Consider the following 144179-nt stretch of genomic DNA (forward strand, 5'->3'; position numbering starts at 1 on the left):
AAAAAAATTATTTATACAGTCTGTTATGTCAGGCTGAAGCCTGGTATATCTGTGGTGGAAAAACTGTAGTCTCGCAGGCATACGTAGCTTAGTCCTGTTTGATAGCCTTGTTCTACTCTTTTTTGTCCAAATTTCACATGCAAGAGAAAAAAATTAAACAGTCTGTTATCTGTGGCTGCGGCCTATTGTATCTGTGGTGGAAAAGTCGTAGCTTTGAAGGCATACTGATCGGATATAATTTTGCTCCAAATAAATACATTTGTGTTGAGCTTTTGAAATAGTTCAGTAGTCCATTTAAAATGTGCAAGGCAAGGGGCAAGGGACGAGGAAGTGGATGTGATGCTGATGGTGCATGCAGAGGATGAGGCCATGGCCAAGCTGAAAGGGGGGCCCCAACAAAGACCGACATCTTCTCGCTCGACCTTCCTGTCTCAGTTTCTAGGGGATCGCATCACACCACTATTGAAACCAGAGCAGTGTGAAACGGTAGTTGGTTGGATACCGGATAATGCTTCCAGTCACTTAGCCACCGCCACCACCGTGTCTTCCACATGGTCAAGTCTGAGTAGCCGTGAGTGTGGACCGGATATTCCTCACCCTGTTCCTCCTTCCTCCCACCATGCCGAGTGCCCTGAGACAACTGATCCCACACTTGGACACTCCGAAGAGCTGTTCAGTTTTCCCTTTCAAGATTCAAGACTCTTGGCTGGTCAACTTGAAGTGGGGCCAGATGAGATTGCATGTAGCGATGCCCAAAGCTTTGACCAGCCACAGTCACATGAAGGCGATGGTGGGAAAGTGTCATAAGAGGTGGACGATGATGAGACACAATTGCCAGAAAGTCAGGAGGAGGAGCAGGGTGCGGATCTGGAAGACAAGGTGGTGGATGACATAGTCTTAGAAATATAGCAGCTGACCGACAGCACAACAGATGGGCGGATGCACGTCCTAGTTCCACTGGACCCCCATGGAAAATACACATACCACATAAGAAAGGAAGGACAGCATCCAGTCCAGGTGAAAGTGTTAAAAAACGAATTCCTTTATTTGCCACGGTGCGACGTTTCGACCCGGATGGGTCTTTATCAAGCATAAAACAGGTTGGTAATGGTGGACTTTTATAGGGAGTGGATTACCATAAACCAATCCCCACAAAGAACCCACCTACATCATAAATATCATAAAAAACAATACAGTAATACACATACAAATAGCACATCTTATATACATAACAAATATCAGGGCAGAGTCAAAAAAATCATTACATATATGGCAATATAGTACCCAAAAACACCCACTACTGCCTCATTATAAATCCGTCCACATGCCCATAGTGACCATGAACCAATGATTGGGTGTGTTATATCCAGTGCATCAACACCCTACCTATCAGGTCTAACCTGGTATCACACTCGGACACATGCGTGGAATCCACCAATCTGTAACCAATCCATGTCACACCAATCACCCGTAACATCCAGAATGCAGTGCTCACCATATCCACCAATCACACCGCAAAAGTGTGTCATGTTTACTAACAACCTCTCCTAGCCAATAGATGAGCCGCTCATACCGGCGCCATGTGCACTTCCTCCAATCGATCGGTCAGCCTCAAGAGCTGTAAACCGGTGCCCCACAACAGCGTGCAGGCGTGCGGACGCACATAGCTCCGCCTCCAGCCGCGCCATCACTGATGACGCACCATAGTGAGGGAGACAACGCACGCCCACCGCCGCACAGCCGCGCATGCGCTCCGGACCCTTGTCTTACTGCAGCTCGAGCGCTGAATCACCTATCTAAAGGGAGGCATAATGTGTATAGCGCTATAAAGAAACGCTTCACTACAATACAAAGTCCAAAATAAATAATGTATAAAACCAATAAAAAGACCGTACTATGTTGTTGAAGCAAAAAGAATTGAGATGGATCTCCAGGCTAGGCTCTTTGCAACCTGGAGGATTAAATATTGAGTATAATCTCCAAATTTGTGTACCATAATTAGCTGTGATGTTACCCTGTGACCTTATCGAGGTATAGGATTGTTTTTATTGGTTTTATACATTATTTCTTTTGTGTTTTTAGGTCTATATACATACATGGCCACCTTGGTAGAAGATGCAGAGGCTGATGGCCTTTGTGAGTTGAATGTTACTCTATGGACTTTGTTTAGTATATATATCATCTTGCTCACTGGCTTAATTGTGAAACTGTGATCTAATATGTGATTGATTATGTTTATGAATTCACCAACCCTATTGTAATATATGCTCCACCACTCCACTGTCATATGTGTTCCACTGCTATTGATGTTTACATACTATACAACTATTTTAACAGACCATCCAGGGGGCGCTCTCCATTGTAGTGAAGCGTTTCTTTATAGCGCTATACACATTATGCCTCCCTTTAGATAGGTGATTCAGCGCTCGAGCTGCAGTAAGACAAGATTCCGGAGCGCATGCGCGGCTGTGCAGCGGTGGGCGTGCGTTGTCTCCCTCACTATGCTGCGTCATCAGTGATGGCGCGGCTGGGGGCGGAGCTATGTGCGTCCGCACACCGGCACGCTGATGTGGGGCACCGGTTTACAGCTCTTGAGGCCGACCGATCGATTGGAGGAAGTGCACATGGCGCCGGTATGAGCGGCTCATCTATTGGCTAGGAGAGGTTGTTAGTAAACATGACACACTTTTGCGGTGTGATTGGTGGATATGGTGAGCACTGCATTCTGGATGTTACGGGTGATTGGTGTGACATGGATTGGTTACAGATTGGTGGATTCCACGCATGTGTCCGAGTGTGATACCAGGTTAGACCTGATAGGTAGGGTGTTGATGCACTGGATATAACACACCCAATCATTGGTTCATGGTCACTATGGGCACGTGGACGGATTTATAATGAGGCAGTAGTGGGTGTTTTTGGGTACTATATTGCCATATATGTAATGATTTTTTTGACTCTGCCCTGATATTTGTTATGTATATAAGATGTGCTATTTGTATGTGTATTACTGTATTGTTTTTTATGATATTTATGATGTAGGTGGGTTCTTTGTGGGGATTGGTTTATGGTAATCCACTCCCTATAAAAGTCCACCATTACCAACCTGTTTTATGCTTGATAAAGACCCATCCGGGTCGAAACGTCGCACCGTGGCAAATAAAGGAATTCGTTTTTGAACACTTTCACCTGGACTGGATGCTGTCCTTCCTTTCTTATGTGGTAGGTGGATGACATAGTGACTGACCCAACCTGGAAGGAGGACATGCAGAGCACATGGGGAAGGAGGCATATCACCCCAACAGGACGTAAGAAGCATTGTGATGTCCACAGACAGGAGTGCATCCGTTCCCCGTAACACCAACCTGAGGGAAGTTGCCATTCCAACTGTTAGATCTTCCTGAGTCTGGTTATTTTTTAAAGACTCTGATAATAACCCCAAAAAGGCCATTTGCAGCACCTGCCATGCCTGCATCAGCAGGGGAAGCAAAACTACCAGCCTGGCCACCACCAGCATGATCAGGCACATGGCAGCAAAGCACCCGCATTGTGGGCCGAACCCCAGGCTCCAGGAACAGGAATGTCTGCAGGTGACAACACTGCTTCTTCAACTGTTTTGCATAGAAGCCAATCCCCAGTCCACCGTGAATGTGAATATGCCTCAGGCGGTGCACCTGTTGTTGTCCACAGTCAAGAAGCACTATCATTAAGCCCGTCCACATCCTTGTCCCAGCACAGCCTTCAGTTCTCTATATCCCAGTCATTGGAATGCAAGCGGAAATACCCAACTAACGCCCCACAGACCACAGTACTAAATTCTAACATTTCTCTTCTGCTTGCGCTTGAAATGTTGCCTTTGAGGTTCATTGAGACAGATGCTCTCCACAACCTGATGGCGGCGGCCATCCCAAGGTACTCGGTCCCCAGTCACCCATATTTCTTCTGGTGTGCCGTACCGGCATTACACCAGCATGTGCCCTGAACAATGCTGTTACTGGTAAAGTCCACCCAACCATGGACACGTGGACAAGTGCTTGTGGGCAGGGAATCTTTTGCATTGTGCGATTTGTCACCTATGCAGCAACAGGCTGTGCTGAAGCTAATCTGCATAGGTGACAAATCGCACAATGCAAAAGAGTTATGGACAATGCTGAAAGAGTGGTCAGATAGTTGGATGACATCGCTGAACCTACAGCCAGGCATGGTCATGTGTTACAATGGCCGGAACCTGGTGGTGGGTCTGAGGCAAGGTGAGCTCACACACGTACCTTGCCTGGCCCATGTGCTTAACCTCGTGGTTCAACGTTTTCTGAAAAGCTATCTGGAGCTGCCAGATCTGCTAGTGAAAGTATGCCACCTGTCTGCCCATTTTAGAAAGTCAGCTACAGCTTTAGCCACCCTTGCCGTGCTTCAGCAGCGTTCGCATCTTCTTGCTCACCGACTGGTCTGTGATGTCCCCACGCATTGGAACTCAATACTGCATATATTGGAAAGGATTTGTGAGCAGAAGAGGGCAGTTGTTGACTTCCAACATCAACAAGTCTGTCGATATTCAGTTCAGACTCCACACATAAGACCTCAAGAGTGGATATGTATGTCAGACATATGTATCATCCTACAAAACTTTGAAGACCGCACCAAGATGGTGAGCGGCGATGGCGTAATAATTAGAATCAACATCCCGCTTCTCAGCATTCTGAAAACCTCTCTGCTCACAATTAAAGGGGATGCATTGCTGGCAGAGCACAAGGACATGGGGCAAGGAACCATACAGGGGGATAACACTCAGCCCAGCCTCATGTCTTCCCAATGTGGATTGGTAGGCAATGTGGGGAGGAGGAAGAACAGGAGCTACTTTCATGCACTATAGATGGTACTACAAGCACATCTGTCATACCATCTGTTCAGCGGGGATAGCCTGAGGACAGAGAGGAGGAGGATGAGGATGAGGAGGAGGAGTGTTATGACCCCAATGGCAGAGGGTCTCAAAAGTACATACCAAGTCTGCAAACACAAAAAAACAGCTCATAGGGCAGTGGTAACTGGGCTGACCATATATCTAATCCTAGCACCACAAATAGCAGCAGCCGGGGAACGTGCCTACGTTGGTTCTAGACGTCTCGCGCCAGCCGGAGAACTAACTAACCCTAGAAGGGAAAAGATAGACCTTTCTTGCCTCCAGAGAAAAGACCCCAAAAGTTGGATACAAGCCCCCAACAAATAATAACGGTGAGGTAAGGAGAAAAGACAAACGTAAGAATGAACTAGATATTTAGCAAAGAGAGGCCCACTGACTAATAGCAGAATATAGTAAGATGACTTATATGGTCAGCAAAAACCCTATCAAAATTTCCACGCTGGATATTCAAGAACCCCCGAACCGTCTAACGGCCCGGGGGGAGAACACCAGCCCCCTAGAGCTTCCAGCAAAATCAGGAATCACATTTAGTACAAGCTGGACAAAAAATAAGAGCAAAGCAAATAACCAAAAAACAAGGAAGCAGGACTTAGCTTAATTTTGCAAGATCCAAGACCAGCAGACAGGAGCAAACAGAAAGGAACTGATTACAACGATGCCAGGCACAGGACTGAGAAATCAGGAAGGTTATATAGCAACACCCCTGGACTAACGACCCAGGTGGGTGCCAAACTGAGGAAAGACAATCCCAGAGTCATATCACTAGTGACCACAAGAGGGAGCCAAAAAAGTCTAATTCACAACAGTACCCCCCTTTAAGGAGGGGTCACCGAACCCTCACCAAGACCACCAGGGCGATCAGGATGAGCAGCGTGAAAGGCACGAACTAAATCGGCCGCATGCACATCAGAGGCAACCACCCAGGAATTATCCTCCTGACCATAGCCCTTCCACTTGACCAGATACTGAAGCCTCCGCCTGGAGAGATGAGAATCCAAGATCTTCTCCACCACGTACTCCAACTCGCCCTCAACCAACACCGGAGCAGGAGGCTCAACAGAAGGAACCACAGGTACAACGTACCGCCGCAACAAAGACCTATGGAACACGTTGTGAATGGCAAACGACACCGGAAGATCCAAGCGAAAGGACACAGGATTAAGGATTTCCAATATCTTGTAAGGACCGATGAAGCGAGGCTTAAATTTAGGAGAGGAGACCTTCATAGGAACAAATCGAGAAGACAGCCATACCAAATCCCCAACACGAAGTCGGGGACCCACACCGCGGCGGCGGTTGGCAAAACGCTGAGCCTTCTCCTGTGACAACTTCAAGTTGTCCACCACATGATTCCAGATCCGCTGCAACCTATCCACCACGGAATCTACCCCAGGACAGTCAGAAGGCTCCACATGTCCCGAGGAAAAACGAGGATGGAAACCAGAGTTGCAAAAAAATGGCGAAATCAAAGTAGCGGAACTAGCCCGATTATTAAGGGCAAACTCAGCCAACGGCAAGAAGGTCACCCAATCATCCTGATCTGCAGAAACAAAACACCTCAAATAAGCCTCCAGAGTCTGATTAGTTCGCTCCGTTTGTCCATTAGTCTGAGGATGAAAGGCAGACGAAAACGACAAATCAATGCCCATCTTAGCACAAAAGGATCGCCAGAACCTGGAAACAAACTGGGATCCTCTGTCAGACACAATATTCTCAGGAATGCCATGTAAACGAACCACATTCTGAAAGAACAAAGGAAACAGATCGGAAGAGGAAGGCAGCTTAGGCAAAGATACCAAATGGACCATCTTGGAAAAGCGATCACATACCACCCAGATGACAGACATGCCCTGAGACACCGGAAGATCTGAAATGAAATCCATGGAAATGTGTGTCCAAGGCCTCTTCGGGACAGGCAAGGGCAAGAGCAACCCGCTGGCACGAGAACAGCAAGGCTTAGCTCGAGCACAAGTCCCACAGGACTGCACAAATGACCGCACATCCCGTGACAAGGAAGGCCACCAAAAGGACCTAGCCACCAGATCTCTGGTGCCAAAAATTCCCGGATGCCCTGCCAACACCAAGGAATGAACCTCGGAAATGACTCTGCTGGTCCACTTATCAGGAACAAACAGTCTGTCAGGTGGACAAGAGTCAGGTCTACCAGCCTGAAATCTCTGCAACACACGTCGCAAATCCGGAGAAATAGCTGACAGGATAACTCCCTCTTTGAGAATACCAACTGGTTCTGCGACTCCAGGAGAGTCAGGCACAAAGCTCCTTGAAAGAGCATCAGCCTTCACATTCTTTGAACCTGGTAAATACGAGACCACAAAGTCAAAACGGGAGAAAAACAATGACCAGCGGGCCTGTCTAGGATTCAGGCGTTTAGCAGACTCGAGATACATCAGATTTTTGTGATCAGTCAAGACCACCACACGATGCTTAGCACCCTCGAGCCAATGACGCCACTCCTCAAATGCCCACTTCATGGCCAACAACTCCCGATTGCCAACATCATAATTCCGCTCAGCAGGCGAAAACTTCCTAGAGAAAAAAGCACATGGTCTCATTACAGAGCAACCAGGGCCTCTCTGCGACAAAACGGCCCCTGCCCCAATCTCAGAAGCATCCACTTCAACCTGAAAGGGAAGTGAGACATCAGGCTGGCACAAAACAGGCGCAGAAGTAAACCGGCGCTTCAACTCTTGAAAGGCTTCCACGGCTGCAGGAGCCCAGTTAGCAACATCAGAACCTTTCTTGGTCATATCCGTCAAAGGTTTAACAACGCTAGAAAAATTAGCGATAAAACGACGGTAGAAGTTAGCAAAACCCAAGAACTTCTGAAGACTCTTAACTGACGTGGGTTGAGTCCAATCATGAATAGCTCGGACCTTGACTGGGTCCATCTCCACCGCAGAAGGGGAAAAAATAAAACCCAAAAAGGGAACCTTCTGTACTCCAAAGAGACACTTTGAGCCCTTAACAAACAAAGCATTCTCACGCAAAACCTGAAACACCATCCTGACCTGCTCTACATGCAAGTCCCAATCATCAGAAAAAAACAGAATATCATCCAGATAAACAATCATAAATTTATCCAGATACTTCCGGAAAATATCATGCATAAAGGACTGAAACACTGAAGGAGCATTAGAGAGCCCGAAAGGCATCACCAAGTACTCAAAATGACCTTCGGGCGTATTAAATGCAGTTTTCCATTCATCTCCTTGCTTAATGCGCACAAGGTTGTACGCACCACGAAGATCTATCTTGGTGAACCACTTGGCACCTTTAATCCGGGCAAACAAGTCCGACAACAGAGGCAAAGGATACTGAAATTTAACAGTGATTTTATTCAGAAGCCGATAGTCAATACAAGGTCTCAAAGATCCGTCCTTCTTGGCCACAAAAAAGAATCCCGCACCAAGAGGGGAAGAGGATGGACGGATATGCCCCTTCTCCAGAGATTCCTTGATATACGAACGCATTGCGGTATGCTCAGGTACAGACAGATTAAATAATCTTCCCTTAGGAAATTTACTACCTGGAATCAAATCTATAGCGCAGTCACAGTCCCTATGAGGAGGAAGAGCACTGGACCTGGACTCGCTGAATACATCCTGGTAATCAGACAAATACTCAGGAACTTCCGAAGGAGTAGAGGAAGCAATAGACACCGGCGGGGAATCACCATGAATTCCCTGACAGCCCCAACTTGACACAGACATTGCCTTCCAATCCAAGACTGGATTATGGGTCTGTAACCATGGCAGACCCAAAACGACCAAATCATGCATTTTATGCAGAACAAGAAAACGAATCACCTCCCGATGTTCAGGAGTCATGCACATGGTTACCTGTGTCCAAAACTGCGGTTTATTTTCCGCCAATGGCGTAGGATCAATACCTCTAAGAGGGATAGGATTTACCAACGGCTCAAGAACAAAACCACAGCGCTTGGCAAACGACAGATCCATAAGACTCAGGGCAGCACCTGAATCCACAAACGCCATAACAGGGTAGGAGGACAATGAGCAAATTAAAGTCACAGACAAAATAAACTTAGGTTGCAAATTACCAATGGCGACAGGACTAACAACCCTAGTTAGGCGTTTAGAGCATGCTGATATAACATGTGTAGAATCACCACAGTAAAAACACAACCCATTCTGACGTCTATGATTTTTCCGTTCATTTCTAGTCTGAATTCTACCACATTGCATTAAATCAGGTGTTTGTTCAGACAACACCACCAAAGGATTCGCGGCTTTGCGCTCCCGCAAACGCCGGTCACTTTGAATAGCCAGTGCCATGGAATCATTCAGACCTGTAGGAATGGAGAAACCCACCATCACATTCTTAATGGCTTCAGAAAGGCCATTTCTGAAATTTGCGGCCAGAGCACACTCATTCCACTGAGTAAGCACGGACCATTTCCGAAATTTTTGGCAATACATTTCAGCTTCATCCTGACCCTGAGAAATAGCCAGCAAGGCTTTTTCTGCCTGAATTTCAAGATGGGGTTCCTCGTAAAGCAATCCGAGCGCCAGAAAAAACGCATCAATATTTGCCAATGCCGGATCTCCTGGCGCTAGCGAGAAGGCCCAATCCTGAGGGTCGCCCCGTAAGAAAGGGATAACAATTTTTACTTGCTGAGCTGAGTCTCCAGATGAACGGGGTCTCAGAGATAGAAACAATTTACAATTATTCCTGAAATTCCTAAACTTAAATCGGTCTCCAGAGAACAGTTCAGGAATAGGTATTTCAGGTTCAGACATTGGACTACTGGTAACAAAATCTTGTATGCCCTGCACACGAGCAGCAAGCTGATCCACACTTGTAATCAAAGTCTGGACATTCATGTCTGCAGCAAGCACAAGCCACTCAGAGGTAAAGGGGAGGAAAAAAGAGAGGAAAGAAAAAAAAAAACTCAGACTTTCCTTTCTTGTAATCCCACTTCTGCAATGCATTAAACATTCAACCTTGGCCGGGCATACTGTTATGACCCCAATGGCAGAGGGTCTCAAAAGTACATACCAAGTCTGCAAACACAAAAAACCAGCTCATAGGGCAGTGGTAACTGGGCTGACCATATATCTAATCCTAGCACCACAAATAGCAGCAGCCGGGGAACGTGCCTACGTTGGTTCTAGACGTCTCGCGCCAGCCGGAGAACTAACTAACCCTAGAAGGGAAAAGATAGACCTTTCTTGCCTCCAGAGAAAAGACCCCAAAAGTTGGATACAAGCCCCCAACAAATAATAACGGTGAGGTAAGGAGAAAAGACAAACGTAAGAATGAACTAGATATTTAGCAAAGAGAGGCCCACTGACTAATAGCAGAATATAGTAAGATGACTTATATGGTCAGCAAAAACCCTATCAAAATTTCCACGCTGGATATTCAAGAACCCCCGAACCGTCTAACGGCCCGGGGGGAGAACACCAGCCCCCTAGAGCTTCCAGCAAAATCAGGAATCACATTTAGTACAAGCTGGACAAAAAATAAGAGCAAAGCAAATAACCAAAAAACAAGGAAGCAGGACTTAGCTTAATTTTGCAAGATCCAAGACCAGCAGACAGGAGCAAACAGAAAGGAACTGATTACAACGATGCCAGGCACAGGACTGAGAAACCAGGAAGTTTATATAGCAACACCCCTGGACTAACGACCCAGGTGGGTGCCAAACTGAGGAAAGACAATCCCAGAGTCATATCACTAGTGACCACAAGAGGGAGCCAAAAAAGTCTAATTCACAACAGAGGAGGACAGCATGGTCAGTCATCCTGTTGGTGAGGACACGTAAGTCTTAGACTGTTAGCAGTCTGGCATGCATGGCTGACTTTATGTTGCGCTGCATTTCACGTGACCCTCGGATTATCAAAATTTTGGGTGACACTCATTACTGGTTGGTGACACTTCTAGGTGCAAGGAGAACTTTCAATCTCTTCTGCCTGAGGCAGAGAGGTGTACTAAAATGTTGCAGTACCACAGGGCCCTTGTAGCGGAATTAGTTAGAAAATTCCCATGTGAGAACGCTGGCAGCAGACGTCAGAGTTTGTTGTACAACTAAGGAGTCCAAGCGAGAGAGACAGAAGTACAAACCAGCTCAGGCAGGGGAACAATGGCAAAGTTCTGGGACAGTTTTCTCAGACCCTCCCATTGTGCCGGCACAGAGGCAAGGGGTGCTGTCACAAGAAGCGCAATGTTTGGGAAGATGCTGAGGCAGTACCTTGCAGATCGTACAAACGTCCTCCGTGATTCCTCTGTGCCTTTTAGTTATTGGGTATCCAAGCTGGACATGTGGCATGAACTGACTCTCTATGCCTTGGAGGTCCTGGCCTACCCTGTTGCTAGCGTTCTGTCACATCGGGTTTTTAGTGCCGCTGGTAGAATTATAACAGATAAGTGCATCCGCCTGTCAACTGAAAATGTAGACAGGCTGACTCTTACAAAAATGAACAAGGGCTGGATTGGGCAAGATTTCTGTACCCCATCAAGTTAAAACAGCAAAACATAACCTGTAATACATTGTCTTTTTTGTGGAGGTGTATTGTCATGTACCACAACCACACATGGGTATCTGCTTCCTGATTTTTTCTGTTTGGTGTTATCTTCCTCCTTATCCTCATCATCCACAACCAGTACAACACCAGGGTGAACGTATTCTGTGATGCAAATTCACTCAATTTTTGTGCAATGGTGTTTTTCTGATGCACGTTACTAATTAGAAACCAAAATAAACTCCCACAGGGGCAATTGTCATCCAAATGAGATGTACGTATATTTTTCCCATTTATTCTTATATATTCCAGTTTTAATATCTCTGCACCGTCCTTTGATGACCTAGTGTATACCTCTACAATATGAAAATATTGAAATACTATTATATATATTTTTTTTATATCCCTGTCTCTGAGCTGTTGTTAGGGACAAACATATCTCGTTGGACACAATCTGGCATCATATACTGTATATGAACCTGTGTTCACCCCTCCCTTTTGGTATTTACTTTTTTGTCTGGATTCACATCCTTTATTTTTTTTAAATTTCAGTATGATTTATCTTTATGTCTACTCATTCTCCACCACTAGATCACCAGGCTTAACGTCTTCTGTGCCGCTACAGGCAGTCCAATTTTTGGCAAGGGAGTCTATGATGCCTATAGTATATTTTTTAAAAATGTATTCCCCTTGGGGAAGTGTTTGTCAGCCCAAGCACTGCGTGTATGGGCATATGGGCATTACAATTCTAGGAGACACACTCCTTTACATTATGCCTATTTTTTCATGAGGCCTTCAGCAATGTCTCCTCATTCTCCACCACTAGATCACCCCGCTTAACATCCTCTGTGCTTCTACAGACAGTCCAATTTTTGGCAAGGGTGTCTATGATGCTCATAGTATATTTTTAAAAATGTATCCCCATGAGGAAATTTTTATCAGCCCATACACTTGCATTACAAGTCTAGGAGACCCGCTCTTTTAAATTGGGACTAGTTTTTAATGAGACATTCCTATACCTCTTATCATTTTCCACCACTAGATCACCAGGGTTCACGTGTACCGTGCTGCTACAAACAGTCAATTTTTTGGCAAGGGTGTCTGTGAAACCCATTAAATATTTAAAAAAAAATATATCCCCCATGGGGAAATGATTGTCAGCCAATACACTTAGTGTATGGGCATTACAAATCTAGGAGACCCGCTCCTTTAAATTGGGCCTTGTTTTTAATGAGGCCTTCCTCCACCTCTCATCATTTTCCACCACTAGATTACCAGGGTTCACGTGTTCCGTGCTGCTACAGACAGTAAATTTTTTGGCAAGGGTGTCTGTGATCCCCATGAAATATTTTTAAAAAATGTATCCCCCATGGGGAAATGTTTGTCAGCCAATACGCTTAGGGCATTCCGAGTCTAGGAGACCCGCTCCTTTGTAATGGGACAGTTTTTTATGAGGCCCTTTTCCATGTTTCTTCCAAGGGGGGATTCGGGTGCGTGCAAATTTGGGTCAAGGGGGCCCTTGATTTCAATGCATAAGGAAACAGTATGGCAGGACCAACTGAATAATGTGAAGTGGGTTTTCCTGTGGCCATCAAGTACTTGGGTTCAAAGGCTTATTGGGGTGCATATGACTTGGTAACAGGGCAGGTCTTGCATTTAATACATAAGAAAACAGTGTGGCAGGACCAACTGAAGAATTTGAAGTGGGTTTTCCTGTGGCCATCCAGTACCTGGGTTCAAAGGCTTATTGGGAGTGCATATGACTTGACAGCAGGGCAGGCCAAGTGGTGGAGGAACATTGTGGTCTGGGGTTAATTATTTTGCCTTATATATAAGTCATTACCCTGGAAAGGATATACCTTAACATATTTCCCAGCAAAATCCATTTTGGTTTAATTTTTGTATGTTTTTTGGTGCACCTGTAAAAATGGCTTGAAACTCTGACAACGTTGCTTACCACTGTGACCTTGGAGTCAGAAATGCTTCCAGGCTTGTCATTTGAGCAGTGTTTCCATCATTTAGACCTTAAAAGGACCCCCGGGAAGGATCGCGGTAAAAATACTCGGGTTTCCCTTAGACATACATTGGGCTCGCTTCTCGGGTCGAGTACCCAAGTATTCCAATTTGGTTGACCCGAGCAATGAGCACCCAAGCATTTTAGTGCTCGCTCATCACTAATAACAAAGCATCGTTTTTTGTCCTTTTTTACGGTATTTACTGAAGAGGTTAGCTTGTGTTGCAATTTTAAAGGGCGGGTTTTACCAGATGCGGTGATACCAAATATGTGTACTTTTTCAGTTTTTTTTCTTCATAAAAAACATATACATAGTTAAAGTTAGTTAGCTCAAGCCCTGAGCATGATCTAACTAACTTTCTAAAGCCTGGTGACCCGGATGTCTTCATGGGTCACTGCCTCAACTATCACGATGAATTTGTGAGGGCACTGGTCAGAGGGCAGAGGGGCTATCTCACTCTGCCTGCCTTCTAACTGCCTTGAAAAATATTGATTGCAGCATTTAGCGATCTTAAATGCGGGGCACCGCTCCTGTCAGTTGTCTGAAAACCATGCAGCGATCACGCGCACACAGCTCCTGTGGCGCAAAATCATCATGATGTATTCATATATCCAAGGTCGGTAAGTACCATATATACTCGAGTATAAGCCAAGATTTTCAGCTATTTTTTTTAGGCTAAAAGTGCCCCTCTCGGCTCATACTTGAGTCATTTTCCCAGGGGGTCGGCGGGGGAGAGGGAGCGGCAGGAGTGGCAGCTGTCACATCATACTCACCTGCTCCCGACGCGGTCTCTGCGCTTCCCTGCTTCTCCGATGGTCTCCGGCGCACGCAGCTCTTCCTGTGTTCAGCGGTCATGTGGTACCGCTCATTAAATTAATGAATATGGACGCGACTCTACTCCCATAGGCGTGGGGAGCATATTCATTACTTTAATGAGCGGTACCATGTGACCGCTGAACACAGGAACAAGCTGGCGGCATGCGCCGGAGACCATCAGAGCAGGGACATACAAAGAGACCATGCCAGGAGGGGGTGAGTATGATGGGGGAGGGTGAGCCATGCGATATTCACCTGTCCCTGTTCCACTGCCAATCTCTGACTTCTGTGTCCCCTGGCTGTGACGTTTAGATCAGAGGGCAAGATGATGTGGTTAGTGTGTGCCCTCTGCCTGAACAGTCACTGCAGAGACCCGAAAGGCACAGCGGTGCATGGCGGTGGACTGGGGACAGGTGAATATCGCAAGTGACGGGGCCTGAGCCAGCGGCGACTCCGCCACCTGGCCCCCATAATGTGCCAGTGTTCCCGCCTGCTCAGGACACTGCCACCAGACCCCCAGCAAGAAGAGGTGAGTATGTCATTTTTTTTTAATCGCAGCAGCAGCAGCATACAGAGCATATTATTCTATGGAGCATCTTATGGGGCCATCAACCTGTGTGCAGCATTACATGGGGCATAATATTCTATGGAGCATCTTATGGGGCCATCAACCTTTGTGCAGCATTATATGGGGCATATTTTAATATGGAGCATCTTATGGGGCCCATCATAAACTTTATGGAGCATTATATGGGGCTCCTGATTCAATATAGATATTCAAAAACAGTTAACCTACTGATGTATCAATTAATTTTACTTTTATTGGTATCTATTTTCATTTTTGAAATTTACCAGTAGCTGCTGCATTTCCCACCCTAGGCTTATACTCAAGTCAATAAGTTTTCCCAGTTTTTTGTGGCAAAATTAGGGGTCTCAGCTTATTCTCGAGTATATACAGTAATTACGTATAGATACCTCCAAAGTCATGAATGGGTTCTTATAGTATAATTATTATCATTTCATTGTTTGGATTTTCTTATTTATTGCATTGGATTTGACTAACAGGAATATTCCTAAATAGTGATGAGCGAATAGTGAAATATTCGGATTCGGGAAAATTGGCAGGGCCGTATTTAGAGTTTCTGCTGCCCTAGGCACTTTTAGTGCTGCCTCCCCCATTGTTCAGTATGACACTATCGGCAGTGACTTTGACAAAAATTGCTCATGTGAAAGTAGCCTTTTGCAGCAGATCCGGCAGTTTTTCCGCATCTGCCATGTAATGGATCACTTACGGCAACAGTGCGTTCGGCCTCATTCATTCATTCCCTATGGGGCTTGCGAACATGTGCGGCACTTGCGGTTTTGCCGCGATCAGGCAAATGCGGTATTTGTAGCAATGGAAAAAAACACTGCTAGCAGTGTTTTTTTTGTCTCACGGCAAGTGCAAAACTGCAAGTGCTGCGCATGTCTGCAAGTATCCATTACTGCCTGTCCCTGCACCTTGCTAGCTCATCCCTGACCATCCCTCCCTGACCTAAAACTACACTATAAAGCTTTAGAAAAACAATTTATTAACTGACATATTCCTATGATAATGAGGGCTTCAGGCTACGGCGTAGACTGGGACAGGCAGTCACCAGGTCTCCATTCTCTCTCTTTGCAAACCCTCAGTCCCTGCCTCACTGCTTGTGCTGCACTGTGCACAGACATCGTGCACAGTGGCATACCGGCAGAGGTGCACCTAGGGTTTCTGGCACCCGGTGCAAGAATTCAGTTTGGTTCCCCCCCCAGGACATATGCGATTTGCACTTAGTAATGTACCCATGAGCTCCTCTCCCTAATGCTCTCAATGTTTAGTGAAAAACTAAGAGAAGCTCGTTGCTACAGGACCATAAGTATGAAAATCTCATATGAGTGAAGTGTCCATGTGACGGCTACTGGAACCTGCAGAGCTGAATAATGAGATCGCAGGCTTCTGAAATCTCACAACAAATGCACTGCACACTTTTAGGATTCTCCCTGGCTGGTGGACAGTCACAAGCATGCGATTTGTATACTTCTGACCACATTCCAACTAGATGTGCCCGGCCTCACTCAGTTCATTTTCATTGAGTGAGGCCACACATGTCTAGTCAGCACGTAACCGCATGAATGTAAATCGCCAGCATGAGAGAATCCTGACAGCATGCAGTGCGCACTGTGAAAATTCAGAAGTCTGCAGTCACAAAGAAACAAACCTGGACATCCCCTTTAATGCTCCTAACATAAATAAAAACATGAGAGTTAATTAGTATCACAAATAACATTTATATCCAGGTACCTTATAGATGACATCGTCTCTGGAGTCGTTCTCCTTCTTTTCTTCATCTTGTCCAGACCCCATGATGAGTTTTCTCATCTACAGCTTGTGTTTGCAAATTTCCATCTTCTCTGCTCTTTTGCAGAAAATTTCCACACGATACCCTTAAAGATACAAGTGTCATTAAAATGCTCCTGTATAAAAAATTGCCCCTCACTATATTGTCTGCACAAAATATGACCCCCACACTGTCCCTCTTATGGTACATGCTCTTCACACTGACCTCTCCTTTCCATAGCAGCAGCCTCTTCACACTGTCCTCTCATACTGTGTCCCCCCCGTACTCTTTCATCACACTTCTCCCTCCTTGGTATACTGGCTGTGCCCTTACACTGTCCCTCCATGCTACGCCCCCACTACTCAGTTTCTATTCTGTGCCCACTCACTTTTCTCCCCTATACTGTCTCCTCACACTATTCCCCTCCCTCCTCAAACTGTCTCCTCTCACATCCCCCTGTTCACCATACTGTCTCCTCATATATTTACCCCTTCACTTTCTATACTGCCTGATCATACATACCCCCGACTCCACATTCTGTGTCTGCACACATCCCATCTTCCTCACTCCCTGAACTCTGTCCACATACATTTTTCACATCACTACTCATACTGTGTCTGCATACATTCCCCCATTCACTCCTCATAGTGTCTGCACCCATCCCCCATACTGTTTCCTCAGATATGCCCCCATTCCCCTGTCCTGTTTCCTCATACATGCCCTCATTGTCCCATATTGTTTCTTCATACATGCCCCCAATCTTGTATGCATGGCTCGGCTCCCCGTCCCATCTTGTATGCATGGCTTGGCCCCCCCGTTCCATCTTGTATGTATGGCTCTGCTCCCCCATCCCATCTTGTATGTGTGGCTCTGCTCCCCCGTCCCATCTTGTATGCATGGCTCTGCTCCCTTCTGTCCCATCTTGTATGCATGGTTCTGCTCCGCCCATCCCATCTTGTATGTATGGCTCAGCTCCCCCCTCCCATCTTGTATGTATGGCTCTGCTCCACCCAACCCATTTTGTATGTATGGCTCAGCTCCCCCCTCCCATCTTGTATGTATGGCTCTCCTCCCCCCGTCAAATCTTGCATGTATGGCTCTACTCCCCCCTCCCATCTTGTATGTATGGCTCAGCTCCCCCCGTCAAATCCTGCATGTATGGCTCTACTCCCCCCTCCCATCTTGTATGTATGGCTTAGCTCCCCCCTCCCATCTTGTATGTATGGCTCTGCTCCCACGTCCCATCTTTCATGCATGGCTCGGCCCCTCCATTCCATGTTGTATGTATGACTCTGCTCCCCATCCCATCTTATATGTATGGCTCTGCTCCCCATCCCATCTTGTATGCATGGCTCTGCTCCCCTCTGTCCCATCTTGTATGAATGGCTCTGCTCCCCCCACTTGTATGTATGGCTCAGCTCCCCCCTCCCATCTTGCATGTATGGCTCTGCTCCCCCATCCCATTTTGTACGTATGGCTCAGCTCCCCTCTCCCATCTTGTATGTATGGCTCTCCTCCCCCCGTCAAGTCTTGCATGTATGGCTCTGCTCTCCCCTCCCATCTTGTATGTATGGCTCAGCTCCCCCCACCCATCTTGTATGTATAGCTCAGCTCCCCCCTCCCATCTTGTAAGTATGGCTCAGCTCCCCCTATCATCGTGTATGTATGGCTCTGCTCCCCCCATCCCATCTTGTATGTATGACTGTGCTCCCCCCTCCTATCTTGTATGTATGGCTCTGCTCCCCCCGTTCCATCTTGTATGTATGGCTCAGCTCCCCCCTCCCATCTTGTATGTATGGCTCAGCTCCCCTCTCCCATCTTGTATGTATTGCTCTGCTCTCCCCGTCCCATCTTGTGCGTATGGCTAAGCTCCCCCCTCCCATCTTGTATGTAAGGCTAAGCTCCCCCTGTCCCATCTTGTATGTATGGCTCTGCTCCCCCCTCCCATCTTGTATGTATGGCTCAGCTCCCCCCTCCCATCTTGTACGTATGGCTCTGCTCCCCCATCTCATCTTGTATGCATGGCTCAGTTCCCCCCAATCCCATCTTGTATGCATGGCTCAGTTCCCCCATCCCATCTTGTATGCACGGCTCAGTTCCCCCATCCCATCTTGTATGCATCGCTCCCCCATCCATCCCCGTTCTCCTCCTGTCCTCCTCTTATCCTCCTCTGTCCTCCTCCTCCCTCCTTCCCGTCATACTCACCTTTCTCCTCTGAGCCAAAAGTCCCTGCATCTCTGTCCCGGGGCTGCAGCTTCTTCCTGTGTGAGCGGTCACCTGGTACCGATCATTAAGGTCATGAATATGCATCCATATTCATGACCTTAATGAGCGGTACCATGTGATTGCTCACGCAGGAAGAAGCTGCAGCGCCAGGACAGAGATGCAGGGACTTTCAGAGTGGAGGAGAAAGGTGAGTATTATGTCTGCAAGGATGGAGGTGGTTAGGTGGGCAGGTGGGCTGGTGGGCGGTTGTTCGGGTGGTCGGGAGGTTTGGGTGGGCGGTGACCCCGGACTTTAATTAAAAAAAAACAAAAAACCCACACAACTTGCTCAGGTGCCGCCCCCTCGCATCCTGGCGCCTTAGGCACGTGCCCCCAAGTGCATAGTGGCAAATACGGCCCTGAAAATCAGCACAAATAATTTCTATTATCGGTGTATTTGTACCAAATAACAAATCCAAATATTTTACTGCTAGACCCAACAAACACGTCAAGGGGTCTAAGAAAAAAGCTGAAATGAATGAGAAAGTGTTTGTTAGGGGTCGAGTTCCCGCCTCTGCACAGGGGGAATCTTGGGCCATCTCTGCTGTGGTCTCCCATTCTCCTCCTGCTGCAGTGGTGCCTGCTCAGCGGAGACGTCGGTCCCAGCGTCTCGCTCAGTCTGACTCTGTACAAAGAGTTACTGCTGCTTTTCCTGCTTCTGCCATTGAAGTCAGTGCTGGGCAGCGGCGAGCAGATGCTTCTGGGACTAAGTCCTGCTTTTCTCGTTCTGAGCATGCCCAGAGTAAGATCTCTCAGTGGAGATCGATGGTCACATGATCAGTTACTGCAGCTAAGGCCATTGGTCCTTCAGGAAGGTCCTGTAGGTGCTCACGCTCTGTGGCAGTCTCTCATTGGTCCTTCTAGAAAGGTCCTGTACATGCTGCAACTATTTAAGGCTTGCATGGCCGCACGGTGTTCATGTGAGTTTGTGTTCAGGGACCCAGCTGAAATAAGCCCCTAGAATGCTGGCTGTCATGGTTCTCAACACACAGAGAACATAGTTGAGCATACAAAAAGGACTAGCTCTTGGAAGATGGGAACTCGAGCTGACCGTGAGCTAAACCTATCACAACAACTGAAAGTGGCCGGGTAGCGTGCCTACGTTTTATCCCTAGACGCCCAGCGCCAGCCGGAGAACTGACTGACCCTAGCAGAGGAAAATACAGACCTGGCTCACCTCTAGAGAAATTTACCCCAAAGGGCGGACAGTAGCCCCCACAAATATTGTCGGTGATTTTAGAGCAATTGACATACGAAGTATGAAAATAGGTTTAGCAAAATTGAGGTCCGCTTACTAGATAGAAGGAAGACAGAAAAGGGGACTTCACGGCCAGCTGAAAACCCTATTCAAAATTCCATCCTGAAATTACTTTAGAACTCTAATATCAACTCATGACACCAGAGTGGCAATTTCAGTTCACAAGAGCTTTCCAGTCTCAGAAATATTCAAACACAGAGAACTGGAACAAAAATGCAAACAAACTTAGGACAAAAATCCAACTTAGCTGAAAGTAGTCTAGGAGCAGGAACATGCAACAGAAATGCTTCTGGTAACATTGTTGGCCGACATAGAAATGACTGAGGAGCAAAGCTAAATAGCAACTCCCACATCCTGATGGAAACAGGTGAACAGAGGAGATGACAAACCCACGTTCAGTACCACCAGTGACCACCGGGGGAGCCCAGAAACCAAATTCACAACAGCTGGCACCTCCGGCGAGGAGATTTTGTGTGAATGTATTCAGGGACCTGGCTGAAATAAGCCCCTAGAATGCTGGCACCTCCGGCGAGGAGTTTGTGTGCATGCATGACCACTGACTGCTCTCAGTTGGGTAGTTAGCCTGTGCCACTGTGAAGTCAAACAGGGCGCAGTGCTTTGAGTTTCGGCTACTCTGTGAAGTAACAGGGTTAGCTCATATCACCTTATACTTCCGCCGTTTGCTAGCAGCAGGTTCTCCTGCATGGTGGACCCCAGGCTGCGAACGCATCAATTATAATAAAACCTCTATATTTACTCGGTGCGTTCTGCTAGCCCTAACATAATACTAGCGCCAGGGTCTGGCTAGTAAATGGCGGACATTCAGCAATCCCTGCGGTATATCCAGCAGCTGAAGGGTAGGTTGGCGGCTCTCGAGAGCTCAACCACAGCTGTGGATGTTACCGCAGTTGCTGTACAGGCTGCTAGCGTGGCTGCAGCAACCTTGTCCACTACCACCCCTGTTCCAACATTATCTCGCCTCCCGCTGCCAGAAAATTTTTCTGGAGATAGCAAATCTTGTAGGGGATTCGTGAGTCAGTGCTCTATCTACCTCGAGCTCCTAGCTGCACGTTTTCCCACAGAGGGGGCTAAGGTGGGATTTATTGTGTCTCTTTTGTCGGACAGGGCGTTGGAATGGGCTACGCCGCTGTGGGAGCGTGACGATCATGTGGAGCAGAGTGCTCTGCTGTTCCTGAGCACTTTGAAACAGGTCTTTTTAGGACCTCGAGTCACCCATGACACGGTGCTCCAACTGATGGCATTAACTCAGGGAGTGTCCTTGGTCAGCCATTTTGCCGTCCACTTCCGTACTTTAGCTTCTGAGCTGGAGTGGTCGGATAAAGCCCTTATCCCCATATTTTGGAGTGGGCTGGCTGATCACGTGAAGGACACTCTGGCCACTAGGGAGATTCCTGCCACACTGGAGGAGTTAATAACTGTCTCTACTCGTATTGACCTCCGTTTTAACGAGCAGAGGTTAGAGCGAGCCCAGTGTTGGCAGAGGTTTCGGCTGGCTCCCACCTTCGCCAAACCTCTGGAATCTCCGGTCCTGGTTCCTGAGTCACATGAGACCATGGTAGTGTCACGAGCGGGACCTAAGTCCCGGACCGCTTGTGCCCGCAAGGTCTGTCATCTTTGCCAGCAGTCAGGACATCTTGCCACCAGATGTTCCCAGCGGTCAAGGAAACGTCAGCGTCTAGTGGTAGTAGGTGGAGGTACACTAGACACGGCGACGTTTGCCTCCAAATTGTCCTTTAAGGGGACAATTATTATAGGCTCATCCTCCCACTCGGTAGAGCTCTGCGTGAATTCGGGGGCAGAGGGCAATTTTAAGTCTTCTGCCTTCGCCCAACGTCACACAATACCCCTGGTTATGCTAGCTCAACCAGTAACGGTACGAGTGGTGAATGGGTCGACACTGCCCTCACAGTTAACACGCCAGACCATCCCTTTTACTCTGTCCATGTCGCCATCCCATCAGGAGATTATATCTCTGCTCGTCATTCCTGAGGGAATTGTTGAGGTCTTGTTGGGGATACCTTGGCGACGGTACCACTCTCCTCATATCGAGTGGTCCTCAGGCAGAATTTTGGGATGGGGTGAATCTTGTGGGGGTAGGTATCAGAGGGAGTGCGTTCAGGTTGCTACTACAGAGGTACCCACAGATCTATCCTCTCTCCCCAAGCAATATTGGTCTTATGCGGACGTGTTCTCCAAAAAGGCGGCGAAAACCCTTCCGCCCCATCGCCCCTATGACTGTCCTATTGACCTCTTGCCTGGTGCTGAGCCTCCTCGGGGTCGAGTCTATCCATTATCTCTCCTGGAGACGGAGGCAATGTCTCAGTACATTCAAGAGAATCTGGCAAAAGTGTTCATCAGGAAGTCTGTGTCACCTGCTGGGGCTGGGTTCTTCTTCGTGCAGAAGAAGAATGGGGAACTGCATCCATTCATAGATTACAGGGGTCTTAACGCCATCACCGTTAAGAATAAGTATCCTTTGCCCTTGATATCTGAGCTCTTCGATAGGCTTCGGGGAGCAAGGGTATTTACTAAATTAGATCTGCGGGGTGCCTACAACCTGATATGCATCCGTGAGGGGGAGGAATGGAAGATGGCTTTTAACACCAGGGATGGGCACTATGAATATCTGGTGATGCCCTTCGGGCTCTGTAATGCCCCAGCCGTTTTCCAAGACTTTGTGAACGACATCTTCCGGGATATGCTCTCCACCTCGGTCGTAGTCTATCTGGATGATATTCTCATCTACTCTACAGATATTGACTCCCACCGGAGAGATGTTTGCAAAGTCTTCTACTTCCTACAGGCAAACTCCCTCTATGCCAAGTTGGAGAAGTGTATGTTCGAGCAGGAGTCCTTACCTTTCCTAGGCTATATCATCTCCGCCCAGGGATTGGCTATGGATCCTGCCAAACTACAGGCTGTGATGGACTGGCAGGAACCCCATTCTCTTAAAGCGGTGCAGCGCTTTATGGGGTTCATTAATTATTATCGCCAGTTCATTCCGCACTTCTCAACTTTTGGTAGCTCCCTTGGTTGCCCTCACCAAGAAGGGAGCAAATCCCAAATTGTGGTCTGAGGAGGTCTCCAAGGCCTTTAACTCCATAAAGTCACACTTCGCTAGCGCTCCCATCCTACATCGCCCCGATGTAGATAAGCCATTTATCATGGTGGTGGATGCCTCATCTGTTGGTGCTGGAGCAGTCCTCTTCCAAAAGGATGCTCAAGGTCGGAAGCATCCTTGCTTCTTCTTTTCTAAGACCTTCTCACAGCAGAGAGGAATTATTCCATCAGGGACAGGGAGTTGCTAGCCATGAAGTTGGCTTTCTCGGAGTGGAGACATCTCTTGGAGGGAGCTCGTTTTCCCTTCCAAGTCTTCACAGATCATAAAAATTTGGTGTACCTGCAGACAGCCAAGCGGTTAAATTCTCGCCAGGCCAGATGGTCCTTGTTCTTCTCCCGGTTTCATTTCACCCTCCATTTTCTTTCTGGGGAGAAGAACATTCGTGCCGACGCTCTTTCTCGCTCCGTTGTGTCATCTGTGGAGGAGGAAGAGGAGCCTCGGCTTACTGTCCTGTTGTGAATTTGGATTCTGGGCTCCCCCGGTGGCTACTGGTGGAATTGAACTGGTGTTTTCATCTTCTCTGTTCACCTGTTCCCATCAAGATGTGGGAGTCGCTATATAACCTTGCTGCTCTGTTAGTTGCTTGCCGGTCAACAATGTTATCAGAAGCCTCTCTGTGCTTGTTCCTGCTCCTAGACAACTACTAGATAAGTTGGACTCTTGTCCATGTTTGTTTTTGCATTTTTGTTCCAGTTCACAGCTGTAGTTTCGTTACTGTGTCTGGAAAGCTCTTGTGAACAGTAATTGCCACTCTGGTGTTATGAGTTAATGCCAGAGTTTTAAAGTAATTTCTGGATGGTGTTTTGATAGGGTTTTCAGCTGACCATGAAAGTGTCCTTTCTGTCTTCTGCTATGTAGTAAGTGGACCTCAAATTTGCTAAACCTATTTTCATACTACGTTTGTTATTTCATCTTTATTCACCGCCAATACATGTGGGGGGCCTCTGTCTCCTTTCGGGGTATTTCTCTAGAGGTGAGCTAGGACTGATATTTTCCTCTGCTAGCATTATTTAGTCCTCCGGCTGGTGCTGGGCATCTAGAATCAACGTAGGCATGCTACCCGGCCACTGCTAGTTGTGCGTTAGGTTTAGTTCATGGTCAGCTCAGTTCCCATCTTCCAAGAGCTAGTTCCTATATATGCTTAGGCTATGTTCTCTTGCCATTGAGATCATGACAGTTTGACCGGCCCACTAAAGGGTTAAAATCCTTGGCTGAGAAAGGAGAGAAATAAGAAGTCTGCTGAGAATTTTTTTTTTTTTTTTTTTTTTCTCCTTCTTTGAATGGCTCTGTGTCCACCTGTTTGTAATGGATCTTCAGAGTGTAACTGCAGGTTTGAATAATCTCGCCACGAAGGTACAAAATTTGCAAGACTTTGTTTGTCATGCACCTGTATCTGAGCCGAGAATTCCTTTGCCGGAATTTTTCTCGGGGAATAGATCTGGGTTTCAGAATTTTCGAAATAATTGCAAATTATTTTTGTCCCTGAAATTTCGCTCTGCCGGAGACCCTGCACAGCAGGTCAGGATTGTGATTTCCTTGCTCCGGGGCGACCCTCAAGACTGGGCTTTTTCATTGACACCAGGGGATCCTGCGTTGCTCAATGTGGATGCGTTTTTTCTGGCCTTGGGGTTGCTTTATGACGAACCTCATTTGGAGCTTCAGGCAGAAAAGACTTTGATGTCCCTATCTCAGGGGCAAGATGAAGCGGAAATTTACTGTCAAAGATTCCGTAAATGGTCTGTGCTTACTCAGTGGAATGAGTGCGCCCTGGCGGCGACTTTCAGAGAGGGTCTCTCTGATGCCATTAAGGATGTTATGGTGGGGTTCCCTGTGCCTGCGGGTCTGAATGAGTCCATGACAATGGCTATTCAGATCGATAGGCGTTTGCGGGAGCGCAAACCAGTGCACCATCTGGCGGTGTCCACTGAGAAGTCGCCAGAGAGTATGCAGTGTGATAGAATTCTGTCCCGAAGCGAGCGGCAGAATTTTAGACGGAGAAATGGGTTGTGTTTCTATTGTGGTGATTCTACTCATGTTATATCAGCATGCTCTAAGCGCACTAAAAAGCTTGATAAATCTGTTTCCATTTGCACCTTACCGTCTAAGTTTATTCTATCTGTGACCCTGATTTGCTCTTTGTCATCTATTACCACGGACGCCTATGTCGACTCTGGCGCCGCTTTGAGTCTTATGGATTGGTCCTTTGCCAAACGCTGTGGGTATGATTTAGAGCCTTTGGAGACTCGTATTCCTCTGAGGGGGATTGACTCCACCCCATTGGCTAATAATAAACCACAATACTGGACACAAGTAACTATGCGTATTAATCCGGATCACCAGGAGATTATTCGCTTTCTGGTGCTGTATAATCTACATGATGATTTGGTGCTGGGATTTCCTTGGCTGCAATCTCACAACCCAGTCCTCGACTGGAGAGCTATGTCTGTGTTGAGCTGGGGATGTAAGGGGGCTCATGGGGATGTACCTGTGGTTTCCATTTCATCATCTATTCCCTCTGAAATTCCTGAGTTCCTGTCTGACTATCGTGACGTCTTTGAAGAATCCAAGCTTGGTTCATTACCTCCGCACCGAGAGTGCGATTGTGCCATAGATTTAATCCCGGGTAGTAAATACCCAAAGGGTCGTTTATTTAATCTGTCTGTGCCTGAACATGCTGCTATGCGAGAATATATAAAGGAGTCCTTGGAAAAGGGACATATTCGTCCATCGTCATCTCCCTTAGGAGCCGGTTTTTTCTTTGTGTCAAAAAAAGACGGCTCTTTGAGACCATGTATCGATTATCGGCTTTTGAATAAAATCACTGTAAAATATCAATACCCATTGCCGTTGCTGACTGATTTGTTTGCTCGCATAAAGGGGGCCAAGTGGTTCTCTAAGATTGACCTTCGTGGGGCGTATAATTTGGTGCGAATCAGGCAGGGGGATGAGTGGAAAACCGCATTTAATACGCCCGAGGGCCACTTTGAGTATTTAGTGATGCCTTTTGGTCTTTCAAATGCTCCGTCAGTTTTCCAGTCCTTTATGCATGATGTTTTTCGCGATTATTTGGATAGGTTTATGATTGTGTATCTGGATGATATTCTGATTTTTTCGGATGACTGGGACTCTCATGTCCAGCAAGTCAGGAGGGTTTTCCAGGTTTTGCGGTCTAATTCTTTGTGTGTGAAGGGTTCTAAGTGTGTTTTTGGGGTACAGAGGATTTCCTTTTTGGGATATATTTTTTCTCCCTCTTCCATTGAAATGGATCCTGTCAAGGTTCAAGCTATTTGTGATTGGACGCAGCCCTCTTCTCTTAAGAGTCTTCAGAAATTTTTGGGCTTTGCTAACTTTTATCGTCGATTTATTGCTGGTTTTTCGGATATTGCTAAGCCATTGACCGATTTGACTAAGAAGGGTGCTGATGTTGCTGATTGGTCCCCTGACGCTGTGGAGGCCTTTCGGGAGCTTAAGCGCCGTTTTTCCTCTGCCCCTGTGTTGCGTCAGCCTGATGTTGCTCTACCTTTTCAGGTTGAGGTCGACGCTTCTGAGATCGGAGCTGGGGCAGTGTTGTCGCAGAAAGGTTCTGACTGCTCCGTGATGAGGCCTTGTGCCTTCTTTTCCCGTAAATTTTCGCCCGCTGAGCGGAATTATGATGTTGGGAATCGGGAGCTTTTGGCCATGAAGTGGGCTTTTGAGGAGTGGCGCCATTGGCTTGAGGGGGCCAGACATCAGGTGGTGGTATTTACTGACCACAAAAACTTGATTTATCTTGAGACCGCCAGGCGCCTGAATCCTAGACAGGCGCGCTGGTCATTATTTTTCTCTCGGTTTAATTTTGTGGTGTCATACCTACCGGGTTCTAAGAATGTTAAGGCGGATGCCCTTTCTAGGAGTTTTGAGCCTGACTCGCCTGGTAACTCTGAGCCCACAGGTATCCTTAAGGATGGAGTGGTATTGTCAGCCGTTTCTCCAGACCTGCGGCGGGCCTTGCAGGAGTTTCAGGCGGATAGACCGGATCGTTGCCCACCTGATAAACTGTTTGTTCCTGATAATTGGACCAGTAGAGTCATCTCTGAGGTTCATTCTTCTGCGTTGGCAGGTCATCCTGGCATTTTTGGTACCAGGGATTTGGTGGCAAGGTCCTTCTGGTGGCCTTCCCTGTCACGAGATGTGCGAGGCTTTGTGCAGTCTTGTGACGTTTGTGCTCGGGCCAAGCCTTGTTGCTCTCGGGCTAGTGGATTATTGTTGCCCTTGCCTATTCCTAAGAGGCCTTGGACGCACATCTCGATGGATTTTATTTCAGATCTGCCTGTTTCTCAGAAGATGTCTGTCATCTGGGTGGTGTGTGACCGTTTCTCTAAGATGGTCCATTTGGTTCCTCTGCCCAAGTTGCCTTCTTCTTCCGAGTTGGTTCCTCTGTTTTTTCAAAATGTTGTTCGTTTGCATGGTATTCCTGAGAATATCATTTCTGACAGAGGGACCCAATTCGTGTCTAGATTTTGGCGGGCATTCTGTGCTAGGATGGGCATAGATTTATCTTTTTCGTCCGCTTTCCATCCTCAGACGAATGGCCAGACCGAGCGGACTAATCAGACCCTGGAGACATATCTGAGGTGTTTTGTGTCTGCTGACCAGGATGATTGGGTTGCTTTTTTGCCATTGGCAGAGTTCGCTCTCAATAATCGGGCCAGCTCTGCCACTTTGGTGTCCCCGTTTTTCTGTAATTCGGGGTTTCATCCTCGATTTTCCTCTGGTCAGGTGGAATCTTCGGATTGTCCTGGAGTGGATGCTGTGGTGGAGAGATTGCATCAGATCTGGGGGCAGGTGGTGGACAATTTGAGGTTGTCCCAGGAGAAGACTCAGCTTTTTGCCAACCGCCACCGTCGTGTTGGTCCTCGGCTTTGTGTTGGGGATTTGGTGTGGTTGTCTTCTCGTTTTGTCCCTATGAGGGTCTCTTCTCCTAAGTTTAAGCCTCGGTTCATCGGCCCGTATAAGATATTGGAGATTCTTAACCCTGTTTCCTTCCGTTTGGACCTCCCTGCATCCTTTTCTATTCATAACGTTTTTCATCGGTCATTATTGCGCAGGTATGAGGTACCGGTTGTGCCTTCCGTTGAGCCTCCTGCTCCAGTGTTGGTTGAGGGTGAGTTGGAGTACGTTGTGGAGAAAATCTTAGACTCTCGTGTTTCCAGACGGAGACTCCAGTATCTGGTCAAGTGGAAGGGATACGGCCAGGAGGATAATTCTTGGGTGAATGCATCTGATGTTCATGCCTCTGATCTGGTTCGTGCCTTTCATAGGGCCCATCCTGATCGCCCTGGTGGTTCTGGTGAGGGTTCGGTGCCCCCTCCTTGAGGGGGGGGTACTGTTGTGATTTTGGTTTCTGGGCTCCCCCGGTGGCTACTGGTGGAATTGAACTGGTGTTTTCATCTTCTCTGTTCACCTGTTCCCATCAAGATGTGGGAGTCGCTATATAACCTTGCTGCTCTGTTAGTTGCTTGCCGGTCAACAATGTTATCAGAAGCCTCTCTGTGCTTGTTCCTGCTCCTAGACAACTACTAGATAAGTTGGACTCTTGTCCATGTTTGTTTTTGCATTTTTGTTCCAGTTCACAGCTGTAGTTTCGTTACTGTGTCTGGAAAGCTCTTGTGAACAGTAATTGCCACTCTGGTGTTATGAGTTAATGCCAGAGTTTTAAAGTAATTTCTGGATGGTGTTTTGATAGGGTTTTCAGCTGACCATGAAAGTGTCCTTTCTGTCTTCTGCTATGTAGTAAGTGGACCTCAAATTTGCTAAACCTATTTTCATACTACGTTTGTTATTTCATCTTTATTCACCGCCAATACATGTGGGGGGCCTCTGTCTCCTTTCGGGGTATTTCTCTAGAGGTGAGCTAGGACTGATATTTTCCTCTGCTAGCATTATTTAGTCCTCCGGCTGGTGCTGGGCATCTAGAATCAACGTAGGCATGCTACCCGGCCACTGCTAGTTGTGCGTTAGGTTTAGTTCATGGTCAGCTCAGTTCCCATCTTCCAAGAGCTAGTTCCTATATATGCTTAGGCTATGTTCTCTTGCCATTGAGATCATGACACTGTCCCCACTGAGAGCCTCAGAACTGTGGCCTCGGTTTCGCTAGAGTCTGTGCCTCCGGGCAAGACTTTTGTACCATCCAGTTTGTGACCGGAGGTTCTCTCTTGGGCACACTCATCCAGGGTGGGTGGATATTTTGGTTCCAAAAGGACATCTGAGTTACTGGTGAGGACATACTGGTGGCCGCATATGGCTCGTGATGTAGCAGACTATGTTCGGGCGTGTGTCTCTTGCGCCAAGAACAAGTCCCCTTGGCAATGGCCAGCTGGGTTGCTTTACCCTCTGCCGGTGGCGGACAGGCCCTGGGAGATGGTCAGGATGGACTTTGTGGTGGGCTTACCCAAGTCTCGTAACTGCACCATTATCTGGGTGATCACCGACCATTTTTCCAAAATGGTTCATTTGGTGCCTCTTCCACGACTACCTTCTGCATGGGCTCTGGCAGCCTTGTTCATCAAGCATATCTTTCGCTTACACGGTATGCTGGACAAGATTGTCAGTGACCGGGGTCCCCAGTTTGCATCTCGATTCTGGAGGGAGCTTTGTCGTCTACTCAGTATTGAGTTAAATCTCTCCTCGGCTTATCATCCCGAGACGAATGGGTTGGTTGAGAGGGCCAATCAGACTCTGGTCACTTATTTACGACATTTTGTTTCTGCCAGGCAGGATGACTGGGCATCCTTGTTACCGTGGGCTGAGTTTGCCCTAAACAATGCTGTAGCCGACTCCACCAGTCAGACTCCTTTCCTCCTTAATTACTGCCAACATCCACGGGTTCCTGTGCCTATGCCCGTGTCCTCTGCTGACTCCAGGGTGGCAAACTGGGCAGTGGAGGCACGAGACATTTGGGACCGCACTCAGGATGCCATCCGGGCCTCCAAGGAGAGAATGAGGTCCTCCGCCGATGCACATAGGTGCCCTGCCCCGACCTTTGCTCCTGGCGACTTAGTGTGGCTCTCCGCTCATAACATCAGGCTGCGTGTTTAAGTTTGCACCTCGCTACTTGGGTCCCTTCAAGGTCCTCAAACAGGTTAATCCTGTGGTCTATCATCTAGCCCTTCCTCCACACCTAGGTATCACCGACACCTTTCATGTGTCCCTCCTTAAGCCCGTATACATGTCCCGGTTTTCTGAGTCATCTGCCGGGACATCGGGTTCGTCTACGGATGATTACGAGATGAACGCTATTTTGGGGTGCAAGGTGGTTTGTGGCAAAAAATTTTATTTGGTGGACTGGAAGGGTTACAGGCCTGAGGATAGGTCCTGGGAGCCTGCTGAGCACATTCGGGCTCCACAGCTCATTGCTGCCTTCGAACGTAGCGAGGCCCAAGGAGGGGGGGCCCTAGGAGGGGGGGTAATGTTAGGGGTTGAGTTCCCACCTCTGCACAGGGGGAATCTCGGGCCATCTCTGCTGCGGTCTCACTTTCTCCTCCTGCCACAGTGGAGCCTGTTCAGCGGAGACGTCGGTCCCAGCATCTCGCTCAGTCTGACTCTGTACAAAGAGTTACTGCTGCTTTTCCTGCTTCTGCCATTGAAGTCAGTGCTGGGCAGCGGCGAGCAGATGCTTCTGGGACTAAGTCCTGCTTTTCTCGTTCTGAGCATGCCCAGAGTAAGATCTCTCAGTGGAGATCGAGGGTCACATGATCAGTTACTGCAGCTAAGGCCATTGGTCCTTCAGGAAGGTCCTGTTGGTGCTCACGCTCTGTGGCAGCCTCTTATTGGTCCTTCTAGGTAGGTCCTGTACGTGCTGCAACTATTTAAGGCTTGCATGGCCGCATGGCCATGCGCTAGTATTGTTCTTTGTTATGTGCTTTGCGCCAGTGTGGTCATGTGAGTTTGTGTTCAGGGACCCGGCTGAAATAAGCTCCTAGAATGCTGGCACCTCCGGTGAGGAGATTTTGTGTGAATGTATTCAGGGACCTGGCTGAAATAAGCCCCTAGAATGCTGGCACCTCTGGCGAGGAGTTTGTCATGCATGACCACTGACTGCTCTCAGTTGGGTAGTTAGCCTGTGCCACTGTGAAGTCAAACAGGGCGCAGTGCTTTGAGTTTCGGCTACTCTGTGAAGTAACAGGGTTAGCTCATACCGCCTTATACTTCCGCCGTTTGCTAGCAGCAGGTTCTCCTGCACAGTGGACCCCGGGCTGCGAACGCATCAATGATAATAAAACATCTATATTTACTCGGTGCATTCCGCTAGCCCTAACAGTGTTAAAACTAAATAGGAACAGCATTGAGAAGATACATGCATGCCTTTCTGACTCACATATGGTATGTGGAAATAATGTTGTCAGACTATTGTGCAGGTTTTATGGATTTATAAGAAGACCTACTAAACCAAACCTCAAAATTTTCTAAAGGGGAAGATGCTAAGAAACATTTTTTCCTTCATAATTACATGTATATAAAGCAAAATAATAATAATAAAAAGTTATACCTCCCCTTTAGCATATGTTCACATGGAGCCTTTTGGCTTTAGTTAGTCCTTTTACTTTTGTGAGGCTCTCAATCCTACTTTTGGGATGTCCCTCCTTCTTTCAAAATTGTTAGCTAGATAGTGGAATACATATTCCCCATCACTTTATAATGCCAGCTGAAACATGCCATTTGAATTTTGGACTTCGCCCGTCACCACCACCACATCCACCGCCATGTCATTATGTGGCTCTGCTTTGTTATAGAGTGCAGGGTTGCTTTTGTCACCACGGAACAGACAGACCAACTGTTGAAGGGGATTTATTAACAGGGGTAAAATTCTCCTCGCAGGGAGTAAACAGGGGGTTAATAGAGTCAAACAGTAAACAGTTAAGCGGAATCAAAAGGGTTAACGAGTGTTCTTGTAACTTATCAGCCAAGGGAGGTCCTGACTGGAGGGTCCTTTTTCCCAATGTGGATACAGTCACCAGCAGGGCTTGAGATCCTGAAGTCTCTTCTGTGTCTCCTTGAAAGTCCAGGGTTAAGCCTCTGCAGCCTGTTCTTCTCAAACTGAAACTGGAACCAGGAAATAGCACAGTCTCTCCGTCACTGCTGCAGGAGTTTCCGTAAGCCTGGCAGCTTCTCTGTAGTAACGATGTCACGCGCACACTGGGCAGTTACTTATCTCACTCAGGGATCTTTGCTTGTCACTGCAGTCACCAGGGCTGCACTGAGTCACTGTCTCTGCACTGTCAGGGGAAAAGTCTTCTCAGATTATGGAGGCTTCCAAGTCCCCACTCTCACTCCAGCCTTAGTGCCCTCACGGGGAGCACTCTGTCATGGGGAGCGCGGCGCTGCAGCCTGCTTTCTCTCTGACACGCTGTCCCCTCTCTGGCGCGCTCTCTCTCCCGCACTTTTCTGACCACTCCCCTCTCTTTTCCCAGCAGCCACCACGTCCCCCCTATCCAGGGCAGAAAGTCTTCCCCCCAACAACCCAGCTGTCTGACTAAGTGGTTCCAGGCAAGGAGCAGGGAAAGCAACCTCCTTACAGCTTCACAGTTGCAAAGGGCCAGCAGATGCGTGAAACCTGAATTTTGTGAGCTCCACAGTTCATTCTGGCCACCTGATCCCAATGGAGCCATTGTCATAGTGGGTGAAGCCGCTATAAGGTGAATACTGGAGTTGGGGGAGCTGTATGCTCAATGTCAGTAAATTGGATTCTACCAGACACCAAAAGCATTTGAATTACATTCTGTATACAGTGTATGCAAGCTAGGGCCTGTATTGTTGTCAGTCTGTCAGGTCTGAAACCAACATCAGGAACATGTGAAAGCATGAATTTACTTGGAAGCAGCCTCCTCACAGGGAAGAGATGGGAATGCCATTGACCAATCTACACAAGCCTACGCACTTCTTCTGGAAACTACACAACCAGGCAGATTGTATCTCTTGCATGATTTTGAGTAACAGTGGAGTAATTACAGGTTATGTCCCAGAGAGTGACAAGGTCTGTGGAGTGTGTTTCTCAGGTGACAGGTAGTGCTGTAGAGCTCAGGGAAAGGTTTTAAAGTGGCAATGACCATGTTCCAATATGTGTAGGCTGCGGCGTGAATAGTTCTGTGGAGCATATTAACCCAGTCTCTTCGACCTGCTTAAAGTGTACAGAAACCGGCCAATACCCCACCACCAGCTTTTGTTCAATTTTAGAAGAGTCAACCTGTCTGCATTTTCCTTTGACAGGCGTTTGCACCTATCCGTTATGGTTGCATTGGACAAACTAAAAACCCGCTCAGACAACACATTTCCGGCAGGGCATGGCAGCACCTCCAAGAGTTACAATGAGAGGTAGAGTGAAGTGTGCAGCTTGGACAACTAATAGTTAAAGGGCACTGAAGAATCATGAAGGATATGGTCACTTAAGTACTTCTCACTCCTTATAATAGTTACACCCACAGATAGCCCTTGCTGATGTGACGGTTTCATGAAAATGAACAAGTTGATGGACATTTCCCCCAATTGAGTTACATCTGGTGTTCGTGTCCATCCCCTGTAATCCTTGTGGGTGAAAGGAGCCAGTACCTCTGCCAGCTGCATTGTCTGAGGGTTATCTGTTCAACAACTCTACATTAACAGCCGTCTGGCATGCTTGCACTGCAGAGGGCAGAGGGCATGTCTGCCTCCGACATGATAGAAGGAAATTTCTCCTTGCACTGTGGATCAAGAAAGATGCTCAGCCAGTATTTCAAGGTGTAGAAAATGTCTTTCATGTGAGGGTTTTGTGAAAGACATCTGGACATGAACTGTGCCATGTGTGGCAGACTACAAAGTGTAAACTATTCAGTGTACCCACCAGGACAAACACTAGCCATCCTCTCCACCTCATGATACATCGTATCCTCCTCCTCCTCAGCAGGCCATGCATGCTGGACAGGCATTAAGTTGGGATTGGGAGTCCACTCTGTAGTGCAGACCAAAAATGTCTGTTCTTCCTCATCCTCCTCCTGTTCCTCGTTATCACCCTATGTGGCCTGAGAATATTATGTGAGGCTGGGCAGTGTGGTATCAGCCACTGTAAAATCTTGCTCCATAGCCACTTGCTCTGCATTCAAAGCTTCCTCTTTGAGATTCTTATACATCTCAAAAGTCCAATCACATAACTGCAACCTCCAAATTCTTAACACTATCCAAACTCCTCATGTGTATCACAGAGAAAAAAGAGGCAAAAACAAAGTACCGTACTATTAAAATCCAATAATTTATTTCACATATATAATTTAAAAATAAAACAAGGGAATTCCGCAATATAACTGAGGGTGAAACAGAGAACAGGGACTATGGGCAATGGAACAAATATAATTAATGCCTTATTGCACCTAATCAATTTAATACTCAGCCAACAACACTTTTATAAAATGCCCAGTGCCATAAATCATTGTTACATTAACTGTGTTGCAGCATCATATAAGGTATAAAGTGCATAGTGCAAATCAGTGCATGACCGTATGCTAATGACCATGTCTCAACTCAATAATGTTACTTACATAAGTAATGGTCCGTTGCCTGCACCCTCAGATACCCCAACAGTGCCGTTTCGCTGTACTGGCTTCCTAAATATCCCTCTGAATAGCTGATGTTGATGTCGGCGTCTCCGGTGGTGTTTTGCGCATGCGCCAGTCTTAGGACTTTCTCCTTGGTAAATAGTGACTTCCTGCTAATCGCATCTGGAGCGCAAGTGTGAAACGCTATACATCACCATCTTGAGCGAGGCAGGAAGACACAGGGTAGTCCTGACTTGCGCATGCGCCAACTGGGCGCCAAACAACATAAAAATATTGTACAGCACTACAAGGAGATAAGGGCAGATATTGCGTTGCTGGTGTTAGGGAAAATAAGAACTTCATTGAATAAAGGCTTATACATGTATTTTTATAAACTATCAATCTATAAGGTGCAATTCGATTGCAAATAAATTCATCTTATATAATACAAATAAAAACCCCAAAATTACTACTGTATATTATAATAGATCAATATTCACAGTGCAAATATGAAAGTATAAAATACATTAAGACATACACATAATGACAACATTGGTAATAAATTATATCAATTATAATAAATATACTGTTAAAAAACTAATTGCCACAATTAATACCCTATTAAAATATACATATTGTAGTGTTTATAATTTTGTGAACTAAGCCCAAATACATATAGTTGATATTCAATATGGTCCCTAATAATATAATGTACAAGTTATCGCATATACATGAATAGACAAAAATAGAACATTACAAACTCCCAAATTTTATGCAAAAATCCACAATGAAAAAATTCATGATTAAAATAAACCACAAAGGATGTATGTCCGAAGCAGGACGACCCATTCATATCCTATGAGGGAAAGACAAAGGAGTAGAGCTGCTTCATATGGTGTCTCTAAATTAGACAGAACAGAAAAAAATATATTAAAACCAACACCAATAAACACGCAATAATTAAAATACAGGATTAGGTGTATTAATATAGTAAAACCTGAACAGTTACAAAAATGTGAAAAAGCCCGTGGTTTCATTAAACCTTTGTGGAACCATAGTTCCCAGAAAAAAGCCCTTTGAGATTCTGCAGCAAAGGTTTTAATAGACAAAGCAGCATGAGCGCTCACATCTTGGTGCAGTACTCAAAGTATTTGAGGAACCTAACATATGTCAGCGATCCACACCCACTCGGCAGTTGTTATGTGGGGGGCTGAGTGTTACTCTGATGGGCATTGAGAAACTGGATTTCAGACACTGCGCTCTGCTGCTCACTAAGCCTTGCCATCATATGAAAGGTCAAATGCCATCGAGTGGGCAGGTCACAAATCAGTTGGTGATGAGACAAATTAAAGCACTGCTGCAGCGCAGCCAGTCCGGTGAAAGCCTGAAATGAAATGTAGATCTGGCAAGTCAGGGTATGTTTTTAAAAACCACTGTATGACCAAGTTCAGCATGAATGCCATACATGGAACATGTCACCAGGTTACGCCCATTATCACACACAACCAGACCTGGTTGGAGGTTTAGTGGGGAGAGCCACTGATTGGCTGGTCTTTTATCCATTTGAACAGCTCTGCTGCGTTGTGAGCTTTATCAACTAAACAGATGAGTTTTAGCAGAGCTTGCTCCCACTTAGACTTCCTAGATGGGGAGAGATGGAGAGGTTAGTTCAGCTGAGGATGATGAAGAGGAGAAATAGGAACTGGAATATAAGGAGATTGAAATACTGATGAAAGTTGGGCCCACTATTCTTGGTGTGAGTAAGATGTGTGGTGTCCCAGCCTCTGGCTCTGTCCCAGACTCCACAAGGTTCACCCAGTGTGCCATCAGGGAAATGGAGCATCCCTGTCCACAAAAACTTGTCCATGTGTCTGTGGTTAAATTGAACTTCCATGGGACTGAGTTGACCAGAACACAGCTGATATTGCGTAACACATACTTCTGTAACACGGGGAAGGCCCACTGGGAACAATAGTGGTGATTAGGAAGTGAATACCATGGGGGCTGCCACCACCAAGACATAGCAGAAAAACTCAGTTCCCACAAGTCGAAACAGCAACATTTCCAGGGATAGCAAACTGGCCATGTGGATGTTTAGCATTTGGGCCTGTGAGTGGTAGGTGGATATTTCTGCTTCTTGTGAAACGTCTAGGGCAGGGACAACTGAATGCCGTGCTGGGACAACAAACTGGACATGGTTGCTGACTGTTGTGTCTGTGCAACTGCCAGTTGTTGGTATGAGGCATCAGCGCCTGCTTCCTGGACAGCAGATTGGGAAGGCTGTAACACAAGGGAAGGGGCAGTGGTTTCACCATCAGACACAGATTTTGTACCCGGGCATTGCACCCACCTACTAGGGTGCTTGGCTGCCATGTGCTTCTGCATGCTGGTGGTGCTCAGGTTGACTTTTTTCTTGCCTCTTCTTGGCTTGGTGTGGCAGTTGCTGCAAATTACAGTTGTTTTGTCTGAAGGACTTTCAGAAAAAAATGCCATACAGGGGAACAACGCACCCTTGGCCTGTTTTCTAGCTGAGTGGGGGGCTCTGTCGAACAGATGACCGAGTTCTCCTTCTGGTCAAACTATTACCTCTTCTTACCTGTTTTCGTGCAACGGATCCAACCCTCTCTGCACTGCTGTGCTCGCTAGGCGTGCCACCATGCCATGTTGGATCACTGGACTCATCATCGACCACGTCGCCTTCCAATTTATCAATCTGATCCTCCTTCTGAGTTCCAATTTTACGCAGACCTGATGGCAACTGTGGTCATGATTATCCTCCACCTCTTGAGACATGAATTGACCTTCCCCAACATGGCTTTCTTCTGGCAGTGGGTGCTTAAATGTTTGTGCATCAGTGCTTGCCACCTCCTCATGATCCTCTTTAATGATGAATGGTGAGAGTCCAAAATAATTACAAGGGAAGGTAAAACAGTTCCTCGGAATGGCCATCACTGGGGTCATATGTCTCCTGGGACTCTTGATGGTGGGAGGAAGGAGGACCAGGTTCAGGATTGTGAGTTCCAGTCTCTTGGCTACTGAGACTAGACCATGTGGAAGACTTTGTGTTGCTGCATGTTAACACACTGGAGCATTTGTCTGCCATCCAACCAACAACAATTATGCAGCCCCCCAAAAAATTGTTTAGTATATGCCGGTACTGAGTAATAATTTTTGGCACTAAAAAGAGCTGTTTTGTATATTATGGTATAAAATATGAAACGCTGCCTCTCTCCCTAATCCCACAGTCTGTTCCTACAGTATACACAATGCAAAGTAGCAGAGATCAGCAGCATGTGCTTGCAATGATAACTCCCTGCCTGCCTTTCCCTCTCAATTGTATAAAATCTCTCCTCCCTACGCTATCTCAGCCTAACAGAGAACTAATCTTCACTCTCAGTAGCTCTTAAAAGAGCTTTTTGGAATCAGAAACTCTCTCCCTATGCACTGCTTTCACTCTTCCTATCCTCACACTACACTCTCACTACTCTATTTCCAGATGTAATATGTGCAAGATGGTGATTGCAGGGAATGATATCCCCTATGATGCTGTAAGGCCAGCCAATGACGCTAATGCCACACCAAAGATGGCGCCGGCATTACTGTGATTGGCAAGCAAGCCCAACATGTTCATTGACTGCAAATAAAGTGGCAAACATGCTGGGCGGGTCAATCGAATATAAATTCACTGAAACGGTCCCCTAATACCTAACGGTCCCCTGGATGAGGACAATAAGGTGCCGTGCTAGTGGCAGCCCATTGCAGCAGCAATAGTTTTGTTTTATTTTACTTTATTTTATTTTGGAATTATTTTTGTTATGTGTGAACCTTTTCTTTCTGAACCTAAGTTTTTGGTACTCCCAAGGAATTTTTTTCTTCAGTACCTTCTCCTTCTGAACTTGGATCCGCTGGAATGCTTCCCTTGGATTTATGCTGAACCCTTGGATTTATGCTGAACCCTTGGATTTCCCCTTGGTTGTTTGCTTCTGAACCTGGGATCCTCTGATTTGTTTCCCCTGGATGCATACTGCTACCCACAGCTTTCTGGATGTATGCTTCTGATCCTTGGCTCCTCTGAAATGTTTCCCTTGGATGTTTGCTGCTACCCGCAGCTATCTGGATTTACAGTGTATTTGTGATCACCTTGCAACCTAGGACTGGTATTATTTGCACCTAGTGCCAGGCAGCCACTACCTGTCTTGGAATTGGTACAGCTATGTCTGGAGGAGTGCACTGTATGCCTCCCTTCACGGACATGCTTGGTGCGACTAACATGGGCAAGGTTTTGATTGATGTCTCAAAGTCTGTTCCTAAACGCGTTGCTTACTCAAGGGGCCGACTTCTGGAGCTGCACAGGCTAATACCTTCTCCTGCAGTGGGTAGACCACGTGTCCCGTGTGAGGTAAGGCGACCTTTTAGAGGCTGCAGAGCGGGCAAAAAACTTAAGGCAAGATGAAGACGGTTTAAAACTGTAGTTCCGTCCATCATCATGGGGAATGTTCAATCACTGGGAAATAAGTTGGATGAACTGCTGGCATTAATATGGACCCAGAGGGATTACAAGGAATGCAGTTTGATGTGTTTTACTGAAACATGGTTACGTGACGAGATCCCTAACTCAAGTGTCTCAGTACCAGGATTTCACATGGTCCGGGCGGATAGAGACACTATGAAGAGCGGCAAAAAAAAGGGCGGTGGAGTTATACTCTACATAAACAATGGATGGTGCAATCAGGGGCATGTGACAGTAACCGAGCGCCATTGTTGTCCTAACATTTAATTGCTAGCTGTTGGCCTCAGACCTTACTATATTCCTAGAGAATTTTCGCTTGTTACTGCAATAGTGTTGTACATACCATCAACTGCAAACCATGAGGCTGCAGGTGAAGTGCTGTCAGGTCAAAAATTATATATTGAACAGCGCTCCATCCAGGTGTAAAAGTCTTCAATACAAACTTTATTTAAGCCATAGTAAAAACAGCGACGTTTCGACCACTACGTGGTCTTTATCAAGCATACATCTAGATACACAGGGCTGTCTTAAGTAGTGTAGGTGCCACATGGTGCACCAATCACCACTCAGTACCTCCCATTCTTATACAATTAACAAATAACATGTAAAAAACAGACATCAGTGGTACATATACATAATCCATCACAAGAAATGCCCATATAGTGTATAAAACTTACCAAACCCTATTAAAGTTATGCATCGATCTTCTCATATTTGTTCATGATCGGTCAGTTGTCTTATTCTGTTTACACCATCACCATGGTGACTGACCGTCCCCCAGCAATTCTAAGGTGTACCACGCCATCCAGTGCATACTCATGGCGCCAAAGAAGCCAGCGAAGCTGAAGTGCTGTCAGGTGTCATTGCTCGGCTCCAGTTGAAACACCCCAACTCGCTTACTATAATCTCTGGGGATTTTAATCCAGCTAAAATTTCTACTGCCTTACCTAAATTCTATCAATTTGTTAAATGTACAACACGTGACAAAATTATTTTGGACTTACTCTATGCGAATGTCAAGAATGCTTATTCATCGTCTACCCTGCCGCCCTTGGGGAAGTCTGATCACAATCTTATACTATTGTCACCAGACTACCAACCTGTTGTTAGTAAACAGCCTGATATGATTAAATCAGTTAGAATGTGGAGTCCAACAAATGAACAGGCTTTACAGGATTGTTTTCATCTTACAGACTGGGATGTGTTGCTTGGGACAATGGACGAGTATACAAATGAAGTGGTTGGTAGAGTGACTGACTACATTAACTTCTGCACTGATATGTTGGTTCCGGCTGAAAAGATTAGGTGTTTTGCAAATAACAAGCCATGGATAACAAAGGAATTGAAGCATTTGCTCAACAGGAAAAAAAGGCATTTAAATTAGGTGACAAAGAGGAAATTAAAATGATACAGCATGAATTGAAGCATAAAATATAGGAGGCACAGGAAGCCTTCAGAATTAAACTTGAAAAGAAAGTGTTCCACAATAATAACAGGGAGGTTTGGTCAGGAATGAAATTACTGACTGGGCTTAGGCCGGCGTCACACTCAGCGTAAGACAATACGGTCCGTATTTTACGCATGGCATCCTCCGTATGTAATCCGTATGGCATCCGTACTGCGATATTTTCTCACAGGCTTGCAAAACCGACATCTAATGGATTTATGTGCTCAAATGTTCGGGAAAACATATATACAGTATATATATATATATATATATATATATATATATATATATATGTCATTGAGACACATATATATATATATATATAGTCTGTATTTATATTTACTACAGCGCGATATCTGTGAAAAGCCGGTAATTCAATTGCTGGCTTTTCATTTCTCCTTCCCAAACCCGACAGGATATGAGACATGGTTTACATACAGTAAACCATCTCATATCCCCATTTTTTTTTTTGCATATTCCACACTACTAATGTTAGTAGTGTGTGTATGCAAAATTTGGGCGCTGTCGCTGCTAAAATAAAGGGTTAAATGGTGGAAACATTTGGCGTGGGCTCCCGCGCAATTTTCTCCGCCAGAGTGGTAAAGCCAGTGACTGACGGCAGATATTAATAGCCAGGAGAGGGTCCATGGTTATTGGCCCCCCCGTGGCTAAAAACATCTGCCCCCAGCCACCCCAGAAAAGGCACATCTGGAAGATGCGCCTATTCTGGCACTTGGCCACTGTCTTCCCATTCCCGTGTGGCGGTGGGATATGGGGTAATGAAGGGTTAATGCCATCTTGCTATTGTAAGGTGACATTAAGCCAGATTAATAATGGAGAGGCGTCAATTATGACACCTATCCATTATTAATCCAATTGTTTGAAAGGGTTAAAAAACACACACACACGATTTAAAAGTATTTTAATGAAATAAACACAGCGGTTGTTTTAATATTTTATTGCTCTCTCAATCCATTTGCAGACCCTCGCTTGGCAAAACAATAAACCCACAATATACATACCTTCTGCTGACCCATCAAGTCCCACGAGGTAATCCATCTGAAGGGGTTTAAATAATTTACAAGCAGGAGCCCTGCAAATGCAGCTGTGCTCGTGCTTGTAATTCCCCAGCGAATGAAGGAAATGTAGGTCATTGACATACATTTCCTTCAGCCGTGGTGATGCGCCCCCTGGTGGATGTCCTCATATGACCTGGAGCGTGGGAAAAAGTTCCCAGGCTGCAGTTCATGAGAACATCCAGCAGGGGCGCATCACCGCGACTGAAGGAAATGTAGGTCAATGACCTACATTTCCTTCATTCGCTGGGGAATTACAAGCACGAGCACAGCTGCATTTGCAGGGCTCCTGCTTGTAAATTATTTTAACCCCTTCAGATGGATTACCTCGTGGGACGTGACGGGTCAGCAGAAGGTATGTATATTGTGGGTTTATTGTTTTGCCAAGCGAGGGTCTGCAAATGGATTGAGAGAGCAATAAAATATTAAAACAACCGCTGTGTTTATTTCATTAAAATACTTTTAAATCATGTGTGTGTGTTTTTTAACCCTTTCAAACAATTGGATTAATAATGGATAGGTGTCATAATTGACGCCTCTCCATTATTAATCTGGCTTAATGTCACCTTAAAATAGCAAGGTGGCGTTAACCCTTCATTACCCCATATCCCACCGCTACACGGGAGTGGGAAGAGAGTGGCCAAGTGCCAGAATAGGCGCATCTTCCAGATGTGCCTTTTCTGGGGTGGCTGGGGGCAGATGTTTTTAGCCACGGGGGGGCCAATAACCATGGACCCTCTCTAGGCTATTAATATCTGCCGTCAGTCACTGGCTTTACCACTCTGGCGGAGAAAATTGCGCGGGAGCCCACGCCAATTTTTTCCGCCATTTAACCCTTTATTTTAGCAGCTACAGCGCTGAAATTTTGCACATACACACTACTAACATTAGTAGTGTGGAATATTGTTATGATCCTAATGGTAGAGGATCTCTGGTATTCTGGCTCAGTGTGCAAAAAACATAGAACTGCTCTAGGGAGGTGGAAACTGGGCTAACCGCATACCTGATCCTAACACACACAACTAGAAGTAGCCGGTGAACGTGCCTATGTTGATTCTAGACTTCTCGAGCCAGCCGGAGAACTGACTACCCCTAGAGGGAAAATAAGACCTCACTTGCCTCTAGAGAAATTAACCCCAAAGATGTAGCAAGCCCCCAACGAATAATAACGGTGAGGTAAGAGGAAAACACAAACGTAGAGATGAACTAGATTAAGCAAAGTGAGGCCCACTAATCTAGATAGGCAGAAAATAGAAAGTGAACTATGCGGTCAGCAGAAAACCCTGCAAAAACATCCACGCTGAATATTCAAGAACCCCCGCACCGACTGACGGTGTGAGGGGAGAATATCAGCACCCTAGAGCTTCCAGCGAGTTAGAAAATCACATTTTGAGCAAGCTGGACAAAAAACACTGATAATGCAAATGATCCAAAGTATGCAAACAGGACTTAGTTTTTCTTGCATGAGACAGATGGCAAGGAATCCAGAGGAGTCAGAATAGGACTGAATACATCGATACCAGGCAAGAGACTGAGTCCTAAGGAGGACTAAATAGGGAACACCCACAGATTAATGGAACAGCTGAAGTCCAAGCCTGCAGAAAGACATGACTCATACAATACCATTAGTGACCACAAGAGGGAGCTCCGAAACACAGTTCACAACAGTACCCCCCCCTTGAGGAGGGGTCACCGAACCCTCACCAAAGACTCCCAGGGCGATCAGGATGAGCAGCGTGAAAGGCATGAACCAAATCAGCCGCATGAACATCAGAGGTGACAACCCAGGAATTATCCTCCTGACCATAGCCCTTCCACTTAACCAAATACTGAAGACGACGTCTAGAGATACGAGAATCCAAGATCTTCTCTACCACGTACTCCAACTCGCCCTCAACCAAAACCGGGGCAGGAGGCTCAACAGCAGGAATCACAGGCACCACGTACCGCCGCAACAAGGACCTATGGAACACATTATGAATAGCAAATGACGATGGAAGGTCCAAACGAAAAGACACCGGGTTAAGGATTTCCAAAATCTTATAAGGACCGATAAAGCGAGGCTTGAACTTAGGAGAGGAGACCTTCAAAGGAACATGCCGAGAAGACAACCAAACCAAATCCCCAACACGAAGTCGGGGGCCCACACCGCGGCGACGGTTGGCAAAACGCTGAGCCGTCTCCTGTGACAATTTCAAATTGTCCACCACATGGTTCCAAATCTGCTGCAACCTATCCACCACCGAATCCACCCCAGGACAGTCAGAAGGTTCAACCTGGCCCGAGGAAAAACGAGGATGAAAACCAGAATTGCAGAAAAAGGGCGAAACTAAAGTGGCAGAACTAGCCCTATTATTAAGGGCAAACTCGGCCAGAGGCAAAAAGGTCACCCAATCATCCTGATCAGCAGAAACAAAACATCTCAAATAAGTTTCCAACGTCTGATGAGTTTGCTCGGTTTGGCCATTAGTCTGAGGATGAAAAGCCGATGAGAACGACAAGTCAATACCCATCTTAGCACAAAAGGATTGCCAGAATCTGGACACAAACTGGGATCCTCTGTCAGACACAGTATTCTCAGGGATGCTGTGCAAACGAACCACATTCTGAAAGAACAAAGGAACCAAATCAGAGGAAGAAGGCAACTTAGGTAAGGGCACCAAATGGACCATTTTAGAAAAACGATCACACACCACCCAGATGACAGACATCTTCTGAGATACTGGAAGATCCGAAATGAAATCCATGGAAATGTGCGTCCAAGGCCTCTTCGGGATAGGCAAGGGCAAAAGCAACCCGCTGGCACGAGAACAGCAAGGCTTAGCCCGAGCACAAATCCCACAGGACTGCACAAAGGAACGCACATCCCGCAACAAGGAAGGCCACCAAAAGGACCTAGCCACCAAATCTCTGGTACCAAAAATCCCAGGGTGCCCTGCCAACACCGAAGAATGAACCTCGGAAATAACTCTGCTGGTCCATCTATCAGGGACAAACAGTCTCTCTGGTGGGCAACTATCAGGTCTACCAGCCTGAAACTTCTGCAGCACTCGTCGCAAATCTGGGGAAATGGCAGACAAAATCACTCCCTCTCTGAGAATACCAGCCGGTTCTGAGACTCCCGGAGAGTCAGGCACAAAACTCCTAGAAAGCGCATCAGCCTTCACGTTCTTCGAACCAGGCAGGTATGAGACCACAAAGTCAAAACGGGAGAAAAACAATGACCAACGAGCCTGTCTAGGATTCAGACGCTTGGCAGACTCGAGATAAATCAGATTTTTATGATCAGTCAAAACCACCACACGATGCTTAGCTCCCTCGAGCCAATGTCGCCACTCCTCAAATGCCCATTTCATAGCCAACAACTCCCGATTACCAACATCATAGTTCCGCTCAGCAGGCGAAAATTTTCTGGAAAAGAAAGCACATGGCTTCTTCACAGAGCCATCAGAGCTTCTCTGCGACAAAACGGCCCCCGCACCAATCTCAGAAGCATCAACTTCAACCTGGAAGGGAAGAGAGACGTCTGGCTGGCACAAGACTGGCGCTGAAGTAAACCGGTGCTTCAGCTCCCGAAAGGCCTCCATGGCCGCAGGAGACCAATTAGCAACATCAGAACCTTTCTTGGTCATATCCGTCAAAGGTTTAACTACGCTAGAAAAATTAGCGATAAAACGACGGTAAAAATTGGCAAAGCCCAAGAACTTCTTAAGGCTCTTAACAGACGTAGGCTGAGTCCAGTCATGAATGGCACGGACCTTGACTGGGTCCATCTCCACGGTAGAAGGGGAAAAAATAAAACCCAAAAAAGAAACCTTCTGTACTCCAAAGAGACATTTTGAGCCCTTCACAAACAAAGCATTATCACGCAGAACCTGAAACACCATCCTGACCTGGTTCACATGGGACTCCCAATCATCAGAAAAAACCAAAATATCATCCAGATAAAGAATCATAAATTTATCCAGATATTTCCGGAAGATATCATGCATGAAAGACTGAAACACAGAAGGAGCATTAGAGAGTCCAAAAGGCATCACCAAGTACTCAAAATGACCCTCGGGCGTATTAAATGCTGTTTTCCATTCATCTCCCTGCCTAATGCGCACAAGGTTATACGCACAACGAAGATCTATCTTGGTGAACCAACTGGCACCCTTAATCCGAGCAAACAAATCAGACAACAATGGCAAAGGATACTGAAATTTGACAGTGATCTTATTCAGAAGACGATAATCAATACAAGGTCTCAAAGACCCGTCCTTCTTGGCCACAAAAAAGAATCCTGCACCAAGAGGTGAAGAGGATGGGCGAATATGTCCCTTCTCCAAAGACTCCTTAATATAACTCCGCATCGCGGCATGCTCTGGTACCGACAAATTAAAGAGTCGACCCTTAGGAAATTTACTACCAGGAATCAAATTTATAGCACAATCACAGTCCCTATGAGGAGGAAGGGCACTGGACTTGGGCTCACTAAATACATCCTGGTAATCTGACAAAAACTCAGGGGTCTCAGAAGGAGTAGAAGAAGCAATAGACACCACCGGAGTATCATCATGAATCCCCCGACAACCCCAACTTGACACAGTCATAGCTTTCCAATCCAAAACTGGATTATGGATCTGTAGCCATGGCAGACCCAAAATGACCACATCATGCAAATCATGCAGAACAAGGAAGCAAATAACCTCCTGATGTACAGGAGTCATGCACATGGTCACCTGCGTCCAATACTGAGGTTTATTCTCCGCCAATGGCGTAGCATCAATTCCTCTAAGAGGAATAGGAAATTCCAAAGGCTCCAGGACAAAACCACAGCGCCTGGCAAACGACAAATCCATAAGACTCAGAGCAGCACCAGAATCCACAAAAGCCATGACTGGGTAGGAAGATAATGAACAAATTAAGGTCACAGACAAAATAAATTTAGGCTGCAAAGTACCAATGGTGACAGGATTAACAACTCTTTTTAAGCGCTTAGAGCATGCTGAGATAACATGCGTTGAATCACCACAGTAAAAACACAACCCCTCTTGACGTCTATGATTTTGCCGTTCGGCTCTGGTCAGAATTCTGTCACATTGCATAGGATCAGGTGTCCGTTCAGACAGCACCGCCAAAGGATTAGCAGATTTGCGCTCCCGCAAACGCCGATCAATTTGAATGGCCAGAGCCATTGAATCATTCAGACCTGTAGGGATAGGAAACCCCACCATCACATTCTTACTGGCTTCAGAAAGACCATTTCTGAAATTTGCAGCCAGGGCACACTCATTCCATTGAGTAAGCACGGACCATTTCTGAAATTTTTGACAATACACCTCAGCTTCGTCCTGACCTTGAGATATAGCTAGCAACGCTTTTTCAGCTTGATTTTCAAGATTAGGCTCCTCATAAAGCAAACCAAGCGCCAGAAAAAAACGCATCGACATTCACCAATGCAGGATCTCCTGGCGCCAGAGAGAAAGCCCAATCTTGAGGGTCACCACGCAAGAAGGAGATAACAATTTTAACTTGCTGAGTGGAATCACCAGAGGAACGAGGTCTCAGAGACAGAAACAATCTACAATTATTCCTAAAATTCAGGAACTTAGATCGATCTCCAAAAAATAGCTCAGGGATAGGTATTTTTGGTTCAGACATAGGACTGTGAGTGACAAAATCCTGAATGCTTTGCACCCTTGCAGCAAGCTGATCCACACAAGAAGTCAGAGTCTGAAGATCCATGTCTGCAGCAGAGCTCAAAACCACTCAGAGTATAAGGGGATGGAAGAAGCTAGAAAAACTGCAGCAAAAAAAAAAAAAAACCTCAGAACTTCTTTTTAATCGCGCTTCTGCGATGCATTAAACATTTCCTTTTAGGCCTGGTATACTGTTATGATCCTAATGGGAGAGGATCTCTGGTATTCTGGCTCAGTGTGCAAAAAACATAGAACTGCTCTAGGGAGGTGGAAACTGGGCTAACCGCATACCTGATCCTAACACACACAACTAGAAGTAGCCGGTGAACGTGCCTACGTTGATTCTAGACGTCTCGAGCCAGCCGGAGAACTGACTACCCCTAGAGGGAAAATAAGACCTCACTTGCCTCTAGAGAAATTAACCCCAAAGATGTAGAAAGCCCCCAACGAATAATAACGGTGAGGTAAGAGGAAAACACAAACGTAGAGATGAACAAGATTAAGCAAAGTGAGGCCCACTAATCTAGATAGGCAGAAAATAGAAAGTGAACTATGCGGTCAGCAGAAAACCCTGCAAAAACATCCACGCTGAATATTCAAGAACCCCCCCACCGACTGACGGTGTGAGGGGAGAATATCAGCACCCTAGAGCTTCCAGCGAGTTAGAAAATCACATTTTGAGCAAAACACTGATAATGCAAATGATCCAAAGTATGCAAACAGGACTTAGCTTTTCTTGCATGAGACAGATGGCAAGGAATCCAGAGGAGTCAGAATAGGACTGAATACATCGATACCAGGCAAGAGACTGAGTCCTAAGGAGGACTAAATAGGGAACACCCACAGATTAATGGAACAGCTGAAGTCCAAGCCTGCAGAAAGACATGACTCATACAATACCATTAGTGACCACAAGAGGGAGCCCCGAAACACAGTTCACAACAGAATATGCAAAAAAAAGGGGATATGAGATGGTTTACTGTATGTAAACCATGTCTCATATCCTGTCGGGTTTAGGCAGGAGAAATGAAAAGCCGGCAATTGAATTACCGACTTTTCACTAACACCGCTGCGTATTTCTCGCAAGTCACACTGCTGGTCCGTGTGGAATCCGTATTTTTCTTGCCCCCATAGACTTTCATTGGCGATTTTTTTTGCGCAATACGCTGACAAACGCAGCATGCTGCGATTTTGTATGGCCGTAGAAAGCCGTATAATACTGAACCGTAATATACGGCTGATAGGAGCAGCCCCATTGAGAATAATTGTGCCATTTATTTTGCGAGTTTTACGGACGTATTTTCTGCGCTCTTACGTCCGTAAAGCTCGCCAGTGTGATGCCGGCCTTAAGGTAAGGTCTGAACGTGATGGAGGAAAACTGGACAAGGCTAATGAGATGAACGAGTATTTCAATAGGTTTAGCAGTACATGTGTACTGCCAACTGATAGTGGATGGGAATTGGGTGCAAATTCTGCAACATCGATATTGGAGGACGAGCAGACTAATTTTAGAGTATCCGAAAATGATGTGAGGAGGCAGTTTAAGTCACTTAACATTGGTAAAGCTGCAGGACCTGATGGACTCAGGACACGTGTTCTTAAAGTGTGTGCAGACCAGCTGTGTACTGTCTTTACACTCCTATTTAATGGAAGTCTACAAACACAGAGGGTACCTGTGTTATGGAAAACTTCCTGTCTGGTGCCGGTACCCAAGACTTCTTCACCTGCAACCCTAAATGACTATCGTCCTGTAGCCTTAACATCTCACGCTATGAAGGCCTTGGAAAGATTAGTGCTTGCTCACTTAAGACCAACGGTCAATGCTTTTATCGATCCCCTTCAGTTTGCTTACTGACATAGATTGGGGGTGGATGATGCTATTCTTTCTCTGTTACATAGTGTACATTCATTTCTGGAGATTGACGGAACCATGGTGCGAGCGATGTTCTTCGATTTCTCAAGTGCATTTAACTCCCTGCAGCCACTTTTACTACACAAAAAGATGACTGATATGAAGGTTGAGGAGGGGATGAGAAATTGGATAATTGACTACCTATCAGATCGGCCACAGTTTGTACAGATGGGAGCAGTTGTGTCAAGCAGATTATTGAGCAGTGTAGGTGCCCCCCAGGGAACGGTGCTTGAGCCCTTTCTTTTCACACTGTATACTTCTGACTTTCAGTATAAATCTGATCTTTGCCACCTTCAAAAATTTTCGGATGACTCCGTGGTTGTGGGATGCATTAGGGGAGATCAGGGGGATGAGGAATACAGAAGGGTGGTGTTGAATTTCGTGGATTGGTGCAATGGTAACTATCTACAACTAAATGTTAAGAAAACTAAGGAGTTGGTGGCCAACTATAGCAGGATAAAGATGGAATGCTTACCGATCACTATTGCTGGTAAGGAGGTAGAGCAGGTGGAGAGTTACAAATATTTGGGGGTCCAATTGGATAGCAAACTGGACTGGAGATGCCACTCAGAGTTTGTCTACAAGAAGGGGATGAGCAGATTGTATTTCCTAAGGAAACTGAGGTCTTTTAATGTGTGCAGCAAAATGTTAGAAATGTTCTACCAGTCTGTAGTGGCAAGTGCCATCTTTTTTGCAATCATATGCTGGGGTAGTAGTGTGCGGGCCTCTGATGCTAATAAGCTGAATAAGATTATCAAGAAGGCAAGTTCTGCTGTGGGCTGCAATCTGGACTCTTTTGAGGAGGTAGTGGAGAGAAGAACTCTGAAAAAGTGTATGGCAATTATGAACAATAATGCACATCCATTATATGAGCTATTCATGAGACAGAAGAGCACCTTCAGTAACCGGCTAATACTTCTGAGGTGTAAGAAGGAAAAATATAGGAAATTGTTTGTGCCAACTGCTATGGGAATGTACAACAATAACATTAGGGTTAAATCATCAAGGTGAATGTCTACTTTATTTCTCTATATTTCAGTTCACTCGTTGTGTATGTCCTATTCTAATGTATAATGTATAATGTTCTTCTGTCAACTCCACTGTCATGTCAATTAAGTAATTCATTTATGATTTTTATGATTTAAGTTGTGCTGCTGTGATACCATAATTTCCCACGGGATCAATAAAGTGTATCGTATCGTATCGTATCGTAATAAACCAATATAAAGCCACCAAAACTAACAATAAATCACTGACTGCGGTGGACAACAAATGCCTAAAACATATCTTTAAATATCAAAATTTAAATGGTCACCAAAAATTGTGTGCAGTCTATTCACTTTTATTTACAATAGCGGATACAAATAGAAACTAAACACTGAAAAAAAGGGGAAGGGAAGAGTGACAAATATTGCACTAAGACCCTAGATAAATAATATTGCACTAGAGCCCTATATCAAAACCTCAAATTTCCCAATCTATGGGTTAGTGTAGATAGTTTAAACTCTAACCTTGGGTGGGTTAATATATCAACCCCCAGCAAAGGTATATTAGATGAATTGCACACTAGCCCGCTAGTTTGTCAAACACGAAATTGCATTAAATATTTCATGTATCGCCATATAGTGCTGACTTCAAAATCAGTGTCGCAGACTTAACACTATAAAAAGGGCTCAATATACACTAGTGTCAAAGGAATGGGGCTATATTAATTTTGCACATTACATTCCTTTTGTGCCTATTCTGTCCTATAATTAGTCTCCAAGCGACACCAGACACGTATTTCATACTCTGCTCCTATCATTTATGTCTGGGTGTCAAGTGCAACATGTTAATGTAGAATTTGGTGTAAATTGCAACTTTCTTTGTATGTTTGCAACGTAAATATATTTTTTGCATATACACAATTATCCTTCAGGTGTTGAAAAAAGTTTTACATTTTTGCTTTATATGCTATTAGTGTATGTTACCTCCTATAAATGCTGAATTGCTGTTTAAATGCCCAGTTCATGCTCCTTTCGAAGCTTTGCTAATCTGCTCCTCAGCAATATCTGTACACTGCATTCAGACAGTTTGTGTTCTGAACTTTCAATAAGTATGGAGTTGGGGAGAAGAGAAGCTCAGAGAGGGAAAGTCCCATATAGTATATGGATTCTTATTGAGCAGAAGCTAAAATGAGCTTCTAAAGGTGCATGAACTGGGAAATGATATAGAACTGCTGCATACTGTTTAGGAGAGAATGAAGCAAAATAAGGTAATAAAGTATGGTATATCTACAGTACGTTTTATTAATGAAACCATACCTTTCCTTAAGTTAATCTATTTGAACCATAAACTCTCATAAAATCCTAACAGCCATGCTTTTCTATTAGGTCTTAAAAATATTCCAAGGCATTATTGTATTTTTTATGTAAGAGCATATGTGCCAGCCCACAAAATATTTGGATGACTAAAAATATCTGTTTACTGTGGGAAATATTTCTAGATTTGGAAATCAATTTCATTTGTTCTATAAAAAATATCTATGAAGTATATTAATAAGAATGTGAAGACATGATATTATGTTCTAAATCTAAACATGTAGCATCAAATAATACAGAGCTTCAAAGCTAAATCACACATTTAAACTATTATACAAGCAATGTATAAGCAAATATAAATTTTCAATATTTACATATTCATGGAATTTCCAAAAGAGCCTCATTTGACTGGCTCTATTTGTAACTCCTATAAACTTTAACCCCTTTACGACATAGCGACTTTCCATTTTTGCGCTTTTCTTTTTTCTTCCCCTTCTTTCAAGAGTTATGTCTTTAGCTTTCCATCATCATAGCTGTATGGGGGCTTGCTTTTTTGCAGAACGAGTTGTACTTTTGAATGACACCATCCATTTTATCATGTCTTTTATTGAAAAATGGTAAACAAATTCCAAATTTGGTGAAATTGCGGAAAAAAGATCATTCCGCAATTGTTTTTTAGTTTTTTGTTTTTACAGTGTTAATAAAATTGTAAAAATAACCTGAGAATATGCCTCTCAAGGTAAGTACATTTACAGAGATACCAAACTTGTCTAGTTTTCATTTTATTTAAGTGACAAAAATATTTGGAAATTCATTAAAAAAATTGCTTGTGTTGTGATTAGTGATGATCGAATAGTGGAATATTCGGATTCGGGGAAATCGGCCTGAATAATTTCTGATATCCGTGTATTTGTACATTTTTCTGCTGGACCCAATAAACAGAGGGCATGGGAAAAAAGCTGAAATTGATGGGAAAGAGCTAAAACTAAATGAGAACAGCATGGAGAAGATGCCTGCATGCCTTTCTGACTTACATATGGTATCTGGGAATAATGTTTTCAGACCATTGTGCCAGTTTTACACATTTTTAAAAAGACCTACCTATTTTTTTAAAGCAAAAAATGCTAAGAAAAAATGTTTCCTTCATAATTCCATGTATGTATATGACGCAAAATAAAAATGAAAAAAAAAATATACCTCTCCTTTAGCATATGTTCACAAGGAGCGTTTTGGCTTTAGTTTTTCTTTTAACATTTGTGAGGGCTCTCACTCCTATGTTTGGGAGGGAACTGCCCTCATGCCAAATAGTTATCAAGATAGTGGAATACATATTCCCCATCTCCTTACAATGCCATTCCAAACATGCCCATTTGAATTTTAGGATTTGCCTGCCACCACCACCATTAAACAGCCATGTCATTATGTGGCCCTCGCTTACAATTTGCAGAGTGCCAGCAGGTGCTGGAAACCTAAGTTTGGTAAAGGCCCTTAGGTTTATTATACATAGGGATACTTAGGTCTATTATACATTTGGGAGAGCTCTCACTCCTACATTTGGGAGGTCCCACCCTCATTCCAAATAGTTAGCAAGAAAGTGGAATACATATTCCCAATCCCTTTACAATGTCATTTCAAACATACCCATGTGAATTTTGGGGTTTGCATGTCACCACCATGTTCACCACTTCCCATTTTCACAGGGCCAGCAGGTGCTGTGAAACTTGAGTTTTGTAAGCTCAACAGTTCATTTTTTCCAGCGGATCCCAATATCATAACAGGTGAAGCCGCTGTAAGGTGAATATAATACTGGAGTTAGTGTCAAGAAATTGAATTCTACCAGACACCAAAAGCATTAGAATTAAATTCGGAATGCAGTGTATGCAAGCGAGGGCATCTATTGTCTTTCTGTCAGACCTGAAACCCATGTCAGGAACATATGCAAGCCTCATTTTACTTTGAAGCAGCCTCTTCAAGGAAAAGAGACAAGAGTGCCATTGACCAATCTGCAGAAGCCTATGCACTTCTTTTGGAAACTACCCAACCAGGTTGAATGTATCTTTTGCATGGTTTTGAGCAACAATGGTTTAATTTCAGGAAATATCCCAGAAAGTGTTGAGCTCCGTGGAGTGCAGCGGGATGGTTACGCTGACAATAGTGTGATCATCTTTGTGCAGTACTCAAAATTTTGAAGACCCTCACATATGTTATCGATCCACATCCACTCGGCAGTTGTTATGTGTGAGAGCTGAGTGTTACTCTGATGGGCATTGAGAAGCTGGAATTCAGGTACTGCTCTCTGCTGCTCACTAAGGCTACTTTCACACATCAGGTTTTTTGCATCAGGCACTGCCTTGGCAAGGCGACAGCACGCTATGCTGAAGCTCATTTGTTTAGGTGATAAAGCTCATAATGCAGCTGAGATGTTGAAGGTGATAAAATAACACACTGATCAGTGGCTCTCCCCGCTGAACCACCAACCAGGCCTGGTTGTGTGCGATAATGGGTGTAACTTGGTAGGGGCTTTAAAGGTTGAGTATTTATATAAATAAAAGTATACCCAAGGAAATTGAATCATGTGTGTGAACATAAATTACCTTTAAAATACATTTTTAATAATTCAGATATTAAAAAACACCTACCCAGTGAAAGAAAGTTTTGATGCTAATAAAATAAACCGACCAAAAAACAATTTGCCTAAAGATTCCCTGTAATAGGCCTGAATGTGTCTCTACCTGTCTGTGGAGGTTGGCACCCTAAAGAACAATCTGGCGCCCCCACTTAACCTGGTCTATTTATCACTCCCCTATTATAGCCCTCTTAACAAAGGTGGGAAAGCAATATCTCATAGAACAGGGATGAAGAGAGCCTTTTTTGTATATCAAAGTATGAGTGGGGGCACCAGATCGTTCTTTAGGGTGCTAATCTCCACAGACAGGTAGGGATATATTGAGGCCTATTACAGGGAATCTTTAGGCAAATTGTTTTTAGGTCAGTTTATTTTTTTGGTATCAAACCTTTCTTTCACTGGGTAGGTGTTTTTTAATATCTGAATTATTAAAGATTTATTTTAAAGGGAAGTTATGTTCACACACTTGATTCAATTTCCTGGGGTATACTTTTTTTTATATAAATACTCGCTCTTTACAGCCCCTACCAAGTTACACCCATTATTGCACACAACCAGACCTAATTGGAGGTTCAGCGGGGAGAGCCACTGATCGGTGTGTTCTTTTATCCCCTTCAAAATCTCAGCTGCATTATGAGCCCTCGCTTACAATTTGTAGAGTGCCAGCAGCATGTACTTGCTATGATGAGAACACCCAGGCACCTGCCTGTCACCCCTTCCCCTCCTATAAAATCTCTTCCTACTTAAATCCCCACATGTCAAACAAGTAATCTTTTCACAATCTTCAGCTTTTAAAAGAGCTTTTTAGAATAAATAACGCTCACTATAACCTCCTATCATTCTCCCTATGCTCCTTTCAATCTCTCTGTGCTGAAACTATGCTCTCCCTATGCTCTTTCCAGCTGCAATGCGTGCAAGATGGCACCTTTAAATATCCTTTATTACGCTGGAAGGCTACCCAATCACAGTAATGCCACACCGAAGATGGCGTCGGCATTGCTGTGATTGGCAAGCCAGCCTAGCATGTTCATTGGCTGCAAATATAGCACCAAACATGTTGGGCGGGTCACTCAAATATACCCAAGTGAATACCTAATTACTCACCAAGTAATGAATGACCCGAACACCGTACTATTCGTGCGAGTAATGATTAGTGCCAAATGTATTCACTCATTACTAGTTGTGTTTTTCCGAGACCTGTAACATTTTCAAGCTCTTTCCACCTCCTGTCACCTCCAGCTCAAAAATATTTCCAGAATCTGTCCTTTCATCCACCCTCAATCTGCTAAAATGCTTGTGCATGCCGTCATCTTCTCCCGCCTCGACTACTGCAACATCCTTTTCTGTGGCCTCCCTGCTAACACCCTTCCACCTCTCCAGTCCATCCTTAACTCTGCTGCCTGACTAATTAATCTCTCTCCTCGCTACTCCTTCGCTTCTCCCATCTGCAAATCTCTTCACTGGCTCCCATTCCCTCAGCGTATTCAGTTCAAATTACTAATACTGACCTACAAAGCCATCCATAACCTGTCTCCTCCACATATCTCTGAACTAATGTCCCAATATCTTCCCACACATAATCTCCAGTCCTCCCAAGACCTCCTTCTCTCCTCCACACTTATTCGCTCCTCACCTAACCGCCTCCAAGAATTCTCCCCCCGAATATCCCCATCCTCTGGAATTCTGTGCCCCAACACGTCCAACTATCATCCACATTCGGATCCTTCAGACGAAACCTGAAAACCCACCTCTTCAAGAAAGCTTACTGCCTGCAATGACCCCACTGCCTCCTTATCACTACCGGAGCTACCGCCTCACCAACACCAGAGCTGCTGCAACCCCCTAACCTACTGTCTCCTTCCCCACCATCCTGCAGAATGTAAGCCCGCAAGGGCAGGGTAGAGTTGAGAGCGACTTTTACTTTTTTGAAAAGTCGGGTCCGGTGAAATTGGCCGATTATTGCGAAAAGTCAGGGGCCGACTGAAACACGAAACCCAATGCAAGTCATTGGGGAATCAAAGTCGGCAGTGAGTGGAGGACAGGAAAACACCTACAGTGCCCATTTTAATGCAAAAAACATCAATTCTTATTACTTAAGCTTGTCAATCTTAATTTACTTTATAATAATAGTTAGGCATTGAAAACTGGGGGTCATTTGGCTAAAGTTTTGGGGGGGTAGGGCTGGCTCAAGATTTTCATGTGCCCAGGAAATGCGGAATACGTCACGGCGGTGGAGCAGGAAGAGGTAAGTATTTCAACTTTGCAAGTGCTGTGATCCTGAGCAAGCAGGGGGCCCACTTGTTCGTAGGAAGGTGCAGATGAAAGTGCAGGTTCCTTCATCAGGTGGGGGGACATACTCGTTGGCGACGTCACTGGCACAGGGACCCTCATAGTACGGCGGTGTGTTTGACGGTGGGTGGCGCCTCCCACTGGCAGAGACACTTTTGCGTACTATGAGGGGCCCTGTGCCAGTGATGTTGCCAACAAGTATGCCCCCCACCTGCTGAAGGAACCTGCAATTTCATCTGCCCCTTCCTCTTTGTCCCCGTGTAAGGTGGTATAGTATGCGGGAAGGGGAACCTGACTCTCAGCAGGGTCAGATTCTGGCTGTGTAGAGTGCTAGGGGAATGTAGTGGTCTGGGTCAATGTACCAGCAGACTCATCTAGCAGTGGCTGGGCAATGGGCAGGATGAGGAGGAAACACAGTTAGAAGGCCCAAATAATAAAGTGGGCTAAATGCAGTTCAAATGTGGTAACAGGACTAAACAGGTGGCATTGCTTTGTTCAGTGGAGGAAAACTGTAATGAGTGGCAGACACAGTTAGTAGGCTCAAATAATAAAGTGGGCTAAATGCAGTTCAAATGTGTTAACAGGACTAAACAGGCAGCTTTGCTTTGTTCAGTGGAGGAAAACTGTAATGAGTGGCAGACACATTTAGTAGGCCCAAATAATAAAGTGGGCTAAATGCAGTTCAAATGTGTTAACAGGACTAAACAGGCAGCTTTGCTTTGTTCAGTGGAGGAAAACTGTAATGAGTGGCAGACACATTTAGTAGGCCCAAATAATAAAGTGAGCTAAATGCAGTTCAAATGTGGTAACAGGACTAAACAGGCAGCATTGCTTTGTTCAGTGGAGGAAAACTGTAATGAGTGGCAGACACAGTTAGTAGGCCCAAAACATAAAGTGGGCTAAATGCAGTTCAAATGTGGTAACAGGACTAAACAGGCGGCATTGCTTTGTTCAGTGGAGGAAAACTGTAATGAGTGGCAGACACATTTAGTAGGCCCAAATAATAAAGTGGGCTAAATGCAGTTCAAATGTGGTAACAGGACTAAACAGGCGCATTGCTTTGTTCAGTAGAGGGAAAACTGTAATGAGTGGCAGACACAGTTAGTAGGCCCAAATAGTAAAGTGGGCTAAATGTCTGCCAAAAAATTGTTCATAAATAAACAGGTGGCAAAGCTAGGTACAGGGGTGGCTCCTCTGCTGAGTAGCAGACAGTGGTAGTAGGCAAAAAGTATTAACTTGTCTAAATGGAGGCCAGGGCCCCTGTATATTTTAACTATCATCTATCATTTCAACAAATTTGTATTGGCAGTGCCATTGAAGGATTTAACAGCACAGACTACACAGTGGTGGAGCAGGGAGAGTTAAGTATTGCAAGTGTTACAGCACTGTTTGAGCTGGGGGAGAACACTCTCGTGGGCGGCGGTATTGGCACAGGGCCCCTCATATTACGACGGTGTGTCTGACGTTGGTTGTGCACCACCACCGTCGAGACACTTCATTGTACTATGAGGGACCCTGTGCCAGTGCCGTCGCCCAAGAGTGGGCCCACCCATCAGTCCAGGCAAATGGTACTCGCACGGGTGCTTACGCCAGGTGGTGACCACAGCCCTGTGGGGGGAGTCAGCCGATTTAGGGAGGTATAAAAATGGCCTATGGTGGACATTCAGCAGCTGCAAATGGAGGAATTGGAGAAGTCAGAAAGAGGAGGCCAAAAGCAAGACATTTTTCTGGCAAGCTACGTGTCAGCAGGGGAAGGTGGGGCAAAACAATTTGAAATCCATAATTGGTTCATTTTAATGAAGGTTAGATCATCAACATTTTGGGTAGCCAGACGTGTCCTTTTTTTGGTCAGTATTGAACCAGCAGCACTGAAGACTCTTTCTGATAGCACACTAGCAGCAGGGCAAGTGAGCTCCTGTAATGCATATTCTGCCAATTCAGGTCAGGTGTCTATTTTAGATGCCCAGTAATCAAAGGGGAATGACCTGTGAGGGAGAACATCGATAAGGGAGGAAAAGTAGTTCATAACCATACTGGACAAATGCTGTCTCCTGTCACTTTGAATCGATGCAGCAGTACCTGTTGTGTCAGCGGTCATTGCGAAATCACTCCACAACCTGGTCATAAAACCCCTCTGTCCAACACCACTTTGGATTTGTGCACCTCTAACACCTCTGCCATGTTGCCCACTACGGCTCGTGTGAGAACCATCACCGCCGCTTTGTGCTGGGAATGCCTAAACCAAATGGTCTACAAGAGTTGCTTGTGTGGTAGCCAATATTTGCTCAAGGTTCTCATGTGGCATGATATTTTGTAATTTTCCTTTATATCATGGATCCAGGAGGCAGGCCAACCAGTAATCATCATCGCCTCATCGGTCATCATTTTAATAATGCGGGGGTCCCATTTTAGGATACGCAAGGCATACTCAGCCATATGGGCCAATGTTCCAGGTGTCAATTTACTACTTGTGCTGGGTTGAGGAGCACTTTCTTGCAAATCAACATCACTTGTGTCCCGCAAAAACCCTGTACCTGACCTTGTGCTGGGTTGAGGAGCACTTTCTTGCAAATCAACATCACTTGTGTCCCACAAAAACCCTGTACCTGACCTTGCAACACCACCAGTTTCTATTGCCCCCTGAGAAGCATCCTCCTCCCATAAATATTCATCCCCATCCTCCTCCTCCTCCTCCTCTTTGTCCGCCACCTTGTCCAGGAGAGTTCCCTGAGCTGACAATGGCTGACTGTCATCAAGGCTTCCCTCCTCCTCGGCTGCAGACGCCTGCTCCTTAATGTGCGTCAAACTTTGCATCAGCAGACTCATTAGTGGGATGCTCATGCTTATGATGGCGTCGTCTGCACTTACCAGCCCTGTGCATTCCTCAAAACATTGAAGGACTTGACAGAGGTCTTGTAGCTTCGACCACTGCACACCAGACAACTCCATGTCTGCCATCCAAGTGCCTGCCCGTGTATGTGTATCCTCCCACAAATTAATTACAGCACGCCCCTGTTCACACTGCCTCTGAACCATGTGCAGTGTGGAGTTCCACCTTGTTGCAACGTCAATTATTAGGCGGTGCTGGGGAAGATTCAGCGATCGCTGATGGTTCTGCATACGGTTGGAGTGTACAGGCAACCAGCGGATGTGCGAGCAAAGTCTGCGCACCTTCAGGAGCAGGGCTGGTAACTCCGGATAATTTTTTAGGAAGCACTGCACCACCAGGTTCAAGGTGTGAGCCAGCCAAGGTATGTGTTTCAGTTCTGAAAGGGCTATGGCAGCCATAAAATTCCTTCCGTTATCACTGACTACCTTGCCTGCCCCAAGATGTACACTACCCAGCCATGACTGAGTTTCTTGCTGCAAATACTCGGCCAGTACTTCCGTGGTGTGTCTATTGTCGCCCAAACACTTCATTTGTAACACAGCCTGCTGACGCTTATCACTAGCTGTTCGATAATGGGACACCTCGTGTGCAACACTGGCAACTGCGGATGGAGTGGTCGTGCGACTGTGCTCTGTGGATGAGCTTTCACTTCTGGAGGAGGAGGAGGAGGCGGGTGGTGAACGCCTACTGCCAACTGTTTCCTAGACCGTGGGCTAGGCAGAACTGTCCCACTATGGCTGTCCCCTGTGGACCCTGCATCCACCACATTAACCCAGTGCGCCGTGATGGACACGTAACGTCCCTGGCCATGCCTACTGGTCCATGCATCTGTTGTGAGGTGCACCTTTCCACTGACTGATTGCCTCAGTGCATGGACAATGCGGTCTTTGACATGCTGGTGGAGGGCTGGGATGGCTTTTCTCGCAAAGAAGTGCCGACTGGGTAGGTCATAGCGGGGTACTGCATAGGCCATCATGTCTTTGAAAGATTCACTTTCAACCAACCGGTAGGGCATCATCTCTAAGATTAGTCTAGCAATGTGGGCGTTCAAACCCTGTGTACGCGGATGAGAGGATGAGTACTTTCTTTTCCTAATGAGAGTCTCTTGTAGGGTGAGCTGGACTGGAGAGCTGTATATGGTGGAACTAGCGGGGGTGGTGGTGGACATGGCGTATTGAGAGAGGGTTGGTGATGGTATTCTTGATGTTGGCCTACATACAGTGTTTCCTACCGGTAACCTTGTGATTCCCTGAGTGCTTTGGCCTTGTGACGATACCTCCACATTTGCTGCTGGTGGTGTCCTAACCGGTGGGCTTACAGTGAGGGAAGCAATGTAGCGTTGCTGACTACCTTCATTCTGAGCAGGTGCACCAACGGTACGGGACGTTTGGTAGTTAGTCCAGGCTTGCAAGTGCATGCTGGTTAAATGTATTAGCATGCACGTTGTATTTAAATTTTTAAGATTCTTCCCTCTGCTAAAGGTCTTTGAGCATTTCTTACAGATAACTTTTGACTGATCATTTTGATCTTGGTTAATAAATTGGCACACTACACTCTTCCTACTATGGAATACCTTTTTAAGCATTGCACGCTATGCTACTTTCACCGGATGGCCACGCTGTCCTAGAACTGTTTTTGTTTTTGAAAAACGTTTTTGGCCTGATATGGGCCTGCCAGATGACAGCTGTTGCGATGTAGATGGCTGCTGCGGATCATCCTCCTCTGCTTCTGGGCTACTGGCAGCGGCACACTCTTCCCCCAATGGCTGCCAATCTGGGTCAACAACTGGGTCATCTATCACCTCCTCTTCAATGTTATGTGCACCTTCCTCTGTGTCACTGTGTAAGGTGCTATAGCGTTCGGGACGGGGCACCATAGTCTCATCAGGGTCATATTCTGGCTGAGTACACTGCGAGGGCAACGTAGTGATCTGAGTCAATGGCACAGCATAATAATCTAGCTGTGGCTGTGCATCAGTGCACTCCATGTCTGATTCATCTTGTAATGGGCAGTTAACAATTTCCCTTTCTAACCCAGGCACGGTATGTGTAAAGAGCTCCATGGAGTAACCTGTAGTGTCGCCTGACGCATCCTTCACTTTTGGTTTGGGTAAAGGACACAAGGAAATGTCTTGTTCCTGACGGGGGCAAACAACAAACGACTCGCTGCTTTTATATTTGGAACTTTCTGAAGAGGAGGCGAAAGAGCTAGAGGCTGAGTCAGCAAGGAAAGCCAAAACTTGTTCCTGCTGCTCCGGCTTTAAAAGCTGTTTTCCTACTCCCAGATAAGGCAGCCTTTGAGGCCTTGTGTAGCCAGACGATGATGCTGGCTTAACACCTCCAGCCTTAGGTGCTATTGTGCTTTTGCCACTACCACCAAATGCACCACCACCATCACCACCACCATCAGTACCAGCTGGCAACCACCGCCCACGGGCTCTTCCACCAGACTTCCTCATTTTTTGGAAAATCTAACCAAAATAACAACCGTTATATGGTACTGTAAAACAAGGTAGAAGGTGTATATAAACTTGTTGAGAATTTAAATCTCCCTTTTTTTTGTGGGAGACTGAATCAAAACTCAGGCCCTGTGCATAAAACAACACAATGTAAGTGGCAGAAAATGGCTGGCTGATCTACGACAAACTAACAGGACTGAAGTATATCCACTTTGTGAGAATTTGAATGTCACTTTTTTTTGGAGACTGAACCAAAACTCAGGCCCAGTGTATAAAACAACACAATGTAAGTGGCAGAAAGTGGCTGGCTGATCTACGACAAACTAACAGGACTGAAGTATATCCACTTTGCGAGAATTTGAATCTCACTTTTTTTTTAGAGACTGAACCAAAATTCAGGCCCAGTGTATAAAACAACACAATGTAAGTGGCAGAAAGTGGCTGGCTGATATACGACAAACTAACAGGACTGAAGTATATCCACTTTGTTAGAATTTGAATCTCACTTTTTTTTTTTTGGAGACTGAACCAAAACTCAGGCCCAGTGTATAAAACAATACAATGTAAGTGGCAGAAAGTGGCTGGCTGATATACGACAAACTAACAGGACTGAAGTATATCCACTTTGTGAGAATTTGAATCTCACTTTTTTTTTTGGAGACTGAACCAAAACTCAGGCCCAGTGTATAAAACAACACAATGTAAGTGGCAGAAAGTGGGTGGAAGATATATCAAAAAATACAAGGACTGTAGTACAAATTTCAATCTCCCTACAATGATCTCAGGACAAGTATGGCAGCAATAAAAAGGACTGCTGCACACAAAAGTGTGGACAAATAAACAAGATAACTGTGCAGAAAGGAGCAACAGGATTTTTGCTTTTAAAAAAGCAGTTGGTTTGCACAGCAGCGTGCAAACAGCAATGCAGCTATCAGGGAGTCTTATAAGGCAGCCTAATAAGCTACAGAGCTGATGCACAAAAATATAGCCTCCACTGTCCCTGCAAAAAAAAGGTGGTGTTGAACAGTGGAAATCGCTACAGCACAAGCAGTTTGGGGGTTAATCTTCCCTCCCTAACTATATCCCTTCTTCTGATGAAGCTGCAGCAACCTCTCCTTATGCTAAGATCGGCAGAAGTAAAATGGCGGTCCATGTGCATGCCCCTTTATAGCCCCTGTGACGCCGCAGAAAGCAAGCCAATCACTGTCATGCCCTTCTCTAAGATGGTGGGGACCGAGACCTATGTCATCACGCTGCCCACACTCTGCATCCTCCTTCATTGGCTGAAAAATGGCGCTGAAAGCGACATATGAAACGCAACTTTGGCGCGCAGATCGCTGTCCTCATGGCCGATCCCACACTATGATCGGGTTGGGTTTCATGAAACCCGACTTTGCTGAAAGTCAGCCATTTTTGAATTTGTCCGATCTGTTTCGCTCAACCCTAGGGCAGGGTACTCTACCCTCTGTATCAGTCTGTCATTGTTAGTTTGTTTACCATAAGTGACATCTGTAATTTGTATGTAACCCCTTCTCATGTACAGCACCATGAAATCAATGGTGCTATATAAATAATAATAATAATAATAATAATAATAATAATAATAGTAATAAAATAGTTTTAAATTTTTGGTCAGCGAAGCTGTGTGAGGACTTTTTTTTCACCCTGAGCTGACATTTTTATTGCCTCATACTGCTTTTTTTTCAGGTGTGGTGGTGGCTGAAAAATTTCAATTCTGTATGTTTGATTTTTTTTCTCTGTAAAGTGTACTCTGTAAAGTGTACTGTTTACCAATCAAGTTTTTTTTATTTTGATAGATCAGACTACTAAGACCGTGAAGGTACCATTAACCCCTTAACCCGCAAGGGTGGTTTGCACGTTAATGACAGGGCCAATTTTTACAATTCTGACCACTGTCCCTTTATAAGGTTATAACTCTGGAACGCTTAAACGGATCCTGATGATTCTGACACTGTTTTCTCGTGACATATTGTACTTCATGATAGTGGTAAAAAAATTTTGATATTACTTGCATTTATTTGTGAAAAAAATGGAAATTTGGCAAAAATTTTGAAAATGTCGCAATTTTCCAACTTTGAATTTTTATGCCCTTAAATCACAGAGATATGTCACAAAATACTTAATAAGTAACATTTCCCACATGTCTACTTTACATCAGAACAATTTTGGAACCAACATTTTTTTTTGTTAGGGAGTTATAAGGGTTAAAATTTGACCAGCAATTTCTCATTTTTACAACACCTTTTTTTTAGGGACCACATCACATTTGAAGTCACTTTGAGGGGTCTATATGATAGAAAATAACCAAGTGTGACACCATTCTAACTGCACCCCTCAAGGTGCTCAAAACTACATTCAAGAAGTTTATTAACCCTTCTTCAGGTATTTCACAGGAATTTTTGGAATGTTTACAAAAAATGAACATTTAAATTGTTTTCACAAAAAATTTACTTCAGCTCCAATTTGTTTTATCTTACCAAGGGTGGGGGTAAACTACTGTTTGGGCACATGGCGGAGCTCGGATGTGAAGGAGCGCCGTTTGACGTTTCAATGCAAAATTTACTGGAATTGAGATCGGATTACATATCGCGTTTGTAGAGCCCCTGATGTGCCTAAACATTGAAACCACCCACAAGTGACACCATTTTGGAAAATAGACCCCCTAAGGAACTTATCTAGATGTGTGGTGAGCACTTTGATCCACAAAGTGCTTCACAGAAGTTTATAATGTAGAGCCGTAAAAATAAAAAATCATATTTTTTCACAAAAATGAACATTTTGCCCCCAATTTTTTATTTTCCCAAGGGTACCAGAAGAAATTGGACCCCAAAAATTGTTGAGCAATTTGTCTTGAGTACATAGATACCCCATATGTGGGGCAAACCACTGTTTGGGCGCATGGCAGAGCTCGGAAGGGAAGGAGCGCCGTTTGACTTTTCAATGCAAAATTGACTAGAATTGAGATGGGATGCCATGTTGCGTTTGGAGAGCCCTTGATGTGCCTAAGCATTGAAACCCCCCACAAGTGACACCATTTTGGAAAGTAGACCCCCTAAAGAACTTATCTAGATGTGTGGTGAGCACTTTGACCCACCAAGTGCTTCACAGAAGTTTATAATGTAGAGTCGTGAAAATAAAAAATCCTATTTTTTCACCAAAATTAAATTTTCGCCCCCAATTTTTTATTTTCCCATGGGTTCCAGAAGAAATTGGACCCCAAGTGTTCTTGTACAATTTGTCCTGAGTACGCCGATACCCCATTTGTTAGGGTAAACCACTGTTTGGGCGCACGGCAGAGCTCGGAAGGGAAGGAGCGCCATTTGACTTTTCAATGCAAAATTGACTGGAATTGAGATGGGACGCCATGTTGTGTCGCATTTGGAGAGCCCCTGATGTGCCTAAACATTGAAACCCCACACAAGTGACACTATTTTGGAAATTAGACCCTCTAAGGGACATATCTAGATGTGTTGTGAGAACTGTGAACCCCCAAGTGCTTCACTACAGTTTATAACGCAGAACTGTGAAAATAAAAAAAAATGTTTTCCACAAAAATTATTTTTTAGCCCCCAGTTTTGTATTTTCCCAAGGGTAACAGGAGAAATTGGACCCCAAAAGTTGTTGTCCAGTTTGTCCTGAGTACGCTGATACTCCATATGTGGGGGGAACCACCGTTTGGGAGCATGGCAGAGCTCGGAAGGGAAGAGTTCAGTTTGGAATGCAGACTTAGATGGATTGGTCTGCAGGCATCACGTTGCATTTGCAGAGCCCCTGATGTGCCTAAACAGTAGAAACCCCCCAAAAGTGACCTCATATTGGAAACTAGACCCCCAAGGAACATATCTAGATGTGTTGTGAGAACTTTGAACCCCAAGTGTTTCACTACAGTTTATAACGCAGAGCCGTGAAAATAAAAAATCTTTTTTTTTTCCACAAAAATTATTATTTAGCCCCAGGTTTTGCATTTTGCCAATAGTAACAGGAGAAATTGGACCCCAAAAGTTGTTGTCCAATTTGTCCTGAGTATGCTGATACCCCATATGTTGGGGTAAACTCCTGTTTGGCTGCACGAGAGGGCTCGGAAGGGAAGGAGCATGGTTTTACTTTTTCAATGCAGAATTGGCTGGAATTGAGATCAGATGCCATGTCGCGTTTGAAGAGCCCAAGATGTGCCCAAACAGTGGAAACCCCCGAATTCTAACAGAAACCCTAACCCAAACACACCCCTAACCCTAATTCCAACCCTAACCATAACTCTAACCACACCCCTAACCCGAACATGCCCCTAGCCCTAATCCCAACCACACCCCTAACCCCAACACACCCCTAACCCTAATCCCAACCCTAACCACACCCCTAACTCCAATACACCCCTAACCCTAATCCCAACCATAACCCTAATCCCAACCCTAATTTCAACCGTAAATGTAATCCAAACCCTAACTTTAGCCCCAACCCTAACCCTAACCCAACTGTAGCCCCAACCCTAACTTTAGCCCCAACCCTAACCCTAACTTTAGCCCCAACCCTAACCCTAACCCTACCTGTAGCCCCAACCCTAACCCTAACTGTAGCCCCAACCCTAACCCTTATGGGAAAATGGAAATAAATACATTTTTTTAAATTTTATTATTTTTACCTAACTAAGGGAGTGATGAAAGGGGTTCGATTTACTTTTATGGCTTTTTTTTAGCGGATTTTTATGATTGGCAGCTGTCACACACTGAAAGACGCTTTTTATTGCAAAAAATAGTTTTAGCGTCTCCACATTTTGAGAGCTATAATTTTTCCATATTTTGGTCCTCTGTGTCATATGAGGTCTCGTTTTTTGCGTGACGAGTTGACGATTTTATTGGTACCATTTTCGGTCATGTGACTTTTTTGATCGCTTTTTATTCTGATTTTTGTGAGGTAGAATGACCAAAAACCAGCTATTCATTAATTTCTTTGGGGGGGGGGGTGTGCATTTATACCGTTCCAAGTTTGGTACAATTGATAAAGCAATTTTATTCTTTGGGTCAATACGATTACAGGGATACCTCATTTATATCCTTTTTTATGTTTTGGCGCTTTTATACGCTAAAAGCAATTTTATATAAAAAATAATTATTGCATCGCTTTATTCTGAGGACTATAACTTTTTTATTTTTTTGCTGATGATGCTGTATGGCTGCCCGTTTTTTGCGGGACAAGATGCCATTTTCAGCAGTACCATGGTTGTTTATATCTGTCTTTTTGAACGCGTGTTATTCCACTTTTTGTTTGGCGGTATGATAATAAAGCGTTGCTTTTTGCCTCATTTTTACAGCACCTACAGTGGGGCAAAAAAGTATTTAGTCAGTCAACAATAGTGCAAGTTCCACCACTTAAAAAGATGAGAGGCGTCTGTAATTTACATCATAGGTAGACCTCAACTATGGGAGACAAACTGAGTAAAAAAAAATCCAGAAAATCACATTGTCTGTTTTTTTATCATTTTATTTGCATATTATGGTGGAAAATAAGTATTTGGTCAGAAATAGTGTTGAGCGATACTTTCCAATATCGGAAAGTATCGGTATCGGAAAGTATCGGCCGATACCGTCAAAATATCGGATCCAATCCGATACCGATACCCGATCCCAATGCAAGTCAATGGGACGAAAATATCGGAATTAAAATAAACCCTTTATAAACTTGTAGGTTCATTCTACATGAAGGAAAACAACTAAGAATAATGTAGGATGTATTGGGGGACGTGGCGGAGACATTAAAGGCACAGAGGTTTAGCCCAATGTAATAGAATAGCAGGTTTTTTTGTTTTTTTTTATGACGTTCGGCGGTAGAAAGATTTAGACTATGTTAATTTTTTTTTATTTTGTCAGATATTGATGTTTCACTACTTCCACGCCCTTCGCCTTCTTTTTTACTTCTCCCACACTTTCTTCTTCATTATCCTCATCATCAGCTTCTTTGACATCAACTTCTTCACCTTATTCATCTTCTTCATCTTCTACCTATTATTTTTTTGGTTACATTGTTCATATTCTTTTTATTTTACTATTATCTTCATCATATTCTACTTCTTCATCATATTCTTATTTGTGACAGGCATTCCCGTAGTTGTTATCTATAAAAGTTTGAAGATTACACCTTCTGTTCTGCCTGTCACAAAACAGTTACATTTGTCCGCGTTCAGTTTGGCCTGCAGCATCAGGCTTTATCCAGGGGCACCACGAGGAGGAACGGACTCACCCCCATACACTGCTTAGTCTTCTTCTGCTTATAATTTAGATAATATTTTTTGCTCTGATATTTAGTGTTATGCTTAATGTTCTTCTGCTCTTTGTTCTGCAGCCTCTTGTTCTTCTGCTTCTCGGTCTTCCAGGTCGTCGTCGTCTCCAGGGTCGTCGTCTCCGGGGTCGTCGTCATCGGGGTGGTCTTCAGGGTCGTCGTCTCCGGGGTCATCGTCATCGGGGTGGTCTTCGGGGTCATCGTCTCCAGGGTCGTCGTCATCACGGTGGTTGTCGTCTCTGGTGTCGTCGTCATCTTAGGGGTGGTCTTCCGGGTCATCGTGTTTAGTCTCTTGAACTTGGAAATGTAGCAGAAGGTACAAGAAGGCTGAGAAAATGCCGAGAACCAGCTGATGGAACTGGAACTCGGATGGCTACCCGAAGGTCCAAGAGCCAATGGAACTACCGAGGACCAGCTGACGTTACTGGAACCCGGTTACTAAGCAGGAGGTACCCGTGCCTGAAAGCACTACCAAGGACCACCTGACGTTGGTGGAACTCGGATACCCAGAGGGAGGCACCTAAGCCAAAGGCTCTGCCCGGAACCAGCTGACGGTACTGGAACCAGGATGGGGAGCAGAAGGTACAAGAGCAAAAGACACTGCCGAGAACCAGCTGACGGTGCTGGAACCCGGATGGGTAGCCGAAGGTCCAAGAGCCAATGGAACTACCGAGGACCAGCTGACGTTACTGGAACCCGGTTACTAAGCAGGAGGTACCCGTGCCTGAAAGCACTACCAAGGACCACCTGACGTTGGTGGAACTCGGATACCCAGAGGGAGGCACCTAAGCCAAAGGCTCTGCCCGGAACCAGCTGACGGTACTGGAACCAGGATGGGGAGCAGAAGGTACAAGAGCAAGTGTCTGCGTGGCTTTTGCAGGACACGATGCCGGCTGCACAGCAGGGGAACAGCTGGCGGTGCTGAACCCCACTGACACATTGGCTGGTGTTTTTCTCTGTGCAGCTAGCAGTACCGGGCCCCAACTGGCGGTGTTGGAGCCCGGGGTCAGCAGGAGGAGGAGATGGAGCAGAGTGTAGGCCGAAGCCTGCACTGGCGGCAGCTTTTGGGTCTGTTGTGCCTGCGTGGCAGTTGCAGGACACGTTGCCGGCTGCACAGCAGGGGAACAGCTGGCGGTGCTGAACCCCACTGACACATTGGCTGGTTTTTTTCTCTGTGCAGCTAGCAGTACCGGGCCCCAACTGGCGGTGTTGGAGCCCAGGGCTCTGCAGGGGGAGCAGAGTGTAGGCCGAAGCCTAATTGAACCAATTTCAAAGGTAACCTTTAACCCCCCCTCAGGGGTTACAAAGTAGAAGAGCCACAGCTTATGCAGCAGTAGTGCTGCACAAGTCAAAGGTTGCTCTTTTAATTTCGCTCCTTGCACACGCTGAATGAAACACGTATAACATTTAGCCCTTTAAACAGTCAAACTGTGTTGGAGGCGCGAGTTCCCTTTGTAATGAGACGCAGCACAGATGTCAAGAATCCCACCTTGGTGCTGGGTGCAGCCTCCTGAGCGTTGTTATTTGCTGTACAGGAGTCTGCGCTGTCGTGTGATCCCCTGGCCTAGCGCTGTTAGCGCTGCCCATGTTCTGGCATCATTTAATGTCGGCCGGTGCGGTTCGCGATGACCATGAATCCCAGCCCCGCAGTGTCTTAACATTGTTAAAACACTGCGGGGCTGGGATTCAGGGCCTGGCGCAGCACATATGTTCGCCTCTGACACTCGGGTCCTTACACCCGCTTCAGACTGTGCGGCGTCATCTGATCCCTTATCGCATGCCACGGCCATGAAGCCGCACAGTCCGCAGAAGGCGGAAGGAGATGAGGGACAGGCGAACTGACGCACTGATCATGCCCGTCAATCACACCCTCGCAGTCCCAATAAATAAGACAACGAGGGGCGTTGTGTGGGTCAGGGCGGCCGCAGAGGCGCAGGCAGCCAAACAATGATGCCAGAAGACGGGCAGCGCTACCAAGGGGGTTGCAGCGTGTCATTACAAAGGAAAGTCACACCACCGGGACGGTTAAATGGTCACACAGAGGACACATTTTAGACGTGTTTTCAGTTCCACATGTGCGAGGAGAATACGTTTATGAGCCACCTTGCACACATGCAGCATTACCGCTGTACAAGGTGGCCTTTAAAACGTACAAACGCCTGGGGGAGGGGGGACAGGTTCCCTTCAATTTCAGTTCTTGTGTCTGCGTGGCTTTTGCAGGACACGATGCCGGCTGCACAGCAGGGGAACAGCTGGCGGTGCTGAACCCCACTGACACATTGGCTGGTGTTTTTCTCTGTGCAGCTAGCAGTACCGGGCCCCAACTGGCGGTGTTGGAGCCCGGGGTCAGCAGGAGGAGGAGATGGAGCAGAGTGTAGGCCGAAGCCTGCACTGGCGGCAGCTTTTGGGTCTGTTGTGCCTGCGTGGCAGTTGCAGGACACGTTGCCGGCTGCACAGCAGGGGAACAGCTGGCGGTGCTGAACCCCACTGACACATTGGCTGGTTTTTTTCTCTGTGCAGCTAGCAGTACCGGGCCCCAACTGGCGGTGTTGGAGCCCAGGGCTCTGCAGGGGGAGCAGAGTGTAGGCCGAAGCCTAATTGAACCAATTTCAAAGGTAACCTTTAACCCCCCCTCAGGGGTTACAAAGTAGAAGAGCCACAACTTATGCAGCAGTAGTGCTGCACAAGTCAAAGGTTGCTCTTTTAATTTCGCTCCTTGCACACGCTGAATGAAACACGTATAACATTTAGCCCTTTAAACAGTCAAACTGTGTTGGAGGCGCGAGTTCCCTTAGTAATGAGACGCAGCACAGATGTCAAGAATCCCACCTTGGTGCTGGGTGCAGCCTCCTGAGCGTTGTTATTTGCTGTACAGGAGTCTGCGCTGTCGTGTGATCCCCTGGCCTAGCGCTGTTAGCGCTGCCCATGTTCTGGCATCATTTAATGTCGGCCGGTGCGGTTCGCGATGACCATGAATCCCAGCCCCGCAGTGTCTTAACATTGTTAAAACACTGCGGGGCTGGGATTCAGGGCCTGGCGCAGCACATATGTTCGCCTCTGACACTCGGGTCCTTACACCCGCTTCAGACTGTGCGGCGTCATCTGATCCCTTATCGCATGCCACGGCCATGAAGCCGCACAGTCCGCAGAAGGCGGAAGGAGATGAGGGACAGGCGAACTGATGCACTGATCATGCCCGTCAATCACACCCTCGCAGTCCCAATAAATAAGACAACGAGGGGCGTTGTGTGGGTCAGGGCGGCCGCAGAGGTGCAGGCAGCCAAACAATGATGCCAGAAGACGGGCAGCGCTACCAAGGGGGTTGCAGCGTGTCATTACAAAGGAAAGTCACACCACCGGGACGGTTAAATGGTCACACAGAGGACACATTTTAGACGTGTTTTCAGTTCCACATGTGCGAGGAGAATACGTTTATGAGCCACCTTGCACACATGCAGCATTACCGCTGTACAAGGTGGCCTTTAAAACGTACAAACGCCTGGGGGAGGGGGGACAGGTTCCCTTCAATTTCAGTTCTTGTGTCTGCGTGGCTTTTGCAGGACACGATGCCGGCTGCACAGCAGGGGAACAGCTGGCGGTGCTGAACCCCACTGACACATTGGCTGGTGTTTTTCTCTGTGCAGCTAGCAGTACCGGGCCCCAACTGGCGGTGTTGGAGCCCGGGGTCAGCAGGAGGAGGAGATGGAGCAGAGTGTAGGCCGAAGCCTGCACTGGCGGCAGCTTTTGGGTCTGTTGTGCCTGCGTGGCAGTTGCAGGACACGTTGCCGGCTGCACAGCAGGGGAACAGCTGGCGGTGCTGAACCCCACTGACACATTTGCTGGTGTTTTTCTCTGTGCAGCTAGCACATCTGGGCCCCAACTGGCGGTGTTAGAGCCCAGGGTCAGCAGGAGGAGCAGGGGGAGTGGAGTGTAGGCCGAAGCCTGCACTGGAGCAAGTTGAAAGGAAACCTCTAACCCCCCCCCCCTCAGGCGTTTGTAGCTGGAAGAGCCATCGTGTACACCACTAATGCTGGAAAAGGTAAACTTAGCTCTTTTAATTATGGTCCTTGCAGATGCTGAACCTAACACTTATGAAATGTGTCCCCTCACAGCGTTCAACCGTCCGGTAGGTGGAACTTTCCTTTGTCATGTGACGCAGCACAGCCGTCATTTTTACCCCCTTGGCGCCGTGCGCCGCCTCCTCAGCGTTGTTTGAATCTGTCCCGGAGCCTGCGCTGTTAGGTTACCCCTTGGCCATGCACACATTTCGCGCTGCCCGTCTTCTGACATCATTTGCTGTCAGGCTGGCTACGCCTGTGTGGGTGCGCTGTCCGAGATTCAGCCTCGCGGTGTCGTGTAATGTAATCCCACCGCGGGCCTGGGATCCGTGGCCATGCGCAGTGCATATCCTCACCTCTCACTCCCCTCCCTACGGCTTCTTCAGACTGTGCGGTGTCACAGCCGTGGCATGCTATTAGGGATCAGCTGACACCGAACAGTCTTTAGAAGCCGTAGGGAGGGGAGTGAGAGGCGAGGATATGCACTGCGCATGGCCACGGATCCCAGGCCCGCGGTGGGATTACATTACACGACACTGCGAGGCTGAATCTCGGACAGCGCACACACACAGGCGCAGCCAGCCTGACAGCAAATGATGTCAGAAGACAGGCAGCGCGAAATGTGTGCATGGCCAAGGGGTAACCTAACAGCGCAGGCTCCGGGACAGATTCAAACAACGCTGAGGAGGCGGCGCACGGCGCCAAGGGGGTAAAAATGACAGCTGTGCTGCGTCACATGACAAAGGAAATTTCCACCTACCGGACGGTTGAACGCTGTGAGGGGACACATTTCATAAGTCTTAGGTTCAGCATCTGCAAGGAGCACCACGAAAAGAGGCACTTTTTCCCTTTGCATCATTACTGCTGCACAAGGTGGCTCCTTCAGTAACAAACGCCTGGGGGGGGGGGACAGGTTCCCTTAAATTTAACTTGTTGTGCCTGCGTGGCGGTCGCAGTACACGTTGCCGTATACACAGCAGGGGAACAGCTGGCGGTGCTGAACCCCACTAACACATTTGTGAAGTGTTTGGCTCTGTGCGTACAGCACTTCTGGACGGCAACTGGCGGTGTTGGAGCCCAGGGACAGGTGGAGGAGGAGGAGGTTGGAGGAGGTTGGAGGAGGTAGGAGGGATTGCCACACACACAGCAGGGGAACAGCTGACGTTACTGAACCCCAATAACAGAGGAGGGACTGTTGACTGTGCGTACAGCACTTCTGGACGGCAACTGGCGGTGTTGGAGCCCAGGGACAGGTGGAGGAGGAGGAGGTAGGAGGAGGTAGGAGGGATTGCCACACACACAGCAGGGGAACAGCTGACGTTACTGAACCCCAATAACAGAGGAGGGACTGTTGACTGTGCGTACAGCACTTCTGGACGGCAACTGGCGGTGTTGGAGCCCAGGGACAGGTGGAGGAGGAGGAGGTAGGAGGAGGTAGGAGGGATTGCCACACACACAGCAGGGGAACAGCTGACGTTACTGAACCCCAATAACAGAGGAGGGACTGTTGACTGTGCGTACAGCACTTCTGGACGGCAACTGGCGGTGTTGGAGCCCAGGGACAGGTGGAGGAGGAGGAGGTTGGAGGAGGTTGGAGGAGGTAGGAGGGATTGCCACACACACAGCAGGGGAACAGCTGACGTTACTGAACCCCAATAACAGAGGAGGGACTGTTGACTGTGCGTACAGCACTTCTGGACGGCAACTGGCGGTGTTGGAGCCCAGGGACAGGTGGAGGAGGAGGAGGTAGGAGGAGGTAGGAGGGATTGCCACACACACAGCAGGGGAACAGCTGACGTTACTGAACCCCAATAACAGAGGAGGGACTGTTGACTGTGCGTACAGCACTTCTGGACGGCAACTGGCGGTGTTGGAGCCCAGGGACAGGTGGAGGAGGAGGAGGTAGGAGGAGGTAGGAGGGATTGCCACACACACAGCAGGGGAACAGCTGACGTTACTGAACCCCAATAACAGAGGAGGGACTGTTGACTGTGCGTACAGCACTTCTGGACGGCAACTGGCGGTGTTGGAGCCCAGGGACAGGTGGAGGAGGAGGAGGTTGTAGGAGGTAGGAGGTATTGCCACACACACAGCAGGGGAACAGCTGACGTTACTGAACCCCAATAACAGAGGAGGGACTGTTGACTGTGCGTACAGCACTTCTGGACGGCAACTGGCGGTGTTGGAGCCCAGGGACAGGTGGAGGAGGAGGAGGTAGGAGGAGGTAGGAGGGATTGCCACACACACAGCAGGGGAACAGCTGACGTTACTGAACCCCAATAACAGAGGAGGGACTGTTGACTGTGCGTACAGCACTTCTGGACGGCAACTGGCGGTGTTGGAGCCCAGGGACAGGTGGAGGAGGAGGAGGTTGGAGGAGGTTGGAGGAGGTAGGAGGGATTGCCACACACACAGCAGGGGAACAGCTGACGTTACTGAACCCCAATAACAGAGGAGGGACTGTTGACTGTGCGTACAGCACTTCTGGACGGCAACTGGCGGTGTTGGAGCCCAGGGACAGGTGGAGGAGGAGGAGGTAGGAGGAGGTAGGAGGGATTGCCACACACACAGCAGGGGAACAGCTGACGTTACTGAACCCCAATAACAGAGGAGGGACTGTTGACTGTGCGTACAGCACTTCTGGACGGCAACTGGCGGTGTTGGAGCCCAGGGACAGGTGGAGGAGGAGGAGGTTGGAGGAGGTTGGAGGAGGTAGGAGGGATTGCCACACACACAGCAGGGGAACAGCTGACGTTACTGAACCCCAATAACAGAGGAGGGACTGTTGACTGTGCGTACAGCACTTCTGGACGGCAACTGGCGGTGTTGGAGCCCAGGGACAGGTGGAGGAGGAGGAGGTAGGAGGAGGTAGGAGGGATTGCCACACACACAGCAGGGGAACAGCTGACGTTACTGAACCCCAATAACAGAGGAGGGACTGTTGACTGTGCGTACAGCACTTCTGGACGGCAACTGGCGGTGTTGGAGCCCAGGGACAGGTGGAGGAGGAGGTTGGAGGAGGTTGGAGGAGGTAGGAGGGATTGCCACACACACAGCAGGGGAACAGCTGACGTTACTGAACCCCAATAACAGAGGAGGGACTGTTGACTGTGCGTACAGCACTTCTGGACGGCAACTGGCGGTGTTGGAGCCCAGGGACAGGTGGAGGAGGAGGAGGTAGGAGGAGGTAGGAGGGATTGCCACACACACAGCAGGGGAACAGCTGACGTTACTGAACCCCAATAACAGAGGAGGGACTGTTGACTGTGCGTACAGCACTTCTGGACGGCAACTGGCGGTGTTGGAGCCCAGGGACAGGTGGAGGAGGAGGAGGTTGGAGGAGGTAGGAGGGATTGCCACACACACAGCAGGGGAACAGCTGACATTACTGAACCCCAATAACAGAGGAGGGACTGTTGACTGTGCGTACAGCACTTCTGGACGGCAACTGGCGGTGTTGGAGCCCAGGGACAGGTGGAGGAGGAGGAGGTTGGAGGAGGTAGGAGGGATTGCCACACACACAGCAGGGGAACAGCTGACGTTACTGAACCCCAATAACAGAGGAGGGACTGTTGACTGTGCGTACAGCACTTCTGGACGGCAACTGGCGGTGTTGGAGCCCAGGGACAGGTGGAGGAGGAGGAGGTTGGAGGAGGTAGGAGGGATTGCCACACACACAGCAGGGGAACAGCTGACGTTACTGAACCCCAATAACAGAGGAGGGACTGTTGACTGTGCGTACAGCACTTCTGGACGGCAACTGGCGGTGTTGGAGCCCAGGGACAGGTGGAGGAGGAGGAGGTTGGAGGAGGTTGGAGGAGGTAGGAGGGATTGCCACACACACAGCAGGGGAACAGCTGACGTTACTGAACCCCAATAACAGAGGAGGGACTGTTGACTGTGCGTACAGCACTTCTGGACGGCAACTGGCGGTGTTGGAGCCCAGGGACAGGTGGAGGAGGTGGAGGAGGAGGAGGTTGGAGGAGGTAGGAGGGATTGCCACACACACAGCAGGGGAACAGCTGACGTTACTGAACCCCAATAACAGAGGAGGGACTGTTGACTGTGCGTACAGCACTTCTGGACGGCAACTGGCGGTGTTGGAGCCCAGGGACAGGTGGAAAAGCAGAGGAACACAATGTAGGCCGAAGCCTGAGAAAGTCGAAAGGGAACCTTTAACCCCCCCCAAGGCGTTTGTAGCTGAAAGAGCCAGCTTGTGCAGCACAAAAGATGCAAAAGGAAAAGGTGGCTCTTTTCATCATGCTCCTTGCAAACACAGAACTAAACACTTATAAAATGTGTCCCCTGCAACCGTAAAACCGTCCTGGAGGTGGGACTTTCCTTCGTAATGTGACGCAGCACAGCCGTCATTCCTACCCCCCCCCGGCGACGCGCACTGGCTCCTCAGCGATGTTTGATTCTGTCCCGGAGCCTGCGCTGTTATGTTATCCCGTGGCCAGGCACACTTAGCGCTTCCCGTCTTCTGGCATCATTTGGTGTCAGGATGGCTGTGCCTGTGCGGCCGCGCTGGCAGAGAGCCCGCCTCGCAGTGTCTTCTGATTTAATCCCACCGCGGGCCTGGGATCCATGGACATGCGCAGTGCATATCCTCGCCTCTCACTCCCCTCCCTACGGCTTCTTAAGACTGTGCGGTGTCACGGCCGTGGCATGCTATTAGGGACCAGCTGACACCGAACAGTCTGAAGAAGCCATAGGGAGATAAGTGAGAGGTGGAGGTTCAGATATGCACTGCGCATGTCCATGGATCCCAGGCCCCCAGTGGGATTAAATCAGAAGACACTGCGAGGCGGGCTCTCTGCCAGCGCGGCCGCACAGGCGCAGCCATCCTGACACCAAATGATGCCAGAAGACGGGCAGCGCTAAGTGTGCCGGGCCACGGGATAACATAACAGCGCAGGCTCCGGGACGGAATCAAACAACGCTGAGGAGCGGGTGCGCGGCGCCGGGGGGGTAGGAATGACGGCTGTGCTGCGTCACATTACGAAGGAAAGTCCCACCTCCGGGACGGTGTTACGGTATCAGTGGACACATTTTATAAGTGTTAAGTTCTGCGTGTGCAAGGTGCTAAACAAAAATAGCTACCTTTTCCTTGTGCAGCATTACTGCTGCACAAGGTGGCTCTTTCAGTAACAAACGCCTTGGGGGGGGGGGACAGATTCCCTTACATTTCAGTTGTTGTGTCAGCGTGGCGGTCGCATGACACATTGCCGGCTACACAGCTGGGGATCAGCTGACGTTACTGAAACCCAATAACACTGGGTCGTATGTTTTGACTGTGCAGACGGCACTTCTGAGCCTCAACTGGCGGTGTTGGAGCCCAGGAATTTAAGTTCAGATGGTAGAAAGATGAACACAACAGGAGACCTGGATAACGTATACAGTGACCTAATTATTTAATCAGGAGGAGGAGTGGCAAATTCCTGCGAGATCCAGGCCTTGTTCATTTTCAGGAAAGTAAGCCGGTCAACGTTATCGGAGGATAGTCGCATGCGACGGTCAGTTAGTACACCACCTGCAGCACTAAAGACGCGTTCCGATAATACACTGGCCGCAGGGCAAGACAGCACCTCCAATGCATACTGGCTTAGCTCTGGCCATGTATCCAGCTTTGAGACCCAAAACTTGAAAGGGGAAGAGCCGTCTGGGAGTACAGCAAGAGGGCAAGACATGTAGTCTGTCACCATCTGACGGAACCGTTGCCTCCTGCTGACTGGAGCCGTCTGTGATGGTGTAGACTTTTGTGGGGGGCACAGAAAACTGTGCCACAGTTGGGCCATACTGGTCTTGCCTTGGGCAGAGGCACTGCTTCTGCTCCCTCTTTGTGCAGAGCCTCCACCACTGCCTGGACGCACTGAGCTGCTTTGGAATGCACTAGCAGCACTTCTCTCAGTTGGAATGGAGAAGATGATGGAATTGACCAGTGTGTCTTGGTACTCCCGCATTTTTCGCTCCCGGTTCAACGGTGTGATGAGGCTTTCTACGTTGTCCCGGTAGCGAGGATCGAGGAGGGTGAACACCCAATAATCAGACATGTTGAGAATGTGGGCGATGCGGCGGTCGTTTCTCAGGCACTGCAGCATGTAATCCACCATGTGCTGCAGACTGCCAACTGCCCAAGAAACGCTGTCCCCTGCTGGAGGCGTGATCTCTGCCTGCTCGTCATCACCCCACCCTCGCTGTACACACTGAGTACTGGACAATTCGGTAACTCCCTCCTCTGGACGGACGTCTTCCTCCTCCATTGACTCCTCCTCATCCTCCTCACAAACTGTTCCCTGCCTACGCGTTTGTGAGGAACCACGTGGCGCTGACTGTCCAGAAGATGATGGAAATGGTGAATCCTCATCCTCCACCTCTTCCACAACATCATCCCTTAGCGCTTGCAGTGATTTTTCAAGCAGGCAGATAAGGGGGACAGTCATGCTGACTAGTGCATCATCTGCACTCGCCATCCGCGTGGAATAATCAAAGGGACGCAAAACCTGGCAGACGTCATTCATAGTGGCCCACTCTGTGGTTGTGAAGTCTGTACGGCGCTGACTGCGACTTTTTTGCGCCTGAAGCAGCTGGTACTCCATTACAGCTTGCTGCTGCTCACACAACCGCTCCAACATATGTAACGTGGAATTCCACCTGGTAGGTAGGTCACATATGATGCGATGTTCCGGCAGGCGGTGTCGGCGCTGCAGAGCCGCAATGCGCGCTTTTGCCGTGCTGGAACGCCGCAAGTGAGCACACTCTAGGCGGACCTTGTGCAGCAGTGCATCAAGATCCGGATAGTCCCTCAAAAAGCTCTGCACGACCAAATTGAGCACATGTGCCAGACATGGGATGTGAGTGAGGTTGCCGAGGCCCAGAGCTGCCACCAGATTTCGGCCATTATCACACACTACCATGCCTGGCTGGAGATTCGCTGGCACAAACCACACATCGCTCTCCTGCTTGATGGCATTCCAGAGCTCCTGCGCTGTGTGGCTACGATTCCCCAAAAAAATTAATTTCAACACGGCCTGTTGACGTTTGGCCACGGCTGTGCTCATGTCGGTCGTAACAGGTACACGTTCATCACGGGTCCATGTGGAGGTGGACTGTGACGGCTCCTGCAGCGATGATTCTGAGGAACTGGTGTAAGAGGAGGAGTCAATGCGTACAGAATGGATTCCTGCAATCCTTGGAGTGGGCAGGACACGTCCTGCGCCACTCGCACGGTCTGTACCCGGCTCAACGACATTAACCCAATGGGCAGTGAGGGAAAGGTATCGCCCCTGTCCATGTTGACTGGTCCACGCATCGGTGGTGAGGTGGACCTTGCTACTGACGGCGTTCAGTAGCGCGTGTTTTATGTGTCCCTCCACATGCTTGTGCAGGGCAGGGACGGCTTGCCTGCTGAAGTAAAAGCGGCTGGGCACATTGTACTGTGGGACTGCCAATGACATCAAGTCACGGAAGCTGTCAGTCTCCACCAGCCTGAATGACAGCATTTCCAGTGACAGAAGTTTGGCAATGCCTGCAGTCAGAGCCTGTGCTCGTGGGTGGTTTGACGAGAAAGGCCGCCTTTTCTCCCATGCCTGTACTACCGATGGCTGTAGACTGGGCTGGGAGTGTGTGGATGACTGGGAAAGTGGTGATGCGGGTGGAATTACAGCGGGTCTCTGGACAACAGGGCCAGAGGTTCTTCCACGGCGATCCTGGGAGGAAGCCGAACCAGCTGCGTGTGAGCTAGAGGAAGAGGCAACACGAGCTGAAGAGGTGGTAGCTGCCGCTGTTGGTTGGCCTACCTCTTCAGTGTGTTTTTCTAACTCCGCCGGGTGCCTGTTGCGCACATGTTTCCACATGTTGGAGGTATTGAGGTTGCTGACATTTCGACCTCTTTTGACTTTTTGATGACACACGTTGCATCTGACATAGCAAATGTCATCTGCAACTGTGTCAAAAAAGGACCAGGCACTGCAAGTCTTGGGAGCGCCCTTTTTGGCTTTTGGAAGAGACATGCTCCTAACGGGTGCCAAAGCGGAGGCTGCAGGATCCGCAGTCTTCCCCCTCCCTCTCCCTCTTTGGGCCGTACGGGGAATCTCTTCCTCAGAGCTGCTCCCACCACCTTCCTGTCCCTCACGCCAAGATGGGTCGAGGACCTCATCATCTACACTACCCTCTGCCCCCAACTGCTCCTCCTGGGTAGTCTCAGCAGCAGAGCACGCACCAGTAAGTGGCACCTGAGTGTCATCATCAGCTGATGCGGCCTGCGATGTGGTGACCGGAGCCACTGGCCCACCCGCCTCTTCAGAGGAAGACAGAAAAAGCTGTTGGGCATCACTGCACCCTGCCTCTTCTTCCATTTCTCCAATGCTGCTTGGCTGGCCCCCTGTTTCCAAGCCAAGAGATTCAGAGAACAGAAGTAGAGACGGCTCCTGTCCTGGGCTCTCTGTCTGCCTGGGCAATTTGGCAGGTGGTGAAGAGACAGATGGCTGCTCTCCAGTGCTCTGTGTCTGAGAGGATGTGGCACTAATGGAAGTTGATGCATTAGCTGCCATCCATCCGACAACAGCTTCAATTTGTTCTTGACGCAGCAGCGGTGTACGGCGCTCTGACACAAAGCTGCGCATGAACGACTGTTGCCTGGTGAAAGTGGGTGCTGATGAGTCACCGGTGCCCGCAGCAGGCACAGAATCCCCACGTCCCCTCCCTGTTCCGCGCCCACGCCCACGCCCACGTGCCTTACTCACTGCCTTCTTCATCTTGGTTGACTGATAAAGATAAGCAGAAAAGTACTAACGGATTTGTGTGCTTATTCCTGAGCAACTCCTCCTAACAGGTATAAGAAACACTAATTTTCTAAAGTGTGGACTAGACTTTAATATGAGCTAATGTGGCCTACACAAATGTAAAGTGGTGTAACTGGTGTGTTTGGTGAACTTTATTATTTATTTCTTTTTGGGGGGCTGAACTGACAACAGATAGAGCTGCAGTCACACGGAGACCGTGCAGACAGACGTAAACGGCGCTGCAAGGCCCAAAAACCCTCCTCTACGTTATCCTATGTAGTGTTTTTCCACAAGTTAGCTGGAGACGGGTGGAAAGACACTAATAGGATTTTTTTAAATAAATTAGCAGCAACCTACACTACTTGAAAAAAAAAGAAAATTGATTTGGCGGTATGACGCAGTGAACAACCCTGAGCTGGAGACAACCAGGCTATGGCTGCTCACAGACTACAGGGCGAGCTGCAATCACACGGAGACCGTGCAGACAGCCGTAAACGGCGCTGCAAGGCCCAAAAACCCTCCTCTACTTTATCCTATGTAGTGTTTTTCCACAAATTAGCTGGAGACGGGTGGAAAGACACTAATAGGATTTTTTTAAATAAATTAGCAGCAGACTACACTACTTGAAAAAAAATTAAAATTGATTTGGCGGTATGACGCAGTGAACAACCCTGAGCTGGAGACAACCAGGCTATGGCTGCTCACAGACTACAGGGCGAGCTGCAATCACACGGAGACCGTGCAGACAGCCGTAAACGGCGCTGCAAGGCCCAAAAACCCTCCTCTACTTTATCCTATGTAGTGTTTTTCCACAAATTAGCTGGAGACGGGTGGAAAGACACTAATAGGATTTTTTTAAATAAATTAGCAGCAGACTACACTACTTGAAAAAAAATTAAAATTGATTTGGCAGTATGACGCAGTGAACAACCCTGAGCTGGAGACAACCAGGCTACGGCTGCTCACAGACTATAGGGCGAGCTGCAGTCACACGGAGACCGTGCAGACAGCCGTAAACGGCGCTGCAAGGCCCAAAAACCCTCCTCTACTTTATCCTATGTAGTGTTTTTCCACAAATTAGCTGGAGACGGGTGGAAAGACACTAATAGGATTTTTTTGAATAAATTAGCAGCAGACTACACTACTTGAAAAAAAAAAAAAAAGAACAGTATGAGGCAATGAACCACCCTCCCTGAACTGAATACAACCAGCTATGGATGGCCTATGTGGCTGCACTCAGACTAGAGAGTGGGCTGCACTCACACACACACACACACACAGACCTTGCAGATCGCTGTGAAAACAGCGCTACAAGGCAAAAGCAAGGTGAATAGTAGGTGAACACAGCGGTTGCTAAATTAGCCTTTGGAAAGCACAAAGAAGCAAATCGCTATCTCTAAACTGTCCCTCAGTCAGCAAACAGCGTCCTGTCACTAACTGAATTCACAGCAGAGTGATCGCAAAATGGCGCCAGCGACTTTTAAACTGCAGCATGACATCATTTCAGCAGCCAATCACAGCCTTGCCAGTAGTTTCATGCCCTCCATGCTAAACAGGATGTGCCCACACTTGGAATCATTCTCATTGGCTGAATTTCGGCATTTTGAATCTTTGAACTTCCGATTCCGGTATCCGATACGCGGCAAGTATCGGAATCCCGGTATCGGAATTCCGATACCGCAAGTATCGGCCGATACCCGATACTTGCGGTATCGGAATGCTCAACACTAGTCAGAAACAAACAATCAAGATTTCTGGCTCTCACAGACCTGTAACTTCTTCTTTAAGAGTCTCCTCTTTCCTCCACTCATTACCTGTAGTAATGGCACCTGTTTAAACTTGTTATCAGTATAAAAAGACACCTGTGCACACCCTCAAACAGTCTGACTCCAAACTCCACTATGGTGAAGACAAAAGAGCTGTCAAAGGACACCAGAAACAAAATTGTAGCCCTGCACCAGGCTGGGAAGACTGAATCTGCAATAGCCAACCAGCTTGGAGTGAAGAAATCAACAGTGGGAGCAATAATTAGAAAATGGAAGACATTCAAGACCACTGATAATCTCCCTCGATCTGGGGCTCCACGCAAAATCCCACCCCGTGGGGTCAGAATGATCACAAGAACGGTGAGCAAAAATCCCAGAACCACGCGGGGGGACCTAGTGAATGAACTGCAGAGAGCTGGGACCAATGTAACAAGGCCTACCATAAGTAACACACTACGCCACCATGGACTCAGATCCTGCAGTGCCAGACGTGTCCCACTGCTTAAGCCAGTACATGTCCGGGCCCGTCTGAAGTTTGCTAGAGAGCATTTGGATGATCCAGAGGAGTTTTGGGAGAATGTCCTATGGTCTGATGAAACCAAACTGGAACTGTTTGGTAGAAACACATCTTGTCGTGTTTGGAGGAAAAAGAATACTGAGTTGCATCCATCAAACACCATACCTACTGTAAAGCATGGTGGTGGAAACATCATGCTTTGGGGCTGTTTCTCTGCAAAGGGGCCAGGACGACTGATCTGGGTACATGAAAGAATGAATGGGGCCATGTATCGTGAGATTTTGAGTGCAAACCTCCTTCCATCAGCAAGGGCATTGAAGATGAAATGTGGCTGGGTCTTTCAACATGACAATGATCCAAAGCACACCCCAGGGCAACGAAGGAGTGGCTTCGTAAGAAGCATTTCAAGGTCCTGGAGTGGCCTAGCCAGTCTCCAGATCTCAACCCTATAGAAAACCTTTGGAGGGAGTTGAAAGTCCGTGTTGCCAAGCGAAAAGCCAAAAACATCACTGCTCTAGAGGAGATCTGCATGGAGGAATGGGCCAACATACCGTGTGTGGCAACCTTGTGAAGACTTACAGAAAACGTTTGACCTCTGTCATTGCCAACAAAGGATATATTACAAAGTATTGAGATGAAATTTTGTTCCTGACCAAATACTTATTTTCCACCATAATATGCAAATAAAATGATAAAAAAACAGACAATGTGATTTTCTGGATTTTTTTTTCTGAGTTTGTCTCCCATAGTTGAGGTCTACCTATGATGTAAATTACAGACGCCTCTCATCTTTTTAAGTGGTGGAACTTGCACTATTGCTGACTGACTAAATACTTTTTTGCCCCACTGTATATGTAAATTTGTTACTTCTGTACGAGTAAATTAATAAATTTTGTATTTTTTAAATATGTTGCTTTGAACATTTTTACTCTATTTTTTGGCGATCACATCTATTTGAAGTTGTCTTGGTGATTTGGCATCCGTCGGGTGCTCTGGGAGGGCTATTTCCATTTGCTCTCGGCCACAGTGTATATTGGTGCTTGATGATTAGGTGAATAAATACTATATATCTATGTAGATATATGCATAAATATATAGATACACAGTATGTATATTGTGGTTTGACGAGTCGCCATGTCGTTAATGGGCAGTATGTATCACAGAGGTGGGTGGCCCTGTGATGGAAGCCTGGGCTTATTTTGCTCAGCAGAACTACTGCTGAATGTTACTATACATTGGAAAGGCTTCCAGGTGACTTAGAGAGATGGGTGGGTCCAGTCACCTATATACCCCACCCAAGGGGGTTTGTCTGAACACCCAAGATGGAGTCTGTGTGTTTGTGCATGGGCAGTGCTGGCTAGGCTGAGTCAGAGAGAGAAGGCATGTGGTATACCTCCAGAGAGGATGCCTCTGAGGATAAGAGGCATTCAGGAACCTGTGCAGTCATCACAGACAGTTAACAGACACTATTCCGTGTTAGGTACTCCAAAGTTCAGCAACGACCATGGTTACAGTAGAGCCGAACGGTTGATGGAGGGTGCATGGGATGCTGCATGTTACCAAGTACCTGACACTTGCTTTATGGTGTGTATTAATTAACCGAATGGACTGTTTAACCATGAGTGTCCCCGCATATGCCTCAACGACCAGCCAAGTGAGTACCCCCCATCCACAGAGAGTGGAGAATCATCACAGTTGGTGGTAATATGCGGACATCAGTCCAGGAGGCACCTGGGAGGACTACAGCAGGTGTTTTCTGCGGATTGGCAGGTCCATGAAGGTGCAGAGCCTTGTGAAGTCATGCAGAGTAGTAAAGAGAGGTGCAGAGCCTTGTGGAGCCATGCAGAGCCATGAAGGGAGGTGCGGGGCCTTGCTAAGCTGTGCAGAGCCTGGCGGAGCGGTGCGGAGTCTCACTGTGTGGAGCCATGCAGAGCCTTGCCGAGCTGGACAGAGACTTACAGAGCGGTGTGGAGCCTCCCTGTGAAGGACTGTTGGGACAGACGCACAGGCGGTGAGGGGCCTGAGAGGGCCATGATAGCTTTGTTGCTGGGGGCAATGATATAGCTGCAACAACATGCAAAAGCAAGAATTTGGCTGCTACTCAGAGGGGTTGCGAAGATTAAAGCTTCTGACTGTAACTCGGATGGATTACAAAGCTTGTCAACACCCTCATTCAGGTTTTGCTGTGCTTGGAGGAGGGTGCCAGAGCCAAAAGCGACTGCAGCAGGAGCTTTGCAATATGCCCGATGTGAATCGGTGTACAGTGCCGGGAGGCCCAGTGACAGCCGTGGGAATCGAAGCAGCCATATGGGAAGTGGCTTGAGGTGACGCTCTCGAGGACTTCTAACACTTCGTTTAACATGGGCATCCACGGGTGTCCCAAAAGGAGCAGTGTCCCAAAAGGGGGTAGTGTCCCAAAAGGGGACAGTATCCTGTAGTCAATCGAGGCTGTGCTGAGATTGGTCTGTCTTGAACTTGAGTCTTGACTGACTGCTCTATCTACTAGGAGCTGGTGCTTAGAGCCTCTGGTGTCGGTCCCAATGCCTCTCTGAGCTGGATTCATGTACTGGTTCACATGGTTCTGTAGCTTGGTGCCTGACAGGAGATTCAATGGAATATATATATAGACTGTGAAAATCCTCAAACCTTTCCCTTTTAAAAAAACTTTTTTCTTTCAAAAGTTATTAATACGAACAGTACATTAAAATTATAAGTCTGTGGGCAAGATGTCTGAAATGTATATGTGCTGAAATAAGAAAGAACAGTAGGGAGCGAGTCAGGCTGTAAAGGTTATCACTTAAAGACATTTTGTTTCCACAGTGCTTTTGTTCTGTTCAAACTGCTCAGTATGAATGGAAATGGGAATTTTGAATTAAGGGACTAGAATTATTGACTTTATTTACTGCAGCTGAGAATGTGCTGTGTTAATTAAAAAGTTTGACTTCACATGGGGTTTGTATGAATTCATACTGTGAGGATGACCTGGACACATTCTCCGGAACACTTAAGTTAGGACAGGAAATTGAAATACTATATTGTATTAGAGACTTTTATCTATTGTGGATGTCGCATACACAATAGATGAAGAGTTTCTGATATGATAGGGGATGCTTTTGTCAAAACAGTAACTGTTAAAATGTTCTTCTTTGCATGTTAAAATGGTAGGATTTAGCAAAACTTTACTTACATTAATGGCAACAAAAACAATATTGGTAACTTTTGGCTTTATGCATTATTTTTCATTATGCTTGCTTATTTGGCATTATCATACTTCACAGCGCCTAACAGACGTTATCATCACTGTCCCCACTGAATCTCACAATCTAAATTCCCTACCAGCATTTTTTTGAACTGTGGGACGAAACCCACATAAATATGAGGTGAACATTAGTGTTGAGCATTCCGATACCGCAAGTATCGGGTATCGGCCGATACTTAGCGGTATCGGAATTCCGATACCGAGATCCGATACTCGGAATCGGAAGTTCCCAGGATTCAAACTGCACAAATTTGTACGAAATCAGCCAATGAGAATGATTCCAAGTGTGGGCACATCCTGTTCAGCATGGAGGGCATGAAACTACTGGCAAGGCTGTGATTGGCTGCTGAAATGATGTCATGATGCAGTTTAAAAGTCGCTGGCGCCATTTTGCGATCACTCTGCTGTGAATTCAGTTAGTAACAGGACGCTGTTTGCTGACTGAGGGCCAGTTTAGAGATAGCGATTTGCTTCTTTGTGCTTTTCAAAGGCTAATTTAGCAACCGCTGTGTTCACCTACTAATCACCTTGCTTTTGCCTTGTAGTGCTGTTTTCACAGCGATCTGCAAGGTCTGTGTGTGTGTGTGTGTGTGTGTGTGTGTGTGAGTGCAGCCCACTCTCTAGTCTGAGTGCAGCCATAGGCCATCCATAGCTGGTTGTATTCAGTTCAGGGAGGGTGGTTCATTGCCTCATACTGTTCTTTTTTTTTTTTTTTCAAGTAGTGTAGTCTGCTGCTCATTTTTTCAAAAAAATCCTATTAGTGTCTTTCCACCCGTCTCCAGCTAACTTGTGGAAAAACACTACATAGGATAACGTAGAGGAGGGTTTTTGGGCCTTGCAGCGCAGTTTACGGCTGTCTGCACGGTCTCCGTGTGACTGCAGCTCGCCCTGTAGTCTGTGAGCAGCCATAGCCTGGTTGTCTCCAGCTCAGGGTTCTTCACTGCGTCATACCGTAAAATCAATTTTCCTTTTGTTTTAAGTAGTGCAGGCTGCTGCACATTTTTTCAAAAAATTCCTATTAGTGTCTTTCCACCTGTCTCCAGCTAACTTGTGGAAAAACACTACATAGGATAACGTAGAGGAGGGTTTTTGGGCCTTGCAGCGCCATTTACGGCTGTCTGCACGGTCTCCGTGTGACTGCAGCTCTCTCTGTTGTCAGTTCAGCCCCCAAAAAATAAATAAATAATAAAGTTCACCAAACACACCAGTGACACCACTTTACATTTGTGTAGGCCACATTAGCTCATATTAAAGTCTAGTCCACACTTTAGAAAATTAGTGTTTCTTATACCTGTTAGGAGTTGTTCAGGAATAAGCACACAAAGCCGTTAGTACTTTTCTGCTTATCTTTATCAGTCAACCAAGATGAAGAAGGCAGTGAGTAAGGCACGTGGGCGTGGGCGCGGAGCAGGGAGAGGACGTGGGGATTCTGTGCCTGCTGCGGGCACCGGTGACTCATCAGCACCCACTTTCACCAGGGAACAGTCCTTCATGCGCAGCTTTGTCGCAGAGCGCCGTACACCGCTGCTGCGTGAAGAACAAATTGAAGCCGTTGTCGGATGGATGGCAGCTAATGCATCAACTTCAATTAGTGCCACATCCTCTCAGACACAGAGCACTGGAGAGCAGCCATCTGTCTCTTCACCACCTGCCAAATTGCCCAGGCAGACAGAGATCCCAGGACAGGAGCCGTCTCTACTTCTGTTCTCTGAATCTCTTGGCTTGGAAACAGGGGGCCAGCCAAGCAGCATTGGAGAAATGGAAGAAGAAGCAGGGTGCAGTGATGCCCAACCGCTTTTTCTCTCTTCCTCTGAAGAGGCGGGTGGGCCAGTGGCTCCGGTCACCACATCGCAGGACGCATCCGCTGATGACACTCAGGTGCCACTTTCTGGTGCGTGCTCTGCTGCTGAGACTACCCAGGAGGAGCAGTTGGGGGCTGAGGGTAGTGTAGATGATGAGGTCCTTGACCCATCTTGGCGTGAGGGACAGGAAGGTGGTGGGAGCAGCTCTGAGGAAGAGATTCCCCGTACGGCCCAAAGAGGGAGAGGTAGGGGGAAGACTGCGGATCCTTCAGCCTCCGCTTTGGCACCCGTTAGGAGCATGTCTCTTCCAAAAGCCAAAAAGGGCGCTCCCAAGACTTGCAGTGCCTGGTCCTTTTTTGACACAGTTGCAGATGACATTTGCTATGTCAAATGCAAGGTGTGTCATCACAAAGTCAAAAGAGGTCGAAATGTCAGCAACCTCAATACCTCCAACATGTAAAAACATGTGCGCACCAGGCACGCGGCGGAGTTAGAAAAACACACTGAAGAGCTAGGCCAACCAACAGCGGCAGCTACCACCTCTTCAGCTCGTGTTGCCTCTTCCTCCAGCTCACACGCAGCTGGTTCGGCTTCCTCCCAGGATCGCCGTGGAAGAACCTCTGGACCTGTTGTCCAGAGACCCGCTGTAATTCCACCCGCAGCACCACTTTCCCAGTCATTCACAAACTCCCAGCCCAGTGTACAGCCATCGGTAGTACAGGCATGGGAGAAAAGGCGGCCTTTCTCGTCAAACCAGCCTCGAGCACAGGCTCTGACTGCAGGCATTGCCAAACTGCTGTCACTGGAAATGCTGTCATTCAGGCTGGTGGAGACTGACAGCTTCCATGACTTGATGTCATTGGCAGTCCCACAGTACAATGTGCCCAGCCGCTTTTACTTCAGCAGGCAAGCCGTCCCTGCCCTGCACAAGCATGTGGAGGGACACATAAAACACGCGCTACTGAATGCCGTCAGTAGCAAGGTCCACCTCACCACCGATGCGTGGACCAGTCAATATGGACAGGGGCGATACCTTTCCCTCACTGCCCATTGGGTTAATGTCGTTGAGCCGGGTACAGATCGTGCGAGTGGCGCAGGACGTGTCCTGCCCACTCCAAGGATTGCAGGAATCCATTCTGTACGCATTGACTCCTCCACATGGACCCGTGATGAACGTTTACCTGTTACGACCGACATGAGCACAGCCATGGCCAAACGTCAACAGGCCATCTTGAAATTAATTTCTTTGGGGAATCGAAGCCACACAGCGCAGGAGCTCTGGAATGCCATCAAGCAGGAAAGCGATGTGTGGTTTGTGCCAGTGAATCTCCAGCCAGGCATGGTAGTGTGTGATAATGGCCGAAATCTGGTGGCAGCTCTGGGCCTCGGCAACCTCACTCACATCCCATGTCTGGCACATGTGCTCATTTTGGTCGTGCAGTGTTTTTTGAGGGACTATCCGGATCTTGATGCACTGCTGCACAAGGTCCGCCTAGAGTGTGCTCACTTGCGGCGTTCCAGCACAGCAAAAGCGCGCATTGCGGCTCTGCAGCACCGACACCACCTGCCGGAACATCGCATCATATGTGACCTACCTACCAGGTGGAATTCCACGTTACATATGTTGGAGCGGTTGTGTGAGCAGCAGCAAGCTGTAATGGAGTACCAGCTGCATCGGACGCAAAGAAGTCGCACTCCGCGCCGTTCAGACTTCACAACCACAGAGTGGGCCACTATGAATGATGTCTGCCAGGTTTTGCGTCCCTTCGATTATTCCACGCGGATGGCGAGTGCAGATGATGCACTAGTCAGCATGACTGTCCCCCTTATCTGCCTGCTTGAAAAATCACTGCAAGCGCTAAGGGATGATGTTGTGGAAGAGGTGGAGGATGAGGATTCACCATTTCCATCATCTTCTGGACAGTCAGCGCCACGTGGTTCCTCACAAATGCGTAGGCAGGGGACAGTTTGTGAGGAGGATGAGGAGGAGTCAATGGAGGAGGAAGACATCCGTCCAGAGGAGGGAGTTACACAATTGTCCAGTACTCAGTGTGTACAGCGAGGGTGGGGTGATGACGAGCGGGCAGAGATCACGCCTCCAGCAGGGGACAGCGTTTCTTGGGCAGTTGGCAGTCTGCAGCACATGGTGGATTACATGCTGCAGTGCCTGAGAAACGACCGCCGCATCGCCCACATTCTCAACATGTCTGATTATTGGGTGTTCACCCTCCTCGATCCTCGCTACCGGGACAATGTAGAAAGCCTCATCACACCGTTGAACCGGGAGCGAAAAATGCGGGAGTACCAAGACACACTGGTCAATTCCATCATCTTCTCCATTCCAACTGAGAGAAGTGCTGCTAGTGCATTACAAAGCAGCTCAGTGCGTCCAGGCAGTGGTGGAGGCTCTGCACAAAGAGGGAGCAGAAGCAGTGCCTCTGCCCAAGGCAAGACCAGTATGGCCCAACTGTGGCACAGTTTTCTGTGCCCGCCACAAAAGTCTACACCATAACAGACGGCTCCAGTCAGCAGGAGGCAACGGTTCCGTCAGATGGTGACAGACTACATGTCTTGCCCTCTTGCTGTACTCCCAGACGGCTCTTCACCTTTCAAGTTTTGGGTCTCAAAGCTGGATACATGGCCAGAGCTAAGCCAGTATGCATTGGAGGTGCTGGCTTGCCCTGCGGCTAGTGTATTATCGGAACGCGTCTTTAGTGCTGCAGGTGGTGTACTAACTGACCGTCGCATTCGACTATCCTCCGATAACGTTGACCGGCTTACTTTCCTGAAAATGAACAAGGCCTGGATCTCGCAGGAATTTGCCACTCCTCTTCCTGATTAAATAATTAGGTGACTGTCTACGTTATCCAGGTCTCCTATTGTGTTCATCTTTCTACCACCTGAACTTAAATTCCTGGGCTCCAACACCGCCAGTTGAGACTCAGAAGTGCTGTCTGCACAGTCAAAACATATGACCCAGTGTTATTGGGTTTCAGTAACGTCATCTGATCCCCAGCTGTGTAGCTGGCAATGTGTCCTGCGACCGCCACGCTGACACAACAACTGAAATGTAAGGGAACCTGTCCCCCCCCCCAAGGCGTTTGTTACTGAAAGAGCCACCTTGTGTAGCAGTAATGCTGCACAAGGAAAAGGTAGCTATTTTTGTTTAGCTCCTTGCACACGCAGAACTTAACACTTATAAAATGTGTCCACTGATACCGTAAAACCGTCCCGGAGGTGGGACTTTCCTTCGTAATATGACGCAGCACAGCTGTCATTCCTACCCCCTTGGCACCGTGCCCCGGCTCCTCAGCGTTGTTTGATTCCGTCACGGAGCCTGCGCTGTTATGTTTTCCCTTGGCCAGGCACACTTAGCGCTGCCCATCTTCTGACATCATTTGGTGTCAGGCTGGCTGCGCCTGTGCGGCCGCGCTGGCCGAGAGCCCGCCTCGCATTGTCTTCTGATTTAATCCCACTGGGGGCCTGAGATCCATGGACATGCGCAGTGCATATCTGAACCTCCGCCTCTCACTCATCTCCCTACGCCTTCTTCAGACTGTGCGCCGTCAGCTGATCCCTAATAGCATGCCACGGCCGTGACGCCGCACAGTCTGAAGAAGCCGTAGGGAGGGGAGTGAGAGGCGAGGATATGCACTGCGCATGGCCACGGATCCCAGGCCCACGGTGGGATTACATTAGACGAAACTGCGAGGTGGGCTCTCGGCCAGCGCGGCCGCACAGGCGCAGCCAGCCTGACACCAAATGATGTCAGAAGATGTGCAGCGCTAAGTGTGCCTGGCCAAGGGATAACATAACATTGCAGGCTCCGGGACGGAATCAAACAACGCTGAGGAGCCGGGGCACGGCGCCAAGGGGGTAGGAATGACAGCTGTGCTGCGTCATATTACGAAGGAAAGTCCCACCTCCCGGACAGTCTCACGGTTTCAGGGGACACATTTTATAAGTGTTTAGTTCTGTGTTTGCAAGGAGCATAATGAAAAGAGCCACCTTTTCCTTTTGCATCTTTTGTGCTGCACAAGCTGGCTCTTTCAACTACAAACGCCTTGGGGGGGGGTTAAAGGTTCCCTTTCGACTTTCTCCAATCAGGCTTCGGCCTACATTGTGTTCCTCTGCTTCTCCTGCTGTCCCTGGGCTCCAACACCGCTAGTTGTTGCCTGGTAATGCTGTACGCACAGTCAACAGTTGCTCCTCTGTTATTGGGGTTCAGTAATGTCAGCTGTTCCCCAGCTGTGTGTGTGGCAATCCCTCCTATCTCCTCCACCTCCTAATCCTCCTGTCCCTGGGCTCCAACACCGCTAGTTGTTGTCCAGAAGTGCTGTCCGCACAGTCCCAACAGTCGCTCCTCTCTTATTGGGGTTCAGTAACGTCAGCTGTTCCCCAGCTGTGTGTGTGGCAATCCCTCCTATCTCCTCCACCTCCTCCTCCTCCTGTCCCTGGGCTCCAACACCGCTAGTTGCTGTCCAGAAGTGCTGTCCGCACAGAGCCAAACACCTCGCCAATGTGTTAGTGGGGTTCAGTAAAGCCTGCTGCTCCCCTGCTGTGTGTGTGGCAATCCCTCCTATCTCCTCCACCTCCTCCTCCTCCTGTCCCTGGGCTCCAACACCGCTAGTTGTTGTCCAGAAGTGCTGTCCGCACAGTCCCAACAGTCGCTCCTCTGTTATTGGGGTTCAGTAACGTCAGCTGTTCCCCAGCTGTGTGTGTGGCAATCCCTCCTATCTCCTCCACCTCCTCCTCCTCCTGTCCCTGGGCTCCAACACCGCTAGTTGTTGTCCAGAAGTGCTGTCCGCACAGTCCCAACAGTCGCTACTCTGTTATTGGGGTTCAGTAACGTCAGCTGTTCCCCAGCTGTGTGTGTGGCAATCCCTCCTATCTCCTCCACCTCCTCCTCCTCCTGTCCCTGGGCTCCAACACCACTAGTTGTTGTCCAGAAGTGCTGTCCGCACAGTCCCAACAGTCGCTCCTCTGTTATTAGGGTTCAGTAACGTCAGCTGTTCCCCAGCTGTGTGTGTGGCAATCCCTCCTATCTCCTCCACCTCCTAATCCTCCTGTCCCTGGGCTCCAACACCGCTAGTTGTTGTCCAGAAGTGCTGTCCGCACAGTCCCAACAGTCGCTCCTCTGTTATTGGGGTTCAGTAACGTCAGCTGTTCCCCAGCTGTGTGTGTGGCAATCCCTCCTATCTCCTCCACCTCCTCCTCCTCCTGTCCCTGGGCTCCAACACCGCTAGTTGTTGTCCAGAAGTGCTGTCCGCACAGTCCCAACAGTCGCTCCTCTGTTATTGGGGTTCAGTAACGTCAGCTGTTCCCCAGCTGTGTGTGTGGCAATCCCTCCTATCTCCTCCACCTCCTCCTCCTCCTGTCCCTGGGCTCCAACACCGCTAGTTGCTGTCCAGAAGTGCTGTAGGCACAGAGCCAAACACCTCGCCAATGTGTTAGTGGGGTTCAGCACCGCCAGCTGTTCCCCTGCTGTGTATACGGCAACGTGTCATGCGACCGCCACGCAGGCACAACAACTTAAATTTAAGGGAACCTGTCCCCCCCCCAAGGCGTTTGTTACTGAAAGAGTTACCTTGTGCAGCAGTAATGATGCAAATGGAAAAAGTGCCTCTTTTTGTGGTGCTCCTTGCACATGCTGAACCTAACACTTATGAAATGTGTCCCCTCACACCGTTAAACCGTCCGGTAGGTGGAACTTTCCTTTGTCATGTGACGCAGCACAGCCGTCATTCTTACCCCCTTGGCGCCGTGCGCCGCCTCCTCAGCGTTGTTTGAATCTGTCCCGGAGCCTGCGCTGTTAGGTTAGCCCTTGGCCATGCACACATTTTGCGCTGCCCGTCTTCTGACATCATTTGGTGTCAGGCTGGCTGCGCCTGTGCGGCCGCGCTGGCCAAGATCCCGCCTCGCAGTGTCTTCTGATTTAATCCCACTGAGGGTCTGAGATCCATGGACATGCGCAGTGCATATCTGAACCTCCACCTCTCACTCATCTCCCTACGGCTTCTTCAGACTGTGCGGTGTCAGCTGATCCCTAATAGCATGCCACGGCCGTGACGCCGCACAGTCTGAAGAAGCCATAGGGAGGGGAGTGAGAGGCGAGGATATGCACTGCGCATGGCCACGGATCCCAGGCCCGCAGTGGGATTACATTAGATGACACTGCGAGGCGGGATCTCGGCCAGCGCGGCCGCACAGGCACAGCCAGCCTGACACCAAATGATGTCAGAAGACGGGCAGCGCAAAATGTGTGCATGGCCAAGGGCTAACCTAACAGCTCAGGCTCCGGGACAGATTCAAACAACGCTGAGGAGGCGGCGCACGGCGCCAAGGGGGTAAGAATGACGGCTGTGCTGCGTCACATGACAAAGGAAAGTTCCACCTACCGGACGGTTTAACGGTGTGAGGGGATACATTTCATAAGTGTTAGGTTCAGCATGTGCAAGGACCATAATTAAAAGAGCTAAGTTTACCTTTTCCAGCATTACTGCTGTACACGATGGCTCTTTCAGCTACAAACGCCTGGGGGGGGTTAAAGGTTCCCTTTCAACTTGCTCCAGTGCAGGCTTCAGCCTACACTCCGCTCCCCCTGCTCCTCCTGCTGACCCTGGGCTCCAACACCGCCAGTTGGGGCCCAGATGTGCTAGCTGCACAGAGAAAAACACCAGCCAATGTGTCAGTGGGGTTCAGCACCGCCAGCTGTTCCCCTGCTGTGTAGCCGGCAACGTGTCCTGCAACAGCCACGCAGACACAAGAACTGAAATTGAAGGGAACCTGTCCCCCCAGGCGTTTGTATGTTTTCCAGCCACCTTGTACAGCAGTAATGCTGCATGTGTGCAAGGTGGCTCATAAACTTATTCTCCTCGCACATGTGGAACTGAACACGTCTAAAATGTGTCCTCTGTGACCATTTAACCGTCCTGGAGGTGTGACTTTCCTTTGTAATGACACGCTGCAACCCCCTTGGTAGCGCTGCCCGTCTTCTGGCATCATTGTTTGGCTGCCTGCGCCTCTGCGGCTGCCCTGACCCACACAACGCCCCTCGGTGTCTTATTTATTTGGACTGCAAGGGTGTGATTGATGGGCATGAGCAGTGCATATGTTCGCCTGTCCCTCATCTCCTTCTTCAGACTGTGCGGCATCATGGCCTTGGCATGCGATAAGGGATCAGCTGACGCCGCACAGTCTGAAGCGGGTGTAAGGACCCGAGTGTGAGAGGCGAACATACGTACTGCGCCAGGCCATGAATCCCAGCCCTGCAGTGTTTTAACTATGTAAAGACACTGCGAGGCTGGAAATTCATGGTCATCGCAAACCGCAACGGCCGACATTAAATGATGTCAGAAGATGGGCAGCGCTAACAGCGCAAGGCCAAGGGATACAACGACAGCGCAGACTCCTGTACAGCAAATAACAACGCTCAGGAGGCTGCGCCCAGCACCAAGGTGGGATTCTTGACATCTGTGCTGCGTCTCATTACGAAGGGAACTCTCGCCTCCAAAACAGTTTGACTGTATAAAGGGCTAAATGTTATACATGTTTCATTCAGCGTGTGCAAGGAGAAAAATTAAAAGAGCAACCTTTGACTTGTGCAGCACTACTGCTGCATAAGCTGTGGCTCTTCTAGTTTGTAACACCTGAGGGGGGGTTAAAGGTTACCTTTGAAATTGGTTCAATTAGGCTTCGGCCTACACTCTGCTCCCTGTTATGAATCCCAATGGCAGGGGATCTCAGAAATTAAAGCAAGTCTGCAAACATAAATACCAGCTCATAGGGAAGTGGTAACTAGGCCGACCATATACCTGATCCTAGCGCAAACACTAACAGTAGCCGGGGAACGTGCCTACGTTGATCCTAGACATCTCGCGCCAGCCGGAGAACTAACTAACCCTATCAGGGAAGATAAGACCTCTCTTGCCTCCAGAGAAAAGGTAGCCGGGGAACTTAAAGACCCCAAAGTAATACAAGCCCCCAACAAATAATAACGATGAGGTAAGAAGAAAAGACAAACGTAAGAATGAACTTGACTTTAGCAAAGAGAGGCCCACTGACTAATAGCAGAATATAGTAAGATGACTTATATGGTCAGCAAAAAACCCTGCAAAATATCCACGCTGAATATCCAAGAACCCCCAAACCGACTAACGGTGTGGGGGGAGAATATCAGCCCCCTAGAGCTTCCAGCGATATCAGGAATCACATTTTGTACAAGCTGGACAAAAATATAAACAATGCAAACGATCAAAAATAAGAAAGCAGGACTTAGCTTATCTTGCAAGGAACCAGGACCTGAAGACAGGAGCAAACAGAAATGAACTGATTACAACGATGCCAGGCACTGGACTGAGAATCCAGGAAGTTTAAATAGCAACACCCCAGACCTAACGAAGCAGGTGAGTACCAACCTGGGAAAGGACAATCCAAGTGCCAAACCACTAGTGACCACAAGAGGGAGCCAAGAAGTATAGTTCACAACAGCTCCCTCTGCTCCTCCTGCTGACCCTGGGCTCTAACACCGCCAGTTGGGGCCCAGATGTGCTAGCTGCACAGAGAAAAACACCAGCCAATGTGTCAGTGGGGTTCAGCACCGCCAGCTGTTCCCCTGCTGTGTAGCTGGCAACGTGTCCTGCAACAGCCACGCAGACACAACAGACCTACAAATGCCTCCAGTGCAGGCTTCGGCCTACACTCTGCTCCCCCTGCTGACCCTTTGCTCCAACACCGCTAGTTGGGGCTCTAGAAAGACAAGCTTGAATAGGTCCCCATCCTGGTTCCAGTACCGTCAGCTGGTTCCGGGCAGAGCCTTTGGCTTAGGTGCCTCCCTCTGGGTATCCGAGTTCCACCAACGTCAGGTGGTCCTTGGTAGTGCTTTCAGGCACGGGTACCTCCTGCTTAATAACCGGGTTCCAGTAACGTCAGCTGGTCCTCGGTAGTTCCATTGGCTCTTGGACCTTCGGCTTCCCATCTGGGTTCCAGTGCCGTCTGCTGGTTCTCAGCAGTGTCTTTTGCTCTTGTACCTTCTGCTCCCCATCCTGGTTCCAGTACCGTCAGCTGGTTCCGGGCAGAGCCTTTGGCTTAGGTGCCTCCCTCTGGGTATCCGAGTTCCACCAACGTAAGGTGGTCCTTGGTAGTGCTTTCAGGCACGGGTACCTCCTGCTTAGTAACCGGGTTCCAGTAACGTCAGCTGGTCCTCGGTAGTTCCATTGGCTCTTGGACCTTCGGCTACCCATCCGGGTTCCAGTACCGTCTGCTGGTTCTCGGCATTTTCTCAGCCTTCTTGTACCTTCTGCTACATTTCCAAGTTCAAGACCCTAAAGACGACAACCCGGAAGACCGAGAAGCAGAAGAACATTAAGCATAAGACTAAATATCAGAGCAACAGATATTATCTAAATTATAAGCAGAAGAAGACTAAGCAGTGTATGGGGGTGAGTCCGTTCCTCCTCGTGGTGCCCCTGGATAAAGCCTGATGCTGCAGGCCAAACTGAATGCGGACAAATGTAACTCTTTTGTGACAGGCAGAACGGAAGGTGTAATCTTCAAACTTTTATAGATAACAACTACGGGAATGCCTGTCACAAATAAGAATATGATGAAGAAGTTGAATATGAAGAAGATAATAGTTAAATAAAAAGAATATGAACAATGTAACAAAAAAAAAATAGGTAGAAGATGAAGAAGAAGAATAAGGTGAAGAAGTTGATGTCAAAGAAGCTGATGATGAGGATAATGAAGAAGAAAGTGTGGGAGAAGTAAAAAAGAAGGTGAAGGGCGTGGAAGTAGTGAAACATCAATATCTGACAAAATAAATAAAAAATTAACATAGTCAAAATCTTTCTAACGCCGAACGTCATAAAAAAATATAAAAATCCTGCTATTCTATTTGATTGGGCTAAACCTCTGTGCCTTTAATGTCTCCGCCACCTCCCCCAATACATCCTACATTATTCTTAGTTGTTTTCCTTCATGTAGAATGAACCTACAAGGAAATAAAGGGTTTAGTTTAATTCTGATATTTTCGTCCCATTGACTTGCATTGGGATCGGGTATCGGTATCGGATTAGATCCGATACTTTGACGGTATCAGCCGATACTTTCCGATACCGATACTTTCCGATATCAGAAGGTATCGCTCAACACTAGTGAACATATAAATTCCTTGCAGATGTTGTTCTTTGTCAAATTTGAACCCAGGACCCCAGCACTGCGAAACAACAGTATTACCTACTGATGAGTGAATATATGCAGCACTCTTCACACAAATAGTACGCGATTCAAGCTATGCGTTACTCGGCGTAATTTGGTATTTGCCTCGGTATATTTGAGTGACCCGTCCAGCATGTTTGGCGCTTATTTGCAGCCAATGAACATGCTGGGCTGGCTTGCCAATCACAGTAATGCCGACGCCATCTTTGGAGTGACATTACTGCGATTGGCTGGCCTTACAGTGTCATAGCAGATATTTAATGGCCGCCGGCGCCATCTTGAACACTTTGCAGCAGGAAACAAAGTAGTGTGAGCGTAGGGAAAGTGATGGGAGCGTATAGGGAGAGTTAATTATTCAAAAAAAAATTTAAGAGCGGGTGTTATCAGCATTGCAAGTACACACTGCAGATCTCTGCAATTTTCCATTGCATTGTATAGTTTAGTATTAGGAACAGATTGTGGGATTAGGGGGAAATAAGAAAGGTTTCATCCATTACCATAATATACAAATTAGCTCTTTTTTGAAGCAAATATTAGGTAGTACCAGCATATACAAAACCAACTTTTTTCTATTTACAAAATATTTCTGCTTAGCAGCCTATAAAAAATTATTTTTTTACAGCTGAATAATATTCTTCAGTGCCAGCCTATAGTAACATCCATTTTAAAAGCTAAATAATATTTCTTGTCTATTTCTCACATACTGTAGCTAATATTAATCTAGCAGTTGTGCGAGTGGCGCAAAACCTGTTGGGCTACGGAAATGTCACTATTTACCTGTAATTTCCTTGAGTCTGCTGTTGGCGTGTCTCATAAAGGTGATCTAAAAAAATCACAAAAAGATTCTATTGGTAAAATAAATAGCATATCTTTATCTAGCAGTTGTGCGACTGGCACAATCTGGATAGAGATAAGAAAACGTCACAATTTAGCAGTGGCAATAATTTTCATTAGTCCTCTGTTGCAGTGTGTCAGCAAGGCGGTACTTGTGAAAAATAAAGCCAGGAATCATCATCAGGTGAGCAGTTTTCTTGGAGATTATTTTATCAAATCTCTGTGATAAGACCCTATTTGCACTTTCTTCCTGTTTCTTGATATACTTTTTCATTAGAATAACACATTCAATATGAGAAAGATGACATTAAGGGGTGTGGATGTGGTGGTGCCCGCCAAAGCTGTGTCACAGATCAGAAGGTGACAGGATCTCATTCTAGCTTCCAGTCAAAATTTGTTCAGCACAATACACCATTGTCGAACTCTGACAAGTGCAAGGATGATGTGGGTTGGATAACAGACAAAGGCTCTAGTGTGTCAACAAGTAGCATCACAAAGTCTTCCACACAGTCCAGTCTCAGTAGCCAAGAGACTGGGCCTCTGAATCCTCAACCTGGTCCTCCTTCCTCCCACCATCAAGAGTCCCGGGAGATAGATGATGGTGGCCATTCTGAGGAACTGTTTATGTTCCCTTGTAGTTTGTCAGACCTCTCAACATGCACCATTAAAGAGGGTTACGAACAGGTGGAGTGCAGTGATGCCCAAACATTTGAGCACCCACGGCCAGGAGAAAGACACGTTGGGGAAGATCAATTGATGTCTGAAGAGGTGGAGCATAATCATGATGCACAGTTGCCATCAGGTCAGCCTAAAGTGGCAACTCAGAAGGAGGATCAGATTGATGAATTGGAAGATGACATGGTCGATGATGATGCCACTGATCCAACCTGTTATGGTAGCACACCTAGCGAGCACAGCAGTGCAGGGAGGGATGGATTTATAGCATGATAACAGGCAAGAAGAGGTAGTGATTTGACCAGAGGAAGAACTTGGTCAACTGTTCCACAGAGCCCCGCACTCAGTTATATAACAGGCAAAGTGTGCGTTGTTCCCTTGTATGGCAGTTTTTTCGGAAATTCCTTCAGATAAAACAACTGTAATTTGCAGCATCTGCCAAACCAAGCTAAGAAGAGGCAAGAACACTGCCAACCTGAGCACTACCAGCATGCAAAAGCACATGGCCCTTACCCTGCATTATGGCCTTCCCAATCTGCTGTCCATGAAGTAGGTGCTGATACCTCCAGCCCAGAACCTGCAGTAGCACAGTCACAACAGTCAGCTACCACATCCAGTTCATTGTCCCAGTGCAGCATTCAGTTGATTAACAGAAAACAGAAATATCCACTCACCCACAGGCCAAACGTTAAACACCCACAGTGCCATATTGTTACCCCTGGAAATGTTGCCAATTAGACTTGTGAGAACAAAATCTTTCCACAACCTCTTGGAAGTGGCAGCCCCATGATACTCGATTCCCAGCCGCCACTACTGTCCAGCGCAGTCACAGGGAAGGTCCACCTAACCACAGACACGTGGACAAGTTCTTGTGGACAGGGATGCTACATATGCTAAACTTGGTTGTACAGCGTTTTTTACAAACATGCCCTGACTTGCCGGACCTGCTTGCCAAGATACGCTGTGTCAGGGCACATTTCTAATAGTCATCTCAGACTTTCACCAGTGTAGCTTTGCTGCAGCAATGCTTTAATTTGCTTAGTCACTAACTGATTTGTGGCCTGCCCACATGCTGGAATTCGACTTTTTGTACAGTATGTTGGCAAGGCTTAGTGAGCAGCAGAGGGCAGTGTCTGAATTCTAGCTTTTCAATGCCAGTCAGAGTAACACTCAGCCCCAACACATAATAACTGCCAAATGGGTGTGGATCGCTGACATATGATAGGTTCCTCAAATACTTTGAGTACTGCATCAAGATGGTGAGCGCTGATTACGCTATTGTCAGCATTACCATCCCGCTGCTCTGTCTAGTAAAACTTTCACTGCAGAATCTCAAAGAGGAAGCTTTGAATGCCGAGTAGGTGGCTATGGAGCAAGATTTCACAGTGGCTGATACACACACCCTAGCCTCACACAATATTTTCAGGCCACATTGGGTGATAACAAGGAACAGGAGGAGGAGGAACAGGAGTTTTTGCTCTGCGCTATTGAGAGGACTCCCAATTCCAGCTTCATGCCTCTCCAGCATGGATGGCCTGAAAAGGAAGAGGAGGAGGAGCAGGAGGCTATGTGTCATGATTAGGAGAGGATGGTTAGTGTTCTTCCTGGTGAGGACACTGAACGTTTGACTTTTTATAGTCTGCCACATATGTCAGAGTTCACGTCCAGATATCTTTTCCAAGACCCTTGCGTGAAACAGGTTTTGTCCAACATGAAATACTGGCTGCGCACTTTTCTTGACCCATGGAACAAGGTGAAATTTGCTTCTTTTATGTCGGAGGCAGACGCGCCATTTTCAGTGCATGCATGCCAGAGAGCTGTTGTGGATGATTTGCTAAAAAGATTACCCTCAGACAACACTGCTGGCAGAGCTACCCACTCTTTTCACCGACAAGTATTACAGGTGAGGGCCATGTACACCAGGTGCAAGTCGGGGGGAGAATGTTCACCAACTGGGCCATTTTCATGAAACCGTCACATTAGCAAGGCTCTCTATGGGTGTAACTCATGAGGAGAGAGAAGTTGACCAAGATGGTGAAGGACTACTTAAGTGACCGTACCAGCGTACTTCCTGATTTTTCCTAGCCCTTTAACTATTGGATGTCCAAGATGCACACTTGGCCCGACTTCTCCTTGTACACCTTGGAGGTACTGCCATGCCCTGCCGCAAGAGTGTTGTCTGAGTGGGTTTTTAGTTTGGTTGTTGCAATCATAATGAATAGGTGTGCACGGCTGTCAATGGAAAATGCAGACATACTGACTCTTCTCAAATTGAAGGAGGGTCCGACTTCCTCCAACTTTGTAAGCCCTAAAGATGATAGCAACGTAATGTAAATGCAGCCCAAATGTTTTTTTTTAATGTGTATTAACATCGATCCCTTACCATATAAACCCATTTTGTTCAGTTAATCACCTCCCTTTCCACCTCCTGCTTCTGCAACTAGTGCTTAGTGGTCATCTATGTATACCCCACTTGGTAATGTTTAGTACTTTTTGAAAACTTTGCACATTGTGCAGTGGTGAAACTTGTGCTCCTTCTACCTCAACCTCTTGTTATAACTGCTAAATGTATTGTAAGGTCCCTATCATGGCCTCTTTAAGAGTGTATGATACAGACCCCTTGGGGTAATTTTTCAAAAACTTTGTACATTGTGCAATGGTGAAACTTGCACTTCCTACCTCTACCTCTTGTAATAACTGCTAAATGGGTTGTGATGTCCCCATCATGGCATCTTTCAGCTGGTCTGATACAGACCCCTTGGGTAATTTTTTTAAAACAGTCCACATTGTGCAATGGAAAACTTCTATTCCCTATCTATACATATTCTAATAACTGCAAAATGCATTGTGAGGTCCCTTTCACGGCCTCTTTCAGCATGTATGGCACAGACATCTTGTAGTAATTTTTAGAAAACTTTACACCTTGTGCAATGGTCGAATTTCTACTGTCAATCTCTATATATTCTACTATTATAATTTTTTTACAGTGTTGCCCTTCTCACTGTCTCTTTAAGCATGTGTCTGGTAGCCTGATGTTCATTTTTGGGTCTGCACTTGGACATTTTGGAACATTAATGCAATAATATGCTCTACACAATTCTTCAGGTTTCAGTCTTACGCAGAATAATGATATGAGTAATGAAACATGCTCTATATATATGCTGCTTGTTTGAAATTCTCACACCGACATCCCTTTTTGAAGGGAAATTCGACATAATACTTCAGTTAGCATATGCCATATACTGCTCATATACGCAGCACCCCAGTAGGTGGGTAGAACATCTGGGTACAAAATTTGTGTCTGATGGTGAAATCACTGGACCATTCCCTGTGTTGTTTCGTTCCCAATCTGCTGTCCAGGAAGGAGGCACTGATGCCTCCTGTCTACAAGCTGCAGTTGCACAGACACATCAGTCAGCAATCCTGTCTAGTTTGTTGTGCCAGCACAGCGTTCAGTTGTCCCTTGACAGCATATATATCTGTTTGCAAATTGTTAGTTAGCTAGGGTATACATATTCGTTAGCACTTTACATTGTTTGGTGCTGGACAAAGGCCACTACTGACTTTTCCAGACTCCCAAATGAGAATTGTGTGTCTTTATTAAACTGTCGCTTTCCTTAGATTTTCTAAATTTGGGTCCTTACAAAGATGGTGGTGGGTTTTGGCCAGTTTCTAGACATTTTAAGAAGGTCTAAGAGACTGGATTAATATGCTCCACAGACCTATTAAGACTGCAGTCTTACACATATTGGAACATGGTCATTATCATGCTAAGACCTTTACCTGAGCTCTGCAGCACTGCCTGTCACCTGAGTAATACACTCCACAAACCTTGACACTCTCTGGGACATGTCCTGTAATTTCTCCATTGTTGCTCAAAGCCATGCAAAATATACATTCTGCATGGTTGGGTAGTTTCCAGAAGAAGTACGTAGGCTTGTGCAGATTGGTCAATGGCACTCCTGTCTCTTTCTCTTGAGGAGGCTGCTTTAAAGTAAAATGAGGCTTGAACATGTTCCTGGCATAGGTTTCAGGCCTGACAGACTGAGAACAATACTGGCCCTTGCTTGCATTCACTGTATTCAGAATTTAATTCTAATGCTTTTGGTGTCTGGTAGTATCCAATTTACTGACATTAATCATACAGCTCCCCCAACTCCTGTATTATATTCACCTTACAGCGGCTTCATCTGCTATGACAGTGGATCCATTGGGATCTGGTGGCCAAAATGAACTGTGGGACTTACAAAACTCAGGTTTCATGGCAACTGTTGGCCCTCTGATAATGTGAAGCGAAAGCCACATAATGACATAGCGGTGGACATGGTGGTGGTGGGCGAAGTCAAATTTAAAATTGGAATGTTTTAGCTGGCATTGTAAATTGATAGAGAATATATATTACACTTTTTAGCTAACAATGTTGAATGAGGGAGGCACCTCCCAAATGTATGATACAGGGCCACCTGAGGTTCCATCCCAAACTCAGGTTTCACGGCACCTGCTGGCACTTTGAAAATGTGAAGCGAGGGCCACAGAATAACATGGCGATGGACATGGTTGTGGTGGTGGCTGAAGCCCCAAATTAAAATGAGCTTCTTTTAGCTGGTATTGTAAATTGATGGAAAACATATATTGTATACACTTTCTAGCTAACAACGTTGAATGAGGGAGGGACCTACCAAATGTAGGATACAGGGCCACCTGAGGGCCCTTCCCAAACTCAGGTTTCACGGCACCTCCTTGCACTCTAAAAATGTGAAGTGTGGGCTGCATAATGACATGACAGTGGACATGGTGGTGGTGGCGGGCGAAGCTCAAAATTAAAATGGGCATGTTTTAATTGTCATTGTAAATTGATGGGGAATATCTACTCCACTTTCTAGTTAACAATGTTGAATGAGGGAGGCATTGACTGTTCAGTAACTTAGAGGTTTTTATGGATTTATGGATTTTTCAATAAACTTCCAATTTTTATGGATATTCTCCCATTGCTGGATTTTTTCTTCCTAATCTGTTTTTACTTACAGAATGGTGTCCAGCTTGAAAGCTTTATGTATAAAGATAGCTGTGTTGTTGATAGAAGGAAACATGGTCTTCCAGTACCACATTCCACACAATGTTTTTCTATCATGGCTAAAACCAACTCAAAATAGTTGATGCCACAGTCAGACTTGGTAAAGGCAGAGAATAGGAAGCCTCTAAGTTCTCAGACTGTTAACCTTTTACAAGAAGACTCCAAGCTACATCTGCAGAGTACTTGTTAACTAGTGGAACCACTTAACAAGAGTACTAAATGAAGTTGGGGTCAGAAGAACCAGGAAATAACAACACTGTGGCCAGATCAAAAAATGAAAGCAAAGTCACGGTGAAGCCAAGTAAGAACAAGAAATCTAAAGCTGTCAAAGGGTAAAAAAAAGTCCAAGGTCAAAAGAATGGCAAGAGTAATGGGGTTACTCCAAAAGAATAATATCACAAATCAGGTAAAAAATCAGAGATAACTATTAGAAATGAGCAAATAAATTCAAGTGGAATTGAATTCTACTCAAACTTCACAATAATCTACATTTGCTAAAATGCAATTTTTTTGCCTTATGGGTTCAGCAAAATGACAGCCAATTAATTGTCCTCATTTTTTTAACCATAATGTGCCATCAAATGGTTTAAAAAATAAAAAATCCTTCAACTCACTTCACTGCTCAACTCTCTGGCCCCTCCACTTATCATCACCACTCATCTAGACCTCGCAACTTCTTCCAAATTCCCCCCATTCAACTTGAAATCTACAGTCCTCTAGCACTGCATAGGACTTATGCATGTCATGGTGCCCTGGTGTATTCTGATTATGCACAGGAGGTCAACAGCATTAGGATGTCATGCTCTGCAATGTTGGCCTCCCCCATGTCTGCATGTTACAGTTATTGTGCTCGGGAGACCCCAGAGCATAATAAGGGACATTACATTTGCAGATAATAACTTCTCCACAAATCAAATTTCCAGGGAAAAAATTACAATTTGAATTTTGCATGATCCACTCATCTCTAATAACTGTAATAATACGAGATTAAGCAGTATATATGGAAACAATAATTAAAATAAAGCTACATCAAAAATAACTTCAAGTATGGCTCGTAGATGGCTTCAAAACTAGTCCCTTATTGCTTTGCTGACAAGGACCCTTGATTAGTCATTCTGAACTTTTCGTTGAGCAGAAGATCAAAATTCCAGAATGACTGAACACCCAATGCCCAGAACATGTGTCACCCAACTTTTCTGCCATAGCCAGAGAGAATACATTAATGGCGTTGGCTGTCAAAAGAGAAGATCACAGGGGCACAAGAAATTAAGCATCTGACAATTACTAAATGTTTTCCACCACTCTGCTTAGAAAATTATAGGGTTAACAATCCCAGAATAGACCTATAGTTGTGTAGTAATGAGGACTATATTTCTTATCCTGTATTAGGGAATATACTCTTCGCCATAATGCTTCCCAGTGAAATGTCTAAGGTGCATTTACACTGAATGATTATCATGCATGAGTATTCCCAAATGGGTTGTCCACTATAACTCCTTCTCAATCTGTGTGATTTTCTCAGTAAAATATGCAAATTGCCTCTTCTGAGAAAAAGAGGACTTAAACTCTATAGCGCCATCTGTTGGAAGTAGCGATCCTACAAGTCACAATCAACCCTTTAACGAGTCGTGCAATATGACTTAGGATAAAAGCCAAATCAGTATCTCAATTCGCAGACACGGTGTTTTGGGCTGTTGGCCCTCGACAGTGCGAAGCATGAGAACTGATTTTGCTAGGTGAGAGGCTCTGAACTTGGGTCTAACGGGTAACATTTCTCCTTATGGAGAGTGACATACCAGCTGGCTTGTCAAGGTAAGGAGGCTTATTCGCCGCGCAATGCTCCCCTGGGAAATTAAATATGCAAATTGCCTCTTCTGAGAAAAAGAGGACTTAAACTCTATAGTGCCACCTATTGGAAGTAGCGATCTTACAAGTCACAATCAACCCTTTAACGAGTCGTTAAACTCAGTAAAATAATATCACTTATGCTCACCTCCGCTGCTAGCGCTTTGCCAGCGGTGTCAGCACTGGCTCTCCCGGGGATCGTATGATATTGTTATATCCTGCAATCCCTGTAGCCAGTCAGCAATATTTCACTCTCTTCAGCTTCAATTGTATCACATACATTCTTAGGATGTGAGAGAGCAGAAGCATTTTTTAGTCTTTCTGCACTCTGCAAGCTTTCCTGTATGTTTTAAAGAAATTCAATAAAAGCTCAAATTTTACTCCAGATGGTGAGTGCCACTACACCTTTTTCACAATAGCTATTTTAATTTCCATTTTCTGGACTTATTAGCTGAGTACCACTGTTAAGAACAATGGTAGCCCACGTATACAGGCTATTGATCAACCACTGATTGATAAAATTTTACTGATGGGCAGTAGCTTTTTGCTGCTGGGTCGACCCTTAATGCCTAATGACTATTAATTTTTTATTTGAATAATTTCAGCAACTCAAAAATTCACACACCATGTAGCCTAACATTTGATAAAATAAGTGGTTCTAGAGTGAAGCAACAGTTCCTGGTCCCAACTCATTCAAGGCACTTATAATGTAGGTAGTATCAAACTAACCTAGCTGGGCACCAGTGTATATTGGTTACTAGCACACAAACAGCTTTGCCAGCATCTCGTGAAAAATTATCAAAAAGCTTTATTGGAAATCCATTAGGTAACCATCTACTGGCCTGCACGGATGCATTTTTCAAGTAATTTACAATTTAAACATGAAAGCATTTGCAAAAAGCATCTCAAGCTCAAGAGACCTTATCAGAGGAATCACAAAGTTTAGACTTCGGGGGGCATGGCTTAGGCGCAGTTGATTTAGGTCACAAAACGTGTGAGCTCCTGAGGTAACCCTCTAACGCAACATATAACGCGATCTTTTTTAAAAAATTTTACTTCCATTCATATTTACTTTTATTCAGAAATTTATTGTGCACATTTTGAGACATTTTTCGCCTTAATCGGATAATCCTAGGATTGTTTATCCTGTTTTGAAGATGACAGACTTAAAATGGCATCATCAAACGGCTTGTCCCTGTGAGTGACTACTTTTCTGAGGTAAAATAAACTACAGGACTACAATTTTTCTTTTTAAACATTGTGTTTTTTATTTTTTATATACATTTGTGTGGATTTATGACATTTTTAAAACAATTCTTGCTTTTAGTGTTTTTTTCTGGATGTCTGTGAGGTTGCTATGGTTACCTCAGTAACCTCTATTGCTCTGCTGAAGACAATGTGTTAATTTCTATTAATAACACCACTAGAGGTGTTTTTTTTGGGGGGGCAGCCCCTGGCCATCTGGGGGGGGGTTTACCCTTTTTTGATTGAATTTGTACCAGGCACATCATCTTTGAGGGCCCTGTCACGGCTTGTCATAAGTGCTGGTGGTCCAGCATTTTTTCTTTCAGTGACGTCACCGCTAATCGGTGTGACAGACTACCAAGAAACACCTCCCTCGATCTTCCTTAGGTGTGCCCCTTACCCAATGGGGTTTTTCGTCCCCTTTTGACTACGTTTGGACCTGGCACACAGGGGGTGAAGATTCTGTCAGGGACCGCTCCAGGCGCCATCTTCCTCCATCTCAGTGACGTCACCGTTAATCAGGCGGTGTCACAAACTACAACGGATCACCTTCCTTGGGTGAGCCCCTACCCTACCGGGGGGTTTCACCCCCTTTTAACTGTATTTGCACCTGGCACTCCGGGGGTGAAGCTTCTCCCTCGGACCGCTCCAGGCGCCATCTTCCTCCGCTTCAGTGACATCATCGTTGCCTGCGATATTCTTGTAAGTGCTCAAATTGCTTCGGATCCACTTCAGAAAACTTCCTTCAGGTTGCCCCTTGTGAACCAGGGGGTCTGGGTTATATTTTGCTTCTGTTTTCATTGCACACATCGCCCGGGAATATCCTGTCACGGACCGCTGTTTGCATTGGTTCCCCGGCTTCTCCTCCTCTGGCGGTGACGTCACCACTGACTGCGGCCATATTCTGGAGGCTGCAGAAGATTACAGCTGCTCTGTCTTTGCATAACATTGACTTATTGCTTGCTTGGTTTTATTGAGGGTGGGGAAAGGGCAGGTATTTTTATTGCCTGAAAAGGTATTTTTTGTCCATTTCCTTTTAGCAGTTACTTTTAAAAAAGTGGCAGTTGGTTCTGATTAATATAATATTAGTAATAATAATTATATAAAGCTTATAACAAATGTATATTGTATATTTATATATCTACCTATTTACATATTAGGTCACTTTTACCTGTATCTTATTGGGAGATAACATTTTAAAGTAAGAGGTTGGTAAAATATATAACAAGTTTCTGTTGCGGGGATACAAGGAGGGCGAGAGTTAATAACCCGGGCCCCTGCAATTTCCCTCAGACTAGGGAAACCCTGTCTGACCCTCTACTTGAAGATTACACTGAAGGTGTGCATGTTCAGGCCTCCACCCTCACCCTGACTCTTGATTCAGCCCTAGACTGAACACCACCGCCCACCACCCAGTGAATGCAATAGACCAATACCCACAGTTATAACAAACAAGGATAAAGGAAAATATACACCACGCTGCAGTCAATCAGGAATACACTATAATGGTGCAGGGCAAAATAAATACAAATATAGGAAGGAGTAAATAAGACAAAGGAAAATACACCACCAGCAATGATTCTCCAACAACCAGCTCTCCACTCCGGACCGAGATAACTACGGAAAAGACAGAAGCTATAATCGGCGACGCCCAAAGATCAGGAGAACCATTTAAAGGAAATGGGCATGGCCCAGCTTCCAATCGGAGGATCAGATAAATTAACCCCGGAGCAGCCAGACGAAAACTAGCCGACGCCAATGAGCAAACAGTGGTCAAATGTGGAATTACCGCTGTCTGTCAGATGACCTGGTCTGAACAGTGTCCGACATGACAGTACCCCACCTTCTATGAGGGACCCCAGGGCCCTCACGGCTTATAGGACCCGGCTTGTCCGGATGGCGACGATGAAAACACCTGACCAGCCAATCCGCATGAATGTCCGAGGCTGGTACCCAGGACCTCTCCTCAGGCCCATAACCACGCCAGTGTACCAAATATTGTAAAGTGCGGCGCACCACACGAGAGTCAACCACCCTAGAGACTTTAAATTCTAGGTTACCATCCACCAAGACTGGAGGTGGCAGAGGCGCCGCGTCCACAGAACCCACCACCTTCTTAAGAAGAGACCTGTGAAACACATTGTGTATTTTATACACCGGAGGGAGCTCCAGTCGGTACGCTACTGGGTTAATGACGGCGGTGACCCTAAATGGACCAATAAACCGTGGACCCAATATAAGGGATGGTATCTTGAGTCTTATGTTTTTTGTGGATAACCACACCCAGTCATCCACACTCAGGTCCGGACCTGGCACACGCCTACTGTCAGCCACACGTTTGTACCTAGCACCCACACTCAACAGGCGCTGTTTCACTCTCCTCCAGACTGATGTCAATTGTGTTCCGAACTGGTCTTCCTCCGGAATGCCAGAAGAGCCTCTCTGACTCAATGTACAAAACTGAGGATGTAGCCCGTAAACACAAAAAAACGGAGACTCCCCAGACGACTCCTGGCGGTGATTATTGATGGCAAACTCAGCCAAAGGAAGAAAGGTAGACCACTCCTCCTGGTTATCAGAGACAAAGCAGCGCAAGTACTGCTCCAAATTTTGGTTCATACGCTCGGTCTGACCATTTGACTGGGGATGAAACGCAGATGAATGACACAACTTGATCCCCAGCCGTGAGCAAAATGCTTTCTAAAATTTTGCTACAAACTGAGTACCCCTATCTGACACGATGTCAGACAGAACTCCATGAAGCCTGACCACCTCCTGCACAAACACCTGGGCAAGAGTCTTAGCGTTAGGTAAAGAAGGCAAAGACACAAAGTGCAACATTTTTGAAAACCGATCCACAATCACCAAAATGACCGTGTTCCCAACTGAGGGAGGCAAATCCGTGATGAAATCCATGGAGATTTCCGTCCATGGCTTACTAGGTACCTCCAGAGGAAGTAGTGTGCCAACAGGACGGGAGCGGGGCGTCTTCGCCCTAGCGCACGTGGTGCAAGCTGACACATATGAGACCACGTCCTGTCGGATTTTGGGCCACCAAAACCGATGTGACACCAACTCCAAAGTACCTCTAACCCCTGGGTGGCCAGCCAGGACAGTATCATGATGCTCTGCCAACACCTTTAGGCGGAGATGAAGCGGTACAAAAGATTTGTTAAAAATATATATACACTGGCGCTATAACTGCTATTATAAGCTTCACAAGTGCAGCCAATATCACAAACGGATTATGTGCCCCATCCGCTCATAGAAAAAACAATATCAAACAATAAGAGATATGGCGCTACAGGTGACTAAAACCTGACCGTATCTACCGTCCAGTTAGAAATATATAAATATACAAACACAACTTCCCTGTGTGCGTGTTAAACCTGTTTCTGGCTGCGTCAATCTAGCCTCCGTATACTAGTGCAGTATTAAACAATAGTCGGTATTAATGGCATGAACTCACCTACTGTGTGTGAGTCCCTGAACAGCTCAGCTGCCTGCTGGAAATTCAGATGTCCGGTTTACACGCATAAATGTGCGTTCAGATTTGTGGTAGTTCCTATCCACATGAGAGGTGGGTGTGTGGATATCAGCGTTAGCCAAAGTGGATGGCAACGGGTGCTGGCGGCGAAGGTAGCAAGCTATGTGTATGTATCAGAGACGTCCCGGCCAGTGGCGTCCCTGGATACACGTGAAGGAAAGGCTGACACTGCAGAGCAGTGAGTGACGTCACTAGCCTATGGAGGCTTGTTTGAGCCAATTCTAACCTACGCGTTTCAAAGTGTCACGCACTTCTTCATCAGGGTTACCGCTCGTTGTCTTCTACCGCATATATAGGCACCGTGCTTACACCCCGCTGTGTGTTACCACTCCCATGAGATTAAATGCCTTTAACTATTAGCTATCATCCATGTAGATATATCGATCATAGGTTACCCCACAGTATGTGAACACCCAATGGATCGCTATGTTCCGGTATTCACAGGCAATTGTTTGCTAGAATATTAATTTAACCTATCCTTGTGTGGATATAATATCACCCCCGTTATTTCTATGTGTGGAAAATAATTTTAAAAGAATATGTCTTTACCAAAATTAAAACTAAACTTTTATTAAGACCATATAAAACCATATGTAATCATACACAATAGAAACCGACAGTTTTAATATTATTAAAAACTAATATAGATATATGCTTATAGCATTACAGTGCCTTACGTCTTAGGCTAATACATAAAATTTAAAATTTTTTCTTATAAAAACATTTATTAATTACTAGCTCACCAGAGGGGAAGCTATAAAGTTATACCCGTACCGTAAGCTAGTTCTTATCAACGAAGTACGGCTATATATAAATAAAATTAGGTGGGCTATAAGTGTGTGATAATTAACCCTACATGGCCAGTATATTTCGGGATACAAAAAAATCGGCACGTAGTGGGAATGCCCCTCATTTTTTTGTATCCCTAAATATACTGGCCATGTAGGGTTAATTATCACACACTTATAGCCCGTACTTCGTTGATAAGAACTAGCTTACGGTACGGGTATAACTTTATAGCTTCCCCTCTGGTGAGCTAGTAATTAATAAATGTTTTTATAAGAAAAAATTTTAAATTTTATATATTAGCCTAAGACGTAAGGCACTGTAATGCTATAAGCATATATCTATATTAGTTTTTAATAATATTAAAACTGTCGGGTTCTATTGTGTATGTTTACATATGGTTTTATATGGTCTTAATAAAAGTTTAGTTTTAATTTTGGTAAAGACATATTCTTTTAAAATTATTTTCCACACATAGAAATAACGGGGGTGATATTATATCCACACAAGAATAGGTTAAATTAATATTCTAGCAAACAATTGCCTGTGAATACCGGAACATAGCGATCCATTGGGTGTTCACATACTGTGGGGTAACCTATGATCGATATATCTACATGGATGATAGCTAATAGTTAAAGGCATTTAATCTCATGGGAGTGGTAACACACAGCGGGGTGTAAGCACGGTGCCTATATATGCGGTAGAAGACAACGAGCGGTAACCCTGATGAAGAAGTGCGTGACACTTTGAAACGCGTAGGTTAGAATTGGCTCAAACAAGCCTCCATAGGCTAGTGACGTCACTCACTGCTCTGCAGTGTCAGCCTTTCCTTCACGTGTATCCAGGGACGCCACCGGCCGGGACGTCTCTGATACATACACGTAGCTTGCTACCTTCGCCGCCAGCACCCGTTGCCATCCACTTTGGCTAACACTGATATCCACACACCCACCTCTCATGTGGATAGGAACTACCACAAATCTGAACGCACATTTATGCGTGTAAACCGGACATCTGAATTTCCAGCAGGCAGCTGAGCTGTTCAGGGACTCACACACAGTAGGTGAGTTCATGCCATTAATACCGACTATTGTTTAATACTGCACTAGTATACGGAGGCTAGATTGACGCAGCCAGAAACAGGTTTAACACGCACGCAGGGAAGTTGTGTTTGTATATTTATATATTTCTAACTGGACGGTAGATACGGTCAGGTTTTAGTCACCTGTAGCGCCATATCTCTTATTGTTTGGTACAAAAGATTTGTTGATGGGAAGCTCAGATGGTACCTCCTCCTGAGCCTCGGCAATCTCAGCCTCAACCTCAGTAGTGAGGGCTGAAACCACAACACCCTTTTGGAGAATGGGAACTGGGTCTTCCCGAGGTTCTCCCCCCGGAAAACACCTGGACAGAGCATTCACCTTAGTATTTTTAGACCCTGGTCTGTAAGTGACAACAAAGTTGAACCGCGTGAAAAACAATGCCCAGCGAGCCTGCCTGGGAGACAGACGCTTGGCAGACTCCAAATACAGCAGATTCTTATGGTCGGTAGTAACAGTGACCTGATTGTTATGATCCGGTGGTAGGATCACAAAACTGACCTGACCTGTAAACCAGAATATTAGGACAAGTTCTGGGGATGTGGAAGCTATACTGACCGCTATCCTGATCCTATCCACACACACTAAAGGCAGCCGTGGAGCGTTACCTAAAAACCTAGACGCCTCTTCACAGCCTGAGGAACTGGCTACCCCTAGAGAGAAAGCAAAGACCTCACTTGCCTCAGAGAGATAACCCCAAAGTTTTAGACAGCCCCCCACAAATAATAACGGTGAGTTAAGGGGAAAATACAAACGTAGAAATGAAACAGGTTTAGCAAATGAGGCCCGCTAACACTAGACAGACAGAAGAATGCTAGGAATCTGTGTGGTCAGTACAAAAACTATCAAAAACAAACCACGCAGAGAATACAAGAACCCCCACACCGACTCACGATGTGAGGGGCGCACTCTGCACCCCAGAACTAACCAGCAAGCGAAAAATCACATTAAAGCAAGCTGGACTGAACTCATATATACTAAGAAACGTTTTCAAGGAAATAATGAGCAAAATGAACCAACAAGACTTAACTTCTTCAGTAGGAGACAGGTCACAAGGGAGATCCAGGAGAGATCAGAATCAGAACTGAATACAACGACAGCAGGCAACAAGTGAAGGTCCAGGTGAGTTAAATAGGAACAGCATAGCAGGAAATGAAGCAGCTGAGCCCAGCCACAGACCAGCCATATCGCTAAAGGCCACCAGAGGGAGCCCAAGAACAAACTCACACAGTACCACTCATGACCACAGGAGGGAACCCGAGAACGGAATTCACAACAGTACCCCCCCTTGTGGAGGGGTCACCGAACCCTCACCAGAGCTCCCAGGCCGACCAGGACGAGCTGAATGAAAGGCACGAACCAAATCAGCCGCATGGACATCGGAGGCGACAACCCAGGAATTATCCTCCTGACCATAGCCCTTCCATTTAACTAAGTACTGAAGCTTCCGTCTCGAAACACGAGAATCCAAGATCTTCTCCACCACATACTCCAACTCCCCCTCGACCAATAACGGAGCAGGAGGATCAACAGAAGAGACCACAGGCACCACATATCTCCGCAACAATGACCTATGGAACACATTATGAATGGCAAACGATGTTGGGAGGTCCAAACGAAATGACACAGGGTTGAGGATTTCCAAAATCTTATAAGGACCGATGAACCGAGGCTTGAACTTAGGAGAGGAAACCTTCATCGGGACATAACGAGAAGACAACCATACCAAATCCCCCACACGAAGTCGGGGACCCACACAGCGACGGCGGTTAGCAAAGCGCTGAGCCTTCTCTTGTGACAACGTCAAATTGTCCACCACGTGGTTCCAAATCTGCTGCAACCTATCCACCACAGAATCCACCCCAGGACAGTCAGAGGGCTCAACCTGACCCGAGGAAAAACGAGGATGAAAACCAGAATTGCAAAAGAAAGTTGAAACCAAAGTAGCAGAACTAGCCCGATTATTGAGGGCGAACTCAGACAATGGCAAAAAAGTCACCCAATCATCCTGATCAGCAGAAACAAAACATCTCAAATAAGTTTCCAAGGTCTGATTAGTTCGTTCGGTTTGGCCATTCGTCTGAGGATGGAAGGCCGACGAAAAAGACAATTCAATGCCCATCTTAGCACAAAAGGACCGCCAAAATCTGGACACAAACTGGGATCCTCTGTCAGACACAATGTTCTCCGGAATACCATGCAAATGAACCACATTCTGAAAAAACAGTGGCACCAAATCGGAGGAGGACGGCAGCTTAGGCAAGGGCACCAAATGGACCATTTTAGAAAAACGATCACAAACCACCCAGATGACAGACATCCTCTGAGAGACAGGAAGATCCGAAATAAAATCCATGGAAATATGCGTCCAATGCCTCTTCGGGACAGGCAAAGGCAAAAGCAATCCACTGGCACGAGAACAGCAAGGCTTGGCCCGAGCACAAATCCCACAGGACTGCACAAAGGAAGGCACATCCCGCGACAAGGAAGGCCACCAAAAGGACCTCGCCACCAAATCCCTGGTACCAAAAATCCCAGGATGACCCGCCAACACCGAAGAATGAACCTCGGAAATAACTCTACTGGTCCATCTGTCCAGGACAAACAGTCTCTCCGGTGGACAACGGTCAGGTCTATTGGCCTGAAACTCCTGCAACACCCATCGCAGATCAGGAGAGATGGCAGACAAAATCACCCCCTCTTTGAGGACACCAGCCGGTTCAGAAACTTCCGGGGAGTCAGGTACAAAACTCCTAGAAAGGGCATCAGCCTTCACATTTTTCGAACCTGGAAGAGATGAAACCATGAAATCGAAATGGGAGAAAAACAGCGACCATCGAGCCTGTCTAGGATTTAACCGTTTGGCAGACTAAAGATAAGTCAAATTCTTGTGATCCGTCAAGACCACCACACGATGCTTGGCTCCCTCAAGCCAATGTCGCCACTCCTCAAATGCCCACTTCATTGCCAACAACTCTCGATTACCAACATCATAATTCCGCTCGGCAGGTCGAAAACTTTCTTGAAAAGAAAGCACATGGTCTCATCACAGAGCCATCAGAGCTTCTCTGCGACAAGACAGCCCCTGCTCCAATCTCAGAAGCATCAACCTCGACCTGAAAGAGAAGAGAGACATCGGGCTGGCGCAAGACAGGAGCTGAAGAAAACCGATGTTTCAGCTTCTGAAAGGCCTCCACGGCCGCAGGAGACCAATTCGTCACATCAGAACCCTTCTTGGTCAAGTCCGTCAAAGGCTTAACCACACTAGAAAAATTAGTGATGAAGCGACGGTAAAAATTAGCAAAACCCAAGAATTTCTGAAGACTCTTCACAGATGTAGGTTGAGTCCAGTCATGAATAGCCTGGACCTTGACTGGATCCATCTCAATAGTAGAAGGAGAAAAAATAAAGCCCAAAAAGGAAACCTTCTGGACTCCGAAGAGACATTTAGAGCCCTTCACAAACAAGGCATTGGCACGCAGGACCTGAAATACCATCCTGACTTGCTTCACATGAGATTCCCAATCATCAGAAAAGACCAAAATATCATCCAGGTACACAATCATAAATGTATCCAGATACTTTCAGAATATGTCGTGCATGAAGGACTGAAACACAGAGGGGGCATTAGAAAGCCCAAAAGGCATCACCAAGTACTCAAAATGGCCTTCGGGCGTATTAAATGTTGTTTTCCATTCATCGCCCTGCTTTATGCGCACAAGATTATACGCTCCACGAAGATCTATCTTGGTGAACCAACTGGCCCCCCTAATCCGGGCAAACAGATCGGACAACTGTGGCAAGGGGTACTGAAATTTGACCGTGATTTTATTTAGAAGGCGATAATCTATACAGGGTCTCAGAGAACCATCCTTCTTGGCCACAAAAAAGAACCCCACACCCAAAGGGGACGAGGACGGGCGAATATGCCCCTTCTCCAAAGACTCCTTTACATAACTCCGCATAGCGGCATGTTCTGGTACAGATAAATTAAAAAGTCGTCCCTTAGGGAACTTACTACCAGGAATCAAATTTATAGCACAATCACAATCCCTATGAGGAGGTAGGGCACTGGATTTGGGCTCATCAAATACATCCTGGTAGTCCGACAAAAATTCAGGGACTTCAGAAGGAGTAGAAGAAGCAATTGACACCAAAAGAGCATCGCCATGAATCCCCTGGCAACCCCAACTTGACACAGACATTGCTTTCCAATCCAGGACTGGATTATGAGCCTGCAGCCATGGCAGACCCAACACGACAACATCATGCAAATTATGTAGCACAAGAAAGCGAATCACCTCCTGATGTGCAGGAGCCATGCGCATGGTCACTTGAGTCCAGTACTGAGGTTTATTCCTGGCCAATGGCGTAGCATCAATTCCCTTTAGTGGGATAGGGAATTGTAAAGGCTCCAAGATAAAACCACAGCGCCTGGCAAATGACAAATCCATAAAATTCAGGGCAGCACCTGAATCCACAAAAGCCATAACTGAGTAGGATGACAGAGAGCAAATCAAAGTAACAGACAAAATGAATTTAGGTTGTACAGTGCCAATGGTGACAGACTCGGCAAATCTTTTTGTGCGCTTAGAACACTCTGAGATAACATGAGCAGAATCACCACAGTAAAAGCACAACCTATTCTGACGTCTGTGATTTTGCCGTTCAATTCTGGTCAGAATCCTGTCACATTGCATAGGCTCAGGTTTCTGCTCAGAAAATACCGCCAGATGGTGCACAGGTTTGTGCTCCCGCAAACGCTGATCAATCTGAATGGCCAAAGACATTGACTCATTCAGACCCGCAGGCGTGGGGAACCCCACCATAACATCCTTAAGGGCTTCAGAAAGACCCTTTCTGAAGATCGCCGCCAGGGCGCACTCATTCCATTGAGTGAGCACAGACCATTTCCTAAACTTCTGACAGTAAACCTCAGCTTCATCTTGACCCTGAGAAAGAGCCAGCAAAATCTTTTCTGCCTGATCTACTAAATTAGGTTCCTCATAAAGCAATCCAAGCACCAGAAAAAACGCATCCACATTTAGCAATGCAGGATCTCCTGGCGCCAGAGAGAATGCCCAATCTTGAGAGTCACCACGTAACAAAGAAATAACAATTTTAACTTGCTGAACAGGATCACCAGAGGAGCGAGGTCTCAGAGAAAGGAATAACTTGCAATTATTCTTAAAGTTCAAAAACCTAGATCTATCTCCGGAGAACAGCTCAGGAATTGGTATTTTAGGCTCTGACATAGGACTGCGGACTACATAATCCTGAATGCCTTGTACCCTTGCAGTGAGATGATCCACACTAGAAGACAGACTCTCAATGTCCATATCTGCAGCTGAATTCAGAACCACCCAGAGATTAAGGGGAGGAGAGAGGCTAAACACACTGTAGAGGAAAAAAAAAAAAAATGACCTCAGGACTTCTCTTCTCCCTCTTCTGCTGCATTAACACTTTGTGGCCTGCTGTACTGTCATGATCCGGTGGTAGGATCACAAAACTGACCTGACCTGTAAACCAGAATATTAGGACAAGTTCTGGGGATGTGGAAGCTATACTGACCGCAATCCTGATCCTATCCACACACACTAAAGGCAGCCGTGGAGCGTTACCTAAAAACCTAGACGCCTCTTCACAGCCTGAGGAACTGGCTACCCCTAGAGAGAAAGCAAAGACCTCACTTGCCTCAGAGAGATAACCCCAAAGTTTTAGACAGCCCCCCACAAATAATAACGGTGAGTTAAGGGGAAAATACAAATGTAGAAATGAAACAGGTTTAGCAAATGAGGCCCGCTAACACTAGACAGACAGAAGAAAGCTAGGAATCTGTGCGGTCAGTACAAAAACTATCAAAAACAAACCACGCAGAGAATACAAGAACCCCCACACCGACTCACGATGTGAGGGGCGCACTCTGCACCCCAGAACTAACCAGCAAGCGAAAAATCACATTAAAGCAAGCTGGACTGAACTCATATATACTAAGAAACGTTTTCAAGGAAATAATGAGCAAAATGAACCAACAAGACTTAACTTCTTCAGTAGGAGACAGGTCACAAGGGAGATCCAGGAGAGATCAGAATCAGGACTGAATACAACGACAGCAGGCAACAAGTGAAGGTCCAGGTGAGTTAAATAGGAACAGCATAGCAGGAAATGAAGCAGCTGAGCCCAGCCACAGACCAGCCATATCCCTAAAGGCCACCAGAGGGAGCCCAAGAACAAACTCACACAGTACCACTCTGTTGTGAATTTGCTTTTTGCTCCCTCTAGTGGTTACTAGTTTTTTGACTCTGGTTTTTCTGTCATTCCTTTTATCCGCACCTGGGTCGTTAGTTAGGGGTGTTGCTATATAAGCTCCCTGGACCTTCAGTTCAATGCCTGGCAACGTAGTTATCAGAGCTAGTCTGCTGTGCTCTTGTCTACTGATCCTGGTTCCAGTTATATCAGCTAAGTCTGCCTTTTGCTTTTTGCTATTTGTTTTGGTTTTGTATTTTTGTCCAGCTTGTTCCAAATCTATATCCTGACCTTTGCTGGAAGCTCTAGGGGCTGGTGTTCTCCCCCCGGACCGTTAGACGGTTCGGGGGTTCTTGAATTTCCAGTGTGGATTTTGATAGGGTTTTTGTTGACCATATAAGTTACCTTTCTTTATTCTGCTATCAGTAAGCGGGCCTCTCTGTGCTATACCTGGTTCATTTCTGTGTTTGTCATTTCCTCTTACCTCACCGTCATTATTTGTGGGGGGCTTCTATCCAGCTTTGGGGTCCCCTTCTCTGGAGGCAAGAAAGGTCTTTGTTTTCCTCTACTAGGGGTAGCTAGATTCTCCGGCTGGCGCGTGTCATCTAGAATCAACGTAGGAATGATCCCCGGCTACTTCTAGTGTTGGCGTTAGGAGTAGATATATGGTCAACCCAGTTACCACTGCCCTATGAGCTGGATTTTTGTATTCTGCAGACTTCCACGTTCCTCTGAGACCCTCGCCATTGGGGTCATAACAGTTTGCCAGGCCAGTATTAAATGTTTAATGCATTGCAGAAGAGGGATTATAAGAAAGAAGATTCTGAGTTTTTTTTTTTTCTCCTTCCCCTTTACCTCAGAGTGGCTATGCTTGCTGCAGACATGAATGTCCAGACCTTGATTACAAGTGTGGACCAGCTGGCTACTCGTGTGCAGGGCATACAAGACTATGTTATCAGAAATCCTAGGTCAGAACCTAAAATACCGATTCCTGAACTGTTTTCCGGAGACAGGTTTAAGTTTAGGAATTTCGTGAATAATTGTAAATTGTTTTTGTCCCTGAGACCCTGTTCATCAGGAGATTCTGCTCAGCAAGTAAAAATTGTTATTTCGTTCTTACGGGGCGACCCTCAGGATTGGGCTTTTTCGCTGGCGCCAGGAGATCCGGCATTGGCTGATCTTGATGCGTTTTTTCTGGCGCTCGGTTTACTTTATGAGGAACCCAATCTTGAGATTCAGGCAGAAAAGGCCTTGCTGTCTATGTCTCAGGGGCAGGACGAGGCTGAAGTGTATTGCCAAAAATTTCGGAAATGGTCCGTGCTGACACATTGGAACGAGTGTGCACTGGCCGCTAATTTTAGAAATTGCCTTTCTGAAGCCATTAAGAATGTTATGGTGGGTTTTCCCATTCCCACAGGTCTGAATGATACTATGGCACTGGCTATTCAAATTGACCGGCGGTTGCGGGAGCGCAAAACCGCAAATTCCCTCATGGTGTTGTCTGAACAGACACCTAATTCGGTGCAATGTGATAGAAAAACCGCAAATTCCCTCATGGTGTTGTCTGAACAGACACCTGATTTAATGCAATGTGATAGAATCCTGACTAGAAATGAGCGGAAAATTCATAGACGCCGGAATGGCTTGTGCTACTACTGTGGTGATTCTACACATGTTATCTCAGCATGCTCTAAACGTATAGCTAAGGTTGTTAGTCCTGTCACCGTTGGTAATTTGCAACCTAAATTTATTCTGTCTGTAACTTTGATTTGCTCACTGTCATCTTATCCTGTCATGGCGTTTGTAGATTCAGGTGCTGCCCTGAGTCTCATGGATCTCTCATTTGCTAAGCGCTGTGGTTTTACTCTTGAACCATTAGAAAATCCTATTCCTCTTAGGGGTATTGATGCTACACCATTGGCAGCAAATAAACCGCAGTATTGGACTCAGGTTACCATGTGCATGACTCCTGAACACCGCGAGGTGATACGTTTCCTGGTTTTACATAAAATGCATGATTTGGTCGTTTTAGGGCTGCCATGGTTACAGACCCATAATCCAGTCCTGGACTGGAAGGCTATGTCAGTCTCAAGTTGGGGCTGTCGTGGTATTCATGAGGATTCCCTGCCTGTGTCTATTGCTTCTTCTACGCCTTCGGAAGTTCCGGAGTATTTGTCTGATTATCAGGATGTCTTCAGTGAGTCTGAGTCCAGTGCACTGCCTCCTCATAGGGACTGTGACTGTGCTATAGATTTGATCCCAGGCAGTAAATTTCCTAAGGGAAGACTGTTTAATCTGTCGGTACCTGAACATACCGCTATGCGTTCATATATCAAGGAGTCTCTGGAAAAAGGACATATTCGTCCGTCTTCTTCCCCTCTTGGTGCGGGATTCTTTTTTGTGGCAAAAAAGGACGGATCTTTGAGACCTTGTATTGATTATCGGCTTTTAAATAAGATCACTGTCAAATTTCAGTATCCTTTACCGCTGTTGTCTGACTTGTTTGCCCGGATTAAGGGTGCCAAGTGGTTCACCAAGATAGACCTTCGTGGTGCGTACAACCTTGTGCGCATTAAGCAAGGTGATGAATGGAAAACCGCATTCAATACGCCCGAAGGTCATTTTGAGTACTTGGTGATGCCTTTTGGGCTCTCCAATGCGCCTTCAGTTTTTCAGTCCTTTATGCATGACATTTTCCGGAAGTATCTGGATAAATTTTTGATTGTTTATCTGGATGATATTTTGGTTTTTTCTGATGATTGGGATTCGCATGTGGAGCAGGTCAGGTTGGTCTTTGAAATTTTGCGTGAAAATTCTTTGTTTGTCAAGGGCTCAAAGTGTCTCTTTGGTGTACAGAAGGTTCCCTTTTTGGGGTTCATTTTTTCCCCTTCTGCTGTGGAGATGGACCCAGTCAAGGTCCGAGCTATTCTTGATTGGACTCAGCCCTCGTCAGTTAAGAGTCTTCAGAAGTTCTTGGGCTTCGCTAACTTCTACCGTCGTTTTATCGCTAATTTTTCTAGCATTGTGAAACCTTTGACGGATATGACCAAGAAGGGCTCCGATGTAGCTAACTGGGCTCCTGCTGCCGTGGAGGCTTTCCAGGAGTTGAAACGCCGGTTTACTTCGGCGCCTGTTTTGTGCCAGCCTGACGTCTCACTTCCCTTTCAGGTTGAGGTGGATGCTTCGGAGATTGGGGCAGGGGCCGTTTTGTCGCAGAGAGGCCCTGGTTGCTCTGTTATGAAACCTTGTGCCTTTTTCTCTAGGAAGTTTTCGCCTGCCGAGCGAAATTATGATGTGGGCAATCGGGAGTTGTTGGCCATGAAATGGGCATTTGAGGAGTGGCATCATTGGCTCGAGGGTGCTAAGCATCGTGTGGTGGTCTTGACTGATCACAAAAATCTGATGTATCTCGAGTCTGCTAAACGCCTTAATCCGAGACAGGCCCGCTGGTCATTGTTTTTCTCCCGCTTTGATTTTGTTGTCTCGTATTTACCAGGTTCAAAGAATGTGAAGGCCGATGCTCTTTCTAGGAGCTTTGTGCCTGATGCTCCTGGAGTCGCTGATCCTGTTGGTATTCTTAAAGATGGAGTTATCTTGTCAGCTATTTCTCCGGATCTGCGACGTGTGTTGCAGAGATTTCAGGCTGATAGGCCTGAGTCTTGTCCACCTGACAGACTGTTTGTCCCGGATAAGTGGACCAGCAGAGTCATTTCCGAGGTTCATTCCTCGGTGTTGGCAGGTCACCCGGGAATTTTTGGCACCAGAGATCTGGTGGCCAGGTCCTTTTGGTGGCCTTCCTTGTCAAGGGATGTGCGGTCATTTGTGCAGTCCTGTGGGACTTGTGCTCGAGCTAAGCCTTGCTGTTCTCGTGCCAGCGGTTTGCTCTTGCCCTTGCCTGTCCCGAAGAGACCTTGGACACATATCTCCATGGATTTCATTTCAGATCTTCCGGTGTCTCAGGGCATGTCTGTCATCTGGGTGGTATGTGATCGCTTCTCCAAGATGGTCCATTTGGTTCCTTTGCCTAAGCTGCCTTCCTCTTCCGATCTGGTTCCTGTGTTTTTCCAGAACGTGGTTCGTTTGCACGGCATCCCTGAGAATATTGTGTCAGACAGAGGATCCCAGTTCGTTTCCAGGTTCTGGCGATCCTTTTGTAGTAGGATGGGCATTGATTTGTCGTTTTCGTCTGCTTTCCATCCTCAGACTAATGGACAGACGGAGCGAACCAATCAGACTTTGGAGGCTTATTTGAGGTGTTTTGTCTCTGCTGATCAGGACGATTGGGTGACATTCTTGCCGTTGGCTGAGTTTGCCCTTAATAATCGGGCTAGTTCCGCCACCTTGGTTTCGCCTTTTTTCTGCAACTCTGGTTTCCATCCTCGCTTTTCTTCGGGTCATGTGGAGCCTTCTGACTGTCCTGGGGTGGATTCTGTGGTGGATAGGTTGCAGCGGATCTGGAATCATGTGGTGGACAACTTGAAGTTGTCACAGGAGAAGGCTCAGCGCTTTGCCAACCGCCGCCGCGGTGTGGGTCCCCGACTACGCGTTGGGGATTTGGTGTGGCTTTCTTCCCGCTTTGTTCCTATGAAGGTCTCCTCTCCCAAATTTAAACCTCGTTTTATTGGGCCTTACAAGATATTGGAAATCCTTAATCCTGTATCTTTTCGTCTGGATCTTCCTGTGTCGTTTGCTATTTACAATGTATTTCATAGGTCCTTGTTGCGGCGGTACATTGTGCCTGTAGTTCCTTCTGCTGAGCCTCCTGCTCCGGTGTTGGTTGAGGGCGAGTTGGAGTACGTGGTGGAGAAGATCTTGGATTCTCGCCTCTCCAGGCGGAGGCTTCAGTACCTGGTCAAGTGGAAGGGCTATGGTCAGGAGGATAATTCCTGGGTGGTCGCCTCTGATGTTCATGCGGCCGATTTAGTTCGTGCCTTTCATGCCGCTCATCCTGATCGCCCTGGTGGTCGTGGTGAGGGTTCGGTGACCCCTCACTAAGGGGGGGTACTGTTGTGAATTTGCTTTTTGCTCCCTCTAGTGGTTACTAGTTTTTTGACTCTGGTTTTTCTGTCATTCCTTTTATCCGCACCTGGGTCGTTAGTTAGGGGTGTTGCTATATAAGCTCCCTGGACCTTCAGTTCAATGCCTGGCAACGTAGTTATCAGAGCTAGTCTGCTGTGCTCTTGTCTACTGATCCTGGTTCCAGTTATATCAGCTAAGTCTGCCTTTTGCTTTTTGCTATTTGTTTTGGTTTTGTATTTTTGTCCAGCTTGTTCCAAATCTATATCCTGACCTTTGCTGGAAGCTCTAGGGGCTGGTGTTCTCCCCCCGGACCGTTAGACGGTTCGGGGGTTCTTGAATTTCCAGTGTGGATTTTGATAGGGTTTTTGTTGACCATATAAGTTACCTTTCTTTATTCTGCTATCAGTAAGCGGGCCTCTCTGTGCTATACCTGGTTCATTTCTGTGTTTGTCATTTCCTCTTACCTCACCGTCATTATTTGTGGGGGGCTTCTATCCAGCTTTGGGGTCCCCTTCTCTGGAGGCAAGAAAGGTCTTTGTTTTCCTCTACTAGGGGTAGCTAGATTCTCCGGCTGGCGCGTGTCATCTAGAATCAACGTAGGAATGATCCCCGGCTACTTCTAGTGTTGGCGTTAGGAGTAGATATATGGTCAACCCAGTTACCACTGCCCTATGAGCTGGATTTTTGTATTCTGCAGACTTCCACGTTCCTCTGAGACCCTCGCCATTGGGGTCATAACACCACTCATGACCACAGGAGGGAACCCGAGAACGGAATTCACAACACCTGATGTACCGACCCCTCCAAGAAGTGTCGCCATTCCTCAAAGGCCAACTTAATAGCCAACAACTCCCTGTTGCCGATATCGTAGTTACGTTCAGCGGACGACAGTTTTTTGGAAAATAGGCGCACGGACGCAAACCACTCAAGGATGAGCCTTGAGATAGTACCGCCCCCACACCAACCTCAGACGCATCGACTTCCATGACAAAGGGTTTAGATACGTCTGGCTGCACAAGTATGGGGGCTGAAACAAAACTGTTCTTGAGAAATTCAAATGCGCGAACAGCAGCCCCAGGCCAAACGGAGAAATTGGTACCCTTTTTAGTCATGTCAGTTAGCGGTTTAGCAATGATAGAAAAATCCTTGATAAATTTCCTATAGTAGTTAGAAAACCCAAGGAACCGCTGAAGTGCTTTCAGGTTATCAGGACGTTCCCAATGCAGCACCGCTTGTACCTTAGCGGCGTCCATTTTAAAACCAGAAGCAGACACAATATAACCCAAGAACGGCAACTCTTGAGCAAAAAATACACATTTCTCAAGTTTAGCATACAGCTTATTCTCTCTGAGAAGCTGTAACACCTGCCTGACATGATCTAAATGAGCATCACGGTCGCAAGAATATATGAGGATGTCATCTAGGTACACGATAACGAATTTCCCCAAAACATGCGAGAACACATCATTGATGAAATGTTGGAACACTGCAGGTGCGTTAGTTAACCCAAAAGGCATCACCAAATTTTCAAAATGACCCTCATGGGTATTAAAAGCCGTCTTCCACTCTTCACCTTGACGGACTCTTATGAGGTTGTACGCCCCCCTGAGGTCAAGCTTGGTAAACCACTTAGCACCTGCCACCTGGTTGAACAAGTCAGGTATCAGTGGCATAGGGTATGGATCACGAACCGTAATCTGGTTCAACTCCCTGAAATCCAAACCCGGGCGTAATCCGCCATCTTTTTTCTTCACGAAGAAGAACCCTGCTGCCACCGGCAAGGATGACGGCCTGATGTGCCCTTTGCTCAAACTTTCAGAAATGTAATCCTTGAGCGCTTGTCTCTCCGGACTGGAGATGTTGAACATCCTTGCTTTAGGCAACTTGGCCCCTGGTTTAAACCTGAAAGAACAGTCATAGGAGCGGTGTGGCGGCAACTCTGAACAACCCTTCTCAGAGAACACATCCGCATAATCCTGAAGTGACTCAGGAACGCTTGAAGTCACAGTGGACACACATGTGGCCAGGCAATTCTCCTGACAGAAATCACTCCACTGGATTATGTCCTGAGTTTTCCAGTCAATCACCGGGTTGTGTGTAGGCAACCATGGAAAATCCTGAACCAATTGTGCCGGAAAACTCTTGAGCACCTTACATGTGACCTGCTCGAAATGAAGAACCCCAATGTGGAGTTTAACCTCAGCCACGAACTCAGTAATCTCCCCCTGTGGAAGAGGAGCAGAATTGATGGTGACCACACGGATAGGATGAGGCAGTTTTTCAATCTTAAAACCAGCAGTGCGCGCAAACTCATCATCAATGAGATTTGTGGCGGAACCACTATCCACAAAAATAGTGATTGGTATCTCTCTGCCAGTGACAACAACTTTGGCAGGGAGCATGCGCTGAGAAATCATCATGGAGGATATACATAAGCTCAGATTGGACTCCTCCACACCCTCTGAGCTCAGAAGTTTTCCACCGTTGAATTTTCTTTAACAGCAGAGGACAGATATTAATAAAATGACCAGTTTTACAGCAGAAAAAACAGGCTCCCTGCTTCCTGAGTACAGGGGTACGATTCTTAACATGTGACACCCCTGCGATTTGCATAGATTCCGTGGGCTCACCTGCAGCAACCTCACGTGAACCTGAACCTTCACCCACAGGTGGCGTCTCATGATTCCCCTGACGCAAACGGCGATCAATGCGGACAACAAGACTCATAGCGGAATCTAGTGAAGCAGGAGTCTCGTACATCAGGAGGGCTTTTTTAACCCTATTAGAAACTCCATGAATAAAGTGACTCCACAATGCTGGCTCATTCCACTGAGTGTCAACCGCCCAGCGGCGAAATTCAGAACAGTAATCCTCTGCAACACGCTCCACCTGGCAAATAGTGCATAACTTAGATTCTGCTAGAGCCATTCTGTCTGGATCGTCGTAAATGTGTCCTAGAGCAGAAAATAAACCCTCCACTGAGTTAAATGCAGCAGAATCAGACGGCAACGAAAATGCCCATGCTTGGGGATCCCCGCTTAATAATGACAACACCAGGCCCACACGTTGAGCCTCATTACCAGAGGAGATGGGGCTCATACGGAAATACAGCTTGCAAGCTTCACGAAAAGAAACAAATTTACTGCGTTCCCCAGCAAATTTTTCAGGCAAAGGAAACTTGGGCTCATTAACTCCTCCTGTCGCTCCAGCCTGTATATTAGATACTGCTAGTCCCTGTTGCTGCACTGCTCCCCTCAACTCAGTGACCTGTAGGGACAGCGCCTCCAACTGGCGGGTTATGGAAGTCATGGGATCTATGACAAAACACAGAGAAGAAAAGAAAAAAAAAGGAACCCCTTCTTTTTTTTTTTTTGTTAGGCCGATTATAATGTCGCGGGGATACAAGGAGGGCGAGAGCTAATAACCCGGGCCCCTGCAATTTCCCTCAGGCTAGGGAAATCCTGTCTGACCCTCTACCTGAAGTTTACACTGAAGGTGTGCATGTTCTGGCCTCCACCCTCACCCTGACTCCTGATTCAGCCCTAGACTGAACACCACCGCCCACCACCCAGTGAATGCAATAGACCAATACCCACAGTTATAACAAACAAGGATAAAGGAAAATATACACCACGCCGCAGTCAATCAGGAATACACTATAAAGGTGCAGGGCAAAATAAATACAAATATAGGAAGGAGTAAATAAGACAAAGGAAAATACACCACCAGCAATGATTCTCCAACAACCAGCTCTCCACTCCGGACCGAGACAGAAGCTGTAATCGGCGACACCCAAAGATCAGGAGAACCATTTAAAGGAAATGAGCATGGCCCAGCTTCCAATCCGAGGATCAGATAAATTAACCCCGGAGCAGCCAGACGAAAACTAGCCGACGCCAATGAGCAAACAGTGGTCTGAACAGTGTCCGACATGACAGTTTCTATGTCATAATCTATACAATATCACATTGTGGTGGGATCTTGTCTTACCTTCAATCACTTTTTTATAATACCGCTGGACACCATGAGTCATCTCACCTCTAAATTGCATATGGCTAAATCATCTGGTTCTTCTAGAGCTCAAAAACAAAATAAGGACCCACGGGCTAATTGTGCCTCTTCAAGGGACTCGGTTAATTTGCTGAGTCCAATTAAGTCTCGTTCTCCTATTGAGAGAGAGCTCTCACAGTCCTCTATCAAGGCCCTTTCTCACTCTGCGTCCACGCTTAAAGCTTGCTTAGCATAGCTCGGTGTGGAACTTCCCTCTTTACTCATTTGTACTGAGACCATGGACCTCTCTTCCTCTTCAAAGAGGAAGGGTCACTCGAGTTGGGGGGAACACGGTCCTCCATTACCAATTCTCCGGAAGAGGACTCTACTATTCTCCCAATCCTAGTCCAAAAAAGTCCAAAACAAGGACCGAGAAACCATCTTTGTCTTCCCTGTCTTCTTGTAGCTTTCGTGATGCAACGTCGCTTGAGGCGTGTATGGATTCTCTGGTTGATAAACTTAGCACCAGATTGCGTCTTGATATGGACAACCAGATGACAATATTTCAGGAGACTCTCGAGTTTTTCACTTCTCGGTTGGATAACCATGAAGTCAGATTGGGAGAATTGGAAAAGACACATGCACTGTCCCTAAAGGAACAGTCTGACTGTAAGTCAGAGATTCATCCTTGAAGCTTAAGTTGGCAGATCTAGAGGACAGATCCCATTGTAACAACATTAAAATTAGAGGTATATCTGAAGATATCTCGCCCATTAAGCTCCCTGAGTTTGTTAAGGGGATTTTTAGGCGGATGATTCCCAATCTTTCGGATACGGATCTCATTATAGATCGTATCCATCGTCTTCCTAAGCCTCCTTCTGTCCCTAAAGACCTCCCTAGAGATGTTATCATGAAAATTCACTTTTATCATATTAAAGAGAAAATACAAAGCCTGGTCAAAATTAAAGGATTCCCGGAACCCTATCACCATCTTAAGTTGTTTGCTGACCTGTCCAAAGTGACTATTGAGGGTCGGAGGCACTTTAGATCACTCACCTCGATGCTGAGAGAGCAAGGCCTTCCTTACAAGTGGGGTTTTCCTCTGAGACTCATCTTCAATTATAGGGGAAAAAATGCAGTTTTTCTTACACCTGAGGAGGGTATCCTATTTTTGAAATCCCACAGTGTTATTTCTTCCGTTCCTGCATCTACTTCCACAGGTCCAGGCCATGTCACTTGTGCTCAATTTGCCATTTTTTTATTGGCGTACGTAGGTTTTCTAATATTGTATGATATTCTTCTTCTATTATTCATTTGTTCAATCTTAAATATTTGTTATTGGTACTAATGAGGGTCTCCTTGGCCTTGCGCTGCACGGACTTTTCCCCCCAGTACAAGAAGGAGAGCCATTTTCTTGGTTTCCCTCTAATGCTCTAGTACTGTAAAGTTTAAAGTTTGTACTTTTCTTTGTCTATTTAGTCTTGGTAGTGATTTCTTTTTCTTGTTACTTTCCAGACGGTGATTGCCTACTAACGCCATTTTTTCTTTCTTTTTTCTCTCATGGTGCTTACTTTGGTTACCTATAATGTGAAGGGTCTTAATAGCCCGAATAGACGTTTTTCCTTTCAGAGGGAAATTAATAAATCTGTTGCGGATGTGGTGTGCCTGCAAGAGACTAAATTTAAGATACATAATCATCCTGCATTTGCCCTAAAACATTACCCACATGTTTTTGAAGCCTCGGGTCCCTCTAAAGGGGCAGGCGTTATGACCCTGATCAGAGCCTCCCTGTCGTTTGAATTATTGGAGGAATTAGTTGATGTGAATGGTCATTTTCATGTCCTTGTTTGCAAGTTAAACTCCCAAATTCACACAATTGTAAATATTTATGCTCCTAATAAGGGTCAAATTAAATTTTTAGATAAGTTGCTGAAAAAAATTGAACCACTTAAAAAAGGCATTCTTTTACTTTTAGGAGACTTTACTTTGGTTCCTGATAATATACTTGATGCCTCATCCTCAAATAGGCTTAACTTCCCCTCCTTAAATAATTGGCTTTTTACTCACGAACTTTATGACATCCTTAGATGCTTAAACTTCACTTCAAGGGAATACACATATTTTTCTGACTCCCATTTGTTAGCTTCTTGCATTGATCTGATATTATCAGATGTGCTCTCCCTCCCTAGATTTTCCTCTATATCCATTGGTAATAAATCCATTTTGGATCATGCCCCTGTCATTGCCAAATTGATTGAAGGTCACTCTATCAAGAATCAACCGTTGTGGAAGTGTAATGCTTCTATTTTTCAAAATCCTACATACCATGAGGAAATTTCTAGACCTCTTAACCTTTATTTTTCTGAGCATGTGTATGACCCTTCCAAGCCATTCCTCCAGTGGAACGCGCACAAGGCGGTTCTACGTGGCGCTCTCATTCATATTTCCTCCTGTATTAAAAATTTTAACCGCCAAAAGATTAAACGTTTACAAACCTTGATTAAAGAGAAGGAGTTGGAGCTACAGTAGCATTGGCCAATAGCCCCACCCCTTGTTCCAAAACTTTCACTGATTTATCCCATCTTAGGAATGAATTGAGGGCCATAATTTTTCCATTTTATGACTCTGCGGTCAAACAATAAAAAATCAATCACTATATGTCCCTTAACAAGCCCACTCGTTTTATGTTTAATAGAATTAAAAAGGTTAGAATAAATAACCGAATCGACAAGATCGTTTCTCCTAAGGGCATTTCTCTCACCCACCCACAGGACATTGCAAATGAATTTGCACAATATTTCAATCAATTATATAATTTCCGGTCTGATCCCTCTCTTCCCATTCCAGGTGCTAGATCTATTGATGACTTTTTGTCTTCTGTCAATCTTCCACAACTTGATTCCATGGATGCAGACTTTTTGGCTGCTCCTTTTACTGCAGAAGAGATTCGTGACACAATAAAACAATTGAAATCTTATAAGGCCCCTGGTCCTGATGGTTATAGCAATAATTATTATAAATAATTCCGTGAAATTCTTGTCCCCATTTAGTTCAAATTTTCAATGCAGCTGCATCCATTGGTTCTTTCCCTAGGGAAAATTTTGATGCCACAATTATACTTATTCCCAGGCCTCATACTAGTCCTGATGAAATACTTAATTACCGTCCCATTTCATTAATTAATACTGATCTCAAATGATCTCAAAATTTATTCCAAAGTCTTAGCTAACCGCCTTAACCTTATTTTGCCAAATTAATTTCCACGGACCAGACTGGATTTATCAAGCACCGGCAATCCATTGAAGGTACCAGGAGGTTGATAAATATTATTAAATTAATTAATTTCCAAAAAATTAACTCCACTTTAATTTCCCTTGATGCAGAGATAGCATTTGATCGCTATACCCTTATATATTTAGCTTTGATTTGGACTTTATAAATAAAACCATGGCTTTATATTCCGATCCTCAGGCAAAAATTTATATTAATAATCATTTTTCTTCCCCATTTCCAATCTCTAATGGTACTCGGCATTGTTGCCCCCTTTCTCCACTGCTTTTTGCCCTTGCCATAGAGCCATTAGCCCAGCTCATTAGAGATAATCCCTCCATAGAGGGAGTTCGCATGGATCATAAGGAATTTAAAATAAGTTTATATGCTGATGATATTCTCCTGTCCCTTACCAATCCTTGTTGTTCTATTCTACATTTGCAAACCCTTCTTAAAACATTTTCATTTTTTTTGTATTTTAAAATAAACGAGTCCAAGTTGAAAATTTTTCAATTTAACCTCACTGACTCTCAAATCCGGAGTATAAAGGATATTTTGCCCTGGGGTTGGGTGGAGACAGATATTGTTTATTTGGGTCTGAGATTTTCTAGAAACCTTAGCTCCTTGATAGCCAGCAATATATTCTCGTATTTCTTCCATTTCTAAAGAGCTTAGATTTTATGATGATAAAGTATTATCATGTTGGTAAAGGTGCCTTATTGTAAAATCAATAATTCTTCCCAAGATCCTCTATATCTTCGATCCCCTCCTTTACTTGTTTCTACTTCCTATTTGACCAATTTGCAGGCACACCTCGATCTTTTTGTTTGGGGCAACAAGAGAGCTCATATAGCCTCTAGTCAACTGTATAAACATAAACTGCGTGGAGGTATGGGTCTACCTAATGTTTCGGCCTATTATTTCTCTAATTTAATTAAACAGAGTCTATATTGATGGTCTGCATATCATACATGGGTGGAATTGGAATTATATTTTAATAGAAATTCTCCACCTTGTAATATTATTATCAATTTATTCACCTCTAAGTCTTTGCTTCAGTCTGATCATCCAATATTTGTAGCTGTTCTTGTGGCATGGTGGAAATTTCTCAAAATTAAAAGTGTTTTCACTAGGATGGAACTTATGCTGAGACTTCCCCTCTCTTTTTTGGCTACTGTTTTCTCGTTTGATCTGCATTCAAGTTGGGCTGACTGGGGAATCTCTAAACTACATGACATCTTTGATGGTAACAAGTTTGTTTCATTTACCCACCATAAAGATAGGTTTGGTGTTCCCTCATTGGCTTTTATGCAGTTTACTATTTTAAAGGATTTTTTGAGGCCACTGGTGACTGGTCGCCCTCCTTTATCGGAGCCAGCGATTAATATTTTATGCAACTGCGGTCATAGCATAATTTGGTCTACTCAATATATCTACCAGTGGTTTAATAACGATTTCAAAATTATAAAATCCCCATACATGAGGAAATGGGAATCTACTTTGAATCTTTCTGTAGCTCTAGATGATTGGGAACTGGCCATGTCCTTGACTTATTCTGCCACCATGTCCATGGCTCTTCATGAGTCTTATTTTAAATTTATCTCTAGGTGGGATTATTCACCGTCTCAGTTAGCATTTATTAATCCTTCAAATTCCCCTCTCTGCTGGAGGGATTGTGGACATTATGATAGCCTTTCCCATTTGTTTTGGTTTTGTCCATGTATTAGACCTTTTTAGGATGAAATCTCTTCAATTATTTCTATTATATTAAAACGTTTGGATATTTCTCTGTCTCCTCAGTTGTTCCTGCTTTCGTTGAATGCAGATCAATTGACTCCACCTTTTAGGAAACCTGTTATACATCTGCTTTTAGTTTCTAAGAATGCTATTGCTTTTTTTTGGAAATTTTCTAAAATACCTTGTTTACAAGAAATTATTGACAAACCGGCTTTGCATAAATCCTATGAACAAAAATTGTCGTTACTGAATGGCTGTTTTCCTTCCTTTTTGAAAAAATGGTCTCGCTGGCTGGAAATATTTCCATAAGAATTTACTGTATTTATTGTTTTGTTATTTTATTCTATTTTTATTTTTATGCTTGATGAATGTTTCATGCCATTGCATTTATGTTAACCTTGCGCTCTCTATGTCTTGTTTTGGTTGAAAATGTTAATAAAATTGTTTGGAAAAACAAAGTTTAGACTTCAACTTTTATTTCAAGTTCTAGAATTGTAGCATGCTTAAACCATTTCTCAGCTATTTTATTTTAAAAATTCTCAGTAAGACCACTATCTAAACAAAAAGGTTCACTCGTATCAGTGGGGTTTTGTTTAGAATGTTGTGTAAGAGAATTCCAGCCATTTCAATCTGAGTGATGCCAAAAGATTTTAAACTCTGTATAAACCTCTACAGACTCTTTGTTTGGGAAACCAGTGGAGTCCATGTCTGTCCAAGATGTATGACATGTCAAAAGGTCACACTGAGTTGGATGAGAAGGTAATATTTTGATAAATTTCCTTTTTAAAAACAGGCATTAATAATCACATGGCTCATGAACCAATTATTCATGTTATCAGTTATATATGCAATTTATGTATTGTTCTAATGTAACAATAAATTCTATGAATGTTCTAATCAACACAAGTTATACTTTAATCTTGATTTTTGTCAAATTCTTACATTTTTCTGTAACCACCCCCACTGTACTTTGTTCACAGTACAAATATAAATGTATTGCACCATTCCTTTTTTAATGCACCACATACAGCGTAAACATGATGGTAATACTTGGAGGAATCTGGAATGCTTCTGTTATGTTTTCTTTTGATCTTCTCAGCTGGATTCAAATCCTTATATCCCAAAGGGTCAATATTTCAATTATTCAAGTTATTATGACCACTAAAATATACACCTGAATCCACACAAATTCTGCTATCCAATGTTACATTTATTTATACACTAATATATATAAATAATTAATTAATACTTCAATAAATTCATTTCTTACTTATTTTAATTATTAAAATACACTTTTTTAAGATTGAACCGGATTAATATTATTGAAAGCTTACAAGTCTAAAAATGATATAATATAATGAACATATCAGGGATACAAAACTCAAAAAGAATACATTTTGCAAATTCCTTTTTTAATTTAGCTGATCACAAGGCCTAACTGCATAGCAATTTGGTCAAATGTCCAAAGGAAACCCATTGAAATCTGGATTACATGCACATAGCTTCATTGTATGGACACTTAAATAGATTATCTGGGACTATCTTAATTTTTTCTCATGGGCTTAAAAAATAATAGGCAGGTAACTACTAACTACCTGAGTGTTGTGACCAGCACCAACCTCTGCCGGCTAAAAGTGACCTGTAACTGCTGCTGGTTCTGCAGCTTTCGATGAAGTCACTTAAACAGATCAGCTGCTTCTCTTCTGCTCTGTTTGGTTGACAGGGCGTGGCTGCTGATGTCATGCTAATTGACAGCCAGTTCCCTGCTGCATGATTATTGGGAGCCAGCTGTCAATTAGTATAACATTGGTAGTCATGCCCCACAGGCAGAGAACTCCTGGAAGAGGAAGACCTGCTCTGTTGGTGTGAAGAAGCAGAATCACTGGCAGGAGCAGTCCATTACTGCTCTGAGCTGGCACCTGGCAGAACACTCAGGTATATAAATAGATCAATCTGAGGGCAAAATATGCAACAAAAATCTTTATTTGAGTTTATCAAGGAGAAAAATCTTCGACCAGACATACGAAAAGCCAACGTTTCGGCCTATAGCGGCCTTTTTCACAGCAATTTTATCTACAAACATATTATAATAAACAGAAATAAATATATATCATATTTGTTGAATAAGTCACATGGTCGAGATATCAAATCAGAAGTAAATACAACACAGATATGTTATTGTATTTATATTACAGTTTTTTTCTGAGGACAGTTTTAAATCAAGACGACATTGATCCCCTTGATCTATTAATAGAACACTCAGGTAGTTAGAAACTACCAACATGTCAGTTTTTTACACCATGATAAAAAGATAAATAGACCGGCATAATCCCTTTAACTTTGACAGTGCAATTTCAATTGGGGGTACTCTCTTTTACCTAGCTATGTCCATGTAGGGCATATGTGTCATGTCGGATGCTGTTCATGCCAGGGCGTTCGACAGACAGCGGTAATTCCGCTTTTGTCCACTATGTGCTCAGTGGCGTCGGCTAGATTTTATCTAGCTGGTCCGGGGTTAATTTAGCTGGTGCTCCGATTGGAAGCTGGGCCACGCTCACTGCCTTTAAATAGTTCTTCTGAACATTGGGCGTCGCCGATTATAGCTTCTGTCTTGTGCTTGGTTATCTCGGTCTGGAGTGGTGAGCTAGGAGTTGGAGTATCGTTGCTGGTGGTGTATTTCCCTTTGTCTTATTTTCTCCTTCCTATATTTGTATTTATTTTGCCCTGTGCACTTATAGTGTATTCCTGAGTGACTGCGGCGTGTTGCATATTTTTCCGTTATCCTTGTCTGTGCAAACTGTGGGTATTGGTGTGTGGTCTCTTCACTGGGTGGTGGGTGGTGGTTTCAGCCTAGGGTTGAAACAGGAGACAGAGTGAGGATGGAGGCCCAGACATGCACACCATCAGTGTAAACTCTTGGAGAGGGTCAGTCAGGGTTTCCCTAGTCTGAGGGAAATCGCAGGGGCCCGGGTCATTAGCTCTTGCATACCTAGGTCTCCCGTGACAATATGGAAGTTAGCTGTTTAACCCCTTTCTGACATCGAAGATAATATTCCGTCCATATGACCTGGGCCTATTTGACCATGGATGGAATATTACATCATCGCGATTGCCCACGCTGACAGGGGTTGCGTGGGCGATCACTGCTTGGTGTCAGCCGATTCTGACAGCTGACACCTGGGACTAGGTGCCAGGAGTGGTCACAAACCGCTCCCGGCACTTTAACCCCCAAAATACTGTGATTGAACACAATCACAGTATTCCTGGAAGCCGACAGAGGGCTGACAGCCCCTCTGTCTTTGGATCGGAGACCACAATCCAATGGCTAGATTGAAAGAACTAACCAAACTATCTAACACCTGCACTGTTTTATTTCTTACCTACAGGATGATAGGGTGGACTATTTACCAACAGCATAATTTACACACCAAAAAGGGATGCTAGACTGCACTAATAATATAATGTCAACTTTATTAAAGAACATGTAAAACCGAATACATAAAAAATGAGACACCACAGAGAACAGACACAACTGGAAGGGATGGCTGGAAAATAAGTGGCTAACATAGAACAACTACCTCCCAATACGATATCAAAGCAGATAGTAATAGCACTCAACCAGTTCCAAAATATAACTACCGATATGGTGACTGAAAAAGTGCAACAGTGCAATCAATCAGACAATAAATTAATAAATATTCACAAATGTGAGGTAGTACCAAGTGGTATACTATATATTATATATTATAAGAAGTATGTGAAAAGCATGAGTCAGCATATCGGAAAGTATATCATACATCCATTAGTACATACCAGGAGGAACTTATTTACCTAATAGATGCCACCAGCCAGGGACCCGACCACACCCAATGTGCGTTTCGCTAGGAAAGCTTCGTCCAGGGGTCAGCATAACAGCATAATTTGATATAATAACTCCAAAAACAGTTCTACATTGCAAAGTCCATTTTTTGCTTACTATGGCTTGCATACAGTAGTTATTCCTAATCTTCCATTTAATACTTTGGTACCTGCTGTTACTCATAGACTTATTTTTGCAGATAGCTCAGAAAGCACTTTTTGAGATTTTACAAAAGGCTCAAGATAATTACAAAGAAACAGCAGGTAAACATCACAAAACCCCTCCTAGCATTCAGGTGGGTAACAAGGTGTGGCTTTTTACAAAAAATCTGAAAGATGGAATGTCTTCTAAATTGGGTCAAAAATGTATAGGACTTTTTCAAATTTCTGCACAAATTAACCCAGTTGCTTTCCGTTTAGAACTTCCTAACAGCCTGAAAATTCACCTTGGTGTTCTATGTATCCATGCTTAAACCATTCAGTGAGAACCTGTTTCCAGGAAAAACTCAGCCATCTCCTCCACTAGAAAAGGTCCATGGTGAAGAAGAGTACATTGTGGATGAAATTCTGGACTCTCGAAGACTTAAAGGGAGATTGCAGTATTTGGTGCAATGGAGAGGTTACAGACCAGAAAATAATTCATTAGGAGCTGGAGGGCAATGTCCATGCACCCAGGCTTACAAGAGCCTTTCACCAGAGACATCCAGAGGCAATCCTGGAAGGAGGGGAGTACTCTCAGGATTCAAACCCAGCAGCTCTTATGCACCAGGTGGCAGCTCTTCCATCTGAGCTATTCAGCTTGCTGGAAGTTTCATTCCAACAAAGATACTAGTACCTGTATTGTTTCTGATTGTCTCCACCCTGAGTTACTGATTAGCTTCACCCTGTAATCTTCTGATTGAACACTCTACTTAAATTTGGGATTACACTTCCTTACTTGTGAGATTATTGCACTCCCAGCCTTTAGTCAAGCTCTCCTCTTACTTGCTGCTTCATCCAAGATTATACTGCTGCTACCGTGTACCGACCCCTGGCTATTACTGACTATGCAACCTGCTAATACTTTAACTTTATTGCTGCTCCTGTGTACCGACCCTTGGCTATTCCTGACTACGCAACCTGCTGATCCTTTAGCTATATTGCTGCTACCATGTACTGACCCCTGGATATTCCTGACTATGGAACCTGTCTGTGCTGCCCTTAGTGGTTGCAATAACGCTACTCCAAACCAAGTTAGTCCAAAACATTGACATAGATTACCAATCAGCAAATTAGCTTATTTTGCTGATTTTATTGGTAGTCTTCAGCAAATTTATGTTGCCTTAACCACTTGTGGCATGAAATAGAGATAGGCATACCATGAATAATGTTTAACTTTGAAGGACAACAAATTTTTACTCAAAACATTCAGGGACAGGTGTCCACTCTTCAGGGAGAAATGTCCACTGAAGAGCTCCCCTACAGTATATATTTTCCACATCTGTGCTTTGGACACTTCTCAACAAAGTTTGCTCTTATTAAAATATTTTCTATGAATTATTGGTGTTTTGGAACATAATATATCTAATTGTAAACAAGTTGTTTCTTGCTATTGCATGCTATATTTAGATAGGACAGCTGATAGGGTTCCTTTTAAGCATGGTTTGTAAATATTCTTACATTTTTTCTTCCACGATATTGACCAGGGTTCATTACACAGAGGGAAATAATAGCATATGCCTGAGTTGTTTGTATAGGAACATAAGAGCTAAGTACTGGTTTATTTTCTGATTAGTCTTGTGGAAATGATAAAATGTTCACTGCTAGGACTAATCAGCAGTTACACAAAATAAAGGAAACTGTCTTGTTCCTTATGGGTTTGTGTGTAAACATGAACAGAGTCCTTACTTTGATAATTAGTAACACTAATTAAGCAGCATTTGCAATTTTCTAAAAAAAAGTGTGAAGAACAAGCAAACTCTGCCTAGCAGAACATTACACTTGTCCCTAAATACAAGGAAATGGAAGATCCTTGGTTTTTAGTGAGCAGCAGAAATAAAATATTGATCATTTTAACATAGACAGGTTATTTCTACAACCCCTGGCAAAAATTATGTAATCACCGGCCTTGAAGCGTGTTCATTCAGTTGTTTAATTTTGTAGAAAAAAAGCAGATCACAGACATGGCACAAAACTAAAGTCATTTCAATTGGCAAGTTTCTGGCTTTAAGAAACACTAAAAGAAATCAAGAACAAAAAATGTGGTAGTCAGTAATGGTTAGTTTTTTTTAACCAAGCATAGGGTAAAAATTATGGAGTCACTCAATTCTGAGGGAATAAATTATGGAATCACCCTGTAAATTTTCATTCCCAAAACTAACACCTGCATCAAATTAGATCTGCTCGTTAGTCTGCATCTAAAAAGGAGTGATCACACCTTGGAGAGCTGTTGCACCAATTGGACTGATGTGAATCATGGCTCCAACAGGAGAGATGACAATTGAAACAAAGGAGAGGATTAACAAACTCTTAAAAGAGGGTAAATCATCACACAATGTTGCAAAAGATGTTGGTTGTTCACAGTCAGCTGTGTCTAAAATCTGGACCAAATACAAACAACATGGGAAGGTTGTTAAAGGCAAACATACTGGTAGACCAAGGAAGACATCAAAGCATAAAAACAGGAAATGCACAACAAAACAAATGAGGAACGAATGGGTGGAAACTGGAGTCAATGTCTGTAACTGAACTGTAAGAAACCGCCTAAAGGAAATTAAATTTACATACAGAAAAGCTATACAAAAGCCATCATTAACACCTAAACAGAAAAAAAAGCAAGGTTACAATGGGCTAAGGAAAAGTAATCTTGGACTGTGGATGACTGGATAAAATTCATATTCAGTGATGAATCCCGAATCTGAATTGGGCAAGGTGATGATGCTGGAACTTTTGTTTGGTGCCATTTCAATGAGACTGCCTGAAGAGAACATGCAAATTTCCACAGTCATTGATGATATGGGGCTGCATATCAGGTAAAGGCACTGGGGAGATGGCTGTCATTACATCTTCAAGAAATGCACACGTTTATTTTGATATTTTGGACACTAGTCTTATCCCATCAATTGAAGGGATGTTTGGGGATGATGAAATCTTTTTTCAAGATGATAATGCGTCCTGCCATACAGCAAAAACTGTGAAAACATTCCTTGAAAAAAGACACATAAGGTCAATGTCATGGCCTGCAACAGGTACGGACTGGGGCTGAAATTCAGTCCTGGCATTTGAAATCACACAGGCCCATGTTGTCCCCATCCCCATGAACCAGATGGAATATATTACTAATATTACCCTGGATGGAGGAAAGGAAGATTTTCTACAAGACCAATATTTCTAATGATACCCGTGGCCTGCTGGGGTAAGTTATGGAGTCAGCAACTTTGTGCTCCATCACAACTCTTAACAGTATGTGTATTTTGAGAACACCGATTCTGTTAACAATGTGGCAGACAAGTCAGCCCATGACCAGACAGGCCCTTCTGGCATTTGCCAGAATTGCCAGATGGCCAGTCTGGCCCTGGCCTGCAAATAGTCCGTATCTCAATCCAATTAAAAATCTTTGGTCGAAGTTGAAGAAAATGGTCCATGACAAGGCTCAAACCTGCACAGCTGATCTGGCAACAGCAATCAGAGAAAGTTGGAGCCAGATTGATGAAGAGTACTGATTGACACTCATTATGTCCATGCCTCAGAGACTGCAAGCTGTTATAAAAGCCAGAGGTGGTGCAACAAAATACTAGTGATGTGTTGGAGTGTTTTTTTTTTTCATGATTCCATAATTTTTTCCCTCAGAATTGAGTGACTCCATAACTTTTACCCTATGCTTGGTTAAAAAAGGAACCATTTGTCATGTCGGACGCTGTTCAGACCAGGTCGTCCGACAGACAGCAGTAATTCCGCTTTTGACCACTATTTGCTCATTGGCGTCTGCTAGATTTTATCTAGCTGTTCCGGGGTTAATTTACCTAATCCTTGGATTGGAAGCTGGGCCATGCCCACTGCCTTTAAATAGTTCTCCTGATCTTTGGGCGTCGCCGATTATAGCTTCTGTCTTGTGCGTTGTTATCTCGGTCTGGTGAGGAGAGCTGGTGGTTGGAGATTCGTTGCTGGTGGTGTATTTTCCTTTGTCTTATTTACTCCTTCCTATATTTGTATTTATTTTGCCCTGCACATTTATAGTGTATTCCTGAGTGACTGCGGCGTGGTGTATAGTTTCCTTTATCCTTGTCTGTGCTAACTGTGGGTATTGGGGAATAACATCTTCACTGGGTGATGGGCGGAGGTTTCAGCCTAGGGCTGAGCTCAGGAGACAGGGTAAGGTTCGAGGCCTGGACATGCACACCTTCAGTGTAAACTCCAGGTAGAGGGTCAGTCAGGATTTCCCTAGTCTGAGGGAAACTGCAGGGGCCCGGGTTATTAGCTCTCGCTCACCTAGTCTCTCCCTGACATTATAATCGGCCCAACAACACAAAAAAAAAGGGGTTTCTTTTTTTTGTGTTTTGTCATGGATCCCATGACTTCCATAACCCGCCAGTTGGAGGCGCTATCCCTACAGGTCATGGAGTTAAGGGGGGCAGTACAGCAACAGGGACTAGCAGTGTCTAATGTGCAAGCTGGAGCGACAGGAAGAGTTGCTGAGCCTAAATTTCCTTTGCCTGAAAAATTTGCTGGGGAACGCAGTAAATTTGTTTCTTTTCGTGAAGCTTGCAAACTATATTTCCGTATGCGCCCGATATCTTCAGGTAATGAGGATCAGCGTGTGGGCCTGGTGTTGTCATTGTTGAGTGGGGATCCCCAAGCATGGGCGTTTTCTTTGCCATCTGATTCTTCTGCATTTGATTCTGTGGAAAGTTTTTTTTCCTGTCTTGGGAAAATCTACGATGAACCTGACAAAATGGCTCTAGCAGAATCTAAGATACGCTCTATTCGCCAGGGGGAGCGAGTTGCAGAGGATTACTGTTCTGAATTTTGTCGCTGGGCGATCGATACACAATGGAATGATCCAGCATTGCGGAGTCAGTTTACACATGGGATTTCTGGAAGGGTTAAAAAAGCCCTTCTGATGTACGAGACTCCTGCTTCTCTGGATTCCGCCATGAGTCTGGTTGTCCGCATTGATCGCCGTTTGCGTCAGGGGGAGCATGTGACACCGACTATGGGAGAGGGTTTACGTTCACGTGAGGTTGCTGCAGGTGAGCCCACGGAGCCTTTGCAAATCGCAGGGGTGTCACATGTGAAGCGTCCAGTCCCTGAGCTCAGGAAGCAGGGACCCTGTTTTTACTGTGGTAAAACGGGTCATTTTATTAACATCTGTCCTCTGCTGCCTAAGAAAAATGCAACAGCGGAAAACTTCTAAGCTCAGAGGGTGTGGAGGAGACCAGTCTGAGCCTATGTATATCCTCCATGGTGGTTTCTCAGTGCATGCTCCCTGCTAAGGTTTTTATCGCTGGCAGTGAGCTGCCAATTACTGTTTTTGTGGATAGTGGTTCAGCCACAAATCTCATTGATGAGGAGTTTGCCCGCACAGCAGGTTTTAGGATTGAAAAACTGTCTCATCCTATCCGTGTGGTCACCATCAATGCTGCTCCTCTCTCTCAGGGGGAGATTACTGAATTTGTGGCTGAGGTGAAACTCCACATTGGGGTTCTACATTCCGAGCGGGTTACATGTAAGGTGCTCAGGAATCTTCCTGCTCAGGTGGTTTTGGGTTTTCCTTGGTTGTCCATGCACAACCCGGTAATTGACTGGAAAACTCAGGACATAATTCAGTGGAGCGAGTTCTGCCAGGAGAATTGCCTGGCTACATGTGTGGCTGCGGTGACTTCAAGCGTTCTGGAGTCACTTCAGGATTTTGTGGATGTGTTCTCTGAGAAGGGTTGTCCAGAGTTGCCGCCACATCATCCTTATGACTGTTCTATCAGGTTTAAACCAGGGGCCAAATTGCCTAAAGCAAGGATGTTTAACATCTCCGGTCCGGAGAGACAAGCGTTAAAAGATTACATTGCTGAAAGCTTGACCAAAAGGGCACATCAGGCAGTCATCCTCGCCGGTGGCAGCAGGGTTCTTCTTCGTCAAGAAGAAAGATGGCGGATTACCCCCGTGTTTGGATTTCAGAGAGTTGAACCAGATTACGGTTCGTGATCCATACCCTATGCCTCTGATACCAGATTTGTTCAACCAGGTGGCAGGTGCTAAGTGGTTTACCA

This window comes from Ranitomeya variabilis, chromosome 2 (assembly GCF_051348905.1).
Source record: "Ranitomeya variabilis isolate aRanVar5 chromosome 2, aRanVar5.hap1, whole genome shotgun sequence".
NCBI lineage: Eukaryota > Metazoa > Chordata > Amphibia > Anura > Dendrobatidae > Ranitomeya > Ranitomeya variabilis.